Source organism: Haliotis rubra, unplaced genomic scaffold (genome assembly GCF_003918875.1).
Source record: "Haliotis rubra isolate DU_JTF1 unplaced genomic scaffold, ASM391887v1 Scf381, whole genome shotgun sequence".
Taxonomy (NCBI): Eukaryota; Metazoa; Mollusca; class Gastropoda; order Lepetellida; family Haliotidae; genus Haliotis; species Haliotis rubra.
In genome coordinates this window covers 683,249-827,427 of record NW_025767059.1, presented here as the reverse complement: position 1 = coordinate 827,427, position 144,179 = coordinate 683,249, and the positions used below count along the sequence as shown (strand labels likewise).

General features: G+C 41.7%; 5 protein-coding genes and 2 long non-coding RNA genes across 11 annotated transcripts; 3 read left to right on the top strand and 4 right to left on the bottom strand.

Moving 5' to 3' along the window:
* The first annotated feature begins 4,035 nt into the window (after window positions 1-4,035).
* On the top strand, window positions 4,036-5,962 carry LOC124286373 (putative nuclease HARBI1). The gene is made up of 4 exons (XM_046722736.1): window positions 4,036-4,313; window positions 4,832-4,954; window positions 5,467-5,601; window positions 5,734-5,962. Exons 1-4 carry the CDS (start codon window positions 4,036-4,038, stop codon window positions 5,960-5,962), a joined length of 765 nt encoding a protein of 254 aa, XP_046578692.1.
* A 662-nt stretch (window positions 5,963-6,624) lies between these two features.
* On the bottom strand, window positions 6,625-10,071 carry LOC124286371 (myb-related transcription factor, partner of profilin-like). The gene is made up of 5 exons (XM_046722735.1): window positions 9,905-10,071; window positions 9,347-9,412; window positions 8,397-8,493; window positions 8,152-8,221; window positions 6,625-6,863 (listed from the first exon to the last, which is right to left on the bottom strand). The coding sequence occupies exons 1-5, from the start codon at window positions 10,069-10,071 to the stop codon at window positions 6,625-6,627; spliced, it is 639 nt and encodes a 212-aa protein (XP_046578691.1).
* Window positions 10,072-19,201: 9,130 nt separating this feature from the next.
* Window positions 19,202-30,126, top strand: LOC124286395 (ultra-long-chain fatty acid omega-hydroxylase-like). The gene is made up of 11 exons (XM_046722762.1): window positions 19,202-19,522; window positions 20,844-20,991; window positions 21,721-21,902; window positions 22,304-22,428; window positions 22,803-22,865; window positions 23,864-23,987; window positions 24,440-24,569; window positions 25,566-25,695; window positions 27,784-28,062; window positions 28,959-29,024; window positions 29,165-30,126. Exons 1-11 carry the CDS (start codon window positions 19,334-19,336, stop codon window positions 29,265-29,267), a joined length of 1,539 nt encoding a protein of 512 aa, XP_046578718.1. The 5' UTR covers window positions 19,202-19,333; the 3' UTR covers window positions 29,268-30,126.
* Window positions 30,127-38,186: 8,060 nt separating this feature from the next.
* On the bottom strand, window positions 38,187-41,579 carry LOC124286393 (translocon-associated protein subunit delta-like). The gene is made up of 6 exons (XM_046722760.1): window positions 41,434-41,579; window positions 40,474-40,592; window positions 40,017-40,091; window positions 39,231-39,320; window positions 38,513-38,578; window positions 38,187-38,347 (listed from the first exon to the last, which is right to left on the bottom strand). The coding sequence occupies exons 1-6, from the start codon at window positions 41,495-41,497 to the stop codon at window positions 38,243-38,245; spliced, it is 519 nt and encodes a 172-aa protein (XP_046578716.1). The 5' UTR covers window positions 41,498-41,579; the 3' UTR covers window positions 38,187-38,242.
* A 9,893-nt stretch (window positions 41,580-51,472) lies between these two features.
* On the bottom strand, window positions 51,473-61,320 carry LOC124286362. Its single transcript, XR_006901021.1, has 3 exons — window positions 61,306-61,320; window positions 51,615-51,624; window positions 51,473-51,555 (listed from the first exon to the last, which is right to left on the bottom strand). It is a non-coding gene; the product is annotated as an uncharacterized LOC124286362 (long non-coding RNA).
* LOC124286359 (NACHT, LRR and PYD domains-containing protein 2-like) lies at window positions 52,167-138,218 on the top strand. 5 transcript variants are annotated; one of them, XM_046722725.1, is made up of 3 exons: window positions 52,167-52,541; window positions 66,557-66,732; window positions 135,275-138,218. In XM_046722725.1, exons 2-3 carry the CDS (start codon window positions 66,636-66,638, stop codon window positions 137,407-137,409), a joined length of 2,232 nt encoding a protein of 743 aa, XP_046578681.1. In that variant the 5' UTR covers window positions 52,167-52,541; window positions 66,557-66,635; the 3' UTR covers window positions 137,410-138,218. The 5 variants fall into 5 exon arrangements, with proteins under 5 accessions (XP_046578681.1, XP_046578682.1, XP_046578684.1 ...); XM_046722726.1 differs by lacking the exon at window positions 52,167-52,541 and adding an exon at window positions 54,212-54,290; XM_046722728.1 differs by lacking the exons at window positions 52,167-52,541; window positions 66,557-66,732 and adding an exon at window positions 73,084-73,217.
* Window positions 102,362-130,224, bottom strand: LOC124286361. The gene is made up of 3 exons (XR_006901020.1): window positions 130,213-130,224; window positions 128,669-128,674; window positions 102,362-102,483 (listed from the first exon to the last, which is right to left on the bottom strand). It is a non-coding gene; the product is annotated as an uncharacterized LOC124286361 (long non-coding RNA).
* Window positions 138,219-144,179: the final 5,961 nt, after the last annotated feature.

The following is a 144,179-nucleotide window of genomic DNA, read 5'->3' as shown; positions in this document are numbered from 1 at the left end:
CCTGGATTAATAGCTGTATTTCATTAAAATTTGTCCGGAGTCCTCTACAGTTCCACTGCACGATATTGGTAGATAGACCTATCTTTTAGGCGGATTAATTGGGGATCTACCCCGCACCGTTTTCGAGGGCGACAAGCTATGTGCCCTAGAATGGACGTTTTCGGACACGTCCATGTCCTCAAGTGATCCGTATTTGTTAAATAATTTGATTTTATCATCTGACCCCTTGGGGGCTCTGCCACTTTGTTTCTTTGAATCTGGCTTCGGTTTGCCTTTGTTTTTAACGATTGGTTGAACGTTTGGCGTTGATTGAGACCTTTGAGTTGACTGAGAAGATGTGTCACGGTCATAAGATGGTTCTGATTGGATTTGGGGCGTACCAGGAAGTGGTTCTGCAGTTTGTGTAGATATTGCAGGTGAGAATATCAGAGGAGATTCAGATTTAACCCAGGTCAAGGTTGTCTGACAGCATGCAGATGATTTTGTTATTCTAGTTGTCGCTTCTGACGGTGTTCGGGTGATAGAAGCATAGCTCTCTTTATGCTCTGAGCTTTGAACTAGTTTTTTTTGCATCTGCAAAACTAATGTTTTGGGTGAATTTGATTTGATTTGTCTCCATTTGACGTTTCCAAACAGGACAGCTTTTAGAGTAAGAGGAATGATCCCCTGCACAGTTTGTACATTTTTTGACAGTACTGTCACAATCTTCTGTTGTATGTGTCTTCTCACCACAGTGAGCACATACAACAGACAATGTGCAAGTATTGACGCCATGACCGAACTTTTGGCATTTGAAACACCTTAGAGGGTTCGGAATGTACGTTTCTACATTGATGTTACAATAACCTGCTTTAAGAGATTTTGGAGCATTTGGTGAAGAAAATGAAAACAAGTACGTATTGGTTTTTAAAACAGCATCAGTTTTCCGGGTTGTGAAACGTTTCACATAGAGTACGCCTTGATCTTTCATCTCAGAGACAAGGTCAAGTTCTGACATATCTGCAAACAATCGATCACGGTCTCTGATGATTTCTTTGCTTGTGTTTAAAGTTTTATGAGCTGTGACTGTGACTGGAACGCCGACAAACGATTCTGTACTCATAAGGTTGGCGGCTTGCTGCCGTTTTCCACACTCAACCAGCAGAGCACCGGAACGTAAACGTTATATATTTTTAACTTCACCGGCAATGCCTTGAATACCCTTAGATATGGCAAAAGGGTTCAACTTTCATGGTGTCTTGTCAACAGTTTCAATTACAAGAAAACGTGGCCAGTATTCAATAGACGTGGACAGTCGTTGATCATTATCAACTGGATCAGTGTCCACTGGACGTTTGGTTTTTTTCAAGGGGGTTTCGTAAGCCATGGTTAAGTTTTCAAGGTTCGTCATCCTAACTCCCCACCCGCCACGGAGTATCACAAGGACAATGCTAAAAACAAGCGGATCTCCTACTTGCAGCACCAAGGGTACCCGGATGATATACTCAAGTAGAATAATCAAAAAGTAACTATTCCACCAGATTGGCCCATGAGCCACCGCCTTCTGGGCATAAGACTCTAGGCAAAAACAGTCATGAAATTGTGGATTTGAAATTCAGAGTTCACAAAATTATATACAATAGATCAAAATATCCAAGACCAATTTATAATTTAAATGTGCAAATATATTCGCCATGCACAGGGCTTGGCGTGACCAGCCGATTGATTGAACCGGGCCAGTTCAACCACCCGTCTAGGTGAAGTTAGGGCCAAAGTGGTGTGTTGGGCAAAAGAACACTGTTCCTTGAACCAGTGCCCTCAACCACCAGACTACCTTCCTCCACCGACACAGGGGCGCAACCCACGGCAAACGGGTTGGTGGACCAAATATAACCCCGGGTCCACAACGGGGGGTCGAAGAGCGCTTAGCGTGACCCAGCACCCACCACGAAGAGGTGGCTCTTCACGGGTGCCTCAGACACCAAGACCATGCATACTTCTGGAGTAGTCAGCATATACACAAACAATTGCCACTTGGCAATTTAGCCATAGCTTGTGCTGTTGTCTTTGCCCAGCAAACACCCTGGGGAGTTATTCCACTATGAACATGTACAATATAAGCATGTCAACATTTCATAAACTCCAGAGATGCTACATAGTCCCAGCCATTTCAAGAGTGTGGTCAAAACACAAACTCACCTCTTATCTGAACGGAAAGAGAAATCTGTACGTCTGGCAGGGGATGCAGGGTGTTACTCACCTGGACATACAGGTATGTCCACACTAGTTGCAGTCTCCGCAGATATCGCAATTTGAGAAGGTTGTTCTTAGTAGATGACTTCGCTGCACAACACAAATCCGTCTGAGGGTCCGCCACTGTTTATTCAGACTACACGTCTGAAGCGTAGGTGGGAACTCCAACTCTAACGCCAGGCCTATTCTTCTTCTGGTTAGGTGTTTATGAAGATCGCCCTCGCCGTGTGGCATTTCGGTAGACCTATCCCGCCTCGGGATGCATGCCCGGCCTATACTCCTTTCTCACGCGTCAGCCATTACTCGCGAAAACGAGGCTCGGTATACACGCGGTTTACTTCCGGTATTTCCGCCCCGCGAATCCACCGTCTGCTAGAGAAATGTCATCTTACGGCCCGTCACTGCCACAGTGGACAAGAAGTCTGAAATCTCTACCAGCTGTCGAATCTTCCGACATTGAAGCATGGACGACGAACTGCCGCATTCCAACAGCTCTCCACAAGAAAGCTTACAGCAATTTCGTTGAATCCTACATTCAAGATGTTGAAGGTCAACACTGTGAGAGAATTTTTTGACATTTCATGTTTGGTGTACTCGTAACAATAGTAACATGCCTGTTTGAAGTGCAAGTACCGTTTTATTTTTCATAATTTCTGCGAAACCGATGTGGAATATTACATATTGATTATACATAAGGATATACTTTGAAAGGCCTAATTATGATAAACAATATTTACATGGATAAATAATAGTGCAGTTGAAATTATTATGTCATATTCAATTCATGTGACAACAGCTTGATGACATGTAGTCTTTTATTTAACTCATATATTGTTAAATATCCTGAATATATAAAATTTATGAAACATCACTCTCTGAACAGTTATGCTATGCTTAGTTAAGGTTTATAACTAAGGTTGGTCCGACCCAACCTTAGCGTCTCTAAGGTTGGGTAGGGAATATGGCGACTGCTTTTATTTTATACGAGATTGAGAGAAGTTTGAGGAAGCAGAGAGTCTACAGAGACAGGACGAGTCAACTGGACACGCTGAATGATTTCGAACTGATTTCTCGCTACCGTTTGTCACGTGAAGCTATTATAGCTCTTGTAGAAGACGTTGAGCCAATAATCGGAAGGCGTACACAGCGTTCACACGCCATTTCTGTAGAGACACAGGTGCTCTTGACTTTACGCTATCTCGGCAAAGGTGGCTTCCTGTCCGAGATCGGGGACCTCCACGGCCTTGACCATTCTCTTCCCACAGAGGTTACTTGTCATATCTTCCTACGAACCTCTGTTCTAATACGGCCATATTTCCCGGTTCTTGTAAAATCCCCTAGCGGCAAAAGATCGCAACACGAATTATCTCCCTTCTTTCTATCCAATCAGAACACGTGTTACATCGACTTAGATTCAACTTGACTAACACAAGCAAATGTTGGGCCACAAATATCCCCCATCTGCCGGGGACTTGTGTTGATGTTACACACAAGACGTTTAATGGCTAGCATTTCCGTTGTCAACGAGGGCAATGGAGACGCCACTGATCCGCCATAACATGACTGAGTTCTGTCTAGAAGAAACGTTTGCGCATCGCGCATGGGAAGAGGTTTAGTTTTCTCGAAGCATACGGAAATTACCGAGGCCTTGCGAATGATCACTTTTGAAACAACGTCGCTGATTGCACAACTAAATCTGATTGCCTCCAATCACGAGTCTTGAACGCTCACACCATGAAAGGGCCGTATTAGAACAGAGGTTACGTAGGAAGATATGACAGGAGTAACCTCTGTGGGAAGAGAATGGGCCTTGACAAGTCAACCGTTTCGAGATCCCTGCACAGCACAGACAGTGCTTTTTGCACGGTGCTAAATAATATTCATTTTCCATGGGGACCACAAGAACAGATAGCAGTTAAAGAGGGCTTCTACAAACTATCCGGGTTCCCCAAAGTTCTTGGAGCGGTTGACGGGACTTTTATCCCAATAAGAAGACCCCCTATCGTCGAGGAAGCAGCGTTTGTTTGCCGGAAGGGCTACCACGCCGTGAATGTTCAGGCTATTTGTGACAGCTCTCTTCGGTAAGATCTTTTCTTCACTTTTTTAATAAACAAAAACTGGAAAAGCATAATGATTTCAGTATTTTCCTGTAGTAAGACCGAAAGGTAAAAATATCCCGATGCGTAACGGATTTGTTTACATTAGCAGCAACCTTGACCTGACATATTGATGTTAGTTCCCTGTCCAGTTAAAACTAGTCTATCAATTTCACTGACTTAAAAGACACGTTATCATGTTTATTCTCTCATAGTTCCGGCATGCTACTTTATGTTAAAAAGCTTGTTGACGTTTTAAAACACTTACATTGTTTTATCTCAGATTAGAACTACAAACGTCATGGCAAATATTTATTGAATATAACACACCTAAATAGCGAAGTGTCACTAGCACCTGCCTAGACACCTAGACATGTAAATGAACATACGAGATCAAGATGTAAGTAAGGAAAACCAGCATCTTGATTTCTGATACAGGAAGACTATAATATTTTTAATCCATTTAAATGAGTATTTATAATCCCTTGTTTTCTTGTCTACAGCTTCACAAATGTAGTAGTCAAGTGGCTGGGGTCGACCCACGACTCGCTCATTTGGAGCAACTGCAGCATTGCCACTAAGATGGTACAGCAGGCACGGGATGGGTGGCTCCTTGGTGATTCTGGGTAGGTTGTGGAGTGTTTAACCCCCTTATTGTGACACACTAGCTCGCATTTGTTGGAGGTCATATATTACTGACTAATATCATCTTAATACTCGCTATAGCTAGTCCAGCATAATGACATTAGATCCATATAAGTTTAAGTAAGGATCTATGATTGAAAAGTGGACGTTTCATTTTCACTTCCGCACATGTATATGAGTCGGTTTTCGAATGTATCACTATTTTCATATATTTGGTAATTGGGTATGTATATATATATATATGTGTGTTGATTTATATCAAGAACACCTCTTCCAGCTTGCATATATACATAAGAGGTGTTTTGTATTTAATTCAACACATGTGGTAATTGGTATGTCTCAAAACAAAATATAGTGTCTAGGAAGGTGGAAGTGTCACTTTAATTGTCATATACATACAGAGAGTACACAATGATTTTTTGTAACTATCAATCATGACATCATTGATATGTTGATATATTGGTATAACAATCAAGTAATTATTTTTTTTCAGATATGCATGTCGACCATGGCTTCTAACACCCTTTACTGAGCCGCAGACACGCCCCCAAGAGAGGTACAACTCCACCCACACAAGAACAAGAAACACCATTGAGCGTCCGTTTGGTGTTTTAAAGGCAAGGTTTAGGTGAGTTTGACCTGATTGCAATGTAATCAGAAATTAAATCAGTACTTGCAAACTAAATTATGATCAGGATTATTTTAAACCCCTGTTGCCAGAATATTGTTGTAAGATTTGATTTGTATGAAAATATTCCAGGTGTTTGCACAAGTCCTCTGGATGTCTGTGGTTCAGCCCAGACAGGTGCTCAGTGGTTATTATGGCATGCTTTAAGCTCCATAATTACTGCATCACCAAGGGAGTGCAGGTACCACCAGGAGATGTACTGGAAGAGGCAGAGGCGGAGACCAACACCCCACCCGCTCCCAGGCAGTGTGTAGATGGCAACACCGCTAGGCAGAACCTTGTCAACGAAAGATTTTCATGAAATGTAAGTAACAACCACTCCATTGTTTATCACATAACATTAAATTTAATAACGGTAAAAAATTATCTTGATACAAGTTTGAAACAAAGTGAACAAGAAGAAGTTATGAAGCATAAAAATCATAAAATAGCTTGGTTGTTGTTTTTTGTTCCCATGCATAATTCAGATAAGCTAGTGAAAAGGTAATACATGTACAGCAGGTGTGAGTTAAAAACTCATCAATATCATTTTTTTATGTTTGTCAAAGATTGAATATTTGGGATGAAAGGCCACCATTTATTTATAAAATTATCAAAGCTGTTATTTCTTCTTGCTGTGAATCTTTCAACAGCAGATATGTCTTTCAAAACTTGTAGGAATTGATTAGTTGGTAAGGTGCAAGTATAAATTAAAAAAATTGCAGAAAATATTATGTGGTTTAGTAATTGTTATTGCCTAAAATGTCAAACCATACTGCAGATTCTGATATTTCAAAAGTCTGTATATTTTTGATAATATAACTTTCAATTTCTTTCCAAAAACTCTGGGTTGCATTACACTCCCAATATACATGACATAGACATTCATTTTCAACATAACAAAAGCTACATACAAGATTATCAACAAATTTTATTCAAACAAGCTCCAAAAAGGATTATCTCATAATTAGATAATGAATTTGATTACAATTCATGCAGAAACTGTATTACGGGAGAAACAGTTTTGTATTCTGGTAGATTAATTAAACTTTTTTTAAATTCAAATTTCTCTCTTTCCATGGCCAGCCTGTCAGTCTCCACCTGAAGTCGCTGTTCCGAGACAGCCAGGATTTTTCTTTGTACATCAAGGAGGGCCTTCATTATTCCAGTCCTTTCCTTTTCACTAGCAAGGATGGCAGTCACGCCTGGCTGAGCTTCCCTTTCTGTAAAAAAGGTAATAACTTCATAATTGCAACTGTTAAGTTAAAAATTCTTGTTTGCTATTTATACTACATTCTGAATTAAGGCTTGGAGGGGTCTAAGTTTACTACTTGGGTACATTGTTGTGGTAAAACAATACATTCTTCATCTGGGTCCTACTCAGTACCCACCCGTCCCAGCCCTAATCTAAATCTAGTAACTTTTCTTACTTGAACATGTCCTACCTACCAGATATTCTTGACTTGTATGTAACTTTAGTCCTTGAATGGATTTCAGATGCTGCAAAAAATATCATTAATATTAAGTTTTTTATAGAGATAAATTATAACCAATACATTTAATATGAGTACACATTTATAGTGTTGGTATTGCCATAAAATTATACTAACATATACTTGAAATTACAATGCACTATGTTTGACATGTTTCTGAATATATTGTTTATTCAAAATTGCTTTATTTTATTTTACCATTTACAGTTGTTTGGGGCCTTTCACTGTCAGGTTGTTCGGCTGCCTGCTCAGTTGATGGCTGTGATGTGGAGGGTACTAGGGCAAGCTCTGGTGTAGCAATTGATGGCTGCTGTACTGATGTTGATGGTGCAAATGCACTTGATACCACAGGGAGGCTGGTCAATGTAAGTCCTGCTTCTGAAAATACGTAAATATGTTTTAAATTTAAAAAAAAAAAATTTGTGAAGTAGGTGTAAGGTTCACATTATGTATACCATGATATGCCAAACCCAGCTAGGTTGTGCAATTCTGAATGTTGCCATGATACAGTATTACTTGTAAAGCATTGATCAATTGAAGATATTTTCTTTTCAAATATGAATTTGATTCAATTGATAAATATTGCTTTAATACATACAGACAGACAGAAATACAAATACACATATTTACCAAATGCTTCATCTACTTCCACAACCTTGCATACTGGTGCATCTTTGGTTTCCAAGGTGACGCAAACTGCAAAACAGTTTTAAAAGCAACTTAATGTATCAGTATCATCACACAAACTACATGTATTTTCCTTTGTCGAACGGTTAATGGAAGACAGACATCTGCAAATGACATTACCCTTAAAAAACAACATTACCCTCATTATACTGCAATGTGCAACCTAATAATTGGAATAGTGAATATCTGTAAATATTTAGTTTCAAAACAAAATTGATTTGTTATTGAATGTGATTCTTTTGCAATTGATGTTGAAATGTTGATATGAATTTGACATACATATTCATAGATATATGTATGGTATAATAGTAGTGTATTATCTATCACATACTTTCCTCCACTTCACTCTCTAATCCACCAGTTATTCCTTCAATCTGGCACTGAGGAATCATTGACACAACCTACAAACATAAAAACACACAATTATTACCTAATTGATTTTGATATGCTGGAAATGTTTGAGACTCTGGAATGGGATGAGATAAGGATTTACTAACTTTAACTATGTAAGACCAAAATGAGATAAATTTCATCACTTTTTTAATAACCATTTTAATAATCGATCACAAATCCAACCTTGTGCTCCAGGTCAGACAGACCAACTGGTGCTGGACCCCCGCCTGTCTTGCAGCTCTCACGCCGCACATCAATGGCTTTCTTCTTCACCTGGGATCTGGAAAATGCCATCATTTATACTATAATGCAAATACAGCATAAAATTAGTTATCAATTTGTTTTCAAGTGTTCTAGTAAATCGCATTTATATCAATTTTCATGTAATTTACACACCTTTTATTGCTGTGATAGCTTGCAACATTTTTATTAAGGTTATACCTCATTATGTAAATATTTCTGAACATTAATGAAAACTTTATTTTCAAAAAGAATTATAAAAGATGTGCTAATTGTATATAAAAGAATATATCTGGCAATGTGTTACTGTGTGTAACAACGATATTCTATGTGTTAAATCTCATACTGATTTATTGTTAAAATATATATTTCAATCATTTGGGAAACAACAAAGTGAGTGTTTTGTCATTAATCATTGTTGGTGATGATCAGGATAATTTGCCACCTACAGTTGAAATCAAAATTATTCAACCCCCTACTTAAAAGTCAGAATAATTTTGAAACTGTTAAAATCAATGAAAGCATGACATTTTATTTAATTTACACTTTTCCTTTGTGTTTGTTTGTTAAAAATACTAAAACCATACTTGTGTCACTATATCATCACAGACAATAAGTACTGTCTCTGCAATAAATGTGATTGCATGTTTTGGCCATGAGGGTTGAATAATTCTGACTCCAACTGTACAGTAATAGATTAAAAAAAAAAAAAAATCATATCAATAACCATTTTCAGGGTAAACCATACACATGATTATATTGAAATCTTGATGTGTCTGTATATTTCGAGTATGGTTTAAATTGTTGATAATTACTTAGCTAGTTAAACACACATATATTAAACACAGCTTTGAATTGGCTATCGATATAAAGAAAATCAGGTAATGACTCACTTGTAATCGTTCCATTTCTTCCGTATCTGGGCTCCAGATCTCTGGACGGACGAACAGGCGTTTAGTCTTAAAATAAGTAAAAAAATAAATAAATGTAAATCTCTTTGTTTATATGATTGATATTCACTTATATTATACAGGGTTCGTACAGGTCATGGAAACCTGGAAAAGTTTTGGAATATAAAAACTTGACACATGGTGGGCACAAGTTTGCTATGATTTTTCTAATAAGTAAAATGTGCTATTATTTTTTTGATGTCATTTGGGTCACACAATATGTGTCCAGTCAGAGTCTTATGGCCTTCAATTTCACGTTTAACAATTTATAAATGCACAGGGTCGCTGTTTGTCTTGTGATGGAAAAGTTGCGAAACATCCTGCAGAAATCACGGAAAAGTCATGGATTTTGATGTTTTTTCAAGTATATGAACACTGATAATTAGGTTTGTTGTCGCTCATGTTCCAGACTAGTCACTACACATTTTATAAATATTTACTTTCAATCGATGTTGAAAACGTATTGTGATAGTACTGATACAACCCGGAAGTAACACTTACTTGGTTGCGATTTCATCCCATTCCCGTATTTTGGCCGTGTTGGTCACAATGGATGAAAACGGGCCAAACAATACACTCTGTCGCGCCCGCACCTCATCAGCTATGAAACCTATCTCGGAAGGAGAAAAGTTTGTGTGCCAATTACGCTTTCGCTGGGGCATTGACATTGTTGTCTGCAGGTGCGAACAGGGGAGGTAATTCACGTGGTAACTAGGGACGCTTCCGTAACTCCACCGCTGAAGAGTTCAGCCTTAGTTAAGGTTACGGCTAAGGTTCGAGTCCGACTTAAGGTTGCCCTAAGGTTGTTTTGTGCAACAGGCGTAACTTTTTGTTAAGGTGATCGTAACTCTAACCTTAGTGTTTAAGGTTGACCTTAGCTAAGGTTGTTTTGAACAACGAAACCCTGACGGATACATCAAACCTCACAGCTTAATCAACCTCAAAAAAGCCCTGTCTGATACGACATAAGAACATGAAAAACTGATCGATTAATGGGATGGATTCATCTCTGAAAATGTCACTCTTTATTTGTGGATTTTCTGCATTAGAACTTCGATGAACTTGACTCCATCGCACCATATTTACAGCTGTTGGCTTCAGTGCATTGAAAGTTGAAATAAAATCATCATAGGTTCTAAATCCAGTGTAAAACTGTATCAAATCTTGGTCATGTGCGAATCGGTTTATACCAAACCTTTTGGAGCACACAGCTGCAAGTTGGTCTTCTAATTTCTTTGCGTATTGTTTCAGTGATTCGAGCTGGTCAGCAGTACTAGTTGGTGGGTTGGCATAATCATGATCAGGCATAGGAGCATGTGTAGTAGTTACATCCTCGCTGCTGTGATCGGGTCCAGAAGAAATATCTGTGAGGTTGTCCTCATATGAATAGCTGAAATCAAAATAATATTGTAACTTGTACTTAATATTACTAACACCTAATTCAATAAGTGCAGTGATTTGGGGTACATGAATTTGTGACATATATTAAAAAATAATTTATTATAAAAACTTCACTTAAAAACACTCTGAAATTAAAGAAGTGTTTGTACATTAAATAAGGCAAAACGTTTAGATTTGTAATCAATCAAAAATCACATTTCAAAACTTGGAACTATAATTTAGACAGTTAAAGTTTTTGAAATTTATAATTCCAACCAACCTTCTTGATCGCTTTCTAGGTGGCTGCCTCTCCTTCTTCTCCTTTTAAGAGAAAATGGTTGGCACTGCTCCTTTCTTTAATCTGCGAATTCCTGTTAGGGTTCGCTGATATGAATTTTCATTAAAATGTGCAGAACACACATGAGTTGAGTCTGTGACCTGTATAAATTTTGAGAAAAAAAGTTCAATACAAAAGCATAAGATAGGACATATAAAAAATTATCATAACATATCTTAAACATTCATCCTGAACTATTTATTCTTGAGAAAAGCATATCATATAAGCCTATCAAGTGCATCAATGTCTTCATGTTCATTCAATAGCTATGTTGCACCTACATCTAACTTGAAATGCATATAGAATCCTATCATGATGATAATATTGGCAAAATTTCATTCCGAGATTCAGTAAGCTGTTCTCAAAGTATTTTAAGATGGAACTTAAAATGGGTAATGATATAGCAAAAACATTCAAAAGAATGAAAATATACTGTGTATCATTTAGACCACATATAAACATTTTCTTGTTTCTTCACCCTAAACTTCCTCTCAAACTAAAGATTATTTTTATTTTTCACACTATAGTAAAAGCATCTTTGGTTCACAAAATGTGCATGAAATTTTGACACTTCTATTTTCTGATTTTCCCATTGGGGAGCATTCTCTTCCCACAGAGGTTACTCCTGTCATATCTTCCTACGTAACCTCTGTTCTAATACGGCCCTTTCATGGTGTGAGCGTTCAAGACTCGTGATTGGAGGCAATCAGATTTAGTTGTGCAATCAGCGACGTTGTTTCAAAAGTGATCATTCGCAAGGCCTCGGTAATTTCCGTATGCTTCGAGAAAACTAAACCTCTTCCCATGCGCGATGCGCAAACGTTTCTTCTAGACAGAACTCAGTCATGTTATGGCGGATCAGTGGCGTCTCCATTGCCCTCGTTGACAACGGAAAAGCTAGCCATTAAACGTCTTGTGTGTAACATCAACACAAGTCCCCGGCAGATGGGGGATATTTGTGGCCCAACATTTGCTTGTGTTAGTCAAGTTGAATCTAAGTCGATGTAACACGTGTTCTGATTGGATAGAACGAAGGGAGATAATTCGTGTTGCGATCTTTTGCCGCTAGGGGATTTTGCAAGAACCGGGAAATATGGCCGTATTAGAACAGAGGTTCGTAGGAAGATATGACAAGTAACCTCTGTGGGAAGAGAATGATTGGGGAGCAGTAGAAGATTCCCAATTAAATCAAGGGTTTGGGGCTTAACATGAAATAAAAAGTAAAGATTAAAACCCGTCGGCCCGATCCATATTTTTTAATAGTGATGAGAAACAAGAATATGTGGCCTCAGGCCCCTAAGTTAGGGGAAAAATTTAAATTCAATCATGTTAACATACTAGCCGAGAGCAGCGATGCGGTCCTATACAGCAGGGTCATGTTTTGACCGCACCGCGGCTCTCGGCTAGTTAACATACAAACAAAACCAATGGAAATTTTAAAAATTGATCATAATTACTTTTTTTCCAATATCAGAACTACGATTTTGACGGGTGATACGACATGTTAACCTTAAATGACTATTTATTATTCCATTTGATTTTCGGTACGGCCAAGCTGATCGTGCGCGAAAATCGAGCACCCTTGACTCAAGGCGACTGTCATATCATTTCATGTCTAACTTACCTTGAATAATGGCCCTTCGTCGCATCTGATACTTATTATCCAGCGTTTGCGTAGGTCTTGATCCTTTGGGATATTATGGAATGACAGGTTGCTTCCAGACGGATAGCGGGAGTCGTTACTGCAGGTCGGCACACAGCAGTGTTGCGCCATTTCTGTTTGAATACCGAACCTCGTTGTGAAGTTTTTTAGCGGGTTGCGTGATAAAGGCGTATTGCCTGCACTCGTTTTATACCCAGGGTTGGTCAGAGCTCGTCCTTCGTCTCCAACCCCCTTGCACCTGGTCAGTCGTTCGTCAGTTTCATTTACTTCCGCCGTGCACCTTTGGGTTTGAATTTGAGTCAGGGGCCTAATTATCGTGGTTGGACGTCTTGGTGCTACTTTCCTGAATGAAATTTGTCAGACGTCCAGTTGGTCAGGGGTTATTGTTAAATCCCCTGACCAGTAGTATTTTGAATGTGCCCAATAAGAGTGGGGACAGCAGTAGCCAGCAGCTTACTGCCCCACTGTCACACCCGTCGGTATTGTTAAGAGACAATGGTTTCTCACTGACCAGTGCATGTCCTTCATTAATGGGGGCTACTTGACCTACTTTCTGCTCTATTCTCACCATGGATATACTCGTATTGACCTCACGTCCTTACCTGGACAATGTGACCAAGTGACCATGACCAAACCTGAGATATAATTATGGTACATATATTAGAATACCTTGGGTCATTTACAGTGTCAAGTAGATAGCATCATGTATAATATCGACAGCCCTATAATAAGATGTACAAGCGTAAAATGTATTGCATTATATACCACATTTATAGAGGCAACTTCATTAAATGATGGAGACCGTGGCCTTACTCCAAACACGTCCTCAGAACGATTAGTGTGACCATCATCGCATCAGATAAACAGAGTAGCTCATAACTATGGAATACTGTAAGGGACATTCTCGCGATCTCGCATTCTCGCGATCTCGACCTTTGGAAACAAGCTAAAAATGCCAAAAGTGCGAGAATGCGAGATCGCGAGAATGTCCCTTACAGTATTCCATACATAACAGTATAAAATCCTTCACCTAAAATTTATATATAGCATGACACTTTATTTTATTTTATTTCAGTATTTGGGAGGGGTCATGTTATATTTCACCCGGCTTACTTGTCAGCTTACACCGTCATTAAACTTTCAGGACAATTACATGCATGGTGGGTAATTTACACTGATGTATATATTCTGATTGTAGGCTAAATAAAATTTCTGAATGATAAACAATCTTCATTATTCATTTGGAGCTTTTTGGTTTTTTGTCTTACACGGTGGGAGGTTTTGTCCTAAGGGGGTTTTGTCCACAGGTTTTTTGTCCGCACACCTATATTCTCTAGTGTGAAAGCGAATTTGGCGGTTCCAGGTTTGTATCGTCTACTACACTTAAACTCCCTTGATAAAAGCATAACAATCTTATATATGGCAACCACTCAACAGAGACCGACAGACACACAGGTTTAAAGGGAAACACTGAAAGGGAAAAACGTTCACATTTGACAGACACCCAATTGACAGACACTGAACTAGAAGGTTAATTAGGGTAACACCTACGGGTATAATGGAACAGTCCACTGTGTAGTGAGTAGAGCAGGGTAAGCCTGAAACAGGTTCGTTACTGAGAATGTTGATTGTGGGTAAATAGAACTTTGTTGTGATTAAATGATAAATGATTTCTCTTCTCAAAACTGATTTTACTATTAATTACTATCGAATATAAAATTGATTGTGTTTATTGATAGAAAAGCCCCCTCCCAATAATATCATATGTACAACGGAAGTTAACTGAGAAAACGTTTCGTTGGAGAGATATAGATATGTAGATATTTGAAAACATTCTGATCTGCAGTAAATGAGACACCTGCATTGCCATGTAAGATACGATTAATACCAATCAGTGTTCTAATTTTAACAATACTTTCTAAAGATTGTAACAGTTTATGTCTTTGAGTAGTATACAATGGACATTCAAGGGAGAAATGAAAAACATTCTCACATCCATGGTCACATTGACATGATGCGTCATATTTATTCTAAATAAATCATAATTAAGTGCACTGGTTATATATCTTAATATTGTGTGCAAAACATGTAACTTCTTTATTCCATATGAATACTATTTAGGTTCACATTTGTCTTTATTTGATTTATATGATACAACAGTGTCGCAATTTCTAATAGCTAAGCTAATGTTTTCAGTATGATGATGCCGACACCCGTTAGACTAGAAGGTTAAACCGAAATGTTTATGAAAATAAACTGGTTTTTTTAAATTAGTGTCTTTTCGTTCCATCTTTCAAAATAAATAATATAGCTTCAGTTTGTTCCTGTGTTATTATTTGGACTATTCCATTGTAATGTGTAGGTAACAGGTAGTAGATAATCTGTTCACTGAACCGTAAATGTTGTTGTTTTAAGGTGTCTGCGAACTGGCTGTCTGCGTAATGGGAGGACACCTAATCTGCTAATTACTGACGGTGAAACGTCAAGAGCTCATGCCACAATGCTCTGTTTTGTTCCAACGTCAAACCTGCAAATTGCATGTCTCCGTACCAGACATGACAGAAGTTGAGTATCAAAATGCCAGTTTATGTGAGTATAAACGAGTTTCAAAAAATGATTTCAGTCTGTTTTTACACACTGACACGTTTCACGGTAAATTTCAGATTTTATCCCGAACCATTTGTCAACAGAGACCTTCTTAATGCGGACCACTTGCTAAAATACCACAACACCTTTGGAATGTGTCAGTGCATATTTGTGTAACTAGTATCTGAACATATGTTGCCATTATAAATTCTTGTGCATGTCGTTCGTGCAAAGAAATAACCACTCGTGTTGACACCGTTTGTGAGTAATATCCACATAAGTCTTTTCTAGTTTGTCTTCCCAAATGCGCAGATCGATGCTCATGCTGTTGATCACTGGATTGTCTGGTCCAGACTCGATTATTTACAGACTGCCGCCATATAGCTGAAATATTGCTGAGTGCCGCGTACAACTAAACTCACTCACTGACTCTACGTTTTCTGAAATACCAACATGACATTTGATTATGTATAATTGTTTTACGAACAAGTGTTAAGACACGAGGCAGCAATGCATCAACAGCTACAAGGTACGTGCGTGTGATGTGTGGAAGCTTTATGTGACCTCAAATATGTTGGCCCTTTAAATATTCTTTTTATGGTTGAAATGTTCAACTGTTAGTAAAAGTGCGTATGTACTAATGTGATCAGGGCCTAGATTTTCGTCGAAGCTCTCTTAGGGCTAAGATAGACGTAAGTGCCATTCATTAACATTAACTTACGACTATCTTAGCGCTAAGAGAGCTTCGAAAATCTAGGCCCTGAACACTGTACGAGTTAAAACACGGCGGTTCTTGGCTTCTTGTTTGAGGAGTGAGTGAAGGAGTGAGTGAGTTTAGTTTTACGCCTCTTTTAGCAATATTCCAGCAATATCTGGGGGACACCAGAAATGGGCTTCATACATTGTACCCATGTGGAGAATCGAACCTGTGTCTTCGGGGGTTGAGGACCGAACGCTTTAACCACTAGCCTACCCGCCGCCAGTGCTGTTGGAGAAATTCACAGATAACGGATTCACGGATAAAAGGAGAGTGGTACCGGTCATCATCATAATGGCAAATTGACTATTGGAATTCATCATCATATTCAATATTTGCGAAATCTCAACAGTCCCTCCATCTCCCACCTACCATCGAGAGAGAAAGAAAGAGAGAATGTGTGCATGCGTGTGTGTGCGCGTGCGGGCACGCGTGTGTGTGTGTGTTTTAGGGAGTCATTAGCTGCAAAGTGTGTCAGCTCAATGAAGACAGGAAAATGAACGTACGAAAAGTTATTTGTACACTGCCTTTTCAGTCTATTAAATGACGAAATGTTGAAGTTGAAACACGCCGACTGGATGGTTCGAACCAGTCAGTAGTATAGACTGCTGGTTCTTGAATGACTCGAATGTTAAAGAACCACTAAACTTTGTTTTTTGTTACTCTTTTAACCGTTACATATGAAAGATTTGGGGTTAGTCTTATGCGGAACACCAAATTTATTCTTTAAAAACTTGTGGTTAATTAATACCGAGCGATTAAAAGTGGCCAAAAAGTCGCCTGCTTCTCTCTCGCCCGCCAACGAAACCACAGACAGGTTACGTAACTCTGTCGCCAGAGCACTGCAGTGACGTCATATGAGGAACGATTTTCATTTAGTTGTATAGAAAGTGTGTAGCATGCTCATCATTTTGATGATTTCTCGACATCAACGACGACATGCCGAATCGTTGCTTTGTCGTCAATTGCTCCTAGGGGTCGGGTGATGGTGTCACCATGCACAGATTTCCACAGGACCCCGCAGTTCGTGCTAAATGGGTTATGTTTGTGAGTGCGAAGCGAGCGTTGTGGAAGCCTGAAACGATATCTTACTTGTGTTCAGATCGCTTCACGGAAGTTAAAGAATCAAAACTACTTACTAGTTGTAGTAAAATATGTATATGATTGATGACCATAAAGATTTTCCATGACACAACTTGTAACATAACGATTTCTTCCTCGGAAGTGAGGTTGTGGTCGAAGTTACAATACTCCGCGATAAATTTCTTGCTACATTCACATGGTTAATGTCCACTCACCAGTATGTAGATACTAGTCAATGTGCGTCTTTATATTTGGTCTTATAATCCTAATTAGTTTGTTATCATACTTGTATGCATTTTGAAACTAAATAAAAAGCAGACGATCAGCTGATACTTAAAGTGAATTTATAACAGAACTGTAATAGCTAGACATTTTATAGTTTGCCAATGTGAATCATAATCCGCACACACACCCTAGTGTATGTTGTCTGTCTCATTACGCTTCACGGCGAAAACAATGATTCTGTTGAATGCTACGACAAATGAATAAAAACAAAATGCAAATATTAAAATTAAAACAGATTAAAGTTATAGGAACAATATCAGGCCATTACCTTGTTCGAGGAATGTATCCATCAATATCCACAAAACTGTTCCAAATGATGTGTCTTTTAACAGTTTAATATACGAAAAAGTGATCAGGTATTGGTGTATAGTCTCATTGGTCACCCAAGATAGCACACCTGGCAACTAATTGCATAATGTCCGCCTTTCTTTAAAAACAGTAATTTAGTTAGCCAATAATGGGCAATCAATCAATGTATTGCCGGTTAATCCTTTGAACGAAGCACGTTGTTTTTACGCAGACACCGACACGACAGAGTGTATTCAGTATAGATTAGTAAATCTACATACATAAACACTACCTTTTGACAATTCCGCTGTGTAAGATAAAAGTAATTAATCAATCAGCGTGTTATCGGTTAATCCTTTGATCGATGTTTATAATGTTGAATATTTACTCCAGACACAAGAAATGCCAAATGGGAACCTTTGTCGGGTAATCTAAGTGTGTTACCACTAATTATACCTGTTATAAATTCATTAACTGACCATCAAGTGAATGATGACAAATAACATGTGTAGGTTTATACCACCTAACACGGGCTACAACAAGGGAGTATTAATTGCTGTATTGCATGTGAAAACTTATGGGCCGACACTGTTTTGAGAATACAAACAGATTTTTACATGACATGATTAAATATCGAGGTAAAAAACACAGAAATGGGATCAATTTAGATCAGTCATTATACAAATAGGGCCTAACGACACCAATCGATTTTGACAGAATCGTCTATGAAAACAAGTTGTAACTCGGAAACTAGGCAAAGCAGGAGACAAAATTAAATGACAGTAGATTGTGAGAACATATAGCTTTCATTTTCCACAACAATTGTCACGATTTCAGGTTTATACAAGCCTGTAAACAAGATAATTTACCCCCTAAAATGCAGGTGAATTCTGCATCGGCCCTCAAAGCTATTCCTCATATGACGTCACAGAGACGCGCCGCTCTGATTGGTTGAAATTTCGTTTGCGGGTGAGAATTGTGCACTGTTGTCAAAAAGGTCGATTTAAGTCAATTAAAGGTCGAAATGAGTAGTTTTAATGACGGGGTTTCATTTATAACGATGCCAGTTAGTGATTTATGTATTTGTACCCCCTAGGGTTTATGTGACCTTTAAAAGGAAAACACAGAGCGCCGCATTTGGTAGAAATACACACTACTATTAAACACGAACACATGATAACCTCGTCACGCCGAAGATCCGGGTTCGAATCCCCACATGGGTACAATGAGTGAAGCCCATTTCTGGTGTCCCCCGCCGTGATATTGCTGGAATATTGCTAAAAGCGGCGTAAAACCAAACTCAGTCAGTCAGACTTGATAACCTCTCAAAAACCTTTCATTTTGAACCCGTGACCCGACTGCCAGCAGGTCGGGGGGTCAATAACTGGGACACCCCGAAACGTCAAGGATAAGATAACACGGGACGATATTGGAGTCGCTCACTTCACCACCAGTGACTCTGCATGAAAGGTATGTAAGTGAACGAGTGACCCCCACACACAACACACGAGCTGGGTAACCGGGTAGCTGGAGGAAGAAAAGGTTCTCAACATGGACAGACTGGAGCTCATATCTCGTTTTAATCGCAAAACCTTTCTCAAGTCAGCAGGAACATCTGTTCTCTTGTACGTGATATACCGCGTTATCAAGTTCCTGGTCTGGTATCGCCGTTTCTTCAAGTTCTTCAACAACTGTCAGGGCGTTAAGGACTTCTCTTGGAAGACAGGCAACCTGCATGTGGTGAGTTGTGCTTGGTGGTATGGATATGTGTGTGCTTCATTGGCCGAGTTGTGCTTTATGATGATGTTTGTATGTGCTTCAGTTCGTGAGTTGTGCTTAATGATGTATGTATGTGCTTCATTTGGTGAGTTGTGCTTAATGATGTTTGTGCTTCATTTGGTGACTTGTGCTTAATGATGTATGTATGTGCTTCATTTGGTGAGTTGTGCTTAATGATGTTTGTTTGTGCTTCATTTGGCGAGTTGTGCTTAATGATGTTTGTATGTGCTTCATATGGTGAGTTGTGCTTAATGATGTTTGTATGTGCTTCATTTGGTGAGTTGTGCTTAATGATGTTTGTTTGTGCTTCATTTGGTGAGTTGTGCTTAATGATGTTTGTATGTGCTTCAATTGGTGAGTTGTGCTTAATGATGTTTGTATGTGCTTCATTTAGCGAGTTGTGCCTTATGATGTTTGTATGTGCTTCATTTGGTGAGTTGTGCTAAATGATGTTTGTATGTGCTTCATTTAGCGAATTGTGCTTAATGATGTTTGTATGTGCTTCATTTAGCGAGTTGTGCTTAATGATGATATTTGTATGTGCTTCATTTAGCGAGTTGTGCCCCGTGGTGGTATATTTATGTGCTTCGTTTGTCGAGTTGTGCTTGATAATGGTGTATGTGTGTGCTTCATTTGGTGAGGTTTGCTTGACGATGGTGCACGTATGTGCTTAATTTGATGAGATGTGCTTGACGATGCTGTTTGTATGTGCTTCGTTTGATGAGGCGTGCTCTATGAAGATGTATGTATGTGCTTTATTTTGTTAGTTGGGGTGATGATGGCGCACATGTGTTCAGTGATGGTGTATGTGGGTGCTTTAAAATTATTTGTATTATGCCATGTCACGCAGTGTTCTTTAATTCAAAGTTCTGACAACAGTAACAAAACTGCTAACGAAAACACCTCATGCAAATTCAGCTCCACGTGTTTCACGCAGTGAAAACTTCCACGAAGCAACAATCGCGTTTGCGCGAATGTTCTACGTTTACGAACACTGTTCTGAGGAAAATGCAATAACCATCCGTCTTTGTTACAGTTGGTTTGTGTGTGTTGTTTTACGACGCACTGAACATTTCCAGCTATATAGCGGCGGTCTGTAAATAATCGAACCTGGATCAGACAATCCAGTGATCAACAGCATGAGCATCGATCTACGCAATTGGGATACGATGGCAACCAAGTCAGCGAGTCTGGCCACCCAATCTCGTTAGTCGCTTTACGACAAGCATGGGTTGCTGAAGACCAGTTCTAACCCGGATCTTCACGGGTCTCTTTGTTCCAGTACCCCCAGGATTTTGAAAAGCGGGCCCTGGTAGACAAAGAATGGATGAGAAGGTTCCCCAAGTACCACAGGATCTGGAGAGGTCCGTTCCTGCCTGTAATCAGCGTCTTCCACCCTGACACTATCAGACCCATCATCAAGAGTTCAGGTGGGTGGGGCTATTGATGCCGTTTTGCTATTCTGTATTTCCACTTAGGAATGTGAGTGGCAAGTAAGATTTCACCTCGCTTTGAACAATATTTCACAACGTTTTTGTTTGTAGTGGGTATGAAAGGCCGAAGTGATGCTGTTCTCACACGTTGTGAGTGAGTGATTAAGTTCAATTCTACGCTGCTTTTGGCAATGTTCCAGCAATATCACGACAGGGGACACTAGAAATTGGCTTTACACAATGTACCCATGTGTGGAATTGAACCAGGGTCTTCGGCGTGACAAGGGAACGTTTAAGTACTAGGCTACCTCACCTCCCTTTGTACCCACGAACACGGGTATGTTGTACCGAGACAAACATGAACAGGACAAACCGGGATTTGAACTCCGACCATATGTTTATGGGCGGCCTAGAGGATGTAGCTCTGTGCAGCGAATTCCGATACTGGAATACAGTCGTATTTTCCAGAATTCTTAGACAAAAACATTATTTAACAGTAAATTTCTATAGGGTCCGTAAGTAGGTCATGGTTCTTCGCAGGACCTTAGTACTTCCGGTGACATCACGCTTCTCACCGGAAATCTAGTAACGGAAGTAAGTTGGGCCCGTCTTTCATATCGCAAGGTGGCGCGCAAAGAGACCCGGGAACCAGCTTAGTACCGGGAGTAGCGCCCCGGCGAGACTTACAGGCCCTATTTTATCCCAAGTGTGAATTTTATTTTTCAGAACCGAAGCCAAGAGGTCTTTTAGGCCCGTACGAAAATCTCGTCCCCTGGCTCGGGGAGGGCCTTTTGATTGCTGGGGGACAACGCTGGTACCGATCACGCCGTCTGCTCACACCCGCTTTCCACTTCGACATCCTTAAACCCTACGTCGAAGTCTCCAATAACGCCATTGACACCATGATGGTATTTCTTCTCGTGTCGTACACTTACAAATGCTGCTAAACTACTACTATAACATATTATAGTAAAAAATGTGGAAAGTCCCTGAACGACGACTGCGTCGAATGTGTATCAGTGTGTTAAGAAGAACACAATCCCAAGAGTCGTTCCTTTGGATAAATCTCGCTGGCCTGAAAAGTGAAACAGAAGGCTTCTATTTTCTTCTCAGGTCTCGTCACATGGAGTACATATTATTAATGCTAACGACCGACGACGACGTAATAATCTTGTTTCTTCTCATAGGTCGTGAGCCTCCAAAACATATACTCTCAACATCGCAATTGTATTTTTCTGCGATCGGGTGACCACCTTTTAAGCGCTTAGACTGAACAATACATAATGCTTGTGAACATTTCTTTGTCCAGGAGAAGATTGACAAGCACGTGGAAGGAGGCACCAGCTTTGAGTTGTTCAACATGGTCAGTCAGTGTACATTTGATATCCTGTTGAGATGCGCCATGTCGGTCAAGGAAGACATACAGCTCCAGGGGTAAGTGCGGGGAATTTGATATGTGACAACAGGGGTGAGTACGGGGAATAGTTTTTCGCTCTCTTGCTTATTTATTTTTGTTGGGTATGTTGCTATTTGAATATGCATCACTTGTAAGTGTTTCAGGTTTGCTGGATTTATTTTATTTTTTGTGATCTTTTTTCTTTGAATTGCCGGGGGTCAGTTTATATGTTCATTGACTTCGATTTTTATATATTTGTTTGTGGTGTAGATAATGAATATATGTACAGGCGCGTGTGGGGGGAGGGTCGGGAGACGTTGAGGGGAAGGGATGTTGATAGTGATGGTTCATATTTACTTAATGGATGCATACAAATACACACTGGCTACATATATTATATTTTGTGTTGTAGGGAGACACATCCATATCTCAACGCAGTCAATGAATTACTGTCACTGGGAGTAGACAGGAGCTTGTGAGTATATATCTATTGTGCTGGTAAATATATGTGAATCATACTTACTTTTAGGTGCATAGTTTCCTCATTGCATTTTGGACGTCATTCACAGTTCGTCATTGCAATATCATAGGGAATTGCCCCATTATAATCTGCTTGAATAATTCGATAATGAGTGAGTGAATATGGTTTTACTCCGCTGTTAGCAATATTCCAGCAATATCACGTCGGGGGACACTAGAAATGGGCTTCATACATTCAACCCATATGGGGAATCGAACCAAGATCTTCAGCATGACCAGAGGAAGCTTCAACAACAACAACAACAACAACAACACACACACCCTGATGGTTACAGCTTCCGTTCGTCAAGCAGAAGCCCTTTTCTGTTGTTTGAATATTGCTAAAAGTGGCGAAAAACATATTCCCTCATTTAATCACTTCGCGGTGTCAGCTCTAAGTGGGAGAAAACCTGAGAACGATGCCTGTCGTAGGTGTTTCTTATGTGTATCAGATAATCTATGTGACATTAGAATATGTGTCAACCATTCGTAGACATTTGAGTGAGTGAGGGACTTGGGTTTAACGCCGCTGTGATAAGTATTTCAATTTTACCAAGAGGAAAAGTCCGATTCATGCAGTATGGTGCTAACAAACCTTGACTGAGTGAGTTTAGTTTTACGCCGCTTTTAGCTATATTCCAGCAATATAATGGCGAGTGACATAAGAAATTGGCTTCACACATTGTACCCGGGTCTTCGGCGTGACGACCTAACGCATTAACCACTAGGCTACCCCACCATTCCGGATGATAGAGACTGGGTATTCCCTGGCGTGGGTGTTTTATAATTTACTTGCACAGTTTGAATCACATGTGAGAAAATATATGGTTGAGAGTCAAGTAAATGTGATAGACAAATTATCTTCCAGAATATTCAGAATCTGCTATTTGTTTTATTTAAAATTGTAAAACGAACATCGTCTGATACGAAAATGATTGAAACGTCTGTATTCAGCAAACCTTGGCACCTCTTTGACTTCGTCTTTTACAATACGGCTGCGGGAAAGAAGTTTAAGAAGCATTGTGACTTTGTACATCGCTGGGCGGAAGACATCATCGACAAGAGGCGGCAGACCTTGGTCAGTGTTTAAACTTGAACAATCTGTACGCACAACAGTTTCTACAATTCGTTACAAAGTATAATGCTCATTGTGAACCAAAGCAGAACTATTAACATTGTGTTCGTGAGACTATATGACTGTATATGCTGCATTGATTGCCCATGTGTGTTTGTTTGTTGTTTAACGCCGCACTATAGCTATATAGCGGCAGTCTGTAAATAATCGAGTCTGGTCCAGGCAATCCAGTGATCAACAGCATGAGTATCTGTCTACGCAACTGAGATACGATGACGTGTGTCAACCAAGTCCGCGAGCTGACCACCCGATCCCGTTAGTCGCCTCTTACGACAATCATGGGCTGCTGAAGATCAATTCTGACCCGGATCTTCACGGGTTACGCGTTTCTGTAACATTTACTGTGTGTAACGTATTGTAGTACTGTCATGTGTGCAACATCTTACCCTGTGTAGGAGAGAGATGGTCCCCCCAAGGCCCGCTACCTGGACTTCCTGGACGTCCTGCTCAGTGCCAAAGATGCTGATGGCAAGGGCCTCACCCCGCTAGAGATCAGGAATGAAGTCGACACGTTTCTATTTGAAGGTATGATCAGTGCATAGAATTCATGCCAAACCGTGAACGTTAATTTCAGTAAGACAATATTCGAATGAAGAGACCTGTGTTAGAACATCGGTTGTTTACTTGGAGTCAAAAATGTACCACTAGAAATCATGCTGACGAGTACTGAGATGCGTGCTCCTGCTGACCAGTCCAGTACAAAATACACAGATCGACTTTCAAGATACACAGGGACCAAGAATTTTAGATTTTCCTCCAAAATTACCCTAGCATTATGTGATGAGACTTGAACGCTGTGCAAGCCGCTTATGGCCACCCACATCCCTATTTCTAAAATGGGCGATCGGGTAGCCAAGTGGTTAAAGCGTTCGTTAGGCACACGGACGACACGGTTCGATTCCCCACACAGGAACAATATGTGAATCGCATCTCTGGTGTCCCCGCCGAGATATTGCTGGAATATTGCTTAAAGCTGCGGAAAACGTTACTCACTCACTCACTCACCTATTTTAAACAACGTCGTCACTCCCTACCCACACACCTTCAGTAGGAGCCAGAATAAAGCGAAGGCCTGTAGCTGTAGTGTGACGATGCATGTCTGTAGATACTTCAAGTCACGTACCATATTATGGGGACCCGACCGTGTTCCAGTTCCATAATGTCTGCGTGTATGATGTTCGTGTTGTAAGCGTTGCTTTGTTAATTATTGTTACAAACATGCCCCACACTCATATGAATTCATTCTCACGGAGCCAATGGTTCAAAGGTTGCGCAATACTGTGATTGTCGTCACTGCTTAATATTGATATCACGCTTGGAATGAACTAATATTTTTACATACGATGAAGATAACTAGATCTACCATTTTCTGATATGCATGCAACAGCGATCAGGACGTTAGTAAACATTGATATTTTCACACAAATACATTAATTCGACATTCTCGTTAATCCGACATATTCCTCTGCAACCACAAGTGTCGGATTAACGAGAGTTGACTGTACTGTGTTCCCTAAACAGGTCACGACACAACGACCAGTGGAATATCATGGACGCTGTTTACCATGGCCTCCAAACCCGAGTTCCAGACCAGGATCCAGGAGGAACTGGACACACTACTGAATGGAAGAGAGTCCAAGCACATCACCTGGTAGGGCACATCACCTAGTTTGGTACATCATCATTTTGAGAACATCACCTGGTAGGATACATCACCTGAAAGGTCGCATCATTTGTTAGGTACGTCACTTTGTGGAGCACATGTGGACCGAAGAGCACATAGCCTGGTAGAACATTATCTTGTTAGCTGCATCACTTGGAGCACACCACATGGTGGGGGAAGATAATCTGGTAGAGCACATTACCTAGTGAGTAACATCACTTTGGGCACTTCTCATGGTAAGGCACATCGCCTGGTAGAGCACATTGCCTAGTTAAGAACATTACTTGGAGCACATCACATGGAAGGGAAGGTCATCTGGTAGAGCACATCACTTTACGGGTAAATCACCCGGTAGGGCACCTCGGCTGGTAGGGTAAATCACCCGGTAGGGCACATCAACTGGTAGGGTAAGTCAGCTGGTAAGATAAATAGGCAGCCAGGGCACATCAGCATTTAGGGTAAATCAGTAGGTAGACTAAATCAGCAGGTAGGGCACATCAGCAGGTAGGGTAAATAACCCGGGAGGGCAGATTAGTTGGTAGGGTAAATCACCCGATTGGGCACATCAGCTAGCACGGTAAATAAGCCGGTGGGGCACATCAGCTGGCACGGTAAATCAGCCGGTAGAGCACATCCGTTGGTCGGTAGGGCACATCAGCTGGTACGGTAAATGAGCGGGTGGGGCACATCAGCTGGTACGGTAAATGAGCCGGTGGGGCGCATCAGCTGGCACTGTAAATCAGCCGGTAGAGCACATCAGCTGGTACGGTAAATCAATCGGTAGGGCACATCAGCTGGTAGGGTAAATCAGCCCGTGGGGCACATCAGCTGGTACGGTAAATAAGCCGGCGGGGCACATCAGCTGGCATGGTAAATCAGCCGGTAGAGCACATCAGTTGGTAGGATAAATCAGTCGGTAGGGCACATCAGTTGGTAGGGTAAATCACACGATAGGACACATCAGCATGTAGAGCACATCAGCTGGTACGGTAAATCAGTCGGTAGGGCACATCAGTTGGTAGGCTAAATCAGTCGGTAGGGCACATCAGCTGGCACGGTAAATCAGTCGGTAGAGCACATCAGTTGGTAGGATAAATCAGTCGGTAGGGCACATCAGTTGGTAGGCTAAATCAGTCGGTAGGGCACATCAGCTGGTAGGGTAAATAAGATGGTGGGGCACATCAGCTGGTAGGGTAGATCAGTCGGTAGGGCACATCAGTTGGTAGGGTAAATCAGTCGGTAGGGCACATCAGTTGGTAGGGTAAATCAGTCGGTAGGGCACATCAGTTGGTAGGGTAAATCAGTCGGTAGGGCACATCAGTTGGTAGGATAAATCAGTCGGTAGGGCACATCAGTTGGTAGGGTAAATGAGTCGGTAGAGCACATCAGTTGGTAGGGTAAATGAGTCGGTAGGGCACATCAGTTGGTAGGGTAAATCACCCGATAGGGCACATCAGCTGGTAGAGTAAATCAGCAGGTAGGGCACATCAGCTGGTACAGTAGGTCAGCTGGTAGGGCATATCAGCAGGTAGGGTAAATCGAAGTGGGTATTACCTGGAAGAGCAGATCATACGTAAAGGTTCGCCACTTCGAAGGGTTCATCACCTGGTAGGACAGTCACAGGGTAGGAGCACATCACCTGATCATGAATATATATTGAAGGCATCCCCTGAGTTTTCCAACAGTATTAAATAAGGACAATAACCAAGTACAGTAAAGGGCACATGCCTGGGTGGAACACATTAAGCGAATCATGCACTCAGATCCAAATGCCACACATCCGACATAATTTGACATACATTGTATTTGAAATCATATGAGTTAAAGACCTTTAATTTTTTGCCTTTTTTTTCGTAAGCAAGAAGTTCAAGTCGTGAACCTAAATACTTAAACTTCGCCAAATGGCTGTGACAACAGCCACATCCGAAACAAATCATGGGTTAAAGGTACACAGGGCTCCCTGTCAGCACAAAAGCAGCTGCAGACATCCCAAGACAACAAAACCCTGAAAGGATATCCCAGTACAATGTGGGAAAATCTGAAAACAATTCATATGTTTTATTATTTTGTTACAAGGGATGACATCACCAAGCTGGAGTATCTGACCCGGTGTCTGAAGGAAGGGATGAGGTTCCACTCACCCGTTCCGGCCATTCTCCGAAAACTGGAAAATCCCTTGGAAATTGATGGAAAGGTGTTCCCAGTTGGGACCCTTATCGGCATTAATATATGGAAGGTTCATCACAACCCGGAAGTGTGGGAAGACCCGGAAGTGTATGACCCTGATCGGTTTCTGCCCGAGAACATCCAGAAGAAGGACAGCTACTCTTACATCCCCTTCTCTGCAGGCCCAAGGTAATACTCCATAACAGCCTCACAACTGTCTCTGACGGTTTAGTGAAACCTGGTCGATGATAATATTATTTGTTGTCAATGTGTCAAGCTGTTCTAAGGTTTATGGTACCTGCAACTGTAGGTAATGTCTGAAGGCAATCTATGTGTAGGATTAGGTTTGGTTTGTTGTTTTAAGCCGCTCTCAGCAATAGTCCAGCAATACTGCGGCGGTCTGTAAATAATCGAGTCTGGACCAGACAATCCAGCGATCAACAGCATGAGCATGGATTTACGCAATTGGGATAAGAAGGCATAGGTCAACCAAGTAAGCGAGCGTGACCACCCGATCCCGTGAGTCGCCTCTTACAACGAGCGTGAGTTACTGAAGATCAATTTTAACCCGGATCTTCACGGGTATGTAGGATTAGGGTATCGTAGTTGCCCATGGTAATATATCTACAGGCTGTAGGTAGTGTGTCAAACCACTCTATTGGTAGGTTTGGGAAAACGTAGAAACCTAGGCACTGAGAGTGAGTGAGGAGTTTAATGCCCCTTGTTATCTGCTCGTATGTCCACTATGGAGCACCAGAGACCAGCTTTGAAACAGAAAATAACTCTACAGTTTTACGTTAGATGTGGTGGTGTCTGCACCACCGTAAATACTGATCCATTGATCGTGATGCATTGCAATGATATGTCTTCAGTGCGAAGTGGCTGTACAAATGGGTACTCCATAAGAACTCGACACAAATATTTGTCCAGTCCCACTCATTGTTCTCATTTGCCTATTTCATTCAGATTAGGGATTTAATATTATGAGCTATTTACATGATTTCAAAATTCACATTTCATTAGCAGTTCGGTTTGTAACAGTTCACAGATATCAAATATGATTAATTTTGATATTTTCTTTTCAGGAACTGTATTGGACAGCACTTCGCCCTGAACGAGCAAAAGGTCATGCTTGGAAGAATTCTTGAAAGGTTTGTTTATGTATATTACATAGATATAGATATATATTTGTTGTGCCATCGATGCGATTAGACGAAATGAATTAAGTATGAATTAAAAGTGCCAGCTGCTAATGCAAAAATATGAATAATTTTATTTTTTTTAATTTCAGATACACGTTAGAAGTAGATCAAAGCCATAAAGTCGGACGAAGGACTGCCGCTGTGATGAAGTCAACTGAAGGATTGTGGGTGTACGCTAGACACAGACATTGAACATTCCAGTTGAACCTATTGACGCCGAACTTTCCAGATTGACATACTGACACTGAACATTCCAGAGGTACATATTGGCACTGAACATTTAGAGAGGTACATGCTGACACTGAACATTCCAGAAGAACATATTGACACGGAATATTTCCAGAGGAACATATTGACACTGAACATTTCCTGAGGAACATATTGACACTGAACATTTCCTGAGGAACATATTGACGCTGAACCTTCCAGGGGGAAGACATTGACATTAAACATTATAGAGGAGCATTCTCACCTTAAACATTACATACAGACATGCTGGCAGTGAATATTCTAGCAGAGCATATTGACATTGCACATTACAGAGGGACCTGTTGGCAGTGATCATTCCTACGGCCTACGATGAACTTAAAGGATTTGGAAATAGGTGAACAGAAAATATATTAAACAGTTGTGTTCTGATTATCAGTAATCAGCGTACACGGTTTGATCAGTGACTGCCTGATAAGGCCGATCGGTGGCATGATGCAGATCCTAATTGCGACATGATTGTTCTTGTCATACCTTATTCTAGTAAACCTGTGTTTTCTTCATGTATTTGCCTATTGTCTCAGACCTGGCGGGAACTCAGCACTTTGTATTGGTCCCCTGGGCGAATCGCATGTTTGGATTGTGAACGTTTGATCATCAGATAACACTATTGTGTTTGTATGTTCTGTCTTTCTGTGAAATCCATGTTTCTTTGATTTCCAACACATGTGAATAGATGAAATAAATGTACTCACGAGGTCATCTATATACCTGAACCTTAGAGGAACCTTGTGGTTCATGTATATAAACACTTCATGTGTATAAAAGTCAGTGCAAAGAAAAACCCAGTCTTGTTCTCACAGCTGTGAAAATTATATGAAGGACCACTGAAAATCCGTGATGACACCAGGTGTTCGCGAAAAGGGTACGCAGTGCTCTTGCCTTGCAATGGCGGCATTTAAACAGACCAGACAAGTGATCGATGAACTAGAACATCCAGTTGAATTACGCCGACTGTGTAGAAATCCAGAGATTTCGCTGCTTACATTTTTTTGAAGGAAAACATTTTGGAAATAGATATGTTTTACAACACAGTAATGGGCAATGAGAAACAATTCTGCTGGAAGACGACACGTGGAGTACTCATGGGATTACTTGCTGCTTGTTCAAGTCAAATATTTCAGTATCTGAGTAGCCATATGTGCAGTTACTATCAGCCTCGATATACAGGGTGCGGTGGGGTAACATAGTGGTTAAAGCGTTCGCTCGTCACGCCAAAGACCCGGGTTCAATTCCCCACATGGATACAATGTGTAAAGCCCATTTCTGGTGTCCCCCGCTGGAATACTGGTAAAGGCGGCGTAAAGCTAGACACACTCACTCACTCATTATACTGATCATGACCATTAAAAACTGGAATGTAATAAGACTGACATTAAAAGTTTGTTTTTAAAATTAGACCACCGTATTTTTTCCATGAGCCATAGTTGTTAAAACGGTGGCAAAAACATTTAAGAATTTGATTTTTTTCTGTTACAGCTTTAAAACTGAAATTCTTGAAAACAAATTCAGGTTAATGTTTACGTGTACTCAAATACTCTTGTGAAACCTTGTTATAAGTTCCCTCGCGTATATCTGGGATGTTACGACGGCAACGTAAGTTGATGCTCGCACTATCGACCACTGTGTATGTAACACGAGCAACGAGCCACGTTGACTCAATGCGCTTTGTGGACCGGGACTCGTTGTGTGTGGCTGCGGCGACCATCCGATCCCCATCTGACTGTGGGTGAACTGGTATTACACCGATTTGAAATGTATTTCGGGTATATCACGACGTGTCAGGTTCATCGGCAGCTGATTTGACATCGGCCACTTTGGGTAGGTGTTAACAAACCTAGAAACAGGGAAAGGGCAAACTGGGATTTGAACCACGATCTGACGTGCCTAATGGGACGTAACTCTCACACGAATTGCGGCGGCTTCGTCATCCGTGACAGGTTTGGGATGTTTGGCCTCTTTTCCTCACCACGGGGAATAGGTACTGGGGACATCCAGAATACCCACGGGAGACAAGTAATTGCTGCAATAGCCACATATTCATGACGACCTGTGTCTAAATGGCTAATTACCTCATGACAAGTTTGTGTCTCTGAAATGCCTGTAACTATGAAGCATGATGCAGTATTAATCCAGCTAATTACTGGTTATATTTATTACTTAATCCGTGTCAGGAGACTTTGACAGTACAGGCCTTGGGCTTTAGGCGAAGAGGGAAGGTCATAACCTAAGCCTAGCCAGGAAAGGGCTAGGCTCTAGGTCACTAAGACAGCCTCTATATGTGTTGACAGACACATACTACTTCTTGTATAGACCAAAACTGTATACACTGAAGACTAAAACGCTAAAATAAACACCAACCCATCCAGTATCTTCACGTCTAAACTGAAATTTGCTGAAATAAACACAAAACTCCCCTCAGAAATAATTTAACAAACAAACCCAAACAACGCAAAATACACAACACTTAAAACAGCCAAACTGGTGCCATGTTTAACTCCTCTGTTCCTTCACTCCGTTGAACCAGAAACTGACAGGGGTAATGGAGGTGAAGAACGATTTGATATGTGACGAGTGGCGCTTAAGATATTGGATGAAATATATTTTACGTGAGAAATTTATTAAATGTGAGGTTGGAAATCTGAGAGCACAACCCTGTGAGGAAATGGGTGTCTATCTTTGACGGTGGCGATATTTTATTTTGACATTAAAAATATTTCTCTCTGTTGTGCAGCCCTATTTGCGCTACAGTTTGCCTGTGTTTACACTGACGGATCCTTTGACCCGGATACAGTGAGTGAAAGAGTTCAGTTTTACGCCGCACTCAGCAATATTCCAGATATATGGCGGCGGTCTTTAAATAATCGAGTCTGGTCCAGACAATGCAGTGATCAACAGCATGAGCATCGACCTGCGCAAATAGGACACGATGACATTTGTCAACCAAGCCAGCGAGCCTGACCACCCAATCCCGTTAGTCGCCTCTTACGACAAGCACCCGGGTACAAAACGCACGGCTCCAACATATCACAACCCTCAAGACATACTAAATCATGCAGACTACAGAAAATTTCATTCTAACACTCACTGAGCGGGCTCAGAGCAATAAAAAATCACCAAAAACCAACCTAAACTAATAAACGAGATACTAAAAACCACTCGGGATATGCACGCCTTTGCCAAAGAGGTAGAGTTCATATGGATCCCTGCCAATGTAGGTGCGTTTGGCAACGAACAAGCCGACCAAGCAGCCAAAGCGGCACCTAAACTTCTAGAAGTTACCTTATCTAAAACGAAATCAAAACAGAAATCTCCCTAATGTGCTGAAGTTGATACCAAAATTCAAATTCTAAACTAAAAAATCTACTCCAAAATCCGTTCAAAAAAACTAAAATGACTACCATAAACCTAAAAATATTGACATGACGATGACCAAATTACAAACAGGTCACACAAAGTTAAATTCCCATCTACATGGAATAAAATAACACCAAACAGACAAATACACTCACTGCAACGAAACAGAAACGCCCGAACACGTCCTACTATAAATCAAGTTAAGTGAAATTAAGATTACGAATCCTCATAATTTTACCTTGCCAAATGAACATTTAAATCTCAGATTTTTTTTAAACTTAGGATAAAAGTTGTTTAACAAACGATCATAGTTTCAAATCGCTATTATTGGTTTGTATTACAAGAGGGTGAGCGCAGTAAATGGAACACTGAAACAAAAGCACGTGCGGTACGTGATGAGCGTTAACTTAAACCAACACTACTTGTTCCCGATGTTTCATTTAAAGTGCATACCCCCTTGTAATACAAACCAATAACAGCGATTTGAAACTATGATCGTTTGTTAAACAACTTTTATCCTAAGTTGAATAAAATTCTGAGATTTGAATGTTCAATTTTGGCAAGGTAAAATTATGAGGATTCGCAATCTTAATTTCACTTTATTCGATTTCCCTTTTTGTTTAGAGTGAAATTCATCGGTACGTTTTCACTGCAAACAGACTATACACTGCATGACCACCAACAACAGAGTTCACTGGACACTAACAAACAACAAACAAGTTGTTTGGTGGAACAACACTCCTAAGCCCACTGAATAACACCCAAACTTTCATGTATATGTTTTATCAAAACTGGCCTCCAATGTTGCATATAATCCCTCATAACCAGCTGGTGCTAACATAAAATAACCAACTAAACCATTCTATAGAGATGACAAAACTTCATCGCCATTGACGTCGCCATTGTCAAAATTTATCATCCAAAAAAGCTTTGTCAGCTCTGTACCACCAACTCCTAGAATGCCACCCAAACAAATAAGCCATCCTATAGTTCACCTACACCCCACCCCCAACACACACACGCACGCACACACACAGAGTACTGGCAAATTTCAAAATTCATTACAAATTCAAATGTGCAATCATAATCGTTGCAGGCTATGGAGTAATTGCGTTTGTCATTTTAGAAGGAAAGGGATGATGGGCTGCCTCATGGTCCCACGTCATTTCCGGTGTCGAAATCACGACATTGCAGGTATATTGCTAGAAGCGGCGTAAAACCATACTCAATCACTTTCGACAGAACGTACACCGAGCTCGTGCTCGCTACACAAATGAAGTTACAAAACACCTTACCTTACCTTCATGTAAAATACTTTAATTTCATTGGTCAGTGACGCTTTTACAAGTTTCCGTGTCGCTCCTCCCAGGTGGGTGACAACTGTAAAAAAAATTCCCGGGTGCCACAGTATCAGTCAAACTCTCCGCAGAGAAGCTGTGTCGCTAACAATCGTATGACGTCATAATATGACGCATGCCGTGCCCGGAGTTCGAAAACCGTTCGATAGGCTGTTTTTGTGTTCACTTTGTACAGATTTATGTTATCGACTTTCACTGCTATATTTAAGCTATGTTATACATTGAGCGGTTTGCACACTCAACTTAAACATAATCAACGATTTTTATAGCAGTTTTAAGCTTGTCAGAATATGTTTCACTGATTTTAAAAATCAAGTCGAGAGGGAGACGCCATTTTGTTTACATGTCATATTGTCGGTCGCGATCTTTAACATAAAATAAACTGATGTTTTGTACATTTAACATGGCGGTAAGATAAATACGTTGTATGCTTCTCCCTCGGGTAATACGGTTCGATGTCGCCTTTTTGTAGCAGTGTCATCCCTGCTCGGGTGACACTGCTACAAAGAGGCGTACATCAGACCGTATTACCCTCGAGAAAAGCATACAACTTAAAGTATCTCCCCAGATAACTAGAGTTAATGTTTACATTTCCAAAGTATAATATGAGGTATCTAATCTGCAGTTAGACTGCATATATCTTTCAATACACAGCGTGTATACTTCAACCTTGACTACAAGAGCACTTTCAAAGACGTAATCACACATGGTACAAAGGTCTGTTATCTCGAAAAGGGTCACAGTTACATATATATGTCACAACTATTACTGTTGATCAAGATTAAAATAGCCATAGATTGAACTAACACAAACAACTATTAAAAACACATAGTTTTTCAAATCTTTTTCAGATACCCCTGCAAAAATATAGTTTCATTTCGTCGCAACCTGTTGTGCATTTACATTGCTTTAGCTCAGTCAAAACCTGTCGTGAAAATCAATATGTCACACTGACCTAGAAACCCTTTTAAAACAGTAAATAAATGTAGGACGAGTGAGTGAGTGAGTGAGTATGGTTTTACGCCGCTTTTAGCAATATTCCAGCAATATCACGGCGGGGGACACCAGAAATGGGCTTCACACATTGTACCCATGTGGGGATTCGAACCTGGGTCTTCGGCGTGACGAGCGGACGCTTTAACCACTAGGCTACCCCACCGCCCCTAAATGTAGGACGAAAAACATTGTGAAATAAGATGATTTTAGATATTTTGAAATGTGTATTTATGTACCAGTTTATTTGAAATGTCCTCTCACCAGTGATACATGTTTTTTTTATAATGATTATCTCCCAGCCCCGAACTTCAGTGCAGAGGAATTAGACTGACTGCCCTGGCTACCAACTATTTGTTTACGGGGACAGTGATGTTTACAAACAGCGACAGCTCAGATTTTATGTGGTGTCGTTCAACACTTACAGGGTTGACGGGGTAGTCTAGTGGTTATTTAAGCGTTCGGTCGTCACGACGAAGACCCGGGTTCGATTCCGCACATGGGTGCAATGCGTCATTAATACGAATCGGAATGAAAGGTCAACAGTCGTGAGTGTTGGGCGCGCGAGTGCGTGGTCAGGCTCATTGACTGGGTTGACACGTCATCGTATCCCAATTGCGTAGTTCGATGCTCTTGCTGTTGATCACTGGATTGTCAGGTTCAGGCTAGGTTATTTACAGACCGCCGCCATAAAGCTGTAATATTGCTGAATGCGGGGTTAAACAAAAAACCAACCAACGTTAAGGCTATGAACACAAACAGAGGGGCATTTAAGGCCAGCTGTAGACGCGTTCAGTACAAGGCCAGACGTTGTAATTACTACTCTATGTGAATCGGAGACGCTGTCTGTAATCGTTAACTCAAACACTACTTTGCATCACAGCATTTGTACAGACAGACATTCATAAATGCACGAATGGGACGCGATTCGCTGGGTATGTACAGTGTCCTTTAAGACCTCACGATTTTCCTGAATCATTGTGTAATCAGACGCGATAAACATCGCGAACTTAGGCAATGCTCTGCACAAAATACAGAGCGTTCGCTGATATGGGGCGGTATGGAGCTTGACCTTTATATATGTCGACTGTAAATCTCGTTTATGCTTAACTGCGCACATTGCACTTACACGGGGAATAAAGTGGGGTGAAGTACACTTTAAAGTCGCGTCAAAGATGGCTGCATATATTTAGCTACGAGCGTGTCTTGTGTCTGTGGGTGTGTGACTGTATATAGCTAACTTGCATAGCGCTAATCCCTGAGATACCATGTCGCAGTTCACAATTATTGTCAATAGCTAAACTACGTAGAGACGTGTATCGACCAGGAGTCGACCAATTCCATAGCCTTAATGCGGTCAGACGCTCTATTCTCTGGACTATATGACAGTCGCAGACGGATGGATGGATGAATATTGTTTTGTGGCTTACGGTTTAAGCAATATCACGGCGGGGACACCAGGAACGGGCTTCATACATTTACCCATGTGGGATTCAAACCCGGTTCTTCGAACACTTTAACCACAAGGCTACCCCTTTCTCGAGGAGTAGGGGCGGTGGGGTAGCCTAGTGGTTAAAGCGTTCGCTCGTCACGCCGAAGACCATGGTTCGATTCCCCACATAGGTACCATGTGTGAAGCCCGTATAATTATTCTGGATAAGCTCTTTTTCTTTTTACTTATTCTACTTTCTTGTCCACTATCTGTCATCTTTATTTGCGGAAATCTAAATTACCTATGTACATGCCAAGGAGAGGGTATTCTAAGTTGGAAAACTTGCTCCTTATCCTTTTCTCAGTGAATAAAATATGTTTAAAACAAACAAGCCCGGTTCTGGTGTCCCCTGCCGTGATATTGATGGAATATTGTTAAAAGTGGCGTGAAACCATACTCACTCACCCTGTCTCTTAATACAAGAGACCGCCTCCGTGTAGAATATGCTTAGTCTCTGAATATATAAACCATACTGAGTATATCATATAATGAATCCCATGTTGCTGGCTCACACCCCGTGGTATCTGTTGTCAACGGATATAGTTTACCGACATTAACCCTCCGTAAAGGTTCGGAATATATCTGCCCAGTATCATTCAGTATTTAGAGGCCACCAGACATCGCGGGCATAATGCCAACTGTTGTGTACAAAAAAACCATTCACTCATTTATGCTTACACCTGTTCAACTATTTACTCAAAAATAAATAGCTGTTTGCCGCTAGTGTAAACTGAGTGCCGTTTCGTTAATATGGGCAGCTGCTGCCATTTTGCCATATGCAGAATTTAGATATTTTACGTACGCCTCACATTGATGATATATTCATATATACCATACGACCATAGACGCTTTTGTAATCTCGTTGAGGATCAGCACTGGGTGTAGTCTGTCTCACAGTCCTTGAACCTTATTATTTTCCCTACAGCCTAGCAATGCTAAACCCCTCAATACAGCAAGTCTAGATTTCTCCAGGTTCTGAATCTCTGGTCCCTGGGGCTCCTTTTCAATTTATATTGGTTTATTTGTTACAATCAAAATTATATATAAATCAGAGGGGGTGGGGGTGGGGGGTGGAGAGAGAGAGAGAGAGAGAGAACAGAAGGAATGAAAGCAGGACAGCGGCCTTCCTTAGCAGGCAACAGCCTGTGTTGACTATAGGTGTTCTGCTCCCTGTAAACAGCTCTTGTCAAAACAGCTACAGGCTGTTTGAGTACTAAATGAGTGAGTGAGTGTAGTTTTACGTCAGCTTTAGCAATATTCCAGCAACATAACGGCGGGGGACACCAGAAATGGGGTTCACACATTGTACCCATGTGGGAATCGAACCCCCACCGCCAGTCATGTGTACCAAGAACCCAGACATAATGAACCTGAAACGGACTCCCACAAACACTGGGACAGTTTGTTTCCTGAAACAATGGCCTTCAACTTATGATCTGGCAGCTATGTGTACCGAGTCCTAGGTTAAAACTGAGGATAGGGGCATTTTTCACCCATAAGAAATATTTAACAAAACATGCATGCATGCACACACACATTGTTGCACAATCAAAAATACAAATACTTGCATTTGAAGGCTAGTTTTTCACACTGAGAAATTTGGATGCATTTGACTACTCATAGAAAAAACAAGAAGAAGTATGATTTAATTTATTACAAAAATTTATTTACTAAAATGAGGATCTAATGATGGAATGAAGTTAAGCTTGGAGGCTGCTCTTGGCAGTATACGCGAGCCACCAGACCAGCACAGCCACCAGGGCGGCTACCATCTCAGTCTGGATCAAAGTACCTTTCCACACTCCCTGAAAAACACAAATTAAAACATATTCAGGGTCTATTTTGTTTTAAGCATCTGAAAATGTAACTGATAACTGATTGGGTTTATTGTGTTGGATTTAAGAATTTGGCATGTATTATTCTCTCTTACAATGGTGTATTTATTACAATTATGATGTAGGCACAGTTACCTGGTGATTGAAGGTTGTGGAGACGAGGGGCTTAACACTATCTGCGCTCTCACCACTCCTCTGGGCCTGGGGAAAGATTACCATCACATTAGGAAGATACGAGACATGTATATCACTACTGTATTTCAAATCAAACAGTCATTATCAAACAAATATGAAATCTGATGATTGGGAAAGACAAATTTATGCTCCAGTGGCCTTGAAAATAATATGCATACTGGCAAAAAAAACAGAAATATTTGACCATCGGCAATGAACAAGTAACCCTAATGAAAACATCAATGTGTAGGCCTGTTCAGTTGTGTTCAACACTGTTTTGAGCAGAAAAAGGGTACCCAGTGGGATAAGTCATATGACAATTAACATTCTAGCACCTTACAGACAGCCTGGGTTATCCGGGGTAACAATGTCCATTATGTGTTATGCACGTAGAGCATGCCCCTGCGTCAAGGAGTTCAGAGTGGCCTTACCATTATAATGGAGATAATCCCCAAGTAAGTTTTACTGCTACCAAACGATGCAATAAATCATATACACAATTTGTCCATAAACGAAATCATAAAATATTTGTGTTTGGGCACAGAATGAAAATTTCTTCACGGGGAAAGGATCGAATATGCCAACAAGACAAAGACACATCAACACGATCAACCTTCAATGGACTGAACGATACAGTCCACATAAAATATAGTCAAGATAAATACAGCTGAATCCCCACCTTTCTAAGTAGAGAATATCCTTCTTCATCAAAGATGCGAATCTCATAGGATCCTGAGGGCAGGTTTTTGTGTTCATCACTTATACTGATCTGCAAAAACAAAATTATACAAATTAAATCATTGTGTGAGTGGGTGAGTAAGGTAGGTTTAACACCGCTTTTAAAAGTATTCCAGTATTTCACAACATGGTAGATTAATGTTAGAGGAAAGCCTGAAGTGATGCAGGCCACAACCACGATTATAGTGCTGACAATTTCTATTTGAGTAAAATAATGTGGAAGACATAAGTATGAAGAATGTGCATGACATTACCAAATGTACGTCTTTTCACATAGCCAGATGCTCACATACAATTTGCTATCGATGTGTTCCTCCCATCCACAGATTTGGAGACTGGTTAATCGACATCCTAAATATATTTGATTCAGATCTGAAATTGACTAGTCGGATCCTTCAGCATAAGCATGTTAGGTTTACATGCTTGCTTAGTTGTTTATTCATATTTGGAGCTGAATATCAACCCCTAAACAGGTCTGGTAGACTCTGTTCAGTGGTCAGTTGTGTTTCCCATTCAATGCAGCACTCAGCAGTATTCCTGTCATATGACAACAATCTGTAAATAATTGACACTGGGCCGGACAATCCAGTGACTGACATTAAGGATGTTGATCCTCTCAAATGGGGATACAAGACTTTTACTCCATTAATTGCTTCTTACAAGTTCAGGTTGTTGGCAGGTCTATATCCCCACATGTCCAACAACAATAAGGGTTCCCTTAAACTACCTGGTATTTGTTTCCTTCTTTGGTTCTTGTGGCAGGAACAACACGACCAGCTACTTCACCATAAAGATTTAGATTCTGAAACACAAGCAATGGAAGGGTATGAATGAGTATGCATATATCTGACCATATGCTTTACATATTTTCCAATCATATGAGTACAGAATTGGTCATTATGTGATGTGTACCACTACTACCAGGCATTTTGTTTAAAACCATTAGTTACCGAACTAAATTTGTAGAATAAGTATGATGAATGGGTATGATAGTGTTCTCATAATGAAGAATTAAAATGAGAATATGGAGTAATGTTTGTATGGTTACTACATGGTTATGATTTGCAATCTGTCCCTATTTGACTAGTTTTCATTTGTACAATAGAGAAATAAGGTATCACGTTATGCTCTCTTCTGATGCACTTTCATTTTCAAATTTTGCAGAAAGATTTATGAAAAATTACCTTCAAACCATTTTTACAAGTGAGTGAAAACTGGGTGATAAATATTGTCTCTGTAGAAACTGTAATTTCTGGTGTTGTGTAACTTTCTGCTGCAACAGTTGGACCAAGGCACTTGTCACCTGAAATATAACAATTATATTAGCACCATTGGCATGATAACTGTGTTTAAGTAAGTGATGGATGATAAAATGTTTGGAAGACAAAAGAATTGATCAACAAAATCCGGACTGCATAAACATGTATTTGCATGATTAGTACTATTAATTGAATACTACCCCTACTACAATGTTGCTGGAAGTGAAGTAAACAAAGTATTGATCTCATGATTGGAATACTTAATGTTAACATTACTGCACACTACACATATTCATGTGTTAACTGTATATGGTACCTCGTTAGAATGAGAAAGCCACAATAACTCGGTGCGCCTAGTGGCAGCAAGAGTTCTATACTCCCCAGAGAGTTGAGATTGATAATAGGATGTGCCGTTGAGATTGACATCCAATGATCGAGGGAAAAATACCAGCGCCTTGAGCATGCACTAGTTGCCTGGATATGTGCGCTATATAAATATCCTTTAATAATAATAATACCACTTTTATCAGCTTTAGGAATCCACTCTCCTGAACTAAACATTGCTGATGCAAGCATATTGTTAATATTATCACTTGCTTATCATCAATCATGCCAAATGACGAATTTGAATTTATCAAAATACTGATGGCAGCACAGGAACAATACGTAAGATCATAGGTGAGCACACGCAAAGAAAACTAGTGGTCTATTTTGACGATTACAGTCGACAAGCGTGCTTGGCTTCCCAGAACATGCCACGTTTGCAATCGAAGATGGGTGTACGAATATCCTGAATCGGCGAATACCAGCGTTTGAAACTTCCCTTCGCTCGTTGATAAATGTTTTGGAAGACTATTTAACATATAACAATGTTAAACAACTCACCAGATGCGATGACTGGTAGCATAACAAGAGCGATAACAACAAGCATCTTGCCGGTGGTAGCCATTTTGTGAAAAAGGAAGTGTGACGTGGTGGCGCTGTGACAGGGGAACTAACTCTAAGCTCGTTCGTGCACTCTCTTTTATTCATTTCCTCTGCCCTGAAGCGAAAATCGTTTATGGGTCTAGTCCCAGGACTGCATGACAGTCATCCTATTGGATCATCAGTATTTATTACATTTCAATGAATAGAAACATCTCGTAATGTTACGTAAGCCTTTTTAAATCTTGTCTAATCATCAAACGTATGTCCCATGGCAAGTGGAGTATATTTGTATATCCTAAACAGATATGACAAGAAGTGAAAGAGCCCACAGCTTTTACCATTATAAATAGTTCACAAAATAAGCTTCTCTGGAGACACTGATACCGCTGATGGATACATCTGTGTCACAACACTAAAATGCTTCCTAAATAATTCGATTTGAGGAGTGGCGGTGGGGTAGTCTAGTGGTTAAAGCGTTGGCTCGTCACGCCGAAGACCCGGGTTCGAATCCCCACATGGGTACAATGAGTGAAGCCCATTTCTGGTGTCCCCCGCCGTGATATTGCTGGAATATTGCTAAAAGCGGCGTAAAACCTAACTCAGTCAGTCGATTTGAGGATGATAGTTTAACGTCGATATAAAGAATGTTGCTCCAATATTAGTTTAAGTGTTTGTGCGCGTGTGTGTGCGTGCGAGTGCGTTAACGTGTTTAGATACCCTGCACGGTATACAGACCACCTTTTCGCACGTACCTGGATAGTGTGACATACATCAGGATAACAAATATATCTGACACAGGACATGCAAGTCTAGAATAAGTGGCAAGTCTAGATTTCCAGTTTCAGGAGAAAGTCTCTTGGCTCCTTTATATTTTATTTTGTGAACATAATTTAGAAACTTTTGTTTTGCTGTTAAATCGATTCATTTCAGAGACTAGACGTTAGTCCAGTATAGACGGGGTTCGAACTACCGACGATCCACCTAGGAGACAGACTCGCTATCCATTACACCACGGAGGCGTTTCACATAAAGAAAAATGTTGGGTAAATGACTTGTTTATTGTTGAATTGAAATGGTCACCCTATGAAGGCGTGCTCACAGAGAAACTTTCATATGATAAAGATATATGTACCTAAAAACTTGACCCCTAACGAACCAGGATGTTCACCAGATGTTGGCGACCATATCTCTTCTTGTCTATGCTTGATTTCAGTGACTCACGCATGTCGCTGTGTGTTGGTTGTTCTTCAGCCCCGGGGCGATGGGTAGCCGAGTGGTTAAAGCGTTGGCTCGTCACGTTGTAGAACCGGGTTCCCCACAATGGGTTAAATGTGTGAAGCCCATTTCTGGTGTTCCCCCTCTTCTTAGTGGAAATATGGGGTCCCGTAAAGCAGGGAGAATAGAAGACGTAGATTATCCCTGCGTAAAGTAATGAAATAGTGCAGAGAACTGTGCTGTATGATTTAATAATTACTTTAATTAAATCAACTTTACCTTTCTTGTCAAGGATTTAGTACAATGAATATTATCGTTCGTATATATGGATTGTCGGGTTTAGACTGGTTTATTTACAGACCGCATCCATATATTTAGCTGATTGCGTCGTTAAACAACAAGAAAATCGATCGATCAAACCAAATGAACTGTGTCATTGGACTGCTGCAGGGAGTGTACGAAGTCTTCAAGGGACACAACTCTTACTGGCTTAAACGAATCCTGAAGCTTGGCCCGCCTCTCGGTGTGGGATCTGACTACCGCTGCATTTGTGTCTTATTTCGGAACGAAGTCTGAATAGACGCCTCCTTTGTTAGGGAGCAGTAACTACATAGACAATAGTCTTTATTCAGTATTGGAGGCCTCGTAGCCCAGATTACAAACTGTTGAAATACAAATATTGTCTACTGTCTATTGTCTATTGTCAATAACTACATAGGTCATACCTTCATTTCACTGAGCAAGGTCGCACGTCCAGGTCATCACTTTCATATTTGGCTGCCAGGTCCAGGTTTGTTTACCTCAATGTACCTTTAAACGCTGCAACAGACATGGAAATATATTTCTGTCATGCACTCTAGTGAGCCACATCGTGATGACATGATGACATGTGAAATAATTTGAAATGAATATAAACGTATTGGTGGTACTTATTTAGTGATGAGTCCGTGCATTAAATTAATCTGACCTGTTCTGACTTCAATGTATGTATGGAAACCTCAACGACCAGGACAATACTTTTCCAAGTGGAATCGCAAGTGTTTAAAAAGATAACTGGATAAACGAATAATTGGTTTACGTGGTTACGTCCCATTTTTCGACCCCTCAAAAGCAGGATTTCAATCTCTATCAACATAGTTTTAACTGTAAGATATACACTGCCACGGCTGGTCCTGCAACTTTTGGACTTTTTTTTAAACATAAGCCAAATTAGATTACAAAACGGTTCCCAGCCACGTCTACTCTACTTGAAATCAGCACGAGGAAATTGAGATTTAGATGTGAGAAATTATTTCGTTATCATGACGGGTTCGTTCACCCCTATTCCTGTCGCTGTTGGTGAGTTGTGTCTACCACTATGAACTCAGCATCTCCAGAACACTGATTTAAAATTAAACAAACCCGAAAACATCAAAATAATTTAAAATATTCTCCGATACAAATGCATATGTTGCGAAAGCATATTTTTGCGATATGTAAACACTAAACATTAAAAGCACTGTTTCAACTATAACAAACTCCGACATCTGAAGCTTGTACAGTCTGTTTATTTCAACAACTCATAAATAGTGGGTGCAGAAAGTGGGCGTGTCTCACTACTGCGATAACGACGTTAACATGGTCCCGTCGTGCACGTTCACTATCACCTCTAGATAACACAATCTTGTGTCACCTGCCAACCCACTTACAACACAAGGGCGTGACACAACCCCGCCCACTTGACACTGTTTGCGTACAGTGTTGGTACTTGGCTCGCTTGCCCAAGCTCCGTCAGGTAGATGGTTTTTAAATAGGCTTTTATTGTGTTTGCAGCGAGAGGGTCAAGAGGAAAGTCCATATTTCAGAAGGAAAGCTACACAACAGAGAATTACCCAGACTTACGCTCAGTCTGTACAAGTCACTATAATCAATTTTAAAAGGAGCACCAGTGAGACGGAAGCTACAAGCCTTTGGACATCTAGACTTGCTTCGTTAAGAGTTATGGCATAATAGTAGCTCAGCCTGGTTCCCTGGGTCTGTTGCGCCTGCGCTACGCTCCGACACTGAGCGTAGCGCAGGCGCAACAGACCCAGGGAACCAGGCAGAATAGTAGCTGGGCATGCGGTAAGGAAAACAAAATTTATCGGGAATATCTTTGAAGCAGCATAGTGATATGTCCAAGCCAAATACATTCCTGCACTACGGTTATAGTCAACCAGAGATTTGTTTGTTGTTGTTAAGCGCCGCTCTCAGCAATAGTGCAGCTACTTGGCGGCTCTGTATATAAGCCTGGACCAGACAATCCAGTGATTGACGTCATGACTGACTGACTGACTGAGTTTGGTTTTACGCCGCTTTTAGCAATATTCCAGCAACATCACGGCGGGGGACACCAGAAATGGGCTTCACACATTGTACCCATGTGGGGATTCGAGCCCGGGTCTTCGGCGTGACGAGCCAACGCTTTAACCATTAGGCTACCCCACCTCCCCTTGACGTCATGAGCATCGATACTATCCCGTTAGTCACCTCTTAGGATAAGCACGGGTTACAGAAGACAACCCAGATCTTCACAGATGTTATCAAAGTATGGGACAATAGCTGTTCGTCCATCCTTGTTGTTTTATAACGCGCGGGACTGTTCCTCGTGCTCAGGGTTTTATTTAATTCTTCTTCTTAGAATCTTCATTACATGTTTCTGAGTGTTACCCTATACAATACCATCAGGGGATGTCGCGTCCATGATCATAGTAAATATATATTCTTGTGTAAATCTTCTTAAAAGAACAGTTTTTGGTTTTGATGTCATTTCCACCTGATTTAAACCTGTATTTAATGTTTGTCCTGGCTTAGAGCTCGACTGTAACAGAAACACTAGGATTGGGTGGTCAGGCTCGGTGACGACTTGGTTGACGACGCGTCATCGCCCCATTACAACGTGACTTCCTGCTTCCAACACCATAGAAACGAAGGGTTATACATACTCAGCTGTATTACATCTGGAATATTGCTTTATGCAATTGACAGCGGCATCAAACACATTACATCATGTTACCGAAAACGTCCAAAGCGTCAGTAAAATATACTCATGCCAATAATGGTTGTCACCCCCCTCCCCACCCCAACCTCACACACACCTAACACCCCGACACCGACCCCCCCTCCCAATAAAAAAATTGAAGGGGGTGACAACCATTCTTGGCATGAGTATATGATCCTGGTGAACACAGGGACAATGGTAAAGCTGGGTAAGTGAGGGAAAACGCCCCCTGAGAACGCCCCAGTATATCAGTTATATCACAGTGTGTCAACTGAGTTAGAAGCTACAGCCCAAGCGGATGTAGGTGTGATGAACTACCGCTAGGGTAATACCCACAAACAAGGTTGTTGCGGATGGTTTGATGAGGTTTGGATATCTCTGAAGCAATTTAATTTCCAACAAAATAGCGTTTTGGTTCTTGATGTTAGTTTATATCATAAGTGGTACAGTTCAAGCATCATCCCTTCAAAATAATAATGAAATAATATTATTATGTAAGGATAACGTCGTCCTCGGTCAATATTGCTTTTCGCGGGTCCATAAAAAAACAGGTATTGACTTCATCACCAGTCTATAATTGTATAATACATGTATTTCAAATTATCATCCAAAACTGTGTTCCACTTAGGAGATAAACATCACGTGTTGGCCAATTTCCGGGTGTTATTGAGTATTTGAAGCACGGGAATTCATTTGGAACCGACTGAAGATTGTGTGTGAGATCAAATTGCTTTGACAGTAGATTTTGTGCACTGCCCTGGCATCATCAATTACATGACTCCCAATGCTATGATGCCAAAAACTTGATGACGTCACAATGCTATGACATTACTGCACCACAAGTCTAATGGCAGTGTCGTGTTCAGAGATGTACATTTCCCATCCAAAACTAATGAAGGGTGATTTTGGATGATAAATAGAACCTCACCCAAGTGTCCACTGATATCAATTATATCAACCCGAGTTGAAAACATTACAAATATTCGAGGCTTGCTTGTCATATGTATGAAATAATCACACACCTCCCACTGTGATCATTATGATAATTAAGCGTGATGTGTTTGCACAGCATGTTTGGCACCGACCGCACTGAGGGGATGGCCCTGACACATAAAGATTACACACACACACACACACACACACGCACGCACGCACGCACGCACGCGCGCACTCACACTCACACACACACTCACACCACTTTTTTCATTCCACCTATCTGAAAGTACTCTGTGAACAGTATGGTACAAATCTGTCTAATTGCAATATTTCGAGAATGAATGAATACAATGTTTGAATGAATAACATAAATGACTACTCAGTAACACATCGACTATTCTGTTACACAAGCTTGCGCAAACGATGCTTCATTGTCAGTCAAAGTGCTATCCAATACGTACATGTGTCTATATCACTTTAACATAAGACTATCGATCTGACAAGTTGGCATGCAATGCAGAAACTCAATAGCTAATCAGTATGCTTTCTGAAACAGTGATAATGTGTTCCACGTTGTTGGGTGAATTATACGACGTCCTCGGCGGTTTGCTGCTTGCAGCTAATTAATAATAGATCTTCTTGCAGCCGTATGTGTGCTCCGGCAATCAAACCCGGATATATCGACAAATGGTGCAACCATAGCTGGTCCATCAAGGTGAAAGCGGTACAACTGGATCGTTAACCTGAGAATACCATTAGATACTTCCTTTGAAGGTAGGGAGAGTTTCCATTGACTGCTGCATCCAATCAGAGGCCTTGGATTATCGTGTGATTGAATGCGCATGCGCAAATCTCATCCAAATCATATCTCAGTCCTGTGACATCCCATTAATGGCCGCAAAGTTTGACCAACAATGATAATAGGACCAACAAGAAGTCATAATTAGCCAATCCGGAAGTAGTCTTCTCTAGCTTTATTTCACAAACCGGCTACACCAAGACTACGCTTTGAAAACTATTTTGACAAAGCCCACAATTAAATATTGAAAAATGAACTGAAGAAAATTCTGGAATGCCCTTCATCACTGCAATTATAATACACATATTTCCGATACGCTGAGGAGTGTCTTCTCCGTTGCAAATGTTTAGTGAAGCGAAATATGGACGATTTTGCAGACCGTGCCAGACGTTTGGAATACTTCGTGTGAACCGTTTCGATTTTAAATGAAAACACAGTCCAATTGTCACGTTCCCAGTCTGGCAAGCGACGTGGTTTGATTGGCCAGAAAGGTTCTGATGTTACCCGTTGTGGGATATCCACAGATCTGTGTTAAGTGAGTGAGTGAGTTTAGTTTTACGCCGCACTCAGCAGTATTCCAGCTATATCGCGGCGGTCTGTTAATAATCGAGCCTGGACCAGACATTCCAGTGATCAACAGCATGAACATCGATCTGCGCAATTGGGAACCGATGTGGGAACCGATGACATGTGTCAACCAAGTCAGAGAGCCTGACAACCCGAACCCGTTAGTCGCCTCTTACGACAAGCATGGGTTACTGAAGATCTTCACGGGTTCTGTGTTAAGAGGTAGCGAGAACAGAGATCTAATTTAACTCTCATAAACTCAGTGAAGGTATACGATATGAGAGAGTGCCATTTAACTCTCATAAACTCAGTGAAGGTATACGATATGAGAGAGTGCCATTTAACTCTCATAAACTCAGTGAAGGTATACGATATGAGAGAGTGCCATTTAACTCTCATAAACTCAGTGAAGGTATACGATATAAGAGATTGCTGTATAAGTAATCACGTTATCAGGTTGCACATCTGTACCACAAAGAATAAATATACCTGGCACAGACAAGCAGGTGGTTGATACCATGAGCATTGATGCGGGTATTTGGCACCAGCAGTTGGCGACTTTTCACTAGTGCCGAACGTCCGTTCAATGAATCATTTTGAGGAATACTTTCCTTTCTACACCTAACTGAAAGTGAACGTCCGCAATACAAGGTTTTCGGATTAACAAAGTCCGGGCAATGGGAGATTCAGAGTGATGTGAATTAATGAACCGAATACAGAGTCCTCTTGTGTTAGATGAGGTGAGGTGAAATGGGGTTTAACGTCGTACTTCAGAATATTTCGCTCATATGACGACGTGCATACGTGTGTATGTGTATGTGTGACTGCATGTACTAGCCCAGACTTAAGCTGGTTTTATAGTGCTAGCCCACTGAGATACCATGCCGCAGTGAAGCATGAATACCCTACACATTATACTGACTCCGAGTCGACCAGTCCTTGTACCCATTAATGCCGAGCGCCAGACAAGGACCAACAAGTACCAAATGTAATGTCTTTTGGTATGACGCGGACGGGGATCGAACCCGCGACCTTCCGCTCTCCGGGCGGACGCTCTAACCACTACACCACGGAGGCTAGTCTGTCTCACAGTCACTGAACCACATTATCAAATTATATATATTCAGAGACTAAGCATTAGTCTACACGGAGGCGGTCTCTTGTATTAAGAGACAGGGTGAGTGAGTATGGTTTCACGCCACTTTTAACAATATTCCAGCAATATCACGGCGGGGGACACCAGAAATGGGCTTCACACATTGCACCCATGTGGGGAATGGAACCCGGGTCTTCGACGTGACAAGCCAACGCTTTAACCACTAGGCTGACCCAACCGTCCCTACAGGCTAAGACTTGGGAAGCAATAACATGCGACTGTGTAACCTTACTATTCCGGACACCTTTGCCCTGTGGATAGTTACTGTAAATAGCGGCTGTACCCACATATACAGAACATCGCTCACCCAGACGAGGTTTGATAACGGCATTTGATAACTTAGTGAAGGGAAATTGAGAAAAATATCGATAATATTCATATTCATAAAAATCATTTGCAACATTTGGATAAAGTACAAGCGTATGGCTAAAACTGTGCGAAACGTGAAACATTTCAAACCTTAATAATCGGAATTCTGGTGCGTTATCCACGATGGATGTTTGTGTTGTGTTTATTTATGTATCCTTAGAAAATTAATATGGGGTAAATATATTGTCTTGAAAAAATATATGAATAAATATACTTGAAACCGTCTAAAACTGGAATAAAAGACTCACGTTCACCAAAGCGACTGTTGTGGTATTACTGTCAATGAATCCTAGTGTTGAAAAACTAATTTTGTCAAACTCTCATTCTGCATATGACCATATCTTATTACTTTCATGCATTCCAAAATCTATTCTTGCAAATTTGTTAATTTAATCGGCCAATGCATATGTCGGATAGTACCTCGTCATTTGTTCGTAACGACGATTTCAATATGCACGTCGTTGTTTGGTTACACTGTAAATCATATGGTTCCTCCTCGTTGACAATGCGCGTAAAACGCTTGTGTTTTTTATTCCATTCAAATGTCTTGAGGTCATTCTTAAAACGACACGTCAGCAATCTGGCTGCGACGCAAGTCTTAATTCCGGCCATGTGGTTTGACCCTTTGACATAATCATTAGGAAACCAGCCCGTTCTGTTTCCATGGAAATGTATAAATTCCCCCAGGCTTTAATCATTTAATCCGTACTGACAATATGGATGTATTGCGTGTCCGAGCTCTAGCATCACCGAGCTGTTGTCCCTGATGAGTGCGTTTCTCACCCAGCCACGAGTGCTAAAATACCATAAACCAATCTGTTGTCTGCCTCCGAACCTGCAGTTCAAATAACCATAAGACAAGGTCAACCGGAGCATTAGTGCCGGTTGACTCTTGAAACACTAAACGTGGTTGGCCGATGGATGTGTAAACGTCGCTGAAGGCGTGTTTGACCTCCCACTGCCCTCCACATAAGTGTGTTGATTTGCAGATATAGTTAAACCCGGTTTTTGCGTCGGACAGTTAAACCTTGATAATCCGAACGGTTCACTAAACTGGAAGTCGTCTTGATTTAATCCGCTACGGAGTAACGAGCCATTTGGATGTTTGTTTTTAACGTCGTACTCAGCAATGTTTCTATATAACGAAGGTCTATATATTATGGAGTCTGGGTCAGAAAACCCAGTGATTGACATCATGAGCATCTGAGTCACCGACCACCCAATCCACTTGGTCTCGTCTTAAGACCAGCCCAGGTTGATGGAGAACCTTCTCAACTGGAGGCCCCACGGTGTCATTGGCAGTAATGTATACAAATAGGTTGCAAAATGCGATCGTCCATAATTAGAGATTTCTGCATTAACAGGGTGTCATTCTATGTACTCAGAGACAGGACTGAGCCATTTCACGATTGGTATGTGTATTAAATACTTTAAACGAAGATAGGTCCCGGGAATTTGAATAATTATGATTATTACTATTTGGATAGCTTTAACTCGGATATTTCAGAAAATTGAGATCGATCACTTCCGTGTGGATAGACTGTCGGTCTGAAGAGCGGAAGGTCCGTGGTTCGAACCCCGGACGCGTAAAACCAAAAGACGTTAAACGATGTTGCTTGTTGTTACCTTGCCTAGACCTCTGCACGGAGATACAACACGAACTGGTCGGTTAGGAGTCTGAGTGGAGTAAGCATGTTAAATTGTGACATAACGCACGCGCACGCACGCACGCACACACACACACACACACTCAAACAAAAACAACAAACAACAACAAAAAACAAAACAAACAAAACAACAACAAAAAACAACGTTGTATAAGCTCAATGATCTTGACACTGCCACCATAGATAATTGTCGCGGTGGGGTAGCCTAGTGGTTAAAGCGTTCGCTCGTTACAGCGAAGACCCGGGTTCGATTCCCCACATGGGTACAATGTATGAAGCCCATTTCTGGTGTCCCCCGCCGTGATATTGCTGGAATATTGCAAAAAGGCGGCGTAGAACTGAACTCACTCAGCTTAGATAATTAAAAAATGAATTTATATTGTATAATTATGACAGCAGTGCATTGTAAACTCACATTGTGCTACAACCCAGCATTGTTCTATAAGCCACCAAAGTACTATCAACATCGCGCTATCAGCTGCTCTCAACCTTTCAGGGTATACGTGCCATAAAGAGCACACTTATCATGTTTGTAAGTCACCGCAATTTAGATGACCTTTAAATGTTATTAGCTCTCTCCAAATCAGCATCGTAAAGTTGAGTTTGTATTTGCAATACACGCGATGACATAGCACGCTATTTTTAATCCCAATCAATAATATTCATCAGCCAATGCTGAAATAAATTTATTAAGTTGAGGGGGATCTCTTGTATGAAGTTGTACGTGACATTTGTCTCCAGATGTGTCCAACACTCCCCGCTTATAACAGGCAGAACCGACAGAGATCGGTTAGGGACGGAAGTGAAGAATTTGCACTAACTGCACGTCGAGAGGAAACGACCGATCACAGCTGATCCCACACTGCTTGGTTTAGGATGATAATCCCTGTCCGTTTTAGTCCCCATGTTCAGGTTTTCTATCTCCCTATCCAATATTTACTGACGTCTGGACATGTATACCTACCCACCTCGCTATACCACGTCAACAGCCCAAGAACAGAAATAAATGATAGGAGAAAAAAGTCATTTTGTCACGTGTTGTCGATAATCGATAGCAAATCAATAATTGATAACTCAAGTGAGTCCAGGTAACAATTGCTTGGATTTCCAACAGGCGTGGAAAGTGGGACAGGATCGATTTTACCTATTTTTATCCCTAATCAGCGACAGCGAGTGACAGGCGAGCGATTACATCTGTGCCAGGCAGTTATAACGAGGACATTTAGTCTAGCGGGCACGGGATATCCCGAGCAGACAAGGGGATACCTTCATCAGGGCACAGGCGACTGGACACGGGATTTACCTGTCTGACTTACCTGAGCGTTACCGTTACAACAGGTAGGTAACAGTACGTAGTAGTTAAGTAACAAGTTCGAATGTTACTGTCGTGAGTGTAGTGACAGGTCGCCGTGAGTGGATGGGTCAAGTTTATGAAGGGTACCGGAATTCGCGTGCATGTCATTGATTAACAGGTGGTACGTTCGTCAGGAGAATGTATCCGTGTGTTGCACCGCTGTGACGTATGTCAACGTGCTTAATATACCTCGCCATGGATATTATAATGAACTAGCATAACAATTGGACCGTGATGCTTGGAGGGTTCTGTATATTAATGCTGACGTTACACTGCAGTTACAGACGACGGTGTGACTGGATATCTGATTTGGTTTTCCTCATCGTAGTGAATTGTATCCCCATGATCTGTTTTAAATGTGTGTACATAACTTCCTGCGAGTTACCACCCATTTATGTAATGGTGGATAATGATCAATAACCACCTGGGCAACGCCAGTTCGGATCACAATTGTGTACAATCTTACACAGTTAGGCCTATAAGTAAATATATACGTTTTTCCGCCTTCACGGGACATCGAAAGGTATTTTAACATGACAATACGTGATTAAAATGTTGAATAAATATATATTTGATCACAGAGACCACTTTCGTCCGATGATGATTCGTGAGGTGCATTTTGCTTTCTGAAAACAGATCATTATACAGCACTGCAGCACCTATTTTTCATGTTTTGTACAGTTTTTTATATTGTTGGGTTTTTTTGGTGTGTGTGTGTGTGTGTGTTGTTGTTGTTGTTTTGTTGTTGTTTTATGGTATGTTTGGGTTTTTTGGGGTTTTGTATTTTTGTTTGTTTGTTTGTTTTTTTTGTTGTTGTTGGGGTTTTTTTGGGGGTGGGGGTTGGGGTGGGGTATTGTACATATTTCGTTGTTTTACTTTTTGTTTTGTAAGCTTTGGCTTGCTTTTCTGTTGTTGTTATTGTTTTGACCCTGTTTGATCTTCTTTGTTTTTTTGGATTGCTTGTTGGTTTTGTTGTTGTTGTTTTGGGGTTTTTTTTGGTGGTTTCTTTTTGTTTATTGTTGTTGTTATTTTTGGGGGGTGTTGTTATTTTTTTGCTTTTTGTTTGTTTTTGTTTTGTTTTGTTGGTTTTTTTTGTGTGGGTGAGGGGTGGGGGGTTGGGGTGTTTTATTCAAAACGTCACTCACTATCTCATCGTTATAGGATCTTCCCCTCTCCTTTTGCTGTGTAGAGTTAAATCCCTTAGCGGCACAAGGCATTTGTGATCGTGGGTTGTAGTCCCAGACCGACCTTCATCATTATATCCCGTACCAAAAACGCGTGATCGTGAACTTTACCAAAGTCTGAGATCTGCAATACTTGGCCCATCCCTCCAACATCAAGTTGAGACACCGCGTTATAATTGTAATTCTTCACCAAGAGACGTTGTAAGTCAACCACTCACACACTCTCACCCTCACCCCCACCCCACAGTCATTGACTGTACACAACATATACTACCCATCTGAAATCAGATCCATTTCTTATATTGGTTGGGACACGCTCCACTCTCTCCCCAGGCCGACAACATGCAGCGCTCCTACATAATTGATAAATCTGTGATCCAAATAGCAGTGTTTATTACCGGCAACACTGTCTTTAATGTATAATTCATGCACAGAAATATTTCCCCCCACACCATCCCAGTCCTATATAACTCACACCGGACTGCTATCTAGCGGTTCCGCATGGCGACTCTTCAACATCACTGTATGTAAAGGCTACTTATGACCAAGGTAAGCTGTCAGAAACTACATATCCTATTCTTTTCAAGGATACATGCAACATACCACGAAAGTCGGTTTGAAACCTCCTGAATGTACACAGAATATCCAGTGTTAGCCAGCCTATTGTTACTTTCTCGTAACGGGGATAACAACACTCGTGATTACGACAGTCAGCATTTTTTGTGACCTACCTCGTCATAGTTGACCAAACAAATACCGTGTTATGTCTTGGTGCGTTCCGGCTTTACGAATGTTTCCTCTGTATTCATTCATTCATTCATTTATTCATTTATTCACTTATTTATAAGTCCTTATTTAGGTCTTAAAGCCTTTCAGTAAAAGTCGATCACTACCTTTAATGATTTTTCAGAGTTTATCCCTCGGTCAGGTTGCCCGATCCATCTCACAATATATTTTGAGGTAGCGGTAGGGTAGCCCAGTGGTTATAGAGTCCGCTCGTCAAGCTGAAGACCCGGGTTCGATTCCCCACATGGGTTCAATGTGTGAAACCCATTTCTGGTGTCATTGTGGCATTGCTGGAACATTGCTAAAAGCGGCGTAAAACAATACTCACTCACATTGCATTTTCAGCTTCGATATAAGACCGTTTCCATGTGCCCCGAAATACCGCGTGACTCCAATAAACGTATTCATTTCACCACCGTTTAGCCCCGGCTCAACACAAACGTTTACTTCGTTCTAAGTGATATTGCACAGCAAGTAATTCATTTCACTAGCCAATCTGCAGATCTCTTTTCGGGATCGACTGAATATCAGGATGTTGTTTAAATAAATGAACGCATGGAAGTGCCGTCCTGTTTCAATAACAGTTGACCCAAGCCTGCCCTTGGGCGAGTAATATTTCTCTACAGATTATCCGCCTACAAAATGCGCCATTACGATATATTCAAGCTGTAAAACTCTGCAATAATAGACATTCATATTGAATGAACCATATTGCTACAATAGATCGTTGTTATTATATCACAATCAGCACGACTGAAATAACTATATTGCTTTTGTAATCATTTTTGCTCATATCTAATGCAAGTACATTTCACCAGTCCTAGGACGATCGCGGATAGAATTGGTCTTGCTTGTAAGCAGATGCCACTAACGGGATCGGTGCTTAATCCATGTCATCGTGTCCCAATCGCGTAGATCGAAGCTCATGATGTCAATCATTGGAGTGTCTGGTCTAGATTCGACGTAATATTGCTGGAAAATTGCTTAGTGCGGCGTTAAACAACACAGAAACACACACATATATATATACATACATACATACATACATACATACATACATACATACATACATACATACATACATACATACCTACACACACACACACATACATACATACATACACATACATACACACACACACATACATACACACACATATACATACACACACATACATACATACATACATACACACACATACATACACACATACATACACACACATACACACACATACATACATACATACATACATACATACATACATACATACATACATACATATTTTGCAGTGAGATAGTCTGCTCTGTCAGTTATATCAAATATGGCGAGTGGCATTAACATGATACAGTTAGAATCCAGAGTAGTTATATTATTGTCAGCAAATGTTAAAGTTAAAGGCCATGGTTGAAGGTCATTGAATTGTTGTCAGAGCGACCACTAGCGGGGTGCAACGTGGTTTAATGTTCAAGAATCCCGTACTTAAATAGCGATGTCCATGCACGTGCTAGTTTATTGATTCCGAGCCAATAAGCCATTGTTTTACGCTTTTAATGCCGAGCCCCAATCCCGGGCAATAACAGAACTATCATTTACTGTTTTGTGTTTTGATGAAAAGATCTGGCACTCTATTATAGACACACCTGGAATGTAGTATCACAACGGACGAGAATTATTATCTCTCATCCTAAAGTATACGAGTACATAAGTTTGATAAATCTAGATTTATTCATCTCGGAATGGTTACATTGTCCGAGTTCATTTTCTATTATTTAATTGATAAATCTAACAAATATAGTCTGAAATAATTTCAACAAACAGATTAACAGTAAGTCTACAACAAATAGTGACAGGTTTTTTTCAAAACTGGAAACACCTGCGATTAGAAGATGAAATAACGTAGTAAAAGTTGCGACTAGCTTGTTCTGCTAAACTATACTAGTGTATTACATAACAAGGACCATGTGCTACCCCCTAGACAAATGCTTAGTCTCTGAATATATATAATTTTGATAGTAACAAACAAGCCCATTTAAATTGAAGAGGAGCCCAAGGGAGACCAGAGATTCAGAACCTGAACCTGAGGAAATCTAGACTTGCTTCATTTAGGGCTTTAGCACTGCAGAGAGGGCTTGGCAGTAGGGACAATAGTGTGGTTCAGGGACTGTGAGACAGACTAGCTACCCCCGAGCGTTCACATAAACAAACGATAAAATATTCCAAGGAGGAATGTACACAATCTACACTTCAGATATTTACATATTTTACATAACTCTACATACCAGTATGACATAATTGCCCAGTGATTAGTAGCAGCATTCATTATCAGCTAAGACTTTGGTAGCAACAATTGTTGTCTTAATGCATGCAGATCTTCGGGAGAACCACTTTAGAACACATCTGGCAATAACAAGGCTCCGATTCACTGTCCTTGTCAGAAAATTAATTTCATCACACATATTGTTGAGATCTGTAACAGTAATTATATTTTAATATATTACAGTTTATAATGAACACGGGTATAACAAAATGTGTGAGTGAGTAAGTTGGGTTTTACGCTGCTTTTAGCAATATTCTAGCAATATCATAGCGGGGCACACCAGAAATGGGTGCTTCACACATTGTACCCATGTGGGGAATCAAACCGTGTCTTCAGGTCGACGAGCGAACGCCTTAACCACTAAGCTACCCCACCACCCTTATATATAACGAAACGACTGATATGACGAACGGTTTGTTTGGTCCAAGCCATTTGATGTATAGTTTAGCATTGCGTATAACGAAGTACGGTTATAACGAACTGAGATTAATTATCCCTCTGAGTCAGCTATATTCATAGTTATGTGTATCTGTATATTTTTATTAATTCTGGTAGTTTTTAACGATAAACAGGATGTATAGTTCACAAACGCTTGCGAAAAGAACAACGATGTTTATCTGCAAATCATCAATTAGATCGCCTCGTGTTGTTTCGTAATCGGATATTACTGTTTTTCGGAGAGTCCTGAGAAAACGTGGGTATCATGACATCCTCAACATATGTCATGGTGACCGAGGTCACAGTGACCTCAGGTAAAGTTAATTTAGTGTGTCAGATATTCTTAATGTTTCTTTATACCGCTTGACAACTTAATATCACTATATTTATGAACTCTTTACATTTATTGTTTACAATGTATTATCCGACATTCAAATCTGCCAAACCAGATCTTTATGTTTTACTTCATGAAATTGAGTTTAACAATAGCCGCCCATCCCATCCAACGTGGTAGACGGGCGTAATTGCGTTTGTGATATTGACAATGTACATAGCAATGCCAAGTGAAGAGCACCTGTCACAATACATTAGAAACCTGATCCATGAAGTTGTCTATTTCAGCCAGTAATAGCGTTAAGTGGGCCATGCATTATGGCAGATAAAAGGGTGTCCGCAGTGTAAATATCAGAACACCCCAACATGGATATGTGTATCACTAAGAGGAAAACTTAGCGACCCGGGTGCAAATATGACTCACGATCTGATCTTGTATTAATGTTTTTGTGTGAATTATGACAGCAAAACATGACAACGTGACTTTGAGGCACTCGTGCTGTATCAGACTAAATGGCCGTAGAACCGAATATGGTTTTACTAGATTGTTTAAAGTAAAATAATAATTTTGTTTTGCATATTCGTAATTCTGTTGAATTTGATGTTTACGAAAATAGAACCATTAAAATTTGATATGACATTGGTTCAGAAGGTTGTGAAATATACCACGCAAAATACGATTCTTGCACATCATATACAGTTAATAGTTTGGGGGTTGTATTATTTTTATTTATTTATTTTTTTATTTTTTTTTTAACGCCGCACTCAGCAATATTCCAGCTATATGGCGGCGTTCAGTAAATAATCGAGTCTTGACTAGACAATCCAGTGATCAACAGCATGAGTATCGATCTACGCATTTGGGATACGATAACGTGTCAACCAAGTCGGCGAGCCTGGCCAGTTAATGGTTAACTTTCATGCCATATGTGATGATTATGTTTTCGTTGTCAGTGGTATAGTGAGAGTTTACGGCAATGTGATCTTACGTCGCTTTGAGCACTCCGCATTTCAGCTGTCAACTGCGTGTTGCTGTCATCTATGGCTGTGAGACAGACTAATCTCTTTGATAAATAACACCTAAGTTCAAGTACAAACACTCCCTTTAAAAATATTCGATTCTAATGATCACGAATACAGAACCCTAATATTTTCTTATAACGTCAGATAGGCTAAAATGCGTTTAGCGGTAAACGCCGAGGAAAATCCCATCATGCATTCATTTAGATGTCGGGTAAATGGATTTCATCTATTACAGGTGTAGGTTGTCCTCGCGGCAAAGTGCACGTGCTAAACATGCTCTACTCATACATCAAACCATATGTCACTAGGTGATATACCTGTCAACAACAGGTGTCAGTGAACAGCTGGTTGTATTAATGTAACCTATCTGTATTAGATAACAACATCCTCAATACAGAATTATTGATCGAGATATGAAGGTATGTCATTTAATAATGTTAAGCCCAATCATCATACTGTGGCCTTGCTTATTAAATATAAGTGAAGTTTTACGCCGCTTTTAGCAATATTCAAGCGATATCACGGCGGAGGACACCAGAAATTGGCTTTCACACATTGTTCTCATGTGGGGAATCGAACCCGGGTCTTCGGCTTGACGAGCGAACCCTTTAACCACTAAGCTACCCCACCGCCCAGATATATTATAATATATATTTTATAATCTAATATAAATGTCAACGTGAAGCAAAGTAACTCCGTGATCCCCGCGTACTGAAGAACTGATGTTTGGGGTCGTACTGATCTGCCGACATATCGATCATTTTATTTAATATTTGCTGTGACACAGACATAATGTATGTCGTCAAACAGACAGAGATGTATGCTCAGGGACCCGTCCCACAAATCGACCTCAGCGTTACGACTGTTGTAATTATGGAAGTTGGGACTGTAACACAAAGGTCGCTTTGTTTGACGAGGTCCAGGTGTGTTTGATAAAAATTCACATTGGTTGTTAATGTTTTAGCAGTACTTCAATTAGGACATTTATGGTGTGAACATTTAAATACAACACAGCCTCTGTTTAAAGTGGGGCAGTGGGGTAGCCTAGTGGTTAAAGCATTCGCTTGTCACGCCGAAGACCCGGGTTCGATTCCTCACATGGGTACAATGTAAAGGTGTCCCCCGCCGTGATATTGCTGGAATATTGCTAAAAGCGGCGTAAAACTGAACTCACACACTCTGTTGGAAGTAATGATGTTTTTAATGGGGACAGTTCTTCTTGACAGTTCTTAGTCTTGACACAGCATGGACGGCATTCCTGTAGGGAGATACTAAATTGTGGTACCAGAGGCAAGTTATGGCCAATAAAATGCACTGACAACTATAGTCTGTCTCACAGTCCCTGAACCATATTATTGTCCCAACAGCATAGCCCTCCCTGCAATGCTAAAGCCCTAAATGGAGCAAGTCTAGATTTCCCCATGTTCTGAATCTCTGGTCTCCCTTGGGCTCCTTTTCAATTTGAATGGGTTTATTTGTTACAATCAAAATTATACGTTCAGAGACTAAACGTTTGAGAACCCTTCTGCTCAGCCCTTTCTGCAATGCTAAAGCCCTAATTGATGCAAGTCTAAATTTCCTCAGGTTCTGATTCTCCCTTCTCACTGGGCTCCTTTTCAATTTAAAAGGACCAGTTAGTTTCGATTAAATTATATATGTTCAGAGACTAAGCGTCAGTCTACCGTCGACCCAACACTGCCCGTAAAGCAAACGCTGTAACTGAAGCAAGTCTAGATATTCCCAGGGTTTGAATCTCCTATCACAGAGGGCTCTTATTTAGTTTAGATGGGGCTATTAGGTTCTGTCAGGGTTATACATGTTCAGAGACTATAAGCCGTATTCTTACAAGCAGCTTATATTAATATTTCTTTGTAAATAACTGAGTATACCCTTGACAATATAAACAGATATATACAAACAAAACAGCTTCTAAGGAACACTAAGTAATTTTTAATGATGTTAAAAGTAATGATGGATAGTTCCTTGCACCGTGTTGGTACCACTCTGAATCTGAATCTAAAATGACTCCTAAATGGGGCTGTTTGTTTCTGTCAGAATTATAATTTTTCAGAGACTAAGCCTTATTCTAAAGGACAGCCTATTTCTTTGTAAATGAGTGAGTATTCTCTGAGTACCCTGTCACAGACATTCAAAGCTTTTCCCAACATCTTCCCCAACCGATAGCAGTTTCCCATCCCAGACAGCGTTAAGTGGCATGTGTCTACTGGTCCTATACGCCGTGGTTGTCGACATGAACGACTACACTGTCCTCTGACAGCTTGTCTCTAATCAAGACAAAGTATCCATTGGCCTTCAGTTTACAGTGTGTGTTAGTCCAGTCTTTACAGTGTCCGCATGTCCAGTCTGTACACAATACACCGGTCAGCTGATATCGGCAAACATGGCCATCGATGTCCGGTCACTTCTTCAGAGGCCAGGTTTGTTTGTTTCTCCCCCTTCTATCTCCTCCCGCGCATCCTCCATCCTCGACACATGTCGCCGTCCATGTTGGCGTATTTACATTGGTTGGCCACCAGTATCATCATCACCTCACATGTGAGGTATTAAATCTCACAATCAATATTAGATGTGTCATAAACGATTACGGCTGACGCTCGTTTCTGCCCTGTGGCTCGGCTTGAAGTAGTAATCTGTCAAGCTACTTTACGAATATCAGTATTTTTCCACTTTCATCGGTTTCTGGCACGCCTAAGGGGCGTAACTCTGCACAAAGAGACCCGAGGCACGTAAGACGACTGCTTCACCCTTGATATGCTGGATAAAAAGAGTTTCGTAGCCCAGTGGTTAAGGCGTTGGTTAGTTAGTCCGGTTATCCGCGTTCAAGTCCCCATATGGGGTGCAGCGTGTGAGTTAGTGAGTTTAGTTTTACGCCGCACTCAGCAATATTCCAGCTCTATGGCGGCTGCAGTGTGTGAAGCCCATTTATGCGCAGAAACACTATCCACTCTCTAACTTAATTTTAATATCTGTGACGATACGATTGTCTTTGAGTACTCCACCGTGAAGATCCAGGTTAGAAATGATCTTCAGTAAGATCTTCATAGGAGGCGACTAACGGGATCCTGTGGTCAGGCTCGCTGACTTGGTTGACACATGTCATCGTATTCCAATTGCGTAGATCGATGCTCACTGGATTGTTTGGTCCAGATTTAATTATTACAGACCGCCGCAATATACCTGGAATATTGCTGAGTGCGGCGTTAAACTAAACTCACTCACTCACTCTTTAAGTACTCAAGTCTGTATGTGACGCACAAACGCATGCACAGAATGGAAACACTTGCATATTAATAACATGTCCCAACACTGGCTGACTATCAAAATAAGGTTTGTTTTCGTTTCCAATTGGTGCTTGAATTAAAAATGATAGATAATACGTTCGTAGAACCTAGCGATGCTGAAAAAATGTTATGTAAAGGAGTGAGTCTAGTGTTACGCCGAACTCAGCAATATTCCAGCTATATGGCGGCGGTCTGTAAATAATCGAGTCTGGACTAGACAATCCAGTGAACAACAGCATGAACATCGATCTGCGCAATTGGGAACCGATGACATGTGTCAACCAAGTCAGAGAGCCTGACCATCCGATCCCGTTAGTCGCCTCTTACGACAAGCATGGGTTACTGAAGATCAATTCTAACCCGGACCTTCGTGTTATGTAAAGGACATTAAGTATATTTACATTAACTTTGTTATTAAATAGCCCATATATATCATCTCAAGTTTCGTTGTCACACGGAAAGGGCGTATAACGTTATGAGGAAAACGTAAATCTTACCGGCTAATAACAGTAGATGTTTAAAACGTGTGTTGATCCGAAATAAAACAACGACGGACCTATTCACACGATGCGAACACTGAGGTGGATTACTGACGGTTTGTTCCTCGCCTTGAAACATTGTGTGCCTCTTTGTATCACGCTATGTCCAGCTTGCCTTCTTAATATCTGTGATATTCACATGTGGGATTCACAGAAGGGCCCAATTGTACTTTATCAGGACACTCAAATGGAGATCGAGTGGTCACAATGCCTGTGAACTGGGCCCAATCATCAACGCATATTGAAGTTAGGTTTGTTTGAACGGGTCGATATCTAATTGTGTCAATTAATCTAGGTATATTGTGTTGCCAGACTCAGTTATAGCCCTACTGTATGTAGACATGTAAATAATCGAATCTGGATCACACAAACCAGTGACTGACATCATGAGCAACGTCTCGGTGTGAGATGACAGTCGTGTTACTTATTTAAAGCTATCAGCTGTAACTTTTCACAACACCTCATACTACCGAAAGTGAGAGAGGTGTGTTTTACGCCGCTTATCAACATTCCAGGAATATCACGGCGGGGGACACTAGAAATGGGCTTCACACTTTGTACCCATGTGAGGAATCGAACCCAGGCCCTCGGCGTGACAAGCCAACACTTTAACCACTAGGCTATCCCACCGCCCCGAAATCATCGAAAGATGTCTTGTCGAGCAGCAAACGTGTAGTGTAGGTTTGTGATCAGTTGAAAATAGGAAATGTTATACATATATAGTAAATGAACAGCTGGGATTTTGTGGACATGTTAGGTATTTGTACTTGTATTGGCCATATCTATGTATTTTTAAGATAATTATATTGACACAATGTTGAATGGGTTTTTTTTACATCCGCGTGAAACGTACTTGACGTATTGATCAGGTTGTCCTTAAACAATCAATATTTGACAGTCCAAGTGTGATAATAATCATAACAATTTTAGGCATCATAACGGTGTAAGAATCTATACCGAAACGTCCCTCTGTGTAACAGACAAGAAGTTGTTATCCATAAACTCATATGCTTCCTTATTCACTTACCAATTTCTGGAATACCGAACAAGCAATTAAATCAATTTAAATGTCGATTTATTTTCAGATAAATAACATATTTTGCCTAAAGTCTGCAGTATGTGACGGGTTGTTGACACGAAAATGCTGTTAAAACATTGGTCGAAATGTACTGATTGTTGACTTATATTTGATCAAACACACATTTGAAACCTGTAATTAACACCTGTGCTGTCGGACATTATCGCAAAATTGCTGATACATACACGTGTTGATTGCACTGGTCAAAAGGTCAGGAAAGTAATTGCGATTAACATTAATACCTTTGACTGACAGCTGTTCATGTATGTAACCATTTAGCGCTTCGGTGTCTTTTTCAAATGGAGATACTATCAGTAAATATGTGTTAATGAAATTAAATGTTTACGCACAAAAAATAGCAATACTCCTCCAACAAATTGTAAGTTTCGTTTCAGTAATGTTAAAGTCTGAATGGATAAAGATTTTGAAGATATCATGTTTGACATATTGTGAACCTGTCCTCTTAAATACATGCCGGTGATTTCGCGAAAGAAATCCGCCTTGCCAAGCCCCCATTCATAAATATCAGCTGTCATGTTTCGTCACTGTGAGCATGCGCGTTGATCACGTGTTGACAGGTGCGTGATTGATGTGATGTCATCAATGCAGAAACAAGAACGTGTGGCTAGTTTGATTGACAGTTGTCATATCGATAGACTTGAAAATCTGGCTTTCGGATATGCGTTTGCGTGGCGGTTGTGTTCACGGTGATCTATTTCACCTGCCCGTCTCCCTTTTCCCCGTGACACCCATACTGCAGACCCCTTTAATCCGGACAAATCCCTGTTTCCGGACGGTTACGTTTGTTGACGTCCGCATGTGCTAAAAGAGTCGACTAGTCTTGGATTTGAAAATCTGGACGGTTTTATCAGTTTCAGCAGATAACGCTTCCGTGAAGATCCTGTTTAGGTTTGGCAACCACCCTATGTCGGTCGCAAGAGCAGCTAACAGGATCGAATGGTTAGGCTAGATTCATGCATGTCATCGTATCCATTTTCTTAGGTTGTGCTCATGATGTCAATCACTGGATTATCAGGTCCAGATTCGTTTATTTACAGATCGCTGTCAGGAACTTTCGAAAACAAACAAAACAAACAATAACCTGAGGAAATCTCGACTTGCTTCATTTAGGGCTTTAGGATTGCAGGGAGGGCTGGGCAGTAGGGGAAATAATGTGCTTCAGGGACTGTGACCGTCAACGTCAAGATACGGGTATTTGATTCAAGTATATATATCGCTGTTTTTATGCATAAAAAGACAAAAATGTCTTATAAATGGTGATGGAAGCTTGTGACTACCTGCAGTGACAGGCCTTTTGCAGAGTAACTTCCCTTATTCAACTCCGGATCCGCCTATCCTTGGCTAATATCGGCCAGATTATTACTCTTGGTGTGTACCGTACCTGGGCTAATTTCTACTTTTGAACAGTGTTAACGGCCTGCATTAATTAAGCTTTTCCCCTCACATTATGATGAAACCTCGCTTATCCGGATTGTTTAAACAGAAACCGGCGATCTTCATAGATACACAATACAGAATAAACTGACATTGCTCTAAACCATGATTGTATATTCTATAGACCTTTGATTATCCGGATGGCTTTTTCTTTAACAATTTACTTGTCCGGTTTAACGGGGTTTCACTTTAACTGTTAAAAAGTGTTCAAATTGACACTCCAACTTGACCCCTCCTTTTGACAGATCAATGCAACAACGGCTCCAATAAATGAAGACATGGATTGAAGAAGGAATTCTTTCAAAAAGTAACCAGTGCCTTTTATAACCAGTCAGTATCGTAAACACAGTCTCCCTCCGTACGAGGGTGTCATGGAGTCGAGGCAGCATCAATGCGTGGAGTGTTCCAAATATGACAACATTGACAGTCAATTACTCTGACAATTGAGGGACATTACTTCACGTTTGAACCACCTTGGAAGTGCACGGTCATCGATTTCTCGCCAATAGCCCAATATTTAATGGAGATCCTAATGAAATGAAAATCCGTGATCCCTTAAAAAGAGGTTATTTGTTGGGGGCAACACTTCGGTTTCCTATTGTGGAGGAAACCAAACCAAGGCATGATGGGATTGTTTTTCGGTAATGGTCTGGGGGATGTAGAGGACCTGGGTCAGTGCGGGTTAAACATCAGCGGGGACGGCCGGTACCGATAGCGTTCTACGTACAGGAAACCAGTATGAAGGGTATGGGAAGCCAGTGTTTCGCTACGTATGTACTTAATGACACAAATGTGTTTTGTCCTGTTATTTATTGTGTGTATGCATACCTGAGTTCTCAGCGCTTCTGGCTCGTTGCTAGAGATATGTTAGTTCTTATTCATGATTTAGGATGGGGTCGTTGTGCCCTCAGAATCAGAGTGTAAGGCGTTTACGTATACGCATGTTAAAATAACGTCGTATCCTTGGAGTGGATAGCTGTTCATGTTGAGATTTGTTGTAATGGTTTTTGTTGTCGTCGTCATCATCACATTATCGTCGTCTTTGTTATTGTTAACGTTATCATTGTCATCATTATCGTCTTCGTCGTTATTGTCAACGTTATCATTAGTATAATTAACGTTGTCGTTATTGTTAATGTTATCATTGTCATCATTATCGTCTTCGTCGTTATTGTTAACGTTATCATTATTATCATTATCGTCGTCGTTATTGTTAACGTTATCATTGTCATCATTATCGTCTTCGTCGTAATTGTTAACGCTATCATTATCATCATTATCGGTGTCATCGGTATTGTTAACGCTATCATTATTATCGTCGTCGTTATTTGTTAATGTTATCATTGTCATCATTATCGTGTTCGTCGTTATTGTTAACTTTATCATTATCATTATTATCGTCTTCGTCGTTATTGTTAATGTTATCATTGTCATCATTGTCGTCTTCGTCGTTACTGTTAACGCTATCAATATCATCATTATCGTCGTCGTTATTGTTACCGTTACGTTATCATCTTTATCGTTGTCATGTTTTTTCCAGGGATACGTACCTCAGCAATGCACGTGTTTCGAGAGTCCACTTGATGCCCCTCCCCTGGAGTTGAGTGCCCCCTTCTAAGATGGGAGGGGCATTTTCGTGCACTGGAGAAGGAGGGCAGGTGGGGGAGACCAGCAACAAACCGTACTTCCAAGTGGTGGGACCAGAGAAGACGCCAGGTAGGTCCTTTTTTACAATATGGACAACTCTGAGAGGCCACGAACTGCATATGTTCACTGATCAGTGTCACGTTCAGATTAAGCAGTTCTTGGGTGAATACAGCACAGCTGTCCAGGCTGATCCCTTATGCAATAGGGCCTCGCTACTTCCGGTACTAAGCTGGTTCCCGGCTCACTTTGTGCGCGCCAACTTGTGATATGCGAGACGGGACCAAGCTTACTTCCGGTTCCAGATTTCCCGTGACAAGCGTATATTCAAGAACTAGTTTTGGTACCAAATTGCGTGACCGCCAAATATAACTTTACTAGACCGGACCAAGTATACAACCATGCTTGGCTGTTACAGCTGTTGACAGTCGTAGACTCATAAAGAATCTCACTTTATTACTTTCTAATTTTGGGGGGATGGTTATATCGGAAATTTGTTATTCCTGCAAGGATGATCGGTTCCTTACTGTCTGGTGACGACCATGAGACCATTCGAAAAGGTATGAAACGTTGTTTGTCATCAAAAGCCTAAGACCATGGCAATGACGCCTTTTTCACTTCAGTACATACTTACATGTCTCCATACATACACTACAACTTTAATGAAGTTTTGGCTGAGCAGGGGAAAACATGAATCACCATGTGTGTTACATAATACTAACGAGAGGCGTCTATTTCGTCACTCAGAAGCCATGAGCCAGGCCAAAGTTTCTGATGTCGCCAGAACGTCGTTAAAAGTGTTTGAAATAACCTAGCCCGACGAGGTTTTGATTTCCTGCAGTACCGTTGTATTGTTATCGTCAGGTGACTCACGTTTTCGTGGCGTTGTGTGTTGACCTATATGGGCGTGAAAAAGTTTTAATGACTTCTGGCCGGGTGTTGCATGCATTGAAATGATCTATATCAATTATATACACTACCTTGAAAGAGCGTTAGTGTTTTATAACCTGAAAGTGCAGTGCTGATAGCTTAACACATACCAGTCCATATACTCTACCCTCCATCCGTCATATCCCGCCCATTTCTATTGGGGTTCCAGATCAGGGAAAGGCTCCAGTGTCCGTTAAGGACTGACACTTAGATGTTGTTATGACACGAATATTGTCAGCGTCGTTCACCAGGTGGCGATTATCGTTGTTCGACTCCTGGTTTGTCTGGTCCAGACTCGATTCTTTACATTTCGTCGTGATATGGGTCGAACGTTCGGGGTTCACTCACTCACTCACTCTCTTGTACGAAGGTCACGATTCAACTACTGCTGTATGACTAAAGGAGATGTTTTCAGTCATTTCTATATCAGCTACCGCTCCGGATATAAAGTAAATTCAGTACAATCACGTCACTGCACATTCACCCACCCTCAGTTACCATCCACTCAGTAACTCACCTACCCATGCACCCACCCAACACCACCCACACGCACATACACTCACTCAACCACCAGCCCACCTACCCATGCGCCCACCCAACCACTCAAGACCCCACCCCCAACCCACTCCTACCACACACATACACACACACACACACACACTCACTCAACCACCAGCCCACCTACCCATGCACACACCCAACAGTTCCAACCCACCCACCCATCAGACACACACACACACACAAACACACACACAACCACCAGCCCACCTACCCATGCACCCATCCAATAGTTCCCACCCACCCATCCACACATACACTCACTCAACCACCAGCCCACCTACCCATGCACCCACCCAACAAAACACCAACCCACCCCTCACACACACACACACACACTCGCTCACACAACTCCAGCTCACCTACCCATGCACCCACCCAACAGTTCCCACCCACACACACACCACACATACACACACACACAACCACCATCTCACCTACCCATCCACCCACCCACCCACACACATACATACACTCACTCAACCACCAGCCCACCTACCCATGCACACACACCCAACAGTTCAACCCACCCACCCCCACCAGACACACACACACAAACACACACACAACCACCAGCCCACCTACCCATGCACCCATCCAATAGTTCCCACTCACCCATCCACACATACACTCACTCAACCACTAGCCCACCTACCCATGCACCCACCCACCCATACACCACACACACACATAACCACCAGCTCACCTACTCATGCACCCACCCAACAGTTCCCACCCACACATACACTCACTAAACCACCAGCCCACCTACCCATGCACCCACCCAACACCCCACCCACACACACACATACACTCACTCAACCACCATCACTCACCTACCCATGCTCCCACCCAACCATCACTCAAGACCCCACCCCACCCCACTCCTACCACACACACACACACACACACACACTCACTCAACCACCAGCCCACCTACCCATGCACACACCCAACAGTTCAAACCCACCCACCCATCAGACACACACACACACAAACACACACACAACCACCAACCCACCTACCCATGCACCCATCCAATAGTTCCCACCCACCCATCCACACATACACGCACTCAACCACTAGCCCACCTACCCATGCACCCACCCACCCATACACCACACACACACCCACACACACACACACACACACACACCAGCTCACCTACTCATGCACCCACCCAACAGTTCCTGCCCACCCACCCACCCACCCACCCACACATACACTCACTAAACCACCAGCCCACCTACCCATGCACCCACCCAACACCCCCACCCACCCACACACATACACTCACTCAACCACCATCTCACCTACCCATGCACCCACCCAACCACTCAAGACCCCACCCCACCCAACTCCTACCACACACATACACACACACACACACGCTCAAGCACCAGCTCACCTACCCATGCACCAACCCAACCAATCAAACAAAACCACCCCACCCCCACCCCCACAACCACCAGTTCACCTACCCATCCACCATCCACTTTATCACTCAACGTCACCCACTCACTCACCTGTAGCCTCCAACAGTCCCTAAGAAGACCGCAGACAGAATACCAAAGAGCATTAGCTACAATCGTCAAGATTAATGTTCAGTCTGAAGTTATCTTTCATGTACCATTATCATTGACATACGCAACGACCTTCTTAATGGTGCTACTTTCTCTCAGTTAAACACACGTGCACCTGTCGGGGGATCTGTACAGCTTGTTATCTTGTCTCGCAGATCCCCGTGTATGCTTGAGAAGTTTCTATTATCTATCGTTGAGCTCCACTGACGGAACAGACAGGTGATGGGCGGATCTCCGTCAGACCCATCTGCCGCACGGTTTCCACAACACATCTGTCGAACAAGTACTGGTGAAAACACCGAGGAAAGTATGGGAAGATCAATTAATGTTGTACATCCATGTATCAGCTCTGCTCTGTTTGCAGCCAGTGCCTGTCATAGTATACTAGACAGACGGTACTTGTCACTGTCCATTAGACAGAAGGTGCCTGTCACTGTCCATTAGACAGACGGTACTTGTCACTGTCCATTAGACAGCAGGTGCCTGTCACTGTATATCAGACAGGAGGTGTCTGACACTGCCCATTAGAATAAGATGTCTGTCACTGTCCATTAGACAGCAGGTGCCTGTCACTGTATATCAGACAGGAGGTGTCTGACACCGTCCATTAGAATCAGATGTCTGTCACTATCCATTAGAATCAGATGTCTCTCACTGTCCATTAGAATCATGTGCCTGTCAGTTGGTGTTTGTCACTGTCCATTAGACAGTAGGTGTCTGTCACTGTCCATTAGACAGAAATTACCCGTCACTGTATATGAGACAGGAGGTGTCTGACACCGTCCATTAGAATCAGATGTCTGTCACTATCCATTAGAATCAGATGTCTCTCACTGTCCATTAGAATCATGTGCCTGTCAGTTGGTGTTTGTCACTGTCCATTAGACAGCAGGTGTCTGTCACTGTCCATTAGACAGAAGGTGCCTGTCACAGTATATTAGACAGCAGGTGCCTGTCACTGTCCATTAGACAGAAGGTGACCGTCACAGTATATGAGACAGCAGGTGCCTGTCACTGTCCATTAGACAGAAGGCGACTGTCACAGTATATTAGACAGCAGGTGCCTGTCACTGTCTATTAGACAGAAGGTGACCGTCACAGTTTATGAGACAGCAGGTGCCTGTTACTGTCCATTAGACAGAAGGTGACCGTCACAGTATATGAGACAGCAGGTGCCTGTCACTGTCCATTAGACAGAAGGTGCCTATCACAGCATATCAGACAGCAGGTGCCTGTCACTGTCCATTAGACAGAAGGTGAGCGTCACAGTATATTAGACAGCAGGTGCCTGTCACTGTCCATTAGACAGAAGGTGACTGTCACAGTATATTAGACAGCAGGTGCCTGTCACTGTCCATTAGACAGAAAGTGACCGTCACAGTATATTAGACAGCAGTTGCCTGTCAATGTCTATTAGACAGAAGGTGACGGTCACAGTATATTAGGCAGCAGGTGCCTTTCACTGTCCATTAGAGAGAAGGTGACCGTCACAGTATATTAGACGGCAGTTGCCTGTCACTGTCCATTAGGGGCGTTGGGGTAGCCTAGTGGTTAAAGCGTTGGCTCGTCACGTCGAAGACCCGGGTTCGATTCCCCACATGGGTACAATATGTGAAGCCCATTTCTGGTGTCCCCCGCCGTGATATTGCTGGAATATTGCTAAATGCGGCGTAAAACCAAACTCACACACACACTGTCCATTAGACAGCAGATGCCTATCACTGTCCCTCAGACAGGAGGTGCCTGTCACTGATCATTAGACAACATGTGCTTGTCACTGTCCATTAGACTGCAGGTGCCAGTCTGTCTATAGACAGCAGGTGCCTGTCACAATATATTAGACGGTACGTGCTTATCACTGTTCATCAGACAGCAGGTGCCTATGACCATTAGACAGCACGTGCCTGTCACTGACCATTAGTGGGGCGGTGGGGTAGCCTAGTGGTAAAAGCGTTGGCTCGTCCCGCCGAAGATCCGGGTTCGATTCTCACATGGGTACAACGTGTGAAGCCCATTTCTGGTGTCCCCCGCCGTGATATTGCTGGAATATTGCTAACAGCGGCGTAAAACCATACTCACTCACTCACTCACTGACAATTGGACAGCATGTGCTTGTCACTGTCCATTAGACTGCAGGTGCCAGTCACTGTCTGTTAGACTGCAGGTGCCAGTCACTGTCTATTAGACTGCAGGTGCCTGTCACTGACTATTAGACAGCATTGTACCAGATTTTTCAAGTGAATGCAATACGTGATGTAAACTTCCGCTTAAACTAGAGAGTTACAAAGCGTCTGTTTATAGATAGTTGTACGATACTTGTATGAAGCAAGACACTGGGGGAGTAACGCTGGAATATCTGCTGACCAGAAATCACTGATTCACTGAGAGTCTTCTTACAGAGCTAGATCCTCCCAGATAGGGACATTTTCTGCAACTTGCACTGAAATACGAGCACGCCATGTATTCACGGCATGCGGATTGCTTCACGAGGAAGTCGGAATTCATATTCGAGAGCATGTCTGTAGTGATACCAGCATAGTTTCATTACCGTCTTTCATGTTAAAAATGAGTTTTAACTTAATCCTAGCCTTGCTCCAAGGCTGTATATGTACTGAATGCTGAGCCTATGGCTGTATAGTAATTCTGTCCTTTAAAGAGGCAAGTCCAGATAGAGGGACAGTAGGGACGCCAGTCTGTTAGAGGGATATTTATATTGTTTAGAAATTATCATCTAAACTATTAATTATTAAATTATTACCTTATAGACTTGTGCAAGTCCAGCCTATTCCGAACTTTCTTGTTTACAGTTCGCCATCCAGAAACTCCCGTTGACATTTTCTGAAAATATAATTAATAACCAGTAACCAGTTGTGGGGGTAGACAGTTTAACGGGGACGTTTGACGGGGACGCAGGGCTCATAAATAACCATAACAACTTCCTTTGCGTTAAATGAGCTTTTACGTAAGGAATAAACGTCCTTCTTAAACACCAGCTATAGGACGACTGTAATGTTTATGACATGGGGATGAGACATTCGGGAGTCCCTGCCGTGTAAACAAATGATAAATGCTCGTATCTTTACGAAATACCTGCCACCCCACCTGGACAACTCGACCACGTGTCGTACTGTTACGTTGAGTGTGGCCGACAAGCGCCTAGCGTGACCTTAATGATTTCTCGCTCTAAATCCCGCCAAAACTCAGCTGCTTGTCAACCGTGTTGCTCCAGATAACGCGGAGTTCCTTCTCGCATTCCCCCGTATAGAATTAACCCATTAAAAAGGAGCCAGACCTCCCTCACCCCGCCCCCTGCGCGAGCTCTGACTCACCGCCTGTCACACTCGCGCTGAAACGAGATCTGTTGATGGCTGGAGTTTCCGAACTGTTGATATGGTCTTGAATTAGGGAACTTTCCCAGGGAATTTAATTCCGGATTCGGTCGTGGATATACTGTGATGTTGCTGTGCGGAGGACGTAAGCGCTGTGGTGAGTTGACACTGTCACCCTATTCACGTTATGTAGAGCGTGGAGTCCTTTATATGTGTGTGGAGCTTTTCATGTCCATTTCAGTGTGTACATATCCATGACCAATGACAGTGCATACAACATCTGGCTTGGAAAGAGTCTTCTGTGTATGTCGATGTCATGCTGTAGGTGACAGTCCTTTACAATTGAACTGAAACAACAGAGATACTGTCAACACCTGCTGTTCATTTCCGCTGTCCAAAAAATATATTCATAAATCGTAGGTTTTGACACGTGTGAACAAGCAAGACACTGATATTTATTAACTGAACCAGATCCACTCCACTTCCTGTTAATAATAAGAACCCGTAAGTTAAATAATTAAAAATCAAAATATTATTTTCCAGTTGTATGCAAGCAATTATAACATCACAAAGGAATGCAAGGCCATTGTACATTTCACCCACGTGAACCACATGCATCGTCAGGGTAGTGGATTTCTGTTCATTGCAGCCAGTGTCAATCAGCTCCTGTTACCAAGATCCACGTCAGATCGTATTTCCAACACATGTTGCCTAACTTAAAATGAAATTCAAACACACCCTATGCGTTATTAGGATAACAAACACGAATTTCCTTTTGCTGTTTATTTTAACCCGAGCATATGCCCAAGCATGCATACGCTTTTTATGTCAAAGTTAATCTACGGTACACATACAAACCAACCGGGATTTTTTTATTTAAAAAATTGAAAATATACTTTAGATAGATTCTAGTGGTGTATGATAACAAGGGCTTTTTGTCAACTCGTGAAGATTTTGTTTCGCTCTGGGATACTTAATGTAGACTTTTAAGCCTCAGTGCGTTGCCACTGAACAATCAAATGTGGTAGAAGTGACGGTTGTTTACATACAGTCTTTAGGATTAATGCCGTGTACAGCACAGGCGTTATCTAAACCATACGTTCCTTGGGTTTGAACAATAGCAGCTGGAGAGCCTCTTGGTTTGATACAGACTTTTATAAATCTCGAGGGACCATGCCAAAAGCAACCGTTAGAAAATACGTTGGATGTCCCTCGTAGAGACATCACATCTGTTGGGGAAATACGTATTAACCTTGATTCAGATCCTGCACAGGATGCACTGTAAACGTATATAGCGTGTATATGGTTAATGACACACATATTATAAACAAACTTACTTTGAGATGACCCCCTTAATTTGGCGTGTTTGTAGACTGTTCAGGTAGGGAGAGCTATGATATTGAGTGTTGGGTGCAAAGTATGGACGGAGGGACAAGGGGTAGAGTATTATTCACGGTCGGTAGGTAGAAGGCAGGCAGGGGTGGAATGCAAGCCCAGATAACACCTGGCTGCTGAATGAGTGAGGCATCAACAATTTCGTGGTCCCCGGGTTCTTGTTAATCACCATACAGACTTTATACGTACGTATCTATGTACATCCGAAGAACAAAGGGGTGGGTTAATGGTTACAGTCCACACATGAGTGCTACAGATTCCATTGTAAATAAAGCTTCGACTTGTCTAGAAATATATAGATAGTACATGTTCAACAAATGGAAACTGTTTTCTGCACTTGTCAACGTTGTGATTCAATAAATCAGGATCACGCCAGTATGGCTGTTAAAGGAGAATACGAGTGAATTGCAATAATTTGCTGGGTGAAAGATAAAGTCATCAGAAACATATTCCCAAATTTTCAATTAAAAATTATGTATAATTATGTTTTAATCGCGAAAACAGTTTCTGTAAATCTCAGCTTCGGCCAGACGACTAGACAGCATGTTAATGGAGAAATGATACTCGTTTATATATTATCATACTTCAGTAGAATATCGAAAAAAATATTGCATATCATTATAGTTCAGTAGAATATCGGAAACTATTGCATATAATTTACTAGATTATCGGAAACTATTGCATTTAGTTTACTAGATTATCGGAAACTATTGTATATTATTATAGTTCAGGAGCCCTAATTGGAGCAAAGCTAGGTTTCCTCAGGTTCTGAATTTATCACCTCACTGGGGCTCCTTTTCTATTTAAATGGGTTTATTTGTTACTATCAAAATTATATATTTAGGGACTAAGCGTTAGTCTACCATTGTCATTCGCTTATCCCCAGACCCGACCAAAACGGGAACTGGCGTCGTAGTAGCTTCAGATGTTGTTCATAGTATAAATCACTGGTATATCTGACCCAGCCATGCCTGTTTACAGGGTTCATAAAATGTCTGTAACTGCGGTCTAACACAGCATTATCACACTAGTGGTATGATTGATTAAAGTTCTGATTTCGTCCCGCTATGGTTCTGTTTCAATGCCAATTTGTAATTTCCCCCTGCTTCAATTCCAGCTCCCCGCTGTCACGTGTTAACCTCACAAATCCAATTCGTTCTCGCAAGGTATGAATTACTGAGGCCAATTGGCTGTAATCTGGATGACATCATTAGGCCGCACGATGGAGTGCATTGTTGGGGTCATCCGGCATCGTCAGATTATTACAGACGCCAACAGAATTAATCAAAGCGAGGTGAATAATGTATTACTGGTGGGTTCACACGTAATACAGACCAGGAGCCCCTGAATCATTGATCATGACTCCCACGCCCTTCCCCACCCATCTCCCCACCCCACGCTTCTTCACCCACAGACCCGTCTGGCGTCTTTTGTCCAGGCCACATGGACACTTGACCATGTGTAGTGGCATTTAGGATTATTACATAATCTCTACTGGACAGTTTTGCCTCTGTGCATTCCCTATGTCCTTTTGTGTGAGGCAGTGGTCAAGGGGCCTGACAGGTCGCGACCGGGTTAAAAAAATCTTGGGCTAGAAATGATCTGGAAAACATGGCAAATTATGCATTTCACTTGTAATAAATAATCGAACTTAGTTCAACCCATCTTGCCGAGGCTAGCGTGTCCACCAGGCTTTATCTGAGGCTTTGATATAGGTAGACCCTCGGGAACCATTTGTGTCTGTCGATTGTTTGGTTCTATAAGTCCTCATCATTAGGTTTAATGAATCGAGAAAAATCAGGTCTTTGCAATAGTGAGACCCCGGGCCGGTGATGATAATGGTACACAATGGCTAGAAGCTGCTTACAAAGATTGTTAGTTTATACAAACTTCATACATTTGAATTGTACAGAGATTTGTGATGTGCACAGATTTGTTGTGTGAGATCATTAGCTTCAGTATCATTGTGATCATCATCATTATCATCATCATCATCATCATCATCATCACCATCACCATCACCATCATCATCATCATCATCATCATCATCATCATCACCATCACCACCACCACCATCGCCATCGCCATGGGACCGTTGGGTAGCTTAGTGGTTGAAGTGTTCGCTCGTCACGCAGAAAGCCCGGATTCGAGTTCAATGGGTACAATGTGTGAAACCCATTTCTTCTGCCCCCTGCAGTGGTATGGCTGTAATATTAAATGCTATGGGCAGTGCAAAGCCATTCTCAAATATACCGTTATCATTGTGGACACCATGAGGTTATGCTGTCAAGTCAGTCTATATTTCTATAGGAGTAATTGCAGTGGATATAATCATGAAATTGTCAATAAAGGAAAGTCTTAGATGTGTATCTATTTTATGTCATGTATAATTTCAATCTGGACATCCATAATATGTCATAATACCAAATTTAATATCATGTTCCTTGTGGCCGGACCGCTCTACCAGGATTAATCAGATACCGATATGACTGAATGGTATCACCCTTATCCGTCACCGGCGACAAGTCAAGCGACAAGTGCTTTTTTCCTCAGACATCCAAACAAGCCAGTCACCCTGAGATGAAACCCTGTCACTGCCCCGCCCCCAACTTCGACCCTGTAGCCTCATCAGTGGATGACGGTCCCAGTATTGATGGTCTGCTCTTGACCGTTAGAGGACATCAGCCATTGATTAAGATAACCATTGAATGCAAACAGAAAGTGACGAACAAATATTTTCTCATCGTTGACAGCTGCGGTGCTCTTAATACGGTAGCGTTATGGCCCTAAAGACGATATTAAATAGCTTGTCAGCCTGCTCTCACAATAGGGTCGGTGTTTGAACCCAATATAAGTCAGTCACTGGAAGATTCGTTGATATGATTTATGCATCCATATGATTATATTGTGTGGAGGTGATAACAGGACAGGTCAGCTCGAAAATGCGTGTTTAGTGAAATCAATGTGTAGTTTTATGGTTATGTGGTTTATCTGAATTTGATCGTTAATAATATACACATTGAAATGAGATGTAACTGGTCATTAATATGTTTGGTTATAAATGAGGTTTTTTATATGGGGTAATATATGTCAGAGGTTGAATAGCTTTCGTTGAAAGATATTTGTGGTGCCATAATATATAATTATCACGGCAGTGAGATATTCATGACAAGAATTTCTATTGATGATCTTCCGACTCGGTCACGTAGTCATCGAATTACATAGTGAGTGAGTGAGTGAGTGCAATTTCACAGCGAGGGACACCACAAATGGGCTTCACACATTGTACCTATGCGGGGAATCGAACTCGCTTTTCGTTGTGAGTGGTGGATGCTTTAGTCACTATGCTACACACACACACACACACACACACACACACATCGAATATAGAGTCGTCCAGCATGATACAGTTCTCTCTGCAGAGTGACGTCCCTTGGATGTGTCAGAATCCTGTGGTCGAGGGGTTGAATCCCGATTCCGACTTCTATCTCGTTGGTATTCCCTGTTGCATCCAGCTGAAATTGTGATTTGAGTGAACTAGGGTTGAAGCGTCGTTAAACTCTATTTTCTCAACCACCACCCGTCATCATTTAGTAGTAGTAGTAGTAGTAGTAGTAGTAGTAAAATCATCATCATTTAGTAGGAATGGTAGTAGCAGTAACACTAGCACTAGCGGTAGTAGTGGATGTACAAGTAGTAGCAGTAGAGGTAGTAACAGTTGTTCTGGTACTAAGGGGAGTTGTGGTTAGTTGTAGTTATGATCTGGTGGTAGTAGTAGTAGTAGTAGTAGTAGTAGTAGCAGCAGCAGCAGCAGCAGCAGCAGCAGCAGTAGTAGTAGTAGTAGTAGTAGTAGCAGTGGAAATAAAGGAAATAAAGGCCTCTGAAATATATGAATGTAAGTTTTGTCCTGAGTTTATTATTCAAAACCGACTCCTATTCCGGAGTGGTCCCGTTTTGCCACCAAGTTTCGTCACACCATGTTCTTCACAGTTCTTCATGTCCTGATCATACAACTGCACCATCTCCCTGTCTACTACACTGTACACGAAAAGCTATTACATTCACGAACCAAGACCACTGAACATTACTTGCCGCAGCCCATGGGCAATACTCGAGATCAAAACAAAGGAAAGACAACTCTTGCCCTCTAGCCTGTTTCACACAGCTGAATCCTTAGAGCTCTTGACATGGTTACCAAATTCCTTTGAAGCTTCTCTGATCCTCCACTTAAAAAGGTCCATCTATTGTCTAGAGTTGTTTACCTGCCTCACATGCTTGTGACATTCCGATGTATTTTGTTCCGGAAGTGGTCGCGTAATTGAGGAAGTAGTGTTATTAGCGCGCTATTGTTTCAACGTGTGGAATAACGGTCAACTGTGGATAAACGGTCATTTGAGCAGGGGGAAATAATTGGACATTGGTTCCACTTTGAGGCTTGTTGATGTAGGTCAAGGTTGCAGCTGGAGGAGAATGAATTGTTCACAACACTGGCAGAACATTCGGTTCCATCAAAGAGTCAAAGAGACACAGTTGGGATGAATTACATCTCTCGTTTGCCAGCACGACCTGATCTCGTCCACGGCCTAATGGCAGACACGCGTCAGGAAGTTAAATGAGTATTTGACAAAAGCCATTTCCGATATCTGTGTTCGGTTGTCCTTCGGTAGGAAATGTGAAACCCTTATTACGCATGGAGCATGCTATTCACAAGTTCACATAATTGCATGTCATTGGCATATTTAGGTCACGAGTTCATCGCATTCTGTAAAGTTAATAACCAGATATTGACTTAATGTTGTAGGGTTTCGCTGGCAATGTCCTCACCCTGTCTATGGTTACCTGGCCCAGGGTTTTATTTAAAGGTCACAGAATAGGGTTGGGGGGTCGATGAGGATGTTCCACCGTTGTACAGAAACACAGACGCTGAAACACATATATCCAATACAGCCCGTGCAAGTCTGTAATATAGTACATGTGTATATTTCTGCATTTTTTTTATTAAAGTTAATACAGTATCTTGTTTCATTTTATATTTTATTAGAGTCATTTAAGAACTATATTTTCTGTAAAATATGTTCATTTCAGTGACTAGATTTTAGTCTAAACCGAGACCTGTCTCTTTGTCTAATAAACAGCCTTTGGTCGTTACTTGTCCTACATGACAAAGAAAACGGAAAATCTTTTGCTGGGAACTTTTCTGTGGGCACCGCATTGTAGAATTCCTTAAAATTTCATCCACAAGCAATCTGATGTCAAACAACATTTCAAACAAGCTGCTCTGAAAACCCATCGGTTCAGATTTGTTTTATGAATGACTTTATACGTGTGTTTAAAGATGTGTGTTTGTATTTATCATTAATATTTATACCAGGATATAGGTATAAGTCCCCTCGTCTCTGATTCCTACTTCCTTGTGCGTGTGCTAGTGACACGTAATTAGAAGACGATTCGATGTCTCTTTGTGTACTCGCTCACCACTGTGTAGCCTGGAGGCGATGACACATTTTGAAATTTGTCATTGAAAGATTAAAGTCTAATTCATAACTAGTAAGTTTTGAAACAATGAGTTTATCAAGTACGCAGTGAACGCGCCAGGGGCGGTGGGGTAGCCTAGTGGTTAAAGCGTTCGCTCGTTACGCCGAAACCGGGTTCCATTCCCTACATGTGTAGAATTCCAGGAACTAGAATTATATTCATCAGACTGATCATTTTCATTTACAGTGAGTGAGTTGGGTTAAACGCCACATTGTCAGCTCAGTGTGAGGGGAGGTTTGATTGAGAATATTTCGCTCATATGACGACGTGCATGCGTGTGTATATGTGGCTGCTTGTACTAGCCCAGACTTAAGCTGGTTTTATAGTGCTAGCCCACTGAGATACCAGGCCAGCATGAATACCCCACTCAGACACATTATACTGACTCCGAGCCGACCAGTCCTTGTTGTACCCATTAATGCCGAGCGCCAGGCAGGGACCAACAAGTACCATGTTTTAACGTATTTTGTTGTGACGCAGCTGGAGATCGAACCCGGGCGGACGCTCTAACCACTACACCACGGAGGCGGTTAGCTCAATGTGAGAGGAAAGTCGAGGTCACAGACGTTAAGGGGCGGTGGGGTAGCCTAGTGGTTAAAGAGTTCGTTCGTCACGCTGAAGACCCAGGTTCGATTTCCCACATGGGTACAATGTGTGAAGCCCACGTCTGGTGTCCCCCGCCGTAATATTGCTGAAAAATTGCTAAAAGCGGCGTACAACTGGACTCGCTCACTCACAGACGTTCCCTCTTCTGGAAATCCATGAACAGATCCAGAAACACACTCGGAGCGCACCGGGACTCGAACCCACAATCACGGGTTTCTGGCGTGCCCAAGGGAACCTGCACAACTAATTGCTTGGATTTAGATGGTCACCAGTGCCTCAGGACCTGAACTAACAGGTCGGTACGAATAACTGTTGCAGCCCATATAAGTTATAGCATGTCGTGACCCAAGCCCATTACAGAGTTGTCGACACCCGTTACCCTGCCCTCGCTACCCGACCCCCGACCTGCCATGCCGTGTCACCATAATGCAGAGATACACTCGTTGACCTGATTCTGATCGCGTTGATTATATCTGCAACGCATGCACGACCATCAGGAATTGGCCATGAAAACTGATCTCTACGCCTGATACGCCTTCACCAGTGATTTATCTCCCTGATATGCACATTTCATCCTTGTTTTATGGCTCTTATATCCATCAGTGTACATTTATATGGCTTGTGATGGTATATGTCACGTGCCAAGATATGGCCAAGCACGTTCACTGCTCATTCCCGAGTATGTTCGAGACAGGCATACACTGCAATATCCCTGACATAGTGGAATATTGAATAATTACAGAATAATAAGAATAAATATATTTTATTGTATCAGTCACAATAAACGTTTTTGTTATGGACCATACACTCACGTTATTACATGTCATTTCATTGCGTTGTGATACTTACTTGTCGATAGCTGCGGTACATCACTGACATGCATTTTGTTTCCTATAGAGAAGTGGCGCCTATTTCAATCAATATCGCACATGTCAGTGCCTGATTTAATCATTGTTAATGGCGGCTGTACAGTGTCGAGTGTATGTTTAGGCTTAGAATTCCACAATGAGGATGTTTTTTCGTCTTGTACGGCATGTTATTTCTAATCAGGGTAAATGGATCGCACTCAGTGGCCATCCTGTGGATTCAAGTAGCATATGTTTTTTATTAGAGAAGATAGAAAAGGCATCTCTTGGGAAACAGGGCACTGTAGTTTCTCATGTCATATATTAACCAGCGGTGTGTTCCGAGATAACACACCCGTGCAGGTCCGGGTTAGAATGAATCTTCAGTAACCCATGCTTGTCGTAAGAGGCGACTAACGGGATCAGGTGGTCAGGCTCACTGGCTTAGTTGACACATGTCATCGGTTCCCAATTGCGCAGACCGATGCTCATGCTGTTGATCACTGGATTGTCTGGTCCAGACTCGTTTTTTTAGAGACCGCCGCCATATAGCTGGAATATTGCTGAGTGCGGCGTAAAAGTAAACTCACTCACTCACTCACTCCAAGACAACAAATGTTCGCGATAACCTCAACACAATAGAGACGCTCGCCAGTCTGAAGATCCAAGTCCTATTTCCCCCATGGACTCATTGTGTGAAGCCCATTTCTGATGTCCCCCGCCGTGATATTGGTGGAATATTGCTAAATGCTGCGCAAGACTTCACTCACTCACTCAACACATTAGCAATTTAGATTTAGATTAGTTTTTAATTATCAGACTGTGTTTGTTATTGACAGCTTATTGTTTGTTTTGTGTCATTCTAGTTTTATTGAATATAACTATACAGAACGGGATAGTGCATATCTGTTAGCCTAAATTTCGGGAAGGTCTCCTGAGTGAGTGAGTGAGCGAGTGGGTATAATTTTACGCCGCCCCTGCAATATTCCATGAATATCACGACGAGGGCAGGGCTTCTAACAGTGTCACCATATAGGGAATCGAAACAGGGCCTTCCATGCGACAAGTGAACACTTTAACCACTAGGCTATCCTACCCCACCGTAGTGTCTGGTGAGTCAGTTTAGTCCCTGAATGTATATACATTTTATTGTACCAAAAAAAACACATTTAAATTGAAAAGGGGCCCCAACACTTTATTAGGGCTTTAGCATTGCAGGGAGGACGAAGGCTGTAAGGAAACTAGTATGGTTCAGGGACTGTGAGACAGACTATATGGGGTTAGCCTATTCCCCACACGGGGAAAAATATCTTAGACTCATTTTTCTCCAATGTCTTGCTAGAACATTGCTAACAGCGGCGTAAAACTATAGTCCCCCACAATATTGAGTGATTGAAAGGGTTGTCAGGAATATCACCCTTCTTCAAAGCGACCTGGGCCTGTTTAACAAAGTGATCTTAGCGTACGACTGTCGTAACTCTATGTTAAAGTATAGGAGGTTCGATAGTTACCGTTATGATCGCTTTGTGAAACGCGGGCAGGTAAAGCGCAGTTGGCCACAACAATTAGCTGTCTGACGATAATACCAGCAAATCAGCCATTGTGGTCAGCTGATCCCCATTATAGACAACTCTATGCGCGTAGGGTTCGGAGTCACAAAACCAACAAATCATCATTAGTTCGCGAAGTAACGACATACGCGTGCTCTGTAATACACGTAAAAGCAGTCAAGCGACAGCATTCACACCTAATGGATCTGTGAAGCAAGTCATGTCTGGTATTGTACAACACAAGGTGGTCATAAGTGTTCCCAGTCTGTGTTTTCTCTACCTTCAAGCATTGTGTGGTCCATTCAGTCTCAACTCGTCATTGCAAAGGCGCACAAACACGCTGTAAGGAGCTCTCGGCGAACTCTCGAGACATCTCCAAAGCTTTGAATTGGGTGAAGGCCTCGAGTTTTTTTTTATCGTGTTGTTGTGTGGGAAAACAAATCATTACAGGATAAAATACCCTCCAGGAAACACTTCGTACGCAGAATCACGACTAAATCATGTCTAGAAATACGTTTCCAAGTTCAAGTACGCAGCAACTTTGCTTAGATGCCATTAAGTCTAGTTGTGAATGGAGCTCTCTTTGGTCACATTGTGTGTCTGAAAGTCCATATATTAGTTTTATTAGCACAGTGACATCGTTCATCAAATGTGTTTTGATATTGAAACAGTGTTATACTATGTATCGTAATCTTTTACAGTGTATGCCTCTCTTCACACAGCAGAATGGGTACCCGGTAGGAAGAGTGAGTGTGTTTAGTTTTACGCCGCACTCAGCATTATTCCAGCTATATGGCGGCGGTCTGTAAATACTCGAGTCTGGACCAGACAATCCAGTGATCAACAGCATGAGCATCGATCTACATAACTGGGATACGATGACATGTGCCAACCAAGTCAGCGAGCCTGACCACCCGATCCCGTTAGTCGCCTCTTACGACAAGCATGGGTTGCTAAAGATCAAATCTAGGTATCATGATATTGTCTCATAGGCATAGGTTGTATACTCCTTGGGAAGCTGAGAATGACATCGAGTGGATGATGTAACTCTTTGTGCATGCCCCTGTGTGTCGCAGCATTGGCAGTGACCCCTAATACAGAGAGGTCACAAACAAGTCTACAATACTTTGGCAAGTCTAGATTTCTTCACTTTGTCTGCTAGGTTTCCTCAGCCTGACTTTCCGAGTAAAATTATTTTCTTTGACGGACACCGTCACCTTACTCAATACCCACATATGGGGCTAACATGCACTAACTAGCCTTATCTGCTGTCATGGAAACGGATCTTGTGCTAATTGCCTGGAATAATACCATTTCAGAAGCTGTGGCGCTGAAAGCGTCATTTTCAGAACCCGGATGTTAATTGACCTCTGACCACGAATCACAATGAATGCATACTGACAATGAAGGTTCTCTTGCTGCTTAATGGATTCGTGTTGTACGAGATTCCCTATAATGACACTTGTTCACGGTGAACGGAAATTGCGATCCTTCATTTCTCAGCTGACTGAGTTCGAGATTAGAGCTTTCTCTCCGTGTCGTGCCAAAAGAGAAAATTATGATTCCTTGAAACGACACGCAAATTGTTAATACCTCGCCCCGTTGTCATGGTGGTCAATGGCGCATTTGCGGGTTCTTGTCGTGAAAATAATATACCGTGATTCCCAAAGGTTCACGTCTTAAAGAACACGTTAGATAAATACTGGTTGTTTGCTTATTTTCTTTCGAAAGATGATTGGATGTATGCGTGTAATGGTATATAAATTGGATGATAGTATAATGTGAATAGAATCGTTTACACATTATTGGTTCATGTTGATGATTTGACAAACTTGTATGAGTAATCATTTCTCGTAGTGGGTGATTTAAATTATGTTTTCAGCTGCTTTTATGAACATTCGCACCAAATGCAGGAGGAGGGCACGGCAGAGGTTTCACACATTGAAACCATAATTGGGAATCAAACTCGGGACTCTACCATTGAAGTAAAGAACTCTCGCATCTTGGAAAAGACTACTAAACCACCCCTTTATCACTTTTCAATACAGTGTGAAAGATAATACGAATGCTAGAAAAAAAAGAAATACTGTTTAAATAAAACAGTTTGGAAATTTCCTACTTTTAAGCACTATGTTCCATATTTGTGATAAAACGTCATTAAGAGACGAAGCTTAGTCTACAAATCCCGTAAAAGATTATACAAAAGGCAACAGGATTATTGCCATCCAGAAATAGAATAGCTCTGAGTGGCGTACAGCAAGGGATAATACTATGTCCCTCTTCATTAGTGTAAACACTGTCATTAACTGGTATCCGTCTAATGAAAAAGGACCAGCGGTGGTTTAATGTTGGCGATAATAATCAATATGATCATAAAGTCTGATATTGATGTCTGATTGCAGCCTTGACTGTTGTTCACGATGCTGTGTGGTATCAGCTGATGCTATATCGGCGGTCATTCATTGTATTGGTTGAATATCAAACATTGGCGTCTACTTTAGTTGTGGGCTGAGCTATGAATAATACATAGACAGTACTGTGTAGAAGGTACTGGCAGATTTACGGCTGTGATGGGCATCTGGCGCTCGGACATTGTCCACACTACAATCCTACTAAATAGAGAGGGACGATACAGCCGCAGTCCCTGAATCATAATATTTTCCCCTTCCGACACGCTGTAATGAAAAATCTACAATTTCCACAATCTCTCTTTTCACTGGGGCTCCTTTTTTTATTTTATTTAAATTGAATTATTTGTTTCCTTCAGATTTTCAGAGACTAGGTGTTACTCTGCAGCCCGGGGAGGGTAGCTGAAGTTTATGTGTTCGCCCGTCACGCTATGAATTAATTCCCGGTTTGGAAGCCCAACATGGGTACAATGTGTGAATCCCATTTTGTCTGTGATGTTTCTGGAACATTGCTAAAAGCGAAGTAAAACCATACTCACTCACTGTAGCAAGTTTTGTCAAAGTTAAACATCGGCACTGTCATGGGTTTGGGTAACTGTAACCATTAGTTACTGATAGGATAACTACTCTGCATCTATTGCTAGTACTGCAACTACTGCTATTGCTACTAGTAGGTCAACTCCTACTTGTGAGTGAGCGAGTTTAGTTTTACACCGCTTTTAGCAATATTCCAACAATATCACCTCGGGGGCATCTGAAATTGGCGTCACACATTATACCCATATGGAGTGGAACCCAGGTCTTCAGCGTGACGAGCGAACGCTTTAACCACTTGGCTACCCCACCGCGCCCAACTGCTACTATATATTGATTTCATACAGTAAGTGCTAATGCACCTAATGTACACTACAACTGCATCTTGATATGTCACCCAATACCAACTCCTTCGTCTATTATTGATTTTACAATGTTGGATCCACTACGATGTCACCTAGATTCCTCTGTCAGCGACATAATTACATAATTCCTGTCATAACTTGATATAAGTGTCTCCCCAATTGTTCTACAGACCACTTATCACAGTCATGCAGCAAGTATTGTTATACATGGCAATATGTTCATTGTTCTGTCGGAATATCTGATGAAAGGTTCTGTGGAGTTCTATCGGCTGCATCTAAAATCACATGAGAGGTGAAATTTCCACTTTGTCGTTTATTAGTAAGAGATTACTAAAGGTGACTGGATGGCCAAACTTGATGATTGCGAGGACCTGTTGGCACGGTGAAATTTCCATTTTGTCGTGTATTGGTAAAATATTACTAAATTGATTTAATGGCCAAACCGGATGATTGCGAGGATCTGTTGGCAAGGTGTGTTGTTCATTCTTTCAGTCAATGGTTTGTCTAGTCCAGGCTAGAATACCAACAGATCGTCGCCACATCAGGAAGCAATAACCCTACTCACGCCCTTCTAAACGATAAAGATTAAAAAATAACTGTTTAATATTATTGATAAATACGTTATTAATTAATGAATTTTTGAAAATATTATTTAAGTAAAATATACTTCTTCTTTTGAATAGTCAAATAACAGCAAAAGAGAAATAATTACAAAAAGAGACATCAGTCAATATCCGATAAATGACGTCACACATTACCACCAAGTTTTCACCTGCTGAATGATATACTGAGAATCATTTCTGTCATTAAAGGGCACATAACTCAATGTCATACAGAGAACAAATTGCACTAACTGGTCGCATCTGTACTCAAAGAAAGTCCAAGGTATTCACAATACCGATGGGTCACTGTGTCCAGACAGGTCATTCTGTTCCCGCAAAGTGACCAAGACCATATCCCTATACAGTATAAAGGTGGGTCACTATGTCGTGGATGCTAGTGAAAGCATCACCTGTATGTCACAGTGACCGGGATTCGGCTCCCGGCAGGTTACAGTTATACAGACAGTATTTACCCCAGGCCGGCCGCTGTGTGAATCTCGTCAACGCTGATCGCCTGATGTTGTTTGTTCAGTGATTATTGAACACAGGATTCAGTTTGATGTGAGATTTGGGAATTTGGCTACAATAAAATTGGAAAGTTCTCGAGGGAATTGATGACAGGAAAAGAAAGACCTTGTGTGTCAATATTGACTGAGCGATCCGACTGTCCCAGAATTCATTCAAAGTGTTGCATGGAAACATTGCATTGATTGACAAAGAGCGACCAAACGCCGTAAATATATGCAGCAATGTTCTTTTGTTCAGCATAGTCATTGTGTAACGAGTCGATTTTTCAGGCTCATATCATTTAACGCACTATTTGTGTCTATCCCCCGCAACGCGTTTTGCGTTTATCTGAATCAGAGACAGACCCGTGAAGATCCGGGTTTGAATTGGTCTTCAGCAACACATGCTTGTCGTAAGAGGCGATTGGGATCGGGTGGTCCGGCTCGCTGACCTGGTTGACACGGGTCATCGGCTCCCAATTGTGTAGATCAATGCTGATTTGATGTTGATCACTGGATCGTCTGGTCCAGACTCGATTATTTACTGTTAGTTTTTACTGTTTAGAAACAGGAAATCGATAGAATTATTTGGGATGTTTACAAGAATCTCACCCTTGTGTCGTCTAAAATCAATTATACCACCTCGTCCTCGATAATTCGGTTGGATTCGCTGTATAATGTTTAAGGCAAAGTAACTATTGTCGAAACAAATCCGCATGAACATGTTCTAAAATCTACACTCCGCTTATCTCGACCTACGGATGATTCGATCTATTCAGAAAGGAAAACTATACGATGGTACATGTCATGAAGTGGAATGTCGCTATTTCCCATCTCTTTTAGTCTACATCTCTTTCTTTCTGCAGTGTCTTTCTTCCCGCCCTCTCACGAAGTATTGTATATAGGATATGGTCACATTTAAATTTAATTCCTGTGTAACCATTTCCCTGTCACATCCTTCTACTGTTTATGCCAGCTGCCATGCACACTGTGTTTACACCGTCGCTAGACAGTCACGTGACACAGGCAGTCTTAGCGTCCCAACTCTGACATTAGCACTTCCTGCCCACCGTATGTGATATAAACACATACATACTGTTTCTTGTATTGTATCCATGTTCATGGACCTGTTAAATTGTTACCAGCCCTGATCATGGGATTCTATCGCCTGGAATTCAGATGGTGTTCATTACATCGTGTGACAGATCTGAGTTTTCAAGCAGACTCAAGGGCGGTGGTGTAACCTAGTGGTTCAAGCGCTCGCTCGTCTCGCCGAAGACCCGGGTTCAATTCCCCACAAGCCCATTTCTGATTACAAGCCCATTTCTGGTGTCCCTCACCGTGACATTGCTGGAATAAATCTAAACTCACCCAAGGATCCTCAGGGCATTTATGGTCGGCTTTCCTCATCAACATTATAACTATATCCATTATACATCTAGGGTTGCGGCCCTTGGCACTTTGGGGATCCGCTGGTCGATAATCGTTGGTCGTACGTTCGAATGAAATCGTCGCACAGACTGGGTATACTGGGACTGTCACCACCTTACCCAAAAGCGGAGCTGAGAATTTTGAAGAAGGATGGAGTAAGGGTTGGGGTTTGAGTTGCGTATAGATTCGTCTTTGAATTTTAACCTCAGTAAAGGCTTAATTCAGTGGTCATGAAAAACCGACGAATTCGCATGTTCAGTTATTCTGGTTCATGCTAACGGGGTAAATATGTGATTTTGATTTTTTTTAAATTGAGGACTCGAACCCCGATCCTGTGATTGAGAGTTGATGAACCTGGAGAGTTTCTGGTTCGGAGTCTGGAGACTTGATACTCTGCTTCTGAAAGCTGTATCGTGATCAGGTCATTCCCTAGAACATTCTCAACTTTCTGATGGGCGATGGGTATTGGCTGTGTGTAGTGTCGCTGTTCTTCAGGCATTGATCCTCCGAGATCATGTCATGTCTTACATCAACACTTTCCTTAGTGATGGCAGTTAAACGTTTTCCTGATCTGGGATCATGTTCGAGTGTTCCTCATTTACTCGACCCGTGAAGATCCGGGTTAGAATTTATCTTCAGTAACCCATGCTTGTCGTCAGAGGCGACCAACGGGATCGTGTGGTCAGGCTCGCTGATTTGGTAGACACATGTCATTGGTTCCCATTTGCGTAGATCGATGCTCATGATGTTGATCTCTGGATTATCTGCTCCAGCCTCGAATATTTACATAGAGCTGGAATTCTGCTGAGTGCGACGTTAAACACTAAACCAACCATGCCATCCACTCTTGGCCTCCGTTGCCCATCTCATAAGCATGTCATCCTCGACCCCGAGTCCCAACTGCATGGACGACCGTTGATGTTTCGGCTGGAGATAGTTGATAACACTAGCCAGTTGTGCCCATCTCATCAGCAGATAGTAACCAGTCGCTTGGACGCCTGCAGATATAAACTGCCTGTGTACTTGGTTCAAAACCATCAGATCAGCATAGTTCTAAAGTGATGTACTAAATACATGAAAACTTTTATTGATGTACTGTGCATCTGTGTATTTCCCCCAGCGTCTGAACGTTCGTTTTCCCCGGATATGAAATCAGTGATACTCACATATGACGTTACAGGCCACATATTGCTGGATTGCTTGCTGTGTCCCGTACACACGGTGTCCTGTCACCGTCATAATCACTGCCCAGACCAGTCCCAGTAGCCTTGCTCCAAGGTTGTACTGAGATCTAAGCCCTGCATGTATAGTACATTCTATCCTTGAAAGTGAGCACGTCTAGAAAAGGGGACAGTGCAAGGACCCGAGTCTGTTATTTATATTTTTAGAGAAATTATCATTTACACTGTTAATTATTACCTTAGAGACTTGTGAAAGTCTACAGTCACAGGTATACCTAGCCTTGCAGCTCGTAGCGGATATGCGGTTGTTTTGTCGAGTCGCCTCCATTGCTGGGTCCAACCCATCATTTCAGTAATAGTGTTATAAGCCCCGTAAACCAAGCAATTATACATTATCACAGCATGTTATTCCTTGCCATATGGTTTGTTTGTAGACTAAGGCTTAGTCTCTGAATATATATAATTTTGATAGTAACAAACAAGCCCATTTATATTGAAAAGGATCCCTAGGGAGACCAGAGATTCAGAACCTGAGGAAATCTAGACTTGCTTTATTTAGGGCTTTAGCACTGCAGAGAGGGCTTGGCAGTAGGGAAATTAATGTGGTTCGGGGACTGTGAGACAGACTAGGTTTGTTTGCTGAAGGTTTAAAAGAAAGGCTCGTTCTCTTTCACTGTATTCATTATGTACGAGTACACAGTCAGTTGTTGTAAGGCGCTGTATTTGATACACACATGTTACGCTAACGCTAATACTGATATGCGAGCCCAGATGCCGCATCAAAACCCTGTGTATTGTGAGATACTTGCGGGTACAAGCACAACACACGCGACCGCTCGATCCACGGTTATCTATCTGTATATCGACTTATCTCCACTTACACCCGTCATTATTCATTGAATTATGGCTGTGCAAAATTGTCACATTAATAAAGATTGCAATCCTAAATTACCACCAGATGTCGTTGCATCTGCAAATGTCACGTGTTTTGTTTAATTCTGCACCTGACATGCAATATACATTATGTCACACCCCAAGGAGACAGTGCACCACGTGCATCGAGTGATATACAGCTGTAACCAGATCACATAACGGTTCTCAGGGGCAGCTGTCACAATGGAGCAATTTACTCGGTCAACGTGACCTGTGTTTTTATATAAGTTAGCAACACGATACTATGGGACTGCATAGCCTTATATTCATCTAGCGATCTTTATCTGTTTTTGACGACTCTAATAATTCAATTTTTTAATACTGTAATATATTTTAAATTCAGTTACAACATATTGTTTGTACGGATCACGGGTCAATTGGCCAGGACACTACACAACATTGATTGAAATTGAAATTAAATTATTTTGTCCCAACCTATGATGCCGATGTCAATACGTTTATAAATTCAAGTAATATTTTAAGGCCAGCTATTTCATAGAATGAGTTGGGTTGAGTTGAGTTGGGCTTTACGTCACATCGGCAATAACAAGTCATTCATGAATAGAATGAGAGTGAAGCTGGTTGTGTAGTTTAGGACTGTTCGTAGACAATCGTGTGTGAAGGCCGAAGACTGTCCACGGATGGACTCAAGAGAAAGGTGGATGGACAGTTGTCTGTGTCTACATTTGTAGTGATCGCCTGCAGTTTTTAATGGTGGTGGGGCGGTAGGGTAGCCTAATGGTTAAAGCGTCGGCTCGTCACGCTAAAGACCCGAGTTCGAATCCCCACATGGGTACAATATGTGAAGCCCTTTTCTGGTGACCCCGCCGTGATATTGCTGGAATATTGCTAAAAGCGGCGTAAAACCATACTCACTCACTCACTGTGATGGTGGTAAGAGGCGACTGAATGGATCGGATGGTCAGTCTCGGGTCGTACACCGACGGCGTGGATTGTTGCTCATGATATCAGTCACTGGATTGTCTGATCCAGAATCGCTACCCGTGAAGATCCGGGTTAGAATTAGTCTTCAGCAACCGATACTTGTAAGAGGCGACTAACGGGATCGGGTGATCAGGTTTGCTGACTTGGTTGACACATGTCATCCCAGTTGTGTGTAGATCGATGTTCATGCTGTCGATCACTGGAATGTCTGATCCAGAATCGTTTACTTACAGTCCGACGTCACATAACTGTAATATATGTGAGTGCATCGTTGAACTAAAAACAAACACATAGTCAGTTAGATAACACATATACATATGTACCTGCCGCTTATGCTTAGAAGCATATTCATCTTTGACATCTGGGGACATGTTTCGTTTTGATGAAATAGTTTTAAATACATATTGTTACAATAGTCAAATCTATAATTGTCATTGATGACAGTATTTCATCTATATTGCCTGTGATAGATATATTTACACACGGTTCAACTGATATTATGATTTATGTATATTCCAATACTGGATCCGTCAAGAGCATAAGGTGAAGTTATAGAAGCGCTCTACAATCACCAACCTGTCCATCATAGGAGATGACACGTTACGTTCCGTCAGAGAATGCTCTTCACATCACAGTGAAACAGTGAGTGAGTGAGTGAGTTGAGTTTTACGCCGCACTCAGCAATATTCCAGCTATATGGCGGCGGTCTGTAAATAATCGAGTCTGGACCAGACAATCCAGTGATCAACAGCATGAGCATCAATCTACGCAACTGGGAACCGATGACATGTGTCAACCAAGTCAGCGAGCCTGACCACCCGATCCCGTTAGTCGCCTCTTACGACAAGATAGTCGCTTTTTAAGGCAAGCACATGGGTTGCTGAAGACCTATTCTACCCCGGATCTTCACGGGTCTCACAGTGATACAAATACATAAACAAATATATCATAAATAAGAGCAATAACAGGCTATTAAGACGAAAATAGTACATACAAATATGTAAAAGCTGCATGCATTGTAAAACCGGAACAGACAGTGACTCACGACTGGAAGCGAAATAAGGTGTTGATATTTAAAGGTGTACGATTCTTACTTTTCATACAACGAAGTAGCCTCCCTTTGCAGTTGTGCCATGTAATTCTAGGGGTGAAAGGATGCGTGCAGTGATACGTAGGTGACCACACGATACGTATCACGATACACACATTCAAGTAAAATCGCTTGGAAACATGTTGGAGCAGCTTATAGAGGAAGACGCCAGCTCTGGACGCATGTTCGTATCGGCAGTGGTTAAGTAGTAAACATTCTCACAGACACTGAACCACATTATTTCCCCTACCGCCCAGCCCTCCCTGCAATGCTCAAGCCCTAAATGAAGAAAGTCTAGATTTCCTCAGGTTCTGAATCTGTCTTGATTCATCTCACTGGGGCTCCTTTTCAGTCAAAAAGGAATTGTTTGTTTCTATCAAAATTATATATAAATAGTTTATGTGACACCCTCTCTGAATATATTATATTGTTTTGTTATATAACCGACTGTTGTATATTATATTCAGAGAGGATGTCACACAAATTCAAACCCACTCAAAGAGAAAACGTATCGTGTATCTTATCGCAGGAACCGGTATATCGGTGTGTCGTAGTTCCAGGACCGTGTTATTTTCCCTTCTGTCTAGCCCTTTCTGCAATGTCAAAACCTTAAATGAAGCAAGTCTAGATTTCCTTAGGTTCAGGCTGAATCACCTATCTCATTGGGCCTCCTTTTCAATTTGAAAGGACTTATTTCTTTCTGTCAAAAATATATATATTCAGAGACTAAGCATTAGTCTACGGTATATCGTTTCACCCCTTATAATGATGTCTTCCTGGTTATGTTTAAGAAATGTTTGTTTAAGAAATATTCTCAACAAAACAGTCATATACTCGGGTCATCGGTGTGAGTATATACTCACAACCTGATATTTCCGCACGTCTATTCCTAGCCTGTGTTGCGACCCCTCGTTGCGACCCCTCGTATTTCCAGCCCGCTGGAGTAATATCTCGGGCATGATCAAGGCACAAAAATAACAACCGCTCACTGCGCTAAAACGTACTTTTTTCTTTGCTTCATTCATACCATATTTTAATGTTTCCTTTATATTTACTCACGACATTTCCAGTCGCGGGACGAAGGATACTCAGCCCCAGTTATCGGAAGTCGAACATATGCCGAGCACGTGGCACCCACTGAGCCACCTAGCGGCGCGCCCTCTAGCGGCCGTACAGTCATACTCTCGTTCTCACGACTCGAATCGAGAGTGCTACTTATGCTCGTCATATGATACGAGAAACTTTACTATTACCAATTACAGACTGTTTAAGAGAGGACTTTAGTATAATTGGATGTTTTGGGAGGAAATCCTATACCACGGATGGTCATCGCTGAATGCTTAAGACTTGGTCTCTGACCACCTACTCTCCAGCATGGACCGCGCCGTCACTACAATATGGCTTTGGTTTTGTAATATTTCATACGGTGCATTAATACGCATTACTTCTGTCTAAAATGGACGCAGGAAATAACCGACTATTGTTATTATAATATAGCCTTCTATTGTGGTTGGATACGGGACTTGTGTATGATACAAATCAATGTGCATTTTTTATACGATTATCGTGCAGGTGTATTGACGTTGTTGAAGTTGAGGCGTAGTTGTCGTGGTGTGTTGAAGTTGAAGACGCTGTTGGTGTCATCTGGTACGGTAATGTTACCTGAGACAGTTCAATCGCCCTTGCAAAACCTCCGGACGTAGTGGCCGACTTCGCTCAAGTCTTGTGTTCAAACGGTGTTCTTTTCACCACTTGACCTGTCAGTCACTGCCATGGGCACATTGACATAGTGTATATAACGACATGTAGGGCGTGTCTATTTCATGCTTGTGTCATGTGTATAGCGGTACATGTCGCTTCACATTGAACAAGAAGACGCTGAAACTCAACGCATACCTGTCGGATCGTGTATAACCTGTAAACAAGGAACCTGGATAATACGGACACATTCTTTGGACTGATTTTCTGACCGGATCTCGTTTAATCGTACCATGTGTATTTTTTTCTTCTTGTAAACAAAATCTATTTGAAACACGGATCTAGCAACACCTTGAGGTCAGATCTACTGCACCCACTGCCTACACATTATACGGACACTGCTATAATGGAGAAACGACATTCGAAATCTCGACTGTCGCGCAGCTTTTCCTTTCTACGAAGATCCAAGCATGAAGGTAAGCCTGCATAATACGTAAATAAGATGTCATTTCTTTACTGAGCACACTGCGAATGAACCACGATAAAACGTTGAAATCGAACCAGGAATTCCAATGTGAACATCAGCCATTGTTCCAATCCGTTTAAAGAGGTTTCGATTTCCCTGTGTGTTGAGATACGCCGTGTCATTCAGCACACATATTAATCATTCCTCGAGCTCGTCCTCACCTGCGTAAGTGTTGCGTCAACAAAAACATCGTCCGCCATAACTGACGTGTTTAACGCCTGGTATTTGTCGCTCTGTCACAACTCACAGCCGAATTCATTGCGGAGAATGATCAACAGTATGACGTCAAGGATCATAGCCCTCCTGGAAAATATTTACAGAATTTGTATCAGGATGCAAAGGAATGGATGAATACGTGAAAAGGTCTTGAACCACCAGTTTAATCACTCCAGGAGATGTTGAATCGATTCCATAGGCGGCATGTAACTCAATTGATGTAGCGCTTGTTTGATCTCGTGTGTTCGAGTGAACACTCGTATGCATGGCTAGGAATAACGATATTGTCTTTGAGCCATTACTTTTGTGCCCATTACACTTTATTGTGTTAGTGTGAGTGCTCGATTGAAATTTGGTTACAAAAATAAAGTTAAAAATAATTAAAAATGTAAATCTGCAAATTAGAAAAAATAATGAAAATTGAAACCCGGAACTATGCTCTTTTTAAGAGCTCAGGCAATCTAGACTTGCCAAGACTTGCCAAATAATATTTTCTCGTGTGTGTGTGTGTTGTGTGAGTGTGGGTCTGGGTCTGGGTCTGTGTACATGTGTGTGCTTGCATGTGTGTGCTTGCATGTGTGTGCACTTGTTAACTGTATTTTGATGTATCGTTTGAGGATGTGTAAGATGTATAATTTTTATATCGACAGTATATATGCGACAGTGCATGATGTTATACCGACAGCATGATGTTATATCGACAGTATGATGTTATACCGACAGTATGATGTTATACCAACAGCATGATGGATTTGTTCTGAAGTATGATGTTATATCGACAGCATGATGGATTTTTTCTGAAGTATGATGTTATATCGACAGGATAATGAAATATCGACAGCATGATGTTACATCGTCAGTATGGTGTTATATCGATACAATGAGAGTCTGCTGTTATATCGAGATCATGTGATATATCGACAGCATAACAATATACAGTACACTCCGTCTAATTCGGACCGGCTTGGGACCGACTAAAACGTCCGAATTAGACAGCAGTCCGAGGTACACAGATTTTAATGCAGTTATGACCCTTTGACGAACATACGATTGTGCACGAAACACATATTACATGAAATGGATTAAAAAACACTTTGACGAAAGGATATTGAAAATCATGGAGTATTTGACAACAAATCTGTATCGATAGCAGTATCTGTATCGATAGCTTGATGTTATATATCGTCAGTAGGGTGTTTTATCGGCAATATAATGTTATATCGTCATTATGGTGGTATATCGATAGCAGCAACTTATATCGTCAGTATGGTGGTATATCGTCAGTATGGTGATATATCGGAAGTATGATGTTATATCGACCCTCCGTTTCCTGGAACAACAGATAACTCGACATTGCGTAGTCCCTGAGAACGAAAGAAGATGTCGTTGCATCGTCAGACATTCGAGCACTGATCCCAACCTTTTGTGACCCGTGAAGTTCCGGGTTAGAATATTGATCTTCAGTAACCCATGCTTGTCGTGAGAGGCGACTAACGGGATCGGGTGGTCAGGCTCGCTGACTTGGCTGACACTTGTCATCGTTTCCCAATTGCGCAGATCGATGCTCATGCTGTTGATCACTGGATTGTCTGGTCCAGACTCGATTAATTACAGACCGCCGCCATATAGCTGGAATATTGCTGAGTGCGGCGTAAAACTAGACTCACTCACTCACTCACCCCAACCTTTTGTGAAATCAAATCGATCATTACATATCGCATAAAGTTGTACATAACGCTTATAATTCAAAGTAACACGTACAAACTTTTAAAAAAAACTAATTACAGGGATAAAAAATATACCATATGTCGGTCCGGATAAAAACTCCGGATAAAGTTTATTAAGGTAAATGCATGCCCGTAAAATCCGGAACCTGTTCTGACTCGTTTGTACCAAACCCCCCATTACGCCACGAACAGCCGGAAACAATTATGGCTTAATGCACGTAGACAGTCGTATTCAGTTCACACATAGAGCAAACATATGCCGATGTTCTATCGATTAAATACATACATAGACTGTAATATGCATATCACGGTGATTATCTTAATTCAACTGTAACAGTAAATACGAAGGTAATTGCTAATGCGACTTACATAGGGCGTCAGTATGTGCTTGTCGTCACACGCCCTTATATGTATACGGTTAGATATTCTTGAATGTTAAGTCATAATCTGAGTCTATTTCACTATCTGGTCGGAATCCTGCAAATGTTTTAGTTAATCTCATTCAACGTTACAATCAAACATGCCCCATCTAGCGTTGTTTGATAAATGGCACGAAAGGCATCTGCGTTGTCTTGCATGATTACACACCTCGTGTTATGCTGCGGAATTTCGGCCCAGCTGGGAATTTCTGAACCTTTTCTTTCTCTTTGGTCCTGTTGTTATCTTCCCCCGCCATTTTGTTGTTGTCTGTGGCTTGAAGTGCGACATCTGTCTGGAAACCGGAAATAGAAAGAGTTAACGATGTTCTTGCAGCATCAGCAGCAGCAACAGATGCTGGGGTTGATAGGTGAGTTCCCGGACCCCCACTTTTCATCCAACGGTGATGTCAGCTGTGGGGGGACGTTGTCTGATAATCGGAACGTTGTATATCTGTCTGGGAAATGTAACGGGTCGCTCTATTGTATTCTTTAACTGAGCACTCTAAATGCAGATCTCACACCTGAAACCGGAGGCTGCCATTGCCATAGGTCTACATATTCTCTCTGAATTGCTAAAAGCGGCGTAAACCTCACCCACTCACTCTGTAGTGCTCCAGCTCTGAACGCGAGACTAGATCTCTCCTTTCCAGTTTAACTTTATTTTTGGAACTAAATGTGAGTATAGCCCCAGTCTTGTATCTTCAGATCTGCGTACTGTCATCAATCTAGATGTAGAGACACACATGCATGTTCATCTTGTAGATACAGCGAATGAGAATTGACGTCTGCATGCAGAACCTCTTTGCAGAGCTGTTTCGAATAGTCATTGCAGGATCCTCTGACTATACTCTCTTGTTGGTCATCACCACATAAGGTTTGTGATCAGCATCAACGACTGTGGCCACTTTGGGGCTTTCCTCCAACGAAAAGCAGACATGTCGTCATAGAGATGAAATACAACTCCGAACAACGTCAATCTCGATATGTGACCTTGACCGAAATGTGACCTGTGACGATATGTGACCTTGACCGAAATGTGACCTGTGTCGATATGTGACCTGTATCCATATGTGACATGGGTCGATATGTGACATGTGTCGATATGTGACCTGTGTCGATATGTGACCTGTATCTATATGTGACCTTGGTCGATATACGACATGTGTCGATAAGTGACCGGTATCCATATGTGACCTTGGTCGATATGTGACATGTGTCGATAAGTGACCGGTATCCATATGTGACCTTGGTCGATATGTGACATGTCTCGATAAGTGACCGGTATCCATATGTGACCTTGGTCGATATGTGACATGTGTCAATATATGTGACCAGTACAGATATGTGACCTGTGCCACTGTATGGCACGTATCGATGTGTGACACGTGTCGATATATGAACTGTATCATTAAGGAGGTTTAAGTCCACATTAGCACCTTTTGAAAGTATCCCTGAAACACGGAAAAGAATTCTGACAGTGTTGTTTCATGACATACGTCAGCGGCGATGCTTGTTGGAAGTGATGGAATAATGATTGATGCGGCATAAAATAGCATTTTTTTTAGCATTCTCAGTAAAGCCGTCATAAAGAGAACAGGTAGAGGGACAATAATAGAAACGATTACTCGGTATTTGATCAAGTGATTCTACGGCCCTTCTCTCTAATCTCCAGAAAAAAAACAACCTTCCGTGTGTTTGATGTTAATAGATATTTAGTTTATAAAGTTCGTGAGTCAATTCGTATCCTTTATAGGAGAACCCGGATAACATCAGAAAGGACAACAACCTGGGATATATCGTATCGGGCAATGTCATGAACGGGCAATGTGTAATTACCCCGACCGTATCACAGGTTGTCAGTTATCTCCCTTGAACTACGGCCTTAATTCTCGTTCATATCTTGTCCAGTGGTCAGTGACACATGACCAGCCGCCAGGACGACTGCCTTCTCTGTGATTCATATCACCGCCCTATAATCTCACGATAGTCACGGTATCTCATAGACACGTGATGATACACATTAACCAGATAACAAAGCATATCAAGAGAGCGGACGCCATTTAAAGATGGCGGCTGCGACGCGACCGGTGTTTATCGTCTTCGTGTTGGCGAAATGTTTGGTTGCTGGACTGTAATTACAGCGTGACAATAGATCGGTCTACAGCTGATATATGTCTGGTGAATCACGCGGGATTAGATTTCAAAACACGTGAACCTTACCAAGCTATTGAGTTTTAGTCATGGACGTGGCATATTAACTTGACAAGGACCGTAAACATGAAACTATGAATAATCAACGCTTTTAGACGTGTGCTAGTTAGGAGAGAGTGAGTTTAGTTTTACGCCGCACTCAGAGCAATATTCCAGCTATTTGGCGGCGGTCTGTAAATAATCGAGTTTGGACCAGACAATCCAGTGATCAACAGCATGAGCATCGATCTGCGCAACTGGGAACCGATTACATGTGTCAACCAAGTCAGCGAGCCTGACCACCCGATATCGTTAGTCGCCTCTTACGAGAAGCATGGGTTGCTGAAGGTTCATTCCAACCCGGACCTTCACAGGTCTGCTAGTTAGTGAGTGTTACTAATCAATGCTCTATGAAAGTAATTGAGAACTCTTACAAATAAGGGCTGATCGTTTTGTGTGAATCTCGTCATGGGTCCCGGGTTCGATGCCAGTCCCGGGTTCGATTCCGGAAGTGTGTGTGTGGTTCACCTCAGGCCCATTATATGTGTGTTCTCGACCAAACTGCAGAGTAGCGTAAAATTCACTCTCACTCACTCACTCACTCACTCATCCGAAAGTATGCATATAAAGATATGAAGTAAGAATTCTGGCATTAAACCTTCTGTCTACTAACACAATCCCAGCCTTAGAAATTTGGTTTGTAGTGTAAGCTGTCGAGTAGGCGTTTGAACTTTGCCCTGCTTACAAATGGCTATCACGCCGAAGACCCGGGTTCGATTCCCCACATGGGCACAATGTGTTAAGCCCACTTGTGGTGTCCCCCGCCGTGATATTGCTGGAATATTGCTAAAAGCGGCGTAAAACTAAACTCAGTCAGTACAAATTGCCAAATGTTTTGGTTTAAACATATTTTTATTTCGAAGAAAGCTTGCTTTTTTAAATACCTCTTCATACTAAAAGTTGACACCCACCTTCTAGAATGCAAATCAAAGAAGTAAACGTTGACACAGCTGGTTAGTACATGTATACGTTTTACAAGATACTGCTAAACATAATATACAGTTGCACAAACGGAATAGAAGTCAGTATTTTGGAGTTAGTGGTGTCCAAATGTTTTACATGGTGTACACTTTTATCAGTTTGATTCAGTTTTAATTTGCGGGAAAATGTTGTGACAGCTTCAGAATTTCTAGCCCTCAAATGCTACTAGCTATTGAGGACTACAGGTATTGAATTTTCACTGGCCCTCAGCACAAGTTGCGAGTATTTCTAGCAGACTAGCATGCATTTTCAATTTCCTACTATTGACCTGATTATTATCATATAACCATTCACACACCGACAAAATACGTGTTTTATAACTTGCATACATGTATTGTATGGCAAAGTCGTAAGAGATCCTAACACAAATCAACACTCAGACATAACATCTGTAGCTTTCACTGCAGGCGACTTCATACGACATCAGCAGCCTGTCAGTTAAAAGACAACTCGTCACGTCGGAGGGTCATTGACGTCTTCAAGCACTTCTTCTATCGTCTTTTGTTGGTTAGCTTGTGATAATAACGCTAGTTATGAAAAACTGGTTCCCTTCTACATCCGCTCAACGTCCATGCAATCAAAACCAGCTCTAGTGGCTAATGGTTGTCTAGACTCAAGCTGTTTATGTCACATCGGTAGCGCCCCTGACCTCTGACTTTACACCAATTTCCTAAATAAATAAACACAACACGAGACATACATTTATTGCTCTTAGTTTGAAAGAATGTTTGTTTTCTTTGATTTAGCTTAAATTATCAGCATTTGTAAACTCCGGCATCTGCCGAGAATGTGTTGGTTTATTTTTGCCTTTTGCTGTCCTGGTATGTCTGACCATGTAGCAGTACGATCATGAAGTGACAGATGAAATTAACAATTTGTGCTTAACAAAGGGCTGAGACTTATCAATAGGACATTTATTTTGAAGATTACATTAATTTTTAGTGTTTCACATGGGCACCATTATTAACTGGATGCAATATGTACTGATGTTACCCGTGAAGATCCGGGTTAGAATTGATCTTCAGTAACCCATGCTTGTCATAAGAGGCGACTAACGGGATCGGGTGGTCAGGCTCGCTGACTTGGTTGACACTTGTCATCGGTTCCCAAATGCGCAGATCGATGCTCATGCTGTTGATCACTGGATTGTCTGGTCATGACTCGATTATTTACAGACCGCCTCCATATAGCTGGAATATTGCGGCGTAAAGCTAAACTCACTCACTCACTGATGTGCTATTCTGTACGAACACAGTCAACAGAATAGAGTATATCACAGGGGCGCGTGACTGAAGACAAAGGTATATATTTTGCATTTTGCTGTACATCAGTCAGAAAATCAAGAGATAACTGTGAATCAAGCGGTCGTTGTTATTCTGCTATCGTTCACATGAACATAATTATTTGAGCTAATGTAGTATTGTAATCTGTATTTTCGTGCTATTCTGCACTAACGCTTCACAGAAGGATGCATACAGGGTGTGAGTAGTGTATGAAATAAGCCAAAACTCCAGCCAGACATCAGGGCTGGTAACTTCAAAATGTTACCAACCCAAAATGGATTTAACCAGACCAGACACCAAAATATGTATGGAACATCTAAAAAGTTTACCAGATCATCGGGCTGGCTAGCTGTAAATCTAGACCGCCCGTCACAAATCTAGCCCGTCTCTGGCGGGCCTTATTTCATACACTGGTGTGAGTCTATTATATATATCACGTGTTCAGATATCATGACATCACAACTATTTGGATAACAACAATAGGATTATGATGATTATTGATTTTCCTTATTCACTATGCCGTCATAATCCCTAGTACAAAGATAAGAGGTAAACATATTTTGATGACCTCATTGTTATATACAGTGTAGCGACTGATTTATTGTCTTAAAACCAGTCACCTAGTTAAGTGTCTACAGGCTGGTGCTAAAGTCAATATTCACTCTTTTCTATCAATATTGGTATTTTTATCGTGACGGGTTTTTTCCAAAAAGCATTATCCAGAGTTGTCCATAATATTATATTTACATATTTGTTCCATAAATTATGCCAGTCAGTCAGTCCATGACTTGAAGTAGTAATGCTGAATATAACAGTAATATTTTAAACTAACACCACACACACACAATTTCAGAAGGGCTATATTCATGTGGTTTATAGCCTTGAAGACATGAAACCGACCCGAACCTTTGTCTACAGGTAATGTTACGGTAGACCAGCTGTGCCATGTCGATCAGGACAATAGAAGACGCCGGAAACAAAATATGGCGACACAAATACTCCATATATCAGCGAGGGGACTGTCAAAGTGTGACGTGTTTGACCAATACGTGATGTGTTGTTTGTTTGCGGTGTTTGTTTGAAGAAATGGAATGCCGATGTTGTGTGTAACACGTGTTGATGGTTAACAGACGTGGTTTGCATGAAGTAGGTGTTGTCAGACATCTTTCACTATCGTTAGTCAGAGGTTTTGCGGGATTTCACCAGGTAAGGTAATGTAATATATATATTTTTAATGAGCGGATACAGTATAGACAGTGGATGTGGATGTATGTACACGTTATGTATGGTGTATGCATGTAAAATATGCATTCGCACAGTATGAACATAAAGTGTACATAAAGATGCACCTTTTCCGTTAAAATGTCTTTTAAAATTATGCATGCATTTTGTGTTTTATTGAATTTGGGGGCTTATGCTGAAAGGTTGTGTGCAAACCTGGGGTTCTGACAGTATATTTTGTCATTCTGAGCTGATGTTGTATCGACATGAGGTGTCTTTCGATAACACAGACATGCTGAAGGGTAGAGGTGAAGGCACACTCTCCTCCATGCAGTTAGTATGTCATGTTAGTCATCACTGTAAGTGGGGTGACGGTACAGAGGCTATGACGTCAGCTTCGCCAGGTATGACGTCACGTCACCTGGACGTCCAATCACGCAGTCGAGTTGGCTTGAGTGAGAGAAACACACAGAATGGCGTTTCCTCTTTATAGGACTAGGGCGGTGTGGACACGGGCGTGTAGACCTACGACCTCGTTTCCTAGAGATGTGTTTATATTACAAACACTATCGAAGAAGTTAAGGTTGTAAAAAGAAAAGAATGAACTCTTAGTGTCGTACGTTAAAACGTCCGCTCGTCAAGCCGTAGACCCGGGTTCGATTCCCTACATGGGTATACTGTGTGAAGCCCATTTCTGTTGTCCCCCATATTGCTGTAATATTGCTAAAAGCGACGTAAAACCCAACTTACTCGCTCTGCCGCCTCTTTCTAACCTGCTACCCATATCCCTTCCCCTCCTACTTCCACCCCTGCCCCTCCTCATCCCGCCTCTTACACTCTCACCCTACCCACTTCCACCCAATCTTGCCATTTTGTCCCCGCCCCCAACAACGTCTCTTCCCCCGCCGGTGCAACAGCCTCGACACTAGACTAATGTTAAGTCTCTGAATATATATAATTTTGATAGTAACAAACAAGCTCATTTAAATTGAAAAGGAGCCCTAGAAGGACCAGAGATTCCTGAACCTGAGGAAATCTAGACTTGCTTCATTTAGGGCTTTAGCACTGCACGAGGGCTTGGCAGTAGGGAAAATAATGTGGTTCAGGGACTGTGAGACAGACTACCTCGACACATGAGTCATGGGTTAAACAACCTGCCCGGTCATCTCTGATACAACATGGATCCCTGTAACAGCACGCGTCTGTGTGTATGCAGTGAGGCATCAGCGAGATTCACCCAGTCTGCCAAAAGCCTGGCTTATTACAAACTAACCCCCCGCCGCACGCGCCAGACACGCGCGGAAGACAACCACACGTTTCTTCTGTATGCCTTTGGTCAAAATGTCTGCATTATCAACCAACCACAAGCTGCTTTATTCACTTCTTTCCTTGGATAAACATTTAGTGAAGCTGTTTGCTGAAAATATTTTGCAAACTGATTTCTATCGATATTTTTATTTTGAGGCATTGTTTGATGTTTGATGCTAAATTTAACTTTTATTCCATCATAACTTGAAAAATGTATCGAGTTTTCCGTAGTTGCAGACAAACGGAGAGTCGGTATTACATGTCAGTAATAGATTCACGCACGTACACCATAAAGCAGGCTCCAGAACTTCTAGTATGAGAGAGGCGGTGGGGTAGCCTAGTGGTTAAAGCGTTGGCTCGTCACGCCGAAGACCCAGGTTCGAATCCCCACATGGGTACAATGTGTGAAACCCATTTCTGGTGTCCCCCGCCGTGATGTTGCTGGAATATTGCTAAAAGCGGCGTTCAACCAAAACTCAGTAAGTCTAGTATGAGACGTCCGATAGCTCGACTACATTGAGTGATGGATGATATGAGTTGTTTTATCTCGACTACATATATTAAGGGTGGTGGGGTAGCCCAGTGGTTAAAGCGATCGCTCATCTTGCCGAAGGTCCGGGTTCGATTCCCCACACGGGTACAATGTGTGAAGCCCATTTCTGGTGTTCCCCGCCGTGATATTGCTGGAATTTTGCCGAAAGCGGAAAAAAACTAAACTCACTCACAGATGTTGAAGAAAAAGGCTGCAAGTGAAGCAGGTGTTTGACCTTTAGCCCTGTGGTGACAACCGCAATCTAGATTTTTGTCACTCTAGGGGACCAGATAATCGAAAATATCAGACTGCTTTATGCATGGTCTGTGGAGGTATGACGAATACATATCACGGTCGGTATTTTGGTCTGAAATGTCACATCACTACAATGCGTTCGGTAATTCCGCGCACCTGATCGCAACACGAAAACTAACGTCTCTTATATTTTTGTGGTTTACGTGACTGAACATGCTGGTATGCATCATATTTACCTAGAAATATAAGTTTTATTGACGACTATAAGATTCTAACGTTGCATTATGCCATACGGTTGACCTTACCGGCGTTCTGACGAATGCTGTCCGGTAATTCTGAGCAGCAACTGATGCGCATAACATCCAGCGGGAGATCCGAAGTATGGAAGCGTATTAGGGCCAGATTATTTTCAAAATTCACTTCATCAATGTAAGGAAGAGCGTTTTATATTAAATCCAATTATGAATAATGAAGAAAAAGGTTTAAAAGTCTAAAGAAAACGAATTTTCATAAAACTGTCAATTTATCTGTCAATTACTGTTATTTACTTACCTTAAGTGATTAAAAGCCAGTCCCTTGTAGAAATGTCCCGATTTCAAGCGTGAATGTGGTAGCAGACGATTTTAACTTCGATACGGAAGTACGCTATTGCTGCGCAGAATTACCGGACGCGCGCAATTACCGGACTCGTTTGTATGCCAAATTTGTTATAGAAAAATCCTCCAGTAGAAAATGATATTTTTGCGAAATATATGTTGCATTTTTCATGCCATCACAGTATACATCAGTATAATAATAACATATTATTATCCTTTATAGAATTTTAAACTGCTTACCGTGATTATAGTAGCAAAGTGTCTAAATAATTGTAATATTTTCCGTTAAAAAATCGTAAACCACGGTGACACGAGACTACAAAATTACAGTATTCTTTTTGACAAAAACACGTGTTTTCTATTAAGAACGTATTCGTAAAAATATGTTTTTGTCACGCCGAAAAGAACACACACATAATAACTGTATTCCAAAACATTGATACCTCGACGATATTACTGTGAGCAAGGGCAACACATGGGAGGCACGGTGGCAGGAAGGAATTGAGCGTGTGATGTAATTTAAATGTTGTGCACACAGACGAACTCCCCAGGGACAAGATAGCTGACATGTAGCAGATGGTGGGCCTCCTTCATCCCTGGCCAGCATCACAGTAGTGATTGACGTTACACATGCCAGATAACACCATCGTCTCTTGCCTCATTACGCCATGACAGCCCTCGTCTCAGTCGTGTGTTGGGAATGGACGATTATTTTTCTGTGAGGCCGATTTAAGACATTAATGTGTTTTAAGAGCATATGTTGTCATTTTTTATTTGAATGCATTTGCTGCTTTTGTCGAAGTCGATTTGAAATTGAGACGCTGAAATGTTCTAAAAATATGTATGATACAAAGTGCAGGTGGGCGAATGTTAATACTGTTCTAAATCTAATTCCACCTCCATCTCCAGTCGATCAAATACAGGTATACTACTAGCAGTTAAAGATCAAGAACACCAGGGGTTTTCGTTTTTCATTTTACAACAGTAAATCTGTAAGATATTGCAATATACAGCCCTTTAATTGTGAAAAAGCCTTAACGTCTTTTATTACTCTAAACAAGGTAAAATATCACGTCAAATTTGACGTGTTCAACTCACACAGTACTCAATATACATGTGTATATTCTATTTGTTCAGTCATTTAGTTTAGCTAATAAATAATACAATTAGAAATGTTAACCTTAAATTAAATATTTCGTGAAACTAGTTGTTTGTTAGAGAATGAACAGAAAACATAAATCGGTTTGAAATGACGTTTCAGTTTTGTAAACCAGTGATGTATCTGGGCCCCCAATCCCTGGACAGAAGAATGATAGCTAAAGGTTAGCGAATACAGCAAATCTCATTCAGCAGCACAGCGCATCACTGTTGATTCAGTGAAGTACTAGTATATGGTACTTACGAAGTGATTGAAGCGTCCCTACATGCCCGGTAAGGTGCAGTCTGGTGACTCGCCCAAAGCGAGGTTCGTTCATGCAATGAACCACTTGCAAGCCTCTGTATAAGGAATAGCCTTGATTTTACTCAAAGTAAATTACCATCGTGTCACACACATTTCTAACAAAATTAAATTATACGAACCAGGAAAACCGACACATAATTAACAAAAAGTAATAGATATTAACTTGTTTAAATCAAATGTAATCAATTCCAATATTATATGTCCCTGCTTTGGCCTCAGTGTTTTTTACACGAGCCCCGAGTGTGTATTCTACATCAGATCGTACATCAATTCGATATCACCTCGACCTGTCAATTCCCACGTGCACAATCCCGCTGTGGACGTAATGGCGGGTTTACAGCGGTTGTTAAAGATGCTCTTCCTCTTTCTCTTCTCCCAGTTGGATGATTAAAATTTACTGCTCTAACTCGAACGATACTGAAATAAATTAATCTCTAAAGCCAAAGGAAATGGAGGATTTCGAGACTGGAAAATTATTTGATAAAGATCTGATCCCTTTTCACAATTGATCGATGTCACGTGATCGTGTCAAGAATTTTTTAGCCACAGGATGGCGACATATCCTGCAATGAGCGATATGTCGACTTGTTAATGGTGCGACAATCCATGACACTTTAATGATGCCTAATAAAGACTATTAAATTTCAAAAGCATTTTAATGGGTTTTCGCTTATCTGAAAATAATTTAATAATTACATGACCTTCCTACAATCAGAGCGATATTTAGAAAATAGCGTGCGCCATAAATCCTTTTGATGGCAGTTGCATTCCCGTAATTTATTTCATTGTTGTGCTTGATAATTTTAAGACATTTCTGGTTTTAACAATAAACAAAGCTGAATGGAAGGCAGTGACATGCCAATTATCTCGCGTTGTGGCGTCATTTTTTTTCTCAAATATTATTTTTCAAGACCATTGTTTATGGTTCTCAATCATTCGTAAGCCAGCGTCTCAAGGGAAAGTTCCATTAAGCTAAGTGAGGCTTATTGCGTCGGCATTGTCAAACACGTGTTCGACAGAGGACCGTCCTGAATTTTCTCTCTAGACGAATACTGCCTAACGAGACCCTCATGACTATTTATCATGGCCGCCAATTGTAAACATAAAACCATAGCAATTATATTCCTTTTTGTTCTCGTTTAAAAATGCGCTTTGATTTAAACTAATGACTGTATGGGGCGTCATGAGGTGTGATATGCACTAGCGGGGTCAGAATGCCACACCCACTCGGAAACCAAACGTCAGTCATTCCGCCACTGTCACCCCCAGATTGCTTGCAGAACCCAAGAAGCATTAATTAGATAAAAAGTGTAATGGTTCTTTTTTCCCTATCCAACAATTGGTTTGCATTGTCAATTGAGTCTCTTGACTTCAGTAGCTCCGAGTGATATGGTTACGCATAATTTAGACACGGTAACGTCCACTTTCCGGGTCATTTCGCCGAGCCACCAGTCACTCGGCTTTGTCCCTCACGTGACTCACTGCTGATGACTTCTCCCAGTTCAATTCGATCCTTATTCATATTCATGACATTACATAATAACATTTCTCGCAAACAGTGCTAGACAAGTTTGATTAATGTTCTTGAGGTGTATTTTCATAATGAAGAATTAATGTCCTCCCTTATTGTATCACGGGCATATGGAACCCTGATGTTCTGTGACCACGTGTGTTCATTTGGGTCTCGTGTGTATGTAATCATATGGTGACATCATAAATGTTTCAATGGTAATTAATTGTTTGATTCTTTAATGTTTGATCAGAAATTACTGTTGACTCATCAGTGAAAACCGTTCCAGTTCGAATCATGGCGATGATTCATAAATGGTCACACATACAGACTATACAGCGACGTATGAAACTACCGGGTACCCGTTAAATGTTGATGTATATCGAAACTTTATTGTTGGTGAATGTCTTGTTATTTAGGCTTATTGTACACCTCCAATGTCCAGGGACCAAGTATGAGAGGAATGAAAAATAATTGGTCTGTAAATAATTGAGACAAGTCAGTGATCAACAGCATGAACATCGATCTGTGCAACTGGGATACGATGACATGTGTCAACCAAGTCAGCGAGCCTGACCACCCGATCCCGTTAGTCGCCTCTTACGACAAGCATGGGTTACTGAAGGCCAATACTAACCTGGATCTTCACGGGTCTAAAAGTGTGCGTGAGCGTTCGCTCGCTAGTACCAGTTTGTGTGTGTGCGTGCGTGCGTGCGTGCGTGCGTGTGTGTGTATGTGTGTGCGTGCATATTTGCACGTATGTATGTGATTAATCTCTTGGTGAATTTGTTGTACCATTGCTCCAAATCAGTACTGAATGCTAAGCCCATGGATACATAGTACTTCTATCCTTATTATAGGCATGTAAAGACCAGTGGGAAATACCATTAGGACGCCAGTCTGATATACCGACTTGTTCTATTTATTTATAAAATCTAGAAATTATCATTTAAAGTAATAATGACTCCCTGGGAGACTTATGCAAGTCTAGGCAGGTAGGTCACGCTGACTTCTTGATGTTCATACCACCTTATTGGATGGGTTGTTCACCGTGACCTATTAGTGTAGATGGCATTTTATTGGATGTCAAAACCATTCAAAGATGAACATTAATACCCCTCCATCCTCTATTAGCTGCTGCTGCTGCTGCTGCCAGGTCGGCGCCACTTCTCTGTAAGGCTCACGGCCAGTTCCTGTAATATCTGTATCGACTGAAAACCTGAAATAATGAATAATTCAAAATTGGAAGGAAACAGTGTTTTGGAAGAAATAGCAATTTTCATTTAAACGATAGCGTGAGACGTGGCAGTAAATGCGCCTCCAATAATAAATATTCCATTTTACAGAATTATTTTACAAAGTGCACAGTATAATTTCAACCTGAAGTTTGGAAGTGGCGTTTTTTCACTTTTTGCCAACGTTATGATTAATCAGATCATTCCGTCATCCTAAATGGTGGTCATCTGGTCTTCACGTTCCCACGCATAGTACAGTGCCTATTGGCCTCTGTGAAATGTCCAGACGAAGAATGTCCAGTTCTCTGTCACTGACCGTATCCGGATCACACTTGTCAGGAAGCTCCGCCATGCTTTACCATAAGATGCTTCCAGCAGCTCACATGGTTTTATTGCTTCAATATAACGGTACTCTTGAGAGGCATCATAAGTAAAATAAGTACACGTGAAGCTTTATCACTAGAACTTCCTGACATTTGATGGGCTCCATTACTAAAGAGATTCCGCGTTATGACATCTATTTCCATTTTACGACTCTCGAGCGTGGTACTTAAAGAAATGCTAATGCTGGTATTTTCCTCAACTGTCTTTATGTGTGAAGCCCATTTCTGGTGTCCCTTGTCGCGATGTTGCTCGAATATTTCTAAAAGCGTAAAACCAAACTCATTCGGTCACTCGCTTAGCTGCTGTTATGTGTGAAGCCCGTTTATGACGCCCCCGCCATGATATTGCCGGAATACCTCCAAAAGCGGCATAAAACCGAACTCACTCACTCACTCACTAACCTGCTGTTACGCGCTCGTCAAACTGAACCAACTGTAAATGACACTTAACAGCTTGATCCCTAATTCTTCTCCAGATGACCACAAGGTCAACTGGTGTTATTATTTGATTATATTTGGAATATAAATAGCTTAATATATATTGTTAATGTATATCTAAAACCCAACCGGAACTCAGCTGACAAACACATGTTAAATACCGGCAAAAAGTGATTGTAAAATCTCAAAGGCATGTTTGAAACTGATAAGGAACGGACTGAGTGTAAACATAAAAACATTTGTTGATTTAGGTAACGCATGTTCTTAAAACTCGACAAGAAACCCAACTTTCGAGACAGCCATGTGATCATATCATGCAACACCTCGTCACGGGCAGGGTACGAAGTTCTTGTGTCAACGTCTTAAAGATTTTATCATTCCTGGAACCAGAAAATGTTGAAACAAGTCTTAGCACCCAGAAAAAACACAGTGTTAAGTGTTATTTCACCCGGCATTTTGGACATTCTCCGTTGTACGAATCAACAAAGTATATATCATTCTGTCTGCAGGTCGTTCGCTTTTTATCCAAGGTTGATAACGACCCACACCATTTGTAAAGTAGCCAAAATCTGGTTACCGGAAACAAGTCCACAAAAAAAGAACTAGCAGACTTCCAGGAAGATGAAGAGCCGTTACAATAAAATCAATACGGTCAAACATGAAACAGCATGCATGGGTCTGTAAATGGCGTGGTTTACTCCGGGATTTCGTGGCAATGAATCCGAAGACAGACCCTACACGTGGTTTTGTAATTTCATTTCATGTCAATATTGATCTACAACAAGGTGATTACTTTGTGATTGTCTAGGCGTGTCAGAATCCCATGATCGGGGGATCAAATCGAGGCACCATAGTCATGATTTGCTGGTCTTGTTCGCAGATCTCACCAAAGTGCTTATCGTTTATAATATGCATCACTTCGGGCTTTTCTGTCATGTAAAATACCATGCCGTGATGTGACTTAAATGTGATGTCGGGTAGGGGACTGGTACGGAAGCCTTTTAGGGCCATTATTGTTTTTAATTTTTTCTAGAAATTTCAACTCAGGATCTTGAAATGTCAACTTTGTGTCTTGAAATTTCAAGATGCTAAAATTTCAGGATGCTAAATTGAAATTTTAAGATACATTTTAAGTAAAACCTTCAAAAAAATGATCTTGAAATTTCAAGAAAAGAAGCTGAAATTTCAAGATCCCTATCTGTAAATTTCAACTTCCTGTCTTGAAGTTTCAGCTTAGTATCTTGAAATTTCAAGAAAAGAATTAAAAATGAATGGCCCTAAAAGGCTTCAACAGAATATGGATTATGTCTTCCGTACAAAGTTCGGATCTCAGTTCGGCCCAAGCTCCCATGAAGAACGTGATCATGAACCTCTAAACCCCGACCTGGTACGAGGCTGACATGGCGGCCATCTTGCCTTTCAACCGCTTTCTCTTTCCCGAAGTCAAAACAAACTCAGTACAGCGATGATTCAAGATAAAATATATGTGGTTGTGTCTAGACCGCGATGTTTATTTGTCGAGAAAATGTCATGAGTTAAATGATATCTATATGTTCTTCATTCTTTTCGATATTTATCTCACGTGGTGCACTTTGTCTCAATGTTCATATGCACGCATGTCAACCCGTCTCAATCCTCGTTGTCGTGACTAGCTTATATCGAGCTTATATATTGTCGATACATATTTTACACACGTAGCGTGGGTTATAATGAAGTTACTTTGATTAAATTCTTTGTGCCTGCTTGGAATGTAGCACAGTGGATCCATGAACATGGCGAGCTGTAACATAATAAAATAATGCAATTAATTAGAAACTTTACTACCTGTAACGGCAGCGATTTCCTCTTCATTCCTCTTTCGACGTTTCGGTAAATATCAAGTTTGATTAGAACGTCTCTTTGAAAGATACAAAAGTAGAAATTCATGAGTCAATTCTGTCCCCTCTTTGCGATTCTAGCTTGTATTAAATTTTTAAAAATATGATTGTTTTAATGCGCCAAATCCACATCTTGAAGGGGCGTTGGGGTGGCCTAGTGGTTAAAACCTTCGCACGAAACGCCGAAGACCCGGATTCGATTTCCCACATGGTACAACACCTGGTGTCCTCCGTCGTGATATTGCTGGAATATTGCTAGACTGTCTCAAAGTCCCTGAACCGCGATATTTTCCATTCCCTTTCTGCGACGCTAAAGCCCTGAATCTCCCATCTCATCGGGTCTGCTTTTCAATTTAAAGGAATAATTTGTGTCTGTCAACATTATGTATATTCAATTAGTCTCGACTTAGTCTCGAATATTGCTGAAAAACTGCATGTAACCATACTCACTCAGGCTTTGTGTGTGTGTGTGTGTGTGTGTGTGTGTGTGTGTGTGTGTGTGTGTGTGTGTGTGTGTGTGTGTGTGTGTGTGTGTGTGTGTGTGTGTGTGTGTGTGTGTGTGTGTTGGGGTTAGGTAGCCTAGTGGTTAAAGCGTTCGCTCGTCATGCCCAAAACCCGGGTTCGATTCCCCGCAAGGGTACAAAGTGCGAAGCCCATTTCTGGTGTCTCCCGCCGTGATATTGCTGGAATATTGCTTAAAGCGGCGTAAAACTAAACTCACTCACACTCTATGGTGTTCTCAAAGAGCTACATTAATTATTCCGGTCAATGCATCAGTTGGCCTTTTCTATCGCATCCCACCACAGTTATCATCAGATATATAGTAAAGGAACTGCAATAAGAGAAATAGTTTAATGTGTTTGTTCATGCTGAGAATCGAACGCAGGCCTTACACATGATGAGTGAACACCTTATAAACTGCTCTTCATCCACGCTTATAGAACCCATTTTGTTTGTAAAACAAACCACGCACAGTGTTCCATTTGAAAAGCCAATGACAGAACAAGCGTTCTCAACACCGTCCTAATGAAAATGAGAGCACAAAGATCCATTACTTCAAAGTGACTGTTCAGCCTTAAAGAACTCGTCGATACTAACAGGGAAAACTGATCATTATAATTACGTACCGTTCAACTGCCGACAGTTATTTGTGCACATGCACATGCATGTCGTGCACTGTGAGCTGCGCATGCGCACTATTGATTACCTGTCCACTTGTGGCAACGTGTTCAGCAAACATGAACGGCAACATCAGGATCAGCGATCCACAACCACGGCACGAACATCGCTCGGCTCATTGGTGAAGTATATTGCTTCTGTGGGTAGTGAGGTGGAATTCATCACCGAGGTCTCTAATGTTTCTGAATATAATTCAGCTGGTCAATAGAAAAGATGAACATGTATTTGTGCATATTATGTTAAACATGAAATGTGTGCATCATAATGTGATTTGTCATAGGAATCCATGTTTTTTGACAAATGTGTCGGGGATAAGGTCTATCTTTGGTGCTTGCTCATCATCAGAGTAACCATGGGCAATGGAATTCTTTTCAATTAACCTTAAAACATCTTTGGTCGTGAAATTATTACTGGAAACATAATGAGAAATAACTTGACATTTTGACTCAAAAGCTGAATGTTTTAATTTATTAATTAGTAAAATGAAACAAATTGTATCCCCAGCGACCTCTCGCCAACCCGTCTCCCGCCATCTCAGAGTTTTTTACTTCAAACAAACGCTAAACGAATATACAGCCTCGAGCCTTTGAGCGCTCCTTAATCAATATTTCATCATTAGCTTCAAACAGCTTGTTCCACAAAATGCCTTCTTCAAGTAATGGTGGCGGCACCTCTCGCTATGCGGGACATCCTTTACTCGGGAGATCAGTGAGTCTGGGTTCGAATCCCATGTTGTGCGGGCAGGAGATATACAGGGACTCTTGGGATGTAATTTAGGGAGTTGGGGAAGGGGAATTCGTGTGTTGGTTTCGGAGTTTGGGATGTGGGGGCATTTATACGCAAGAGTCTGCGTCCCATGTAGACAGCAGTTCAATAGAGCCGGTTTGGTCAATAAGCCAGGCGTGTTGAGATGTTCTGCCTGTCGTTGATTCTACGTGATGGCTTATTTGGATTATTCGGGCGTAAACTATCATAAAGTATTCCGTGTACCGTGTGTACGATGTAAAGCGTTGACCCATCTGTCTACTGGCAATGTTCTACCGGGTATGTTCAACAACGTCTAAATGACTAATTCTGTCTGTGACCAGAGGGCAGGGGACTTGTACAGAACTGACAACGTTTGATGATTTCATGTGTAGTTGCGATGATACTGTTTTGCCGCTTTTGCTAATTAAGGTGCATGCCATGATGATAGGGATTAAGCCACCCTCCTGATGACGATGATGATGAGGATGTTATTGTGTTAAGTCCACCTAGCAAACCCAATCTATACGCACAAATATTGGAGGGATGTTAGTAAATATAAGATTGCATCATCTGTGCATATTAAGTCATGCATGTTTTGAAAGTTTACGACGACGACGGTGATGATGATGGTGATGATGGTGATGATGATGATGATGATGATGCGGAGGAGGCTGAAGAGGAGACACTGACAACTCAAACATCTCGGTTAGTGCATTGGTACACTGCCAAGATTTCTTCCACGTCCTTGAAACTCATTTTATCCGCTATAGCCATAAAGTGGACAAATCCCTTTGGACACGAAGCAATGAAATCGATGGACGCGAACACCATCCCGCTTAGTAGCAGTGACCAGGAATCTATGGCGCCGTATGTAAGAGGTGGTCAATATTGTCTATATTGTAGCGTCAACTATTGACCGGACAGTAATCGATGCTTTCTGACCGGTCACTGGAACAATGACTCTTGCCTGAACCTTGATACCAACAGTTTTCCCTAGGGTACGGCTAATGTCATTCCGAGGCGTTCTCTGCTGGCCATCTGTATGGAAAGCGTCTCGTGTTTGCTGTAATTGCCAAAGCCGTTGGATATCGTTGTCAATTATTGTTCAGAATAATTGTTTTCGCTTTTCTTGATCCGACTTATGTTTCTTGTAGCCTACAATTAAACGTGGTGGGTTGCATTTGAAGAATCATGCGATACTGTGTGGAGAATTAGATTTCGGTATGTTCAGTGTACTTGGTGCTGGATAGGGTTGGGTTTACTGGACACAAAGCCCAAGCCTCCTGGCACCCCAGCCCGACAATAACTCGCACCCACAACTCGTCCGCATTCCGATCCTATTCAATCGCCTCCACACCCTGTCAGACTCCCACACACACACCACCACCATATTCCAACCCCTCTCCAACCCTCCTAATGGTCTACACGACTCCCATCCTCAGTTACAACTCCCAGCCCCAGCCCCAGCCCCAGCCCAACATCACCACCGCACCCCTAGCCCTCTCCATCCCTTCGTACCGTTTATCCCACTCCTATCCCCATCCCCACCCTGACCCTCAACCTCAGCCCCAGCCCCAGCCCCAGCCCCAGCCCCAGCCCCAGCCTTTCCGCACCCAAGCCCAACCCTAACTCATACCACATCACATCATACCACCTTCATCCCCACACCTACCCACGCCCACTCCGAGCTCTACCCACACAGCGTTTATATCTGGAGACAGAGTGCGGTGCTCACCACTTCTGTGTGGTATTAACAGATGCATTATGAACACGCTTCAGACATGTTGTCTGTTCCGTCTACATGTCTTGCCTTCTTATCTCACAATTGGAATTTCACTATCTCCGCTTCCTTCCCCGAAAACCAACACAGGAGACTTTTTGCCCCATCCCAATTCCATCGCCGCCTCTACAACAGAAGAGATAGCACCGGTGGATGGTGCGTATTTCCATTATTCACGCCAACAACTGACATATCCCACGGTGTTATATTTCCCAGAAGGCATCTGTACTCGTACTTCCTCATTGTCAATGCATGGTACAAAGTAACAATCCCACTCCATCACGCCGCCACTAATTCAGTTGACGGTAAGAATTACCAAATACATGACAACCTTCACTACTCAACAAGACGAGTGCTTGTTCTCATAACTGCTGGTTTTATGCAATATGTGAACAATATAATAACAAATACCTCCACATATTTGTTCTCTTGAATAAACACATCGATATTGCACAGGCTGTCTGAAATTCATATGTAAACCGATACCTGCCACTCTAAACCTACCAAAGACGCTAAGCACACTTTCTCATCTTGTATCCACTCTTCACCTTATTCCTTTACCCGTCCCCAATAACCCTTATTTCTTCTTCCTTTACCTGCGATCGTGCACCCCTAAATACCTCTTCCATAACCCCTGACTACAAGCACCCTGTGGGTGGTCCGCCCTGTCCCTCCAAATATACCTGTCCCTGTCCCAACTACAAGCACCCTGTGGATGGTCCACCCTACCCCTCCAAATATACCGATCCCTGTCCCGACTACAAGCACCCTGTGGATGGTCCACCCTGTCCCTCCAAATATACCGATCCCTGTCCCGACTACAAGCACCCTGTGGGTGGTCCCTGCCCCTCCTAAAATACCTGTCCCTGTCCCGACTACAAGCACCCTGTGGGTGGTCCGCCCCTCCTAATATACCGGTCCCTGTCCCGACTACAAGCATCCTGTGGATGGTCCACCCTACCTCTCCAAATATATCGGTCCCTGTCCCGACTACAAGCATCCTGTGGATGGTCCACCCTACCTCTCCAAATAAATCGGTCCCTGTCCCGACTACAAGCATCCTGTGATGGTCCACCCTACCTCTCCAAATATACCGATCCCTGTCCCGACTACAAGCATCCTGTGGATGGTCCACCCTACCCCTCCAATTATACCGATCCCTGTCCTGACTACAAGCAACCTGTGGATGGTCCACCCTACCTCTCCAAATATATCGGTACCTGTCCCAACTACAAGCAACCTGTGGATGGTCCACCCATCCCCTCCAAATATATCTGTCCCTGTCCCGACTACAAGCAACCTGTGGATGGTCGAGCAACATGAGTCACAGCGCTAGGACAATGGCAGCAGGCAGCGGAAGGTAGCGGCTGATCTACATAATCAACAGTGCGCTTGCAGCGCCATCGTCGTCCTCGCTACCACTACCACGATCAATGGACGAAGGCGGTCGGCATCTGTGAGCCACTGCCGGCTAGCCCACCATCAGGCAGGCGAAGACATGAGTGCTTGTTCTATATTATATAACGTGGAGCGGTTCCTCTGTGCCAAGCCGTTCTGGGATAGAGATCCAACACATTGTTTTGAAGCACACGGCACGGATGATTTAGGTATTTCTTTCTCTTTCACTTCAGTTCTATCGGAATCTGTACATGTGGTAACGGTTCACACCGAGTGACCGGCGTCGGGTGCATACCGCTTTTTTATCCTATTGATAATTTCGTGTTTAAACGTGGTTGTAAGTATTACATGTTCCCTATATTATACACCGCAAGTGAATCGAGTACAAACTGACCAATGGTCAGTTATATGTTCAACATGGCGGACGTAGTATCTATAGATGGGGAGGCTTATACCACTTGACCATCGGTCACCAATGACGTGGGTCTTGCTCCAGAATCCTGAAGTGGGCGTCTTGTCATATATTACTGTAATGTACAGTATTATAAATGTTCATATCTTCACAAGGGAAAGGCAAGAGAAAGGGTATAAGATCGCAGGGATGTGCAGAAACGTGTCTATTTCATGTGGAATCTTGTACATTGCATTGGCTGTCCTGTTGATTTCAAACAGTGGCTGTACACCGTCAGCAGTTTCCCGGAACGGGAACATTGTAGATTTCAGTATATTTGCATGAATATGCCATTAGGTAACACGAACGTAGTGTTCTGTATGCGTGGTGTGAGCCTGTGGCATTTACTGATTGGTATTCCTGTTTCTTGTACCATTCCAACGTGACTAGGTATTTCGAAATTTAATTTACATATCGCTTAAATGTTCCAATTGAAATTACTTGGTTCCCGTGTACTTTTTAAGCGTTTGATGATGCAGAGAAAGCTAATAAATGCTAAATCGATGCAAATCAAACTCGTTCATACCCTGGGTGAATTGTCATGTATCGATCACGTATGTTCGCAAGCCACGTGGTTGAACCACACCGTGGTTGTCAATCATTTGTGGCAATGCCAGTTACGTTTGGTCGATTGTCTTCAACGTTTGTGTTTCCCATGGGATGCATCACTCTCAAATCATCGTCCTTCGCCTTTGACCATGGCATCGAAGGCGAAATATAGTCCCCGCGGATGAATATTTTATTTTGTATATCCCGGAATCGGCATAGCAACAGTCAGTAGAATCCAAGGTCAGATGATGATGTGATTAGCACTCCAACCCCTTTAGGGCCTCTAAGGCGGAATATTTCTAAAATAATGCATCTTTAAGTGCACGCGCAATCAGTAATTTCAATTTCAAGGCTATCATGCTACAGTCTATTGATCATATGAGAACCAATTCAAAGAAACGGAAACTTAAACGCTTATTAGACCTAAAATTTAATCTCCTTCACGGGAACTGTTAACGTCATTTCATCATAGGATTTAATTACGTTTGGAGGATGATTATCATATAATCATATTAACGAAAGAAAGATTTCATAACCAAAGTGTTTAGATGCAGCATCAAAGGCAAAGAATCACTTATCAAAGAAAATTGTATAAATTAATTAAGTGACATTAAATAAGGCCATCTCGGCTTATTGTAATATTAATTTGGTATCATTCCCCAAACCGATCTGGTAATATTGGTTGGGATGTATTGTATAACCCATCTCGTTTCCCCTTCCTTAAAACAGTGACGGATTATCAGCCAAAATGGAACTGGTGTTATAAAATCACGCGCGCTCATGCAGGTTGAAAAGCCTACTGCAAACCTTTTTCTTTGTATTCTTGTTGGAATCATTTCTATCGATTGTACTTGAAATTCCAATTGCATTATGACACATGGAGTGAGATGTAATTGAAAATATCGAACATAGCAGCGGGCATGTAATATTTAACATCTTGTGTACACCCAGAGTCCATGTGCTTTATGGCAAACACGACTTGTATGTTGCATTAATGGATTAGGATTAAGAGTGACGTAAGCTGGCTCTGGTTGACACGAATTGGAATTTAATCTCTCTGTAAGTTGATAATGCCACGCTTCATGAATTATTGAAACTGATGACATCCAAAACCTACATCTCATGCGAGAACGTTAACATTAATTGAAGTCAAGTGCCTCATTTTAACCACGTTATTTCCCACGATCTGCACCTAGGAAACGGTGAAAAACATGTAAACAATTTGTAAGATATCAGATTTACATCAAACATCAACAACGAGGAGCTTTAATCGCTACATGCTGGATAACACGTTGATGTTTCGTCATGCCGAGGTCGTCCCCGTGAGATGAATTTCACATGATGTTCACATGCGATATTGTCAGTGGTATCGTTTTCTGCAATAACCACAGGGTTTTTAATGCAGCCGGCTCCTAAATTGACTCGGATTACAAACCTTCTCGATTCCAAGCCTCTGCCGGGACATCGATCCTTTAAAGCGTTTATATTAATTATTTAGTCCTCCATAGTTTCGCCAGACAAAAGCACGCAACAGTTATGCGCACGCGTTGTTGACAATGCATTAAGGAACAATGTTATCCGCCATATTATGTCATCTCAGCGCCTTCATGCATGGTTGGTGTCAGGAATATTTTGAAATGTTTTTAAAAATACGTCCACTGAAAAGGGTCACTGAATGGAGTGTGAATAGTTTGAATAATTGATCGTCTTCACATTTCGGCCTGCACGTGCATGCTTTGAGTTGAAGTTGTCCGCCCGAGACGTCTTGTCTGCACTTGAATGATTTTACTGTTGATCGAAACTCTTCAATGAATGAAACAAATGACAGTGTTATACAATGTCGTTTGAAATCTGAATCTTTTTTCAATGAAAAGACTTAATTTTGTTTTACGAATATTCACAAATGGTCTCCTAATTCGTTGAACGGATGAGTATAGTTTTACGCCGCATTTAGCAATATTATGGTGGAGACACCATCCAAGCATTTTAAACATTTTACCCATGCGGGAAACACGCCCCTTAGCTTGGCGACCATTAGGCAACCAACCACCCTTATCAAGACCAAATGTATAATATCTACTATAATTGCCGAAATAGTTCAGTAAAAGACATTCTTAACCATTTTAGATGATATGTGTCAACAAAAGGGTTCGCCAGCCAGATGGTGTTGGCTTGTGGGTTCGGGTTCGAACCCCTATTTCTGTAGAGGCGACTAACGGAATCGGGTGGTCACGCTCGCTGACTTGGTTGACACATGTCATCGTATCTCAGTTGCGTAGATCGATGCTCATGCTTTTGATCACTGGATTGTCTGGTCAAAACTCGATCATTACACACCGCCGCCATTTAGCTGGAATATTGCGGCGCAAAACTAAACTCACCCACTCACCTATTACTGTGCCATTTTTCATGTACTTCACTAACATTCTGCAACATTACAAACGGTGGCATTAAGTTTATTAATTTAGTGAACAGCATATTCTGTAAGCGCATTTTTAATTATTAGTGGGGCGGTGGGGGTAGCTTTGTGGTAAAAGCCTTCGCTCGTCACGCCGAAGACCCGGGTTCGATTCCCCACATAGTACAATGTGTGAAGCCCATTTCTAGTTTTCCCCGCCGTGATATTGCTGGAATATTGCTAAAAACGGCGTAAAACGAAACTCGTTCACTCTAACACTGGGTAAAAACATCCACGATTCTGCTGGTGTAGGTTGTGTAAAGACAACATTTCGCAATAACTAGTGATTATTCATAGCCTGAAATATCGACCGCATAGATACCACATTCATGCACACTTTCCAAATGTATTTTTCTGCTATTACCGTCATATCACAGCCACACATTCTCTCTTTCATTGATGCACTTATGTTATAGAAATATTACTGAAGTAATGTATCGCCAAAACACCTCTCACCATTCGCATTTTTATGAGTTGGCACCAAGCACCCGCAGCTTCCTGGAAACAGAACGCGATTAGGGAATTGCGAACGGTGACATTAATGGGAATCAGAGGCATAAACAGCGATAACTCGAGCTTGGATTGAATATTTCTATACGTATAAAATTATAATAGGAATGAAGGCAAGCCAGTATGGTGGAGACACACTAAGTCTCCCGGCCACGTCTCTGTCCGTCTTTTATCCACACAAACACCGATTGATAAAGCGCAGCGATGTATCGTCAAAGTCCCGTTACTGCTCGAAATTCAATCAATGCCAGTCCAAACTCAATAAGCTCTTGGAATGTGCTAGACAACAGCTAGAGAGAGCTTCAAGCTGACTCCGCCATTGGTCCCAAATATAGAGTCAACCTTTATGTTGGTGCCGATATTGGCGAGATGGTCTATGGGGGTCTTTGATAACCCTTCAGGATGGATCTGGGTCTCCACAGGGAGAGATGAGCAATTGTTGAAGAACTAATGAATTGAGAGACGTATTTAAGGGTATTTGTATGGACAATCCCATAATGCACTCCGATGGTGCCAATATTGGTAAGCTAGCTCCATAGTGACATCTTAGAGCTCGCATCAGTGTAGTGGTTCCTCTCGTTTCATTTTGTACACTAGAATCTGAACTTATAATCTTTTCGGAAATTTAGAAGAAGTGTAACAAACACTTTCTTTTGATGAATTAACTGTACACTTTCCTCAGCACAATACCCCTTTTGTGCGTCTCAGAGTAACTTCATCATCCTGTAGATTCCTGTTGTTGTTTAACGCCGCACTCAGCAATATTCCAGCTAAAGGCGGTGGTCTGTAAATAATCGAGTCTGGACCAGACAATCCAGTGATCAACAGCATGAGTATCGATCTACGCAATTGGGAACCGATGACATGTGTCAACCAAGTCAGTGAGCCTGACCACCCGATCCCGTTAGTCGCCTCTTACGACAAGCATGGGTTAGTGAAGATCAATTATAACCCGGACCTTCACGGGTTCGATAGGTGGACACAGTTTACACCTGATCGTTTATTGGAAACCACAGTCCAACCAGGACCCCGTTCTACAAAGCGATCGTAGCGCTAAGATGATCGTAGTCTGTCTCACAGTCCCTCAACCGCATCATTTCCCCTTCTGCCGAGCCCTCCCTGCAGTGCTAAAGCCCTAAATGAAGCAAGTCCAGATCTCCTCAGGTTTCTCCCTTCTCATTGGGGCTCCTTTTCAATTTAAAAGGTATGTAGGTCAGTCTCTTTATATTGCAAAAGCCTCAATGAAACAGTTTACATTTTCCTCAGGTTCTGAATCTCCATTCTCAATACGGCTCCTTTTCAGTTTGAATGGGGTAATTTGTTGTTGTTTTTTAATTAAATATGTTCAGAGACTAAGGGACCGTTCATAATTTATACCTAGTGGGTTGTTGGTGATGGTGATGATTTTAAGAGGGGTCACTCATTTTGTTCTGGAGAGGTAGGGGGTCATCAATTTTGTACACATGTACTAGGGTTTGTCATTCTGTACATTGGTGCGGTGGGGTAGCCTAGTGGTTAAAGCGTTGGCTCGTCACGCCAAGACCCGGTTCGATTCCTCACATGGGTACAATGTGTGAAGCCCATTTCTGGTGTCCCCCGCCGTGATATTGCTGGAATATTGCTAAAAGCTTTGTACTTTGTACATAATTTTAGGGGGGCCTCATTCACATTGTACATGCTACTCCATAAAAAATCACCATCATCACCCCCTAACCATAAATTATGAACGGTCCCTAAGCGTTAATCTGAGGTGGTTGTAACTCCCATACTTTAACATTGACTTACGGCAGGCGTAGCTCTACGATCCCCTTGAAGAACGGGACCCAGTGATGTATATCTGCAGGGGTTCAAAGGCGCTTCCTCGGATCTTAGACCCACTGTCAGTAATTGTGACTTTGATGGGATCGGGCTTCATCTCGCTTGTCAGAACGTTGGTGACAGGACCCGAACAAGCCGGTTTCATCCCTGACCCTTCACGGAGCACATCAAGCTATTGCCTGTCAAAATATTGATTTCTTGATCGCGATTCTCAAGGCCCGTGGAATGAGTTGTGCCATTTATAGACACGTGGTGTTAGGTTTCTGAGTAACAAGAGTGGGGGTTGACGTTGTCGATATCGTTGTATACGATAGTCCACGACCGCTGTACGTATTTATTATATCTATGGAATCCTTGAAGGGACATTGCCCTTACAAAAACAAGGAAAAAGTGTCAAAATGAAACAAATCGCGGGAACGCGACAATGTCACTGCGATTATTGATGATTTATTGCTATCAGGTTGATAAATATGAAATGAGAACGTTAATAACTGCTGTTTGCGTCGAATTGATGACAAGACAGCTATTTGACGTCTTGGCCAGATGAACCAGGGATGATGGTGTGAGCATTTGTTCACAGATGACTTCTATCCATTATGAGCCATATATAGTCAAGTAGAAATTAAGACGATATTTAAGACAAGCGGTGAGTGAGTGAGTTCAATTTTACGCCATTTTTAGCAATATTCAAGTAATATCACGGCGGGGGACACCAGAAATGGGCTTCACACATTGTGGGAAATCGAGCCCGGGCCTTCGGCGTAACGATCTCCCGCTCTTCAAACAGACACTCTATGCACTAGACTACGGATCATGTCTACAATAACGAAGAGATGACGAACACAAGTGGACGTCAGTTTGTAGACCGTGGCTAAGACAAAGCGACAGATATAAACAGTGGATAACCATACAAACAGTACAACAGGGGTCATGGAGACTTGCACAAGTCTCTTAGGTAATAATTGATAGTTTAAATGACAATTTCTAAAAGATATACAGATTCCTCTAACAGACTGGCTTCCTCATATTGTACTTGCATCTTTAAGGGATAGAGTTACTATATATCCATTGGTTTAGCATTTAGTACAGCATTGGAGTATAGGTCATATATCAGTTTAAAGATCATGAAATGGCAGGTGAAACACCAAATGCCCAAGACTAAGGCTTAGTCTCTGAATATATATAAGTTTGATAGTAACAAATAGATCCATTTATATTGAAAAGGAGCCCCAGTGAGACGGGAAATGCAGAACCTGAGGAAGTCTAGACTTGCTTCATTTAATGCTTTAGCATTGCAGGGAGGGCAATACTGTGGGGAAAATAATGTGGTTCAGGGACTGTGAGACAGACTACAAATGCCCCTGATTTCATCAGTATACGTTATGTTAGTCTAGCAATATTATGTAGCTAGCTAGATGTTGATTGCTTCCATGATTGGAGCCCATTTTTGTTCCAACCGCTGTGATATTGCTGAAAACGATTCTAAAACCACATCCCCTCACTGCCTGCATCCAGGACCCTTTACGAGTTAATATATTTTATTAAACATTTCACTTTCTGATTGCACAACCGGGATGTGTTTCATTCATGACCTTGACATTGAGGAATGATTCATAAATAATCATAGGAAGGTCAAGTTTAAAATACACTGATTCAGCTCAATGTGTCATGTTATGTCAAATGTAAAAACGTTCGGCTTCAGATCGGATTTCACTGCCCCAGGCAACGAATGATCTAATTCCGTTGTCCGAGCGGTCTCCCAGCCTATTAACCTAATCCAGGACCAACGATCGCACGAAATAATTGAGTCTTTATTTTCTGTTTAGTTGTTTAACCTCCCGGGATCGACACGACCAGTCAGATTAGAGTATAGCGCAGTTAGCCCCATCTTGCTTGAGTAATTACACTATACAAATGCTCTCTGTTTGTGTATACGCTTGTAACACCTGGGGAGGAAACCTTTGTGCATTTCAGTACGGGGATAGTCGTAGTGGGACTTTATCTTGCTGACCTTTTCCTTATTGAGTGAGTGAGTGAGTTTAATTTTACGCCGCACTCAGCAATATTTGTCCTTATTGACTTCCACAGTGTAAACGGAATAAATGTATTTATGTCGGGTGATAAGACATTATCAATATTTTACTTTGCCCCGCTTACAAGAAGTTCGAACTATCAACCACTTCGTGTTTAACTCTCATGTTATTTTAAGCTAACATTTAAATCTTCAACTCAAATTAAATTAATCTTTTAAATCTGTCGTGTTAAATTGGAGAAAAATTATCATCTTGTTGACTTTTCCTTATTGACTTCTTTAGAGTTGACATAATATAAGTCGGGTGATATGACATTATCAATATTTCACTTTGCTCCGCTAACAATAAGTTCGAACTATCAACCACTTCGTGTTTAACTCATGTTGTTTTAAGCTAACATTTAAACCTTCCATTCAAATTAGATTAATCTTTTAAATCTGCCGTGTTAAATTGGAGAAAAAATATTATCTTGCTGACCTTTCCTTATTGACTTCTAAAGTCGGTCGATAAGAAATTATCAATATTTCACGTGCCCCCTCTGACAAGAAGTTCGTACTGTCAACCAGTTTGTGTTTCACATAGCTGGTTGATTTAAGGGTTTTTTTAAATTTTCAATTCGAATCAAATTAATGTCTCAAAAAACTTTCTCAAGATGGAGGCGTAATCGATATTTCCATTATGTCGGGATGAAAATACATTTGTTATATTATCTTTTTTCTTCCGCGAATCCCAGAGTATATTTCTCGGGGAAGTTTGTTGGCACCTACTCAAGCTTGTGTGTTACATCAAAGTCGTAAATGTCTGAGACCTGCAGTACTCCGGGATTCCCTCCCACATTAACATGCCGTGTGTATGTACACGTGATACTGTTCAAAGCGGGTTACTAAATATGCTTCTTTGTTTAGATTTATCTTCCTGTTTGATGTTTTTGTCACGTTTTCTTCCTACAGCATGTGATAATGTGAGGGCACTAGGAAGTGGAAGCGAGCTTGTCCTGCTTGGTATTGATTGGTGTCAGTATGTCGTTCTGTACAGCCCAGTAAAAGTGATGGCTTGTCCCGCCAGTGACCTAGGCTTGAGCCCCGCATGGATACAATGTGTGAAAGCCTCGCAGTCATATGACTTGAGTGAGTTTAATTTTACGTCGCTTTTTAGCAATTTTCCAGCAGTATCACGGCGGGGGACACCAGAAATGGGCTTCACACATTGTACCCAGGTGGGGAATCGAACCCGGGTCTTCGTGGTGATGAGTTAGTGAGTGAGTTTAGTTTTACGCCACAATCAGCAATATTCAAGCTATATGGCGGCTGTCTGCAAATAATCGAGTCTGGACCAGACAATCCAGTGATCAACAGCATGAGCATCGATCTGCGCAATTGGGAACCGATGACATGTGTCACCCAAGTCAGCGAACCTGACCACCCGATCCCGTTAGTCGCCTCTTACGACAAGCATGGGTTACTGAACATGCATTCTAACCCGGACCTTCACGGGTCGGGAACTGATGACATGTGTCAACCAAGTCAGCGATCCTGACGACCCGATCCCGTTAGTCGCCTCTTACGACAAGCATGGGTTACTGAACATGCATTCTAACCCGGACCTTCACGGGTCGGGAACTGATGACATGTGTCAACCAAGTCAGCGATCCTGACGACCCGATCCCATTAGTCGCCTCTTACGACAAGCATGGGTTACTGAACATGCATTCTAACCCGGATCTTCACGGGTCGGGAACTGATGACATGTGTCAACCAAGTCAGCGATCCTGACGACCCGATCCCGTTAGTCGCCTCTTACGACAAGCATGGGTTACTGAACATGCATTCTAACCCGGACCTTCACGGGTCGGGAACTGATGACATGTGTCAACCAAGTCAGCGATCCTGACGACCCGATCCCATTAGTCGCCTCTTACGACAAGCATGGGTTACTGAACATGCATTCTAACCCGGATCTTCACGGGTCGGGAACTGATGACATGTGTCAACCAAGTCAGCGATCCTGACCACCCGATTCCGTTAGTCGCCTCTTACGACAAGCTTGGGTTACTGAAGATCAATATTCTAACCCGGATCTTCTCGTGGTGATGAGGAAATGATGATGATGATGATGATGATGATGAAGAGAAAATGATGATGATGATAGTAAATTGATGATGATGAAGAGAAGAAAAATGATGATGATGATGATGATTATATATTGATGATGATAAACTGATGATGATGATGATTATGATGGTCATAAGTTGATGATGATGTTAAGTTCACCTAGCAAATCCAGTCTGTACAAAAAAGTTGACCCCCTTATATCTGGAATATTGCTGGGTGCGACGTTAAACAACAAACAAAACATACAAACTATGATGATGATTTTTATGATTATGATCATGGAGGCACCATTCAAAACGTTGCTCCTTCACTGCATCAGTACAAACGACCTCTAGAAATAATGAAAAGTTCCACATCTCAGTTCATTCTGGGCGTGAAATGTACACTGCTGTAAAGGTCAGCTAACAGTAAACACTGGCTGTAGTGTACACCCCTCAACCCTCCCCCCTCCCTCCCCCCAGCAGCTACAACTGAATGTAACCACCATTGTACAGCATGTTCACTACCGGGCGGTGTTTACGAACATTACGTAGCACGAGCAATATTTCCGCCTGTGCCTTCTCCGATATGACACAAACCACATACCGAGAATGTCAGTTTTCTTAAACCGGAACGCTAGTCTGTCACGTGACCATACGTCGCGCTCTGTCAACTGTCCAGCCCTAGTTTAGCGTATACCTACTATATACATGTGTGGCTTCCACGCGGAACAGCCTAACCTAGTCTGAAACTGACATCTGGATAGTGGACGATAGGATAGAGGATAGTGTAGTCCGACAAGACAGATTACCTGGCCGTGGAGGGGGTAAGTAGGTTTCATGATGGAAGATGTTTTATTGAGGGTGCTTACATCACTGGTGTCTGTATTTAACGCTGTGAATATTTAACGAAGCGAAACGTTGAAAGACATATATTTTTAACTTGTATGGACGCAGCGAGGTTGTGGTTTGTTATTGGGTAAGCATCTCATTTACAATGTGAATACAAGGTGTTTACGTCATTCTAATTTCAAAATGAGCTGCCGCATGGGCATCCTCGATAATCTCCAGGGTATACGTTACGATCAGTGGAGAGTGATCGTAACGTATACCCTGGACATTAGCGAGGATGCCGCATGGGTTGCTGCTAAGGTATCCTTGTCGCTGGTGAGGTGTGTGTATGTGTTGGTTTGGGGGGGGGCCGTTTATTTCATGTTTTAAGGATCTGGAATTCATGTCAAGAGGTTTTAGCTTTGTTATGCGATTTCATCGAAGTTATTGTGATTCGGGTTATTGCTAAAGCCATCGTGCACATGAATTTTAGACATTCGTAGCATTGGCGGATCAGAGGGGTGTGTGTGTGTGGGGGCAGGTTTTTAAAGATTGACTTAAAGGAGAATACGTTTTGGTGTTTTTAGTGCTATTTTACAAACTTTTTGTTCAATTTTAAACACGGATTGTGACTTTTAGAATGTCCTTTACAATATATCAAAAGTTTTGTTTTCGTTCGTATTCTCCTTTAAGGTCACATTGAAGATCGCGTTGGCGGAGCCAATGGGGAGGTCAGGGGGTTCGAACCCCTTGAACCCCCTCCTTTCAAAATTCCTGGATCCGCCAATGCGTAGCCTTTATAACTTATAGGATTACTAGGGAATATCTCCACCCTTTTCGTTATTGGTCAGACGTTAGTGGATGACCGTTTAAACTCTATTACGGACGCGTGAAGATCCGGATTTGAACTGGTGAGTGAGTGAGTTTAGTTTTACGCCGATTTTAGCAATATTCCAGCAATATCACGGCAGGGGACACCAGAAATGAGCTTCACACATCGTACCCATATGGGGAATCAAAACCGGGTCAGCGGCGTGACGAGCTAACGCTTTAACCACTAGGCTACCCAACCGCCCCGAGGCTCGAATTTGTCTTCAGTAACCCATGCTTGTCGAAAGAGGCGACTAACAGGATTGAGTGGTCAGACTCTCTGACTGGGTTGACACATGTCATCATATAGCAGCTGTGTAGATGGACGTTCATGATGTCAATCACGGGTTTGTCTGGTTCAGACTCGATTACTTAAAGGTTGTCATATACCAGGAATATTGCTCGGTGCGGGGTAACGACCACAAACATGGCGGGTACACCACGAGCATGACGTGGTGAACATGGCAGAAGGATCCCGGTCCTGCACCGCATGCGCAAGGCTTCGACATACCGGAGGTTCGAATTACACGGGTGGAAAGGACCTGCAGTGTTTGTGTGGAATGCACGTGACGCTGATATTAGACAGCGGCATCAACACACTGTTGTCAACTCATTGATTAAATCACAAAATGTTAAAATGTTAATTTCGGTCAATTTTGTATAAGTGTACATTAGCGTAACAGTGGTAACGAGGAAATAAGATAACTGGCTCAGGAAGTTTCCTTATGAACTCATTTCCCACTGCACTGAACGCGATGTGTGTGTGGTGTGTCAGTGTGTACGAAGGTGTGTGACGTTTGTCTGGTGGGTTCTGTGTGGTTTAGTCCGCGCATATGCGTGTGTCTGTGTGTGTATTCCCCCGCCTGCCTGCCTGCCTGCCTGCCTGCCTGCGTGCGTGCGTGCGTGCGTGCGTGCGTGCGTGTGTGTGTGTGTGTGTGTGTGGTGAGACCCCAGATACCTGGACACATTCATTTTTGCGTAAACCGTCCGTGTGTGTGTGTGTGCGTGCGTGCGCGCGCGCGCCCATGTGCCATACATTCTTTAATCTTAACTATTATATCGATTACTATCGATAATTATTCTTCATTACTATTATTAACATTATTACATATTAACATTTGAGCGATGCTATTGTATGAAGAAGGAAACTAATCACTGCTTTTCCTATTCAACCTGGAACAAGTTTTCAAGAATCTGATCAGAACAGTGTGATAATCAGTGTAAAACGTCATCTCAGTTAGCCGAGTTCAGTTAGGCCAATGTACATTCTTATTTCATTTGTACTTTGATCAGACACTTTTAACTATAAAAGACCACGCTGTACGGGAAAATGTAGTTTAGTTTCTATATCTCTCTCAACCATTTACTCACTCACTCACTCACGCACGCACGCACGCACGCACGCACTCACTCGAATCTACATGAAGGCCATGTACTATAGCCAATCCCGTACTCGATCTGTGTACATACGAGAAGCGAGTCTATCAGTGCATGCTTGATGTGCGTCTATTTACATACCAAGGACGTAAATACTGACTATATTACCAGTGGAATGTGCTAAGTGCTGTTGTGTGGGCAGCCTTAAATGTCATTGGCACATAGGATGGTAGACACTGAGGGACCAATCGCATTATCTTCTTGTTTCATAAACAGTCTTGATCTCTTTGGCAGGACATATTCACGGCAAATGTACAATGTTGTATTTCGACCCACCTCCACGTTTTGCAGAAAACTAAATATTCAAACATCTCCAACCCTTGAACAATAATGACAATTATTATGGATATACAACGTCTTTTATTCTGTGGAGGCGACGTTTCGACATAGATTCTAATGTCGTTGTCAAGCAAGTGATACATGAGTAACAAATTGAGAGAATATATACATGAGTTGCTATTACAGTAGATAGGGATAGGTCGATCCCCGACCGCGTCATACCAAAAGACGTTAAAATATGGTACGTGTTGGTCCCTGCCTGGGGCTCGGCATTAATGGGTACAACAAGGACTGGTCGGCTAGGAGTCAGTATAATGTGTCTGAGTGGGGTATTCATGCTTCACTGCGGCATGGTATCTCAGTGGGCTACACATACACACACACACGCATGCACGTCGTCATATGAGTGAAATATTCTCAAGCACGACGTTAAACCCAATTTCACCTCACCTCACCGCAATGACGCATCCTTATATACAATGGCCGTCCCCGAAACTCCATCCCTAACTAAAATGGCCGTCCCTAAGTCCCCGTCCCTAACTTAAATGGCCGTCCCTATGTCTCCATCCCTAACTAAAATGACCATCACTAATATTCGATCCTAACTAAAATGACCTTCCCAAAGACTCAATCTCTAACTAAAATGACCGTCCTTAAGGGTCATCCCTAACTAAAATGACCATCCCTGAAGCTCGATACCTTACTATAATGACCGTCCTAACTAAAAGAAACTTCCCTAAGGTTCAATCCCTAACAAAAATTACCGTCTCTTATTTTCCTATCTCTTACTAAACTTGCCGTCGCTAATGGCACCCAAGTGACATTATTAAAACCATATGAGATACAAAATCCCCATGACAATGTCCCCATCTGCTTGGGGCGATCTCCTTAAATTATACAATCCACTTCTAATTTGCAGCATATTGTCACACAGCTCCAGTGCTGTCGTGTTATGCAATGTGGAAATCAGCTCTCTTCAAGACGAATTACAAAAAAACCTGCCTGATGAGGCAAATCTCCACGTAAGATACTGATGGAGGAGTGACACTCAATATATTGACGCCCTTGTCATTGTCTTTAAAGAGATCCCTCCGCCTCTTAAGTTAAGTGGCGAGATTCTTTCCAACAAAAATCTGTTGATGGATCCTGTCATCCTGCAGTGCGTCTTGCAGGTCATCTTATAGGTCATCCAGTAGGTCAGCGTGCCCCAGCCGAACTATGCTGATTGCGCTATTATGAATTCATCACACACGCTGCCTGGCATTCAACGTCATCGTGTGTCCAAATTTGAATCAGCATCAATTAAGGTTGGATTTTCCAGGCCGCAAGCCTTTAAAAATACAACAGCCTTATTTTACTCTCTTAATTCACACGTCGAACATTTTAGACGGTTGCTCATAGTCGTAGCTGAGTCACACAGCGCAAAGACCTTAACAAGGAAGAATATTATTTCGTGAATTAATATTCGTTAAACGTAGATATCTGGGACGTGGTGTTCGATGGTACATGGGGTTGTTCAGCTCCATTGCAGACTGCGAGATAGGTGGGTTAGCCTGATCTGTCCATGACGACCACCTGGTGGTCACAACACAGAGGACCCGTAAAGATCTGGGTTAGAATAGATCTTCATCAACCCATGCTTGGCATAAAAGGCGACTTTGCTTGTCGTAAGAGGCGACTAACGGGATCGGGTGGTCAGGCTCGCTGACGTAGTTGGCGCATGTCATCGGTTCCCAATTGCGCAGATCGATGCTCATGCTGTTAATCACTGGATTTTCTGGTCCAGACTCGATTATTTACAGACCGCCGCCATATAGCTGGAATATTGCTGAGTGCGGCGTAAAACTAAACTCACTCACTCACTCACAACACAGAGGAGATTTTCATCACTGGGTACCGTTCTACAAAGCGATCCTAGAGTTTTGGCTGCAGCAAGTCAATGTTAAAATATGGGAGTTACAATCTCCTTAGACTAACTTAGACTCCTTAGACTAACATTAATCTATTTAAACTGAAAAGGAGCCGTATTTAGATCGGAGATTCACAACCTGTGGAAAATGCAGACATGTTTCATTGTGGATTTTGCATTATAGAAGGGATTGACCTAAATACCTTTTATACCTTTTAAATGGAAAAGGACTGACCTAAAGTAATGTGGTTCAGGGGCTGTGAGTCAGACCAGAACATAGGGCCACATCACAGCTCGTTGTTTTCAGACGCCTCTGTGCAGGGCTGTTTTGTGAATCGACACTGTTGAAGTGGGTGGTTGTTGTTGTAATATATGTCATCTCCTTGAAAGAAGAGTTCCTTTGTTATGTCTCGACGTTGTCGTAACGTTATCACTGTGGGGTACACGTCCTTTGACGACGTTGTGGTTCGTATAATTATTATCTTCCTGTTGGTTGTGTGGGTTTGTTTTACATTACGTGTTGTCAATATTGATAGCGATCTGTGTTGATTCATCTGCGTAGTCATCGTGTACCGAGACACACCCCTGGGTCTATAGTATTCCTTTAAAGTCTGATTGTAAGAGATGACCAGACTTCGGGTTGTCTGAAGAGCCTGTGGATAGATATCACAGATATAATAGATATAGTGACAACTTGGATCGTGCTCATATTGTCTGAAGAGCCTGTGAATATATATCACAGATATAATAGATATAGTGACAACTTGGATCGTGCTCATATTGTCTGAAGAGCCTGTGAATATATATCACAGATATAATAGATATAGTGACAACTTGGATCGTGCTCATATTGTCTGAAGAGCCTGTGGATAGATATCACAGATGTAATAGATATAGTGACAACTTGGATCGTGCTCATATTGTCTGAAGAGCCTGTGAATATATATCACAGATATAATAGATATAGTGACAACTTGGATCGTGCTCATATTGTCTGAAGAGCCTGTGAATAGATATCACAGATATAATAGATATAGTGACAACTTGGATCGTGCTCATATTGTCTGAAGAGCCTGTGGATAGATATCACAGATGTAATAGATATAGTGACAACTTGGATCGTGCTCATATTGTCTGAAGAGCCTGTGGATAGATATCACAGATGTAATAGATATAGTGACAACTTGGATCGTGCTCATATTGTCTGAAGAGCCTGTGAATATATATCACAGATATAATAGATATAGTGACAACTTGGATCGTGCTCATATTGTCTGAAGAGCCTGTGAATATATATCACAGATATAATAGATATAGTGACAACTTGGATCGTGCTCATATTGTCTGAAGAGCCTGTGAATATATATCACAGATATAATAGATATAGTGACAACTTGGATCGTGCTCATATTGTCTGAAGAGCCTGTGAATATATATCACAGATATAATAGATATAGTGACAACTTGGATCGTGCTCATATTGTCTGAAGAGCCTGTGGATAGATATCACAGATATAATAGATATAGTGACAACTTGGATCGTGCTCATATTGTCTGAAGAGCCTGTGAATATATATCACAGATATAATAGATATAGTGACAACTTGGATCGTGCTCATATTGTCTGAAGAGCCTGTGAATATATATCACAGATATAATAGATATAGTGACAACTTGGATCGTGCTCATATTGTCTGAAGAGCCTGTGAATAGATATCACAGATATAATAGGTATAGTGACAACTTGGATCGCGCTCATATTGTCAACCATTAGTTTGTTTCATCCATACCAATAACTGTACATGCTAGTCTAAAAGTGTATCTAATGGACACCGTTTGGGTGGTCACAGTGGGTGGGTGGTAACGTTAATACTTTGATAAGGACAGGTATAAATTACGTCTTAAATTGGGGGTCATCGTTCTCAGCATATTCACACTGTCAACCACTCTCATGTGACATAATTATGACTTATTTCGTTCCGATATGATAAGAGTAACGATAGTGGATAATCACTGAATATTTTCTGTTTCAGATTCCGAGTCAGAACCACAGCGCCCTCACACGCCACCTTGGAAGTTCTGGCGGAAGTTGTCTACCCGCCATGTTGACCGGAAACCACGTGACCGGAAGGATATTATTAAAGTGGAATGGAGTACGTCCGCGAATGGCGATGGCGACGCTTTTGATGACTGTTTGACTCCATTGAACAGTACTCTACCAGATGTTGTAGAGAAAACAGGCTTGTGTCGAAGCAACAGCCTGAAGCCGCCCCCTAAACCCCCTAGACTGTTTCTGTTCCGTTCAGCAAGCATAAACAACCCACGTAGCTCACTAGACGGCGGTTCGGCAAGGAACTCAGTGGTCATGGCTCAGCCTAAGAGCACGTCATCAGAATTTGATGGCAAGAGTAAGAAGAACATATGTGTAAAACAGGAGAACGGTAAGATTAAACCTGTGATTGTGCCTGCTGATGACACGGAGAACAATAACATTAGGGATGATAGTGAGAAACTGGACGTTCTTACATCACTAGGCAACAACTCCCCAACGCTGCAAAATTCTAGTCATAACAAAATGAAGATAGTCACATCTGATTTGACACCAAAGAAGCCAGTCAGATCAAGAAGGAAATCTAGTGAGAAACACCAAGACGTGTCTCGACAGAAACTGATCATGCAGAGCATCCTGGACTTGTTTTGTCAGAGGCTGGATCCCTTCCCACTGCTGAAGGAGCTTCACGAGTCTTCCGTACTCAGTGACAATGATGTCTTGGCCTACAAGGGCCACCCTGACCGGAGGCTGATCTGTGAGAGTCTCGCCAATGCAGTGGGTGAGGGATCGTATTCCCAGTTCGTGTGTTTCTGTGATGTCTTGAGGAAGTCTGGTAACTACGTGGATATTGTACAGCTTCTGGACGTGATGAAGGAGGTTGACCAGCTAGTCCACGATATTCCTTGTGTCGCCGATGATGATAATCCGATTCTGGCGGATGAGAAAACGATATGTTTCGAGATCGGTTACTATAACCCTGACACGTTTGTTCTTAAGCCCGTTGTTGAATTGGAAAGGGCCCGGAATGACCATGGAGTAAGCAAGAGGTCATCCAGGATCTCTACCACATCTTGGGACACTTCGAGTGAAATGAGTAACGGAATTACCGATCAGTGTGATCTCATGATGAATGTGTGTGTCACTGGGTACAGTTTAACTGGAAACAGAGCTAAAGCCCTTGCTCGTGTTGTAGAAAAATACTCTTGCATCTTAGAGCTTCGTATAGGGAAGACCCAACTCTGCGGAGAAGACATTACAGTGTTGTCGAAGGCCCTCGGTTATAATAAGGGCATCACATCTCTGGATGTTCGGCTAAATAACATAGATGCAGTAGGGGCATCGGCTTTGGCGGATACTCTGAAGGTTAACACGTGTCTCCGACAGTTAAATCTGTCCTCGACTGGCGTAGAGCTCAGTGGGTGTCAGGTCATTGCTGGTGCCCTTACGAACAACAAGACTCTGGTAGAGATCGATATGAGCTTCCTGGATATTGGTGACAAGAGCTGTGAGTATTTCAGAGACATGCTGAAGGCCAACTCTACGTTACAGAAACTGAGACTAAGAAGCAACAACATCTCCTGGCCAGGTTGCTGCACGTTAATGGACGGGCTCAGTAGGAACAGGTGTCTTACTGAACTCGACCTCAGCCGCAACTATGTAGGAGACGCTGGGGTGGAGATCCTCAGTCGTTACATCCCCGAGAGTATGGTCACAGACATCAGTCTGGAGAACTGTGGGATCACGTCAGACGGATGTGGGTCTCTGGCTGAACTTCTTGCCATCAGTAAGAAGCTGAGGAGCATCGACTTGAGTGTCAACTTCATTTCGGACACAGGGTTGATGAAGCTTGCCCCCTGCTTGGAAAGGAGTTCCACTCTCCAGCAGGTTGGGCTCAATATGTGTGGCATCACCAACGATGGCTTCTCCAAACTGCTGGACGTTCTGGAGAAAAATACCTCCATCTCTCTCCTGAAGCTGTGCTACAACAGATTGGGCAGGGAGCACAACAACCCAGCCGCTACATCAGACAACCTTAGGTACAGACTCAGGATAGTCACTTCATCTAAACCTAAACTGAAGATCCTTCTCTGGGGAAACTCTTTTGAGGATTCCTGATCTGCTCCTCCTCCATTCTGACTAATAATCGAATGACCCGCAGAACATTATTTCGTGATATTCTTTCGTGAATCTGATAGGAGATTCTTGTATTAAGAGTATTAACCCCACGGATAGGTACGTTTGAAAATATAACAACAATTCAATACCTTTGACGATCCTTTGAGAATTCTTGCTTTCGTTCAACGCTTCCATTTCAAGGTTCTCGATGAGGACGTATTCAACGTTCCAAGTCAACGAAATCCAGGGTTTTATACGTTCACAAAGACTGTATATAGTGATGAGGATGTGTCTGTGGATATTTTCCCACAGAATGTGACAATGCTGTTATAGTGTAAGAAGATTGTACAACAGTGTGTGGATTATGCATTCGTCGATTCCGAGAGGTTGTGGATATTTCGTCAGAGTGAGGACCAACATGTTAACATTCTCAACTTTCCACATAGGGCTGTGTACGTGTCGTGTAATGAAGTCTTTAGTGTTGTACCTGTCGTTGGTTTACAGTTTAATCGTTCTCGTGATACTAATTTAACCTACAGGATAGCAACACGGAAAGGATAGCAATGCCTGGCTGAGGGACGAGCTTTACCAGAACAAGTACCAGGACCGAGAGTTATGGATTATTCGAAATGTGAATTCACCCGGATGTTGTAGGTTCATTTCATAAAAAACGGATACATATTTCCTGACAATATCTGTACTCTTTAAATGAAATTGTATCAGTATTGTACTATTGTATTCAGATCAATCATTTGCCTGGTCATATACATATGACACAACACCGCTTCCACTCGCCCTGGCCGATGTATGTCAGGGCCTAGATTTTCGAAGCTCTCTTAGCGCTAATATAGTCGTAACTGCCATACACTAACATTAACTAACGACGATCTTAGCGCTAAGAGAGCTTCGAAAATCTAGGCCCAGGTCAGAACTACGAGAAGACGTGTTTATGTAAAAGCTTTTTGATATAACTTCTAGTGCATGTAAACATTATCAAAACATATATGCAATTCATTGTCGTCGTGGTTAATCAGTAACGAAGGAGACCGAGTTTGATTTCCAGTCTTAGTGTCCTACGTCGTGGTATGGCTGGAATAGTGCTAAAGGCGGCGTAACGGGTCACGTGAGGTGGCCACGTGGCCTTGTTTGGTCACCGTTGTAGGAGTAAGCTTGACGTGACATTGGGGTGGACAGTATAATTCAGTCAGCAGCTAATCTGCTAGTGGATCTCTTGTCATCGACTTAAATGTCAGAACATATGCTAAGAATACAACGAGTTGTAGTGTTGTAACGTAGGTATGTAGGTCAGGGTGGCGACGGAAATCGCTGTGCCCACTGTCCCGTATTCGCTTACATCATAATTCACCGTTTGTCTGCAGAAGTGCTAAGCGTCTGAGACTAGTCTGTCTCACAGTCCCTGAACCGCATGATTTTCCCCACTGCCTTACCCTCCCTGCAATGCTAAAGCTCCAAATGGAGCAAGTCTAGATTTCCTCAGGTTCAGGTTCTGAATCTCCCATCTCAGTGGGGCTCCTTTTGAATTTAAATGGGATTAATTGTTACTATAAAATTATAATATATTCAGATAGTCTGCTCTAGGACCTCCACTGCTTTGAGTTTAGACATGAAGCTTAAACGTAATGATATGATTGAAATACTGTCCAAAGAGGCGTTATAGCAAACTCACTCACTCACTCATTCACTCAATCACGTATTTCTAGGGAAAACATTCCTTCATTAAGCATGCAATTCTATTCACCTCGATATAACATCATTTGGCATTCCCAGTGTATGTGAGTGTGTGGCCGTCGAGTTTCATTTGTCTACGGATATATCGATGTCTTGTCAATAATCCAATGCCGCGAACCCAATTATGGTTCAAATGGGACCACGCCACTTATTTTGTTTGTTATCAAGAATGGACAGAAATAAAGATTCCAACTTCAAATTCATTCTGACTACAACTTCATATTTTATCAGACGTAAGTAATTATATTTCAGACTATTTTCCACATTACATTTGATTTGTAATTGTATTCTCAATATAAGTTCAATGCATTTATCATTAGATTTGATGTGATTTGATGACAATCTTGAATAGAGCCTGAGACCAAGCATGATTTTGCTCACTACCGTATTCCCTCAATTAAACGCCTCGATTGTTATAAAAAGCCGAAGCTCGTGTGAACATCGAACATCTTCAATTGTCATTGCGATTAAACTCAAGCATTAAGGAGTGCCTGAAAGAATTATATGCCACTGGGTTTAATAGGGGAAATACAGTATTTCGTGCAAATAAGTGAAAAGTGATCTCGTCACACCCAGGCAATGTGTACAGGCCTTAAGCTTACATATACATTAAGTTCAATCAAATTTTTATACATTCCGTTAATATGTTGTGTTATGTTTGCCTGTTCTTGTAATGAAATTGATTTACCTGAAAAAAACCATAGACTAAATTATTGATTCATTTACGATATCAGAACTAAAGTTGTTGTTTTTTATTGGTGGTACAACTACCATACCTTGTCGTAACCAATAACTAGTTTTTAGAAATTGGACTTTAAGCTACGATGTCTTAATATAACAGAGAAAATATTAATTGACGGAATATTCCAATTTTCCTTCGTCGTTGATCGGAGATTCACCGGAATCTGTCTTTCATTTTTCTTGCATTGTACTCTGTCAGCTAACTCGGCCTACATAGAGAGTCTGTTTACGCTCTTTTGACAGGCGTTTCCATGGCGATCGTGACATTTCCAATCGAAATGGCTTCCTGTGCAAATACTGTACTAACAAGATGTTAATTAAATCGCCAAACGTCAAGAGTAACACCTAAGCGGAATAACCATGTCCCCACACCTGAATTGCATCAACTCGGAACTTAACGAAACCTACATACTCAGAGATGCTACATAACACTAGTGACATAAACAGACACAATCTGCGAGGAAACATAAATCTGTAACGTAAAATGAATTTTATTTAATGTTCAAGAGATTTTGGTAGTGTCATCTCTAACTGTTTTGATGTCATCCACGCTCTGAAAATCTTTGATATTTGATATGATGTCATGAATTGATTAGCTATCGTTGCACGAAGACGCAATGACCTATTTACGAACCTTCCCCATATCCTACTCGTAGTGTTTATGCACGCCTTGAACGATATTGTCCTCTTGCAGACTCTGATTCAGGAAATTACTGGTTGAATGACATGTAACCAAGCCCCCGGTAAATGTTACTGCTTCAGTCCGTGCGAGGTGCATTCCGTCTTGCCTAGTCAGACTCTGAAGTGCCCCAGAAACAGACACTCGGGATACGACAATCAATACTTGATATACAATCGTACATGACTATCACAAATATGGATGTCAAGAAAGATGACGTTCCTTCACGTCACACATGCCGTCGTCTTGCACATGTCCAAACCATGCACCTCCAAGACATAAATGACTCTGGCCTTCTCATGAGAACGATATTTGGTTTTTGATAAAATCGCAATTATGGTGTTTGTCTCAACATCGATCTGCTTTGGTAAATGAATTAATTTTAGTTCCATTGAAGCCTTGGTAACCCGAAGTCTCTATATATTGAGTTGTCTCACTTCGAGCGGAGAACGATTATTTAAATAGAGTGATACATGTATGTATTCTGCAGCTTCGGTTTAAACGATATCTCGATATAACGGAGGTTGACATTTCGCTATAGTTGACCCGAATAGATGTACATGCCTGTGTTTCATGCTAGCTTGTGTCAACTTGTTTGAAAGCCCTATGATCTGCCTCTTTGTTACATACTATTCAACATCGATAAGGATATGTTGGTCCTGGAAATTGTCATTCGAACACGACTCAAAAGTTATATGGAAATTACCCATTTTCAGCATCATTACATTTCTAAATTACAATACTTGAAGACAAAGTAGCCTATTAGTCTAAATCGTCGCACTTCGTTGTGAAGAGTTGCTTCCCTTCGACGCGCCAGGAAGCTATGATCGTGTTTCGAATCTAGGTTTGTCATCCCCCATACGTGTACTCGTTGGTTTCACGAACTTGGTAAACGTGTGAGACTTTCATTGCCTCGCGCTTGGCATGCCATGACACAATTAGACTATTGTAATAACGGTTTAAACCTGACCAGACAAATAAAAGAAATAGCTACAAGCACACATTCCCCTTTCCCTCTTGTTTTGTGGGGCGATGGGGTAGCCTAGTGGTTAAAGCGTCAGCTCGTCACGCTGCAGACCCGGGTTCAATTCTCCACATCGGTACAATGTGTGAAGCTCGGTCGTAGTGTCCCCCCGTCGTGATATTTCTGGAATATTGTTAAAAGCGGCGTAAAACTAAACTCACATATTCATTGTCCTCCTGTTTTGTAGCAATGTATAAGTATCCCTCGCAATGTTGAGCTATGTACAAAGTGTGCTACATCAAGAACACAGACTGAAAGAGACATAGAGTTACTCGTGTTATATCAAGTGTAGTGTAGCAACCTGTACGGTAACCAAAGCTGCCTGTTAAACCCAGGATCCCATACCCTTACCCAGTTCGACTTGCTTACGTCATTTCTAGTCAGATTTTTCAGTGAACAATCATAGTACTTGCTGGTTACAGAACAGTATTAGGGACCAACCACTGCACTCTTGGTTGGGTCCTTGCAGAAAATACTGAAAAATTCATAGTGGGTGAAAACTGTTCAAGACTATTTTCCAGTATTTGATACTTAAATGTGTTCTCCAGAACATGTGATTATTCCAACATAAATAAGGACCCCAACCCTGAGTTATATGTCATGAGGAATGTGTTGAAAAATATGGCTCAAACCATTATAAAATGGTCGGACCCTTGGCATCGTTGCTGTTTACTTTACCAGGTACTGAACCCTCAGACATTCTGTAGTTGTCAATATAGTTATTATCAGTCTACTATATAAACCTTTACTTTATGTACTGAACATTAAGTATGTAGTATTATTGCATGGTACATTGACATTAAATGTCAACAATTCGTATTAATTTAACATATAAGCATGAAATCCTGCTCGTGTTTACTAATTGAGAAACAAATGCGGTTGTTTAAGCTTAGGTCTGTTAAACTGAAGTACCTTAAATCTAGTGCTATGTACTTCAAGACTGTCAATTTTACACTGTAGTATGTAGTGATGTGTAGCTGATGACAAAGTTCGACTTATCATATGCTTGATATACAATTCCACATTAATGTGATACAACCCAATTTGTTATGCCTATGTTAATTGTTGTATCTAAGTTGTACTGATGCTTGTATGCTGACGTCGGCTATTGACGTCACAACTAGGTTATATATTTCGTATTTTTATTCTCCTCTACGAATGGTTCTGTACATGTATACATGTATTGTCCGGCAGATTGTCCGGGGTTCGAACCCAGACTCTCCTATGCAGATGCATGCATAATGGTACTTCGCTACCTCTACTTCCCTGTTCTCGATGCATGTTCATATGATCTACTGAAGTCATATGGGAAGACTTTTCACATTCAATGTATGTGTACACAAGTCCAATAAACCGACGTTCAACTCATTATGTGTTGTGTTAATTATATTTGTAACGAATACGCCCTTGCTGCGTAATGGAAGTAGACCAGGAGCCGCACAACTGTTTTGGCAATTGTACCACTGACTCTAGTTCACCAACACAGCCAAGGAAGCATTTTACAATAATCAGCATCAACACGGAGAAATTCCTCAGCACTTGTAAAGGAATATGCAAACAAGGAAAGATTCCATATCCAGCACCACGGTCATGAAGAGATTCATCAGCACTTGCTTAGCTTCATGGTCATGAGGAGATTCCTCAGCGATTGTTAAGCACCACGGTCATGAGGAGATTTCCCAGCACTTCCTAGGCACCACCGTCATCGACAGATTCCTAATACTGCTTAAGCACCACGGTCATGAAGAGATTCCCCTTGTCCTGTACACTGGCCACTGGCCTGTACACTGAGTGCAGTGCAGTTGGTGTGTATGTATATGAATCACATCTACATAAGAAAGCTGAGATACTTCTTGTTGTAAACAGCATCTATCAGGTTTGAATTAACGCTAGCTCACCATAAACGGTTGAATGTTCTTCCAAGTAGAAACATTAATAAGAGGGAAATCTGTAGAACTATCTGTCCTTGGAGAAATCTAATGTCAGTTACTGACATTGGTCAATGTACAGGACAATGGTCAGTGTACAGGACAATGGTCAGTGTACAGGACAAGGGTCAGTGTACAGGGCATTGGTCAGCGTGCATGACATTGGTCAGTGTACAGGACATTGGTCAGTGTACAGGACAATGGTCAGAGTACAGGACAAGGGTCAGTGTACAGGACAATGGTCAGTGTGCAGGACAAGGGTCAGTGTGTAGGACAAGGGTCAGTATACAGGACAAGGGTCAGTGTACAGGACAATGGTCAGTATACAGGACAATGGTCAGTGTATAGGACAAGGGTCAGTGTGTAGGACAAGGGTCAGTATACAGGACAAGAGTCAGTGTACAGGACAATGGTCAGTATACAGGACAAGGGTCAGTGTATAGGACAATGGTCAGTGTACAGGGCATTGGTCAGCGTGCAGGACATTGGTCAGTGTACAGAACAATGGTCAGTGTACAGGACAATGGTCAGTGTACAGGACAATGGTCTGTGTACAGGACAAGGGTCAGTGTACAGGGCATTGGTCAGCGTGCATGACATTGGTCAGTGTACAGGACAATGGTCAGTGTACAGGACAATGGTCAGTGTA

Bases quoted from the DNA above. Each gene is read 5' to 3' on its own strand.
- LOC124286373 (XM_046722736.1), top strand. From the start codon at position 4,036: ATGGGCCTTGACAAGTCAACCGTTTCGAGATCCCTGCACAGCACAGAC. The intron at 4,955-5,466 runs GTAGGTTGTGGA...ATTTTTTTTCAG, and splicing joins TGGCTCCTTGGTGATTCTGG to ATATGCATGTCGACCATGGC. The intron at 5,602-5,733 runs GTGAGTTTGACC...AAAATATTCCAG, and splicing joins GTTTTAAAGGCAAGGTTTAG to GTGTTTGCACAAGTCCTCTG.
- LOC124286371 (XM_046722735.1), bottom strand. From the start codon at position 10,071: ATGTCAATGCCCCAGCGAAAGCGTAATTGGCACACAAACTTTTCTCCT. The intron at 9,413-9,904 runs GTAAGTGTTACT...ACTTATTTTAAG, and splicing joins TGGGATGAAATCGCAACCAA to ACTAAACGCCTGTTCGTCCG. The intron at 8,222-8,396 runs GTTGGATTTGTG...TTATGTTTGTAG, and splicing joins TGTCTGACCTGGAGCACAAG to GTTGTGTCAATGATTCCTCA.
- LOC124286395 (XM_046722762.1), top strand. From the start codon at position 19,334: ATGGACAGACTGGAGCTCATATCTCGTTTTAATCGCAAAACCTTTCTC. The intron at 23,988-24,439 runs GTCAGTGTTTAA...TACCCTGTGTAG, and splicing joins ACAAGAGGCGGCAGACCTTG to GAGAGAGATGGTCCCCCCAA. The intron at 24,570-25,565 runs GTATGATCAGTG...TTCCCTAAACAG, and splicing joins CGACACGTTTCTATTTGAAG to GTCACGACACAACGACCAGT.
- LOC124286393 (XM_046722760.1), bottom strand. From the start codon at position 41,497: ATGGCTACCACCGGCAAGATGCTTGTTGTTATCGCTCTTGTTATGCTA. The intron at 40,593-41,433 runs GTGAGTTGTTTA...GTTATATTTCAG, and splicing joins GCTACCAGTCATCGCATCTG to GTGACAAGTGCCTTGGTCCA. The intron at 38,348-38,512 runs GTAACTGTGCCT...TGTGTTTTTCAG, and splicing joins CCACAACCTTCAATCACCAG to GGAGTGTGGAAAGGTACTTT.
- LOC124286359 (XM_046722724.1), top strand. From the start codon at position 118,108: ATGAGTGCTTGTTCTATATTATATAACGTGGAGCGGTTCCTCTGTGCC. The intron at 118,217-135,274 runs GTATTTCTTTCT...TTTCTGTTTCAG, and splicing joins ACACGGCACGGATGATTTAG to ATTCCGAGTCAGAACCACAG.